The sequence below is a fragment of the Eumetopias jubatus genome, unplaced genomic scaffold, assembly GCF_037043125.1.
Source record: "Eumetopias jubatus isolate StellerSeaLion01/CBP00866 unplaced genomic scaffold, mEumJub1_p1.0 scaffold_7, whole genome shotgun sequence".
Lineage (NCBI taxonomy): Eukaryota > Metazoa > Chordata > Mammalia > Carnivora > Otariidae > Eumetopias > Eumetopias jubatus.
This window is the reverse complement of record NW_028274813.1, coordinates 11,548,522-11,673,180: the sequence shown is the minus strand read 5'-3', so window position 1 is coordinate 11,673,180 and position 124,659 is coordinate 11,548,522. Positions and strand designations below refer to the sequence as shown.

At 43.9% G+C, this 124,659-nt stretch overlaps 2 protein-coding genes and 1 long non-coding RNA gene across 6 annotated transcripts; 2 read left to right on the top strand and 1 right to left on the bottom strand.

The window, feature by feature from the left end:
* Nucleotides 1-1,457: 1,457 nt before the first annotated feature.
* On the bottom strand, nt 1,458-34,493 carry LGMN (legumain). Its single transcript, XM_028098665.2, has 14 exons — nt 34,403-34,493; nt 25,509-25,675; nt 15,968-16,065; nt 14,680-14,761; nt 13,098-13,183; nt 11,922-11,997; nt 11,114-11,176; nt 10,244-10,310; nt 9,281-9,399; nt 9,105-9,194; nt 7,178-7,378; nt 5,342-5,512; nt 3,769-3,836; nt 1,458-3,505 (listed from the first exon to the last, which is right to left on the bottom strand). Exons 2-14 carry the CDS (start codon nt 25,644-25,646, stop codon nt 3,463-3,465), a joined length of 1,302 nt encoding a protein of 433 aa, XP_027954466.1. The 5' UTR covers nt 25,647-25,675; nt 34,403-34,493; the 3' UTR covers nt 1,458-3,462.
* Nucleotides 34,494-66,642: 32,149 nt separating this feature from the next.
* GOLGA5 (golgin A5) lies at nt 66,643-107,750 on the top strand. 2 transcript variants are annotated; one of them, XM_028101265.2, is made up of 13 exons: nt 66,643-66,786; nt 68,660-69,233; nt 77,108-77,332; nt 78,699-78,918; nt 79,567-79,690; nt 83,002-83,205; nt 86,878-87,048; nt 89,504-89,632; nt 92,297-92,395; nt 94,134-94,359; nt 96,931-97,036; nt 105,927-105,990; nt 107,279-107,750. In XM_028101265.2, the coding sequence occupies exons 2-13, from the start codon at nt 68,690-68,692 to the stop codon at nt 107,357-107,359; spliced, it is 2,193 nt and encodes a 730-aa protein (XP_027957066.1). In that variant the 5' UTR covers nt 66,643-66,786; nt 68,660-68,689; the 3' UTR covers nt 107,360-107,750. The 2 variants fall into 2 exon arrangements, with proteins under 2 accessions (XP_027957066.1, XP_027957076.1); XM_028101275.2 differs by having other exon boundaries at nt 66,643-66,830.
* Nucleotides 107,751-109,703: 1,953 nt separating this feature from the next.
* Nucleotides 109,704-120,206, top strand: LOC114212485 (uncharacterized). 3 transcript variants are annotated; one of them, XR_015768470.1, is made up of 4 exons: nt 109,704-111,107; nt 111,900-113,100; nt 113,962-114,072; nt 117,956-120,206. It is a non-coding gene; the product is annotated as an uncharacterized LOC114212485 (long non-coding RNA). The 3 variants fall into 3 exon arrangements; XR_015768471.1 differs by having other exon boundaries at nt 109,704-113,100; nt 117,956-118,924; nt 119,938-120,206; XR_003610184.2 differs by having other exon boundaries at nt 109,704-113,100.
* The last annotated feature ends 4,453 nt before the right edge of the window (nt 120,207-124,659 follow it).

The window sequence follows — 124,659 nt, the reverse complement described above, 5'->3', positions numbered from 1 at the left end:
TTGTCACAGCTAATAAATGAGAACGACTAGAATTAGAATTTCACCAGTTTGCAGTCCCTCAAAGTCATTCCCGAGTGGCTGCACCAGCTTGCCTTCCCACCAACAGTGTAGGAGGGTTCCCCTTTCTCCGCAACCTCGCCAACACGTCGTTTCCTGTCTTGTTAATTTTAGCCATTCTGACTGGTGTGACCTGGTATCTCATTGTGGTTTTGATTTGTATTTCCCTGACGGCAAGTGATGTTGAGCATTTTCTCATGTGAAAGACATTACCGTTTTCGTTAAGTAGGCAAGAGCGAACCAGTGTCTGGGGATGCACATGTGATAAAGCCACAAAGAACACAGGGAGAGTGGGTGTGGTGACTGGGACAGAGCAGGAGGGTTTCTGGGTGGCTGGTGTGGTTAGTTTTAGGTGTCAAGGTGCAGTGAGCCATGGCGCCGATATCTGGTCGACTACTCTGGACGTTGTTGTGAAGGTGTTCTTTGGATGGGATTAACATGAAAACTGGTGGACTTTGAGTAAAGCAGGTCATCCTCCATAATGTGGGTGGGCCCCGTCCAATCAGCTGAAGGCCTGCGTAGAGCCAAGCCTGAGCTCCTCGGAACAAGAAGGAATTCTACCAGCAAACAGCTTCTGTACTTGAACTGTAATTCCCCCCAACCCAGGTCTCCAGTCTGCAGACTTCGGACTTAAAACTAAGCCTCCACAGTCATGTGAGTCAACTCTTTAAGATAAATCTCTCCAGGGTGCCTGGGTGGCTCAGTTGGTTCAGCGACTGCCTTCGGCTCAGGTCACGATCCCGGAGTCCCGGGATCGAGTCCCACATCGGGCTCCCTGCTCGGCAGGGAGGCTGCTTCTCCCTCTGACCCTCTTTCCTCTCGTGCTCTCTCTCTCTCATTCTCTCTCTCTCAAATAAATAAATAAAATCTTAAAAAAAAAAGATAAATCTCTCCAAATATATATACACACACGATATCGGTTCTGTTTCTGCGGAGAACCTTGACCTAATACCGCTGGTAAAGTTCTAGTTCTTGACTTTGGTGATAGTTACAAGGATGTTCACCTTATAATTCACTAAGCAACATGTATGTTTTGCATGGTTTTCTGTTTTTATAACGAAAAGGTAAAAAAGTAAAGTATCATTTGCATATAGGTATGTTAATATAGAAAAAGGGGGTTCTTGATGAACACCAGATTGGTATTCAGGATTTACGGGGAGAAGAGATGTGCACGTTTTGCTCTGAATATTTTTGTGTTGCGACTTTGTGCGTGAGCATGTCTGTACATTCTGGATAGAATTACAGAAAAAAAAGATGCTGGTCCTAGTTGTGACACACGTGGAAAGATCAACCTTGATTAGAAACTGAACAGAAGAGGACTTCATAGGGAGGGACAGAGAGCCCACTTCCACTGGGGGCCTGCTGGATCCACGGGAGAAGAAAAGCCAGGGCACTACAACTTAAGGAACTGTCATTTATTTGAGAAACAAAACACAGCTGCTCTTGACGTTTAGGACCATGAATATTCAAGCTTCTGTATTTATTAAACAGGTAAGTATACTTTCATTCTACAGAGAGGACCCAGAGAGGCAGGACCACGAGAGTCATCAACAATTGCTAAGAACACAGGCACAGAGCTTTTTGCCACCTGTATCTTGAGGCCTCCTAAGACTTCCTTTCAATTTTCTCCTTTTCAGTGTCTGCTTTTCTTTGATCATCAGCCAGCCCTCAGGTTTGCCCGTCACTGAACATTAGTGATAACACACAGTAGGCTTCTTGTACTTGGCCCCCAAAACCCTAGAGCTCCCCCAAGTCTCTTAGGACAGTAAGAGTTCTTTTCCCTGAAGTCACGCGATTAGCCAGCAGGCCCACCTCACTGAGAAAGGATAATCTGTGATGAAAAGTGGATCCATTAGAAACCAAAGTATCACCTGGAATTTGTCACAGACATAACCCTACTGGCCAGCGTCCCAACTTCTAGTCCTTAACGCCAAACTTCAAAGGCATCGATCGCTGCTAAAGAAGACCCGTTTCACGACGTAAAGACAGGCGGTCATCAGGGCGAGCGCTTAGGTGGTGTCCCCTGCTTTCTCTGTCACTATCTATCTAAACAGCATTGGGCCCTATGGCTTATTTTTTAAAAACAGCATCACTGAAACGAAAGGCGCAAACCACATAATTCCACTTAACGTGTACAATTCGGGGGCTTTTTGTGTACTCAAGAGTCGTGCAGCCATCACCACAATCCAGGTCAGAACACTTTCAATCACCGCAGAAGATCTGCATGCCCCTCAGCAATCACTACTTCCCCGTTTCCCGCTCTCCCCACTGCCTGGCACCCCTCAGCTACGCTCCGTCTCTATGGACTGGCTTATTCCAGACATCAGCTGTAAACAGGATCCTAGAATGCGTGGTCTTCGGTGACTGGTGACTTGGCTCAATGTCCTAACAGGCATCGGCACTTCGTTCCTTGTACTTCTCTAGGATATTCCACTGCGTGGATGTAGCTCGTGTTACTGACTCGTCTTTAGCCCCTCGTTGAGTCCGTCCCCGTGTGGGGCACCGGGCCGAGGGAAACAGTCAGCCAGGCAGCCTCTGCCCCCCAGGAGCTGAGACACCCAACCCCCCGACCCGGGAAAGGCAGACCCTGACACTAGCCACGACCGATGCAAAACAACGCAAGACAGACAGGGGAGAGGACTTTCCATGGGGCGTGGGGGGGGGGGGGGGGGCAGGAGGAAGGTGAAGAAGGTTCAAGGGCGAAGTGGCACTTCAGACACATCCTGAGAATCTATCCCATGAAGGGAAAGGCACTCTGGGGGCGAGGGGACCAGCAGGTGGCAAAGGCACAGGAGGGTGAAAAGTCCGGGAGCACAGAGGAGCAGGAAGCAGGGGTGGGGGGCAGGGGGACTGCTGTAGGCAGGAGCATCAGGTGCCAAGTCAGGGGCCTTGAAGTTAATGCTCAGGTTCAGTGATAAATCTTTTTTTTTTTTTTTTTTTTTTTAAGCCTTGCCCATTGTTGATAAGTAAGATACAAAAACAATAAAAAAATCATAGTATTTTCCATTTGGGGGTTCCATCCCTCCCTCTTCGATAAAGGTTCCAGCTTCCAATTCCTCAGAACCCTTCACTGTCTGTGGAAGCCCCTCGTCAACCTCCTGCTCCTGGAAAACAAATGAGTCCCAAAACCTCCTCAAAAAGCAAATATTACCTTTCTCAACACTGAGCTTTACCCAGGCCAATGTGTAGTTTTATTGGAGCGGCACACAGGACCTGGAGGAGGCTGGGGGAGGAGGGAAGGGCCCTGGAGGGTGGGTGGCCCGGGGGTGGCCCGACCGCATCCCCCGGCAGCGCCCGGAGCCCCTGGGGGCGGCCTCCTGCCGGCTCCCCATCTTGCAACTGGGATGAGCACACTTTGTGAGGGGCAGTGTTCACATGGGGCAAAGCATCAGGAAGGCAAGTGTTTCAGTAGTAATGAAGGCAAACCTTGTCCATGGCCAACTGTATTCTGTAAGAAGCAGGAACAAGAAGTTGGTGAACCACGTCCCATCTGAAGAAATGACCCCAAACCTAATCCAACCCAGAACAGGTGGTCGTTGAGGGCAGACCCGCCCGACGGGGATCATGGAGGCTGCGTCCAGTTTGAATTCCTCCACCGCAAGAGGGAGCCGCTGGTGCGAGGAATGCTGTCCAGGGGCAGAAAGGGCTAGAAATGCCGCTCCCGCCCACCTGCAAAAGGACACGGGGCCCGCATGCTGCGTGCGCATTTACCTGTCAATCGGATAAGGCTGCTCACAAAGGTTGACCAGCACGTACAAGTGTCTCAGAGCATGCTCGTACTAGGGGCGAACAAACCAAAAAGACAGAGACATCACCATCTCACCACACCGACCACTCTTGACTCGGGAATAGCCTACTTTCCTGGTTACGGGGGCAAAGCACCTTGACCTGTGGTTCTTGACCTTCTTTGGCTCAGGGACTCCCCCTCCCTACCTTTCAGTAACCTGGTGAGATTTATGGGCTTCCTCCCGTGAAAACGGCCGCCCCGCCTGGGGGCGGGCAAGCCTCCTAGAGCATGTGGCCACCAGCTCAGGCCTCCTGAGGGCCCACCGTGACCCTGCTCCCCTCTCTTACCTAGGACTCCCCCCCGCACCTTGCCCACCTGGCTTTGGGCTCTGGGAACCCCTATTCTGGGAGGGACGCAGGGAGGAGAGAGGATGGGAAGTGGATGCCAAGCCAGATGGCCCCAGGCAAAGACTGAGAGAACCCGGAATGTTTATCTTGCAAACCCTTCAGGGGCATGTGAGAACTCTCCGGGGCAAGAAGGAAGAGATCCGCTTTGTGTGATTCCAGAGGGCAAAACAGTTAACACCGGAAGACAAAGCACTGATTAAATAAGGGGGACATTTTTTATTTTCACGTAAGAAAAACATTTTCCTTACAAAGTTAAATAAAAGAAAAAATACAATGGAGAGCTTCCAAATATTGGAGAGCCACCTCCAAAGTGCCCGGTACCCCATCTTTGGAAGTATTCAAGCACGACCGGCGTGCACACCACGACCCGATAGAGCTTTCTACAGTGATGGAAATGGTCTATCGAATTCTCCAATTTGGTAGCCAGTGGCCACATGTGGCTACTGAACGTCTGAAATGTGAATTCAGGCAGCCTTTCGAGGCGAGTGACTACAGTAGGGAAGAACACAGCTCTAAAGCAGGAGCTGGCAAACTTCTTCTGAGAAGGGCCAGACAGGAAATATTTTTGGCTCTGCGGGCTGCGTGAACTACTCGATTCTGCTAGAGTGGGAAAGCAGCCATAGAAACTACGCCACAGTTAGAACATGGCTGGGTTCCGACGAAACTATTTCTAAAGACAGGCTATGGGCAGGATGGGGCCTGGGGGCTACTTTGCTGACCCCTTCCCTAGAAGGCTCCCGGCATCACATGGTGCTGACCACAGACACCGTCCAGCCTGACTTCTACTAGGGCCTGACTTCAACAATAAATCCTGGGGAGGGGTCAGAAGAGACCGGGGTGAGGGATGGGGTGTGGCAGGGAAGTTGAGTCATGACTGGTAAGCTCCTACCCACTGCACAACTGACTGTGTCTGGGGCCAGGATGCATGGTCCGTGAGTCTGGATGACCCTCCTCCTGTCCCCACCAAAGGCCTCTGAATGAGTGCACTGTTTTCGGAGCCTAATGGAACCTTCTACAAGGCCAGGCACCTTGTGCGATTTCCAGCGGCTGATATTAATTTAGCTTTGGGGGTTTAAGAACGCAGGGAAGGGCTCCGTGGGCCCAGGGAAGGCGGCGTGCGGAGGCCAGTGGCCCCGGGCCCCGGCCTTACCGTGGAGGAGTGCCAGTTGAAGCAGTGTGTGCGGAAGTGCGACACGGCTGCCTGGTAGCAGGCATGCGCCCCGAGCTCGGCTCTCCTGGACAGTAGCCTCTCCGCCTCAGCATCCGAGCTCGCGAGCAAGGAGACCATCTTCCGCACTGACTTCTGGATGACGTGCCTCGCCTGTGGAGACGCACAACTTCTCAAAATATACCTTATTTTAGGCAGTCTCTCTTGGAACCCTGGATTAGTTAGAAGCTCGTTCAAAGTGATCTCTTCATGGGCTTCTAAGCCGGTATGTTAAAAGAGATGCCAAAAGGGGCGCCTGGGTGGCTCAGTCGGTTAAGCGTCTGCCTTCGCTCAGGTCATGGTCCCAGGGTTCTGGGATCGAGTCCCACGTCGGGCTCCCTGCTCAGCAGGGAGTCTGCTTCTCCCTCTCCCCCTGCCCCTCCCCCTGCTCGCGCTCGCTTGCTTGTTCACTCTCTCAAATAAATAAAATCTTTAAAAATATAAAATAAAATAGATGCCAACAGAGGCATTCTGCAGGAGGCAAGAGAGGTGTGTGAGAGACTTCTCTAACAGCCAGAAACCTCTAGAAATAGCCTGCCTTTGTTCAGGGTCTTCTGACACGATGGAGACATTTAAATCTAACCACCTGAAGAGCAGCCCTGGCCCACTCTGAGGACAGGGGTGGGTGTAGAAATTGTGCCCCAAAGTAGATTGTTGTCCCCTGACTGGTGCTGTGTGTTCACGGGCACATCTGCCTATCTATTCCAGAAACCACCAGAAAGAGGGGCACAGATGGGGGCATCGCTTCCTTCCCAAACGATGAGTAAAAAAATACCCACTACAAAATGGGTTCATTATTGTTATTTCTAAATCAGTTAATATTTTTAAAATCTCACTGTCGTTTCTAATGCAGCACATATCACCATAACGCCACACAAACAAAAGTACTTCGGAATCAAAATTTTAGTAGGATTATAGAGGTCCCCGACTAACAGACTCACAAGTATGAGGACCTCTGTATTACACTAAGACCAGCAAAAAATATACCAGATGTGGGGCACCAACCGCCAGGATTATCAGAGACAGGAATTTAAACCAGATCACAGAGATGTGTTATCTTTCCTAGAAAACACAGCCTAATGCTCCCGAATGCCCGAGTGCTGTGCTGGTGAGGCTGACGAGTCACCACAGAGCGGGCTCCGCTGAAGGAGACCGCCTCCGCCCGGCAGCCCACCAACTGCTCGCTCTCTGGGTGCTTCTAGACGCACAGCAAGAACTGGAAACGCGAATCTGCCAGTTCCAAACAATTGGATGAGCTACTGAAAACAAACTCAGTAATTGTAAAAGATCACTCAAACATTTTAAGGAAGAATTTTAGGCTATGACGACGATTTCCTAAGGCCACAGAAACTTTGTGTGTTGCATTTTTTTTTTAACCATGATTAGCTAATAACTCACCAAGCGGCGATATTAAAATGTTTTCTAAGCAACCAGGCATAAAAGAGGGCAACGCCCACATGCCACAACTTGTTGGCAGGATACAGGAGAGACAGCCCCCAGTCCTCTGCTGCCTGCTACCAAAGAGGTCAAGGTCAGCTGACTAATGGAGAATGAAGAGAGCCACTGCTCTGCTCACTGCTTCTCTCTTACACAGAGCACAAAGGCTAGTCCCCTTTCCCACAGACTCCCACGTGGCAGGAAGAGGCGTGGCCCTGGAGTGCTGTCACCTACCTCTGAGCGGTGCTGAGTAACTGTCAGCAGGCAGAGACCAGGGCCATGCACGCGGCCCGGTAAGGCTGGGGGCAGTTGTGGGAAACGGTTCCTTCGAGGGCTACTTACATCCAGATGCCTGTGGATCTGCTCCACGAGATTCCTGGACTCCTGCAGATCATTGGTGCTCATCAGCTTCCTTTTCAAGATGGTGAGGGGCACCTCAGGGCTTGGGGTGAGGTCAAGGTGTTTGACCGGAGGCAGGGAGATAGGAGAGCTGGCTTTGTGTTTCATACCCTGAAACTGCATCACTTTCATGGTGGAGATGGACTGAGGAGAGAAGGAGAGAGCCAGACTGAGTGGCAGACGTGCCAAATGTCTCCTGGGTCCTGCCTCTTCGTGCGAGGCTCACAGTTCACAACACGTGGTTTCAGGACCACCGAAGGGCCATGGGTGCAGCCTGGAAACACGCACCTGGCCCTCAGTAGAGGGCAAGAAGACACATCCAAGCACCTGAAATCTACCAACGATGAACTTTGAAAATACCTGGCTTCCTTTGCAGGAGAACCACTAATTCTGTCACCTATGGAAGGCAATCACCGCTCCCCAGTGACGCAGAGCTTGGACCAGGGTCCTTCCAGCCAGGGGCGACCCTGGGTCATGCTGCCTTACCCATGCTCACCTGCCGGGCCCCAGCACCCGGGAGCAGGAAGGCGCAAAGCACAGGTTAGAGTTGCGGTCAGGGTCCACTGAGCGGGACAGAGCTAAAGCCACAGTGGGGCCGGCTGACGGTCAGGGCCAAACAGGCACGTCAGCCAGGCTCTGTCTGCCCGCACTGGTCACTCCAGACTGGACCCCAATCGGAGGGAAAAAAAATGCTACAAGCGATCCTGTTCTTAAACCACGCAACAGTTGGGGTGCCTGGGTGGCTCAGTCCGTTAAGTGTCTGCCTTCCGCTCAGGTCATGATTCCCCAAGTCCTGGCATCGAGCCCTGCATCGGACTCCCGGCTCGGCGGGGAGTCTGCTTCACCCTGGGACCCTCCCCAGCAATAATCTAAAAAGTTCTAAAACAAAAAATAAAATACACACAAATATAGAGCAACACGTAATGTTTGGAAACGATCCATCATAGCTCGTCAACCAAGACCAGGAACAGCCAGTGCAGAAGAAATCACAAGGCGCACAGGAAGCCCGGGGCAAAGAGCTGCGGCCAGGTACTCTCTCCCGCTTCAGTTCCACCCCCCCACCACCACCCCCACGCAGCCAGGGCCATGCCACCTCTGATCCTGCCTCCTCCGAGTCACCTTTCCCTCGCCTTCTCTCTGCTCCCTGCTCCCCCACCACCACTCAGAAGCCTGGCCAGGCCCGTGGCATCTTGAGGGCACGTCTTGTGGCCTGTGCCTGCCCTGCTGGCTCCCAGGATCCAGTCTACACTCTGCCCTTGAGGAGCTGGAGGGTTGACTGGCTCACAGGGATCTTCTAGAAGGACAATGCTTGCATCCAAGGAACAGATCTCAGCCACTGAGAGCTCAGATGGTGTCAGGCCGCCTGGGGAATGGCATTTGGTCACATGGACAGGTGCACAAACCACCTCCTCTGCACATCTCAAGGGTTAGCCCCTGCCCCCCGTGGTGACACATGAGGCCCAAGCCTTCAGCAGCCACCTGCTGTGACCTCTGTCCACATAGCCCTGATAAACTTACCCATTTAACCACCTAGGTCCCTTCTGAACAGAGTTGGGGGGTGGGGTGGAAGTCCCTAAATTCTAGCCCAAAGGTAAAGGTAACCCATGTGCCAGGCCTGCTCAGGGTTTCTGATGCACAACCTTCTTTAATTGCATGCTAAAGCTCTGACCAAGGAAGAAATGGAGATTTGGAGAAGCAGCTTGTCCCCAAATCTCACAACTTTGCGAGAGTGAAGCTGGCAGAGTCCAGGGCCCGGGCATGGTGCCCAAGATGCAGAGCCACCCTGCCTCTTTTCACCAAAAGACGCATGTTCCCGGGGAGTCGGCCCGAAGCTCCGCCATCAGCAGGAGCAGGGGGCTGCCCTCCTCACCTTGTTCCCGTACTGCATGACGTGGCTGGTGTTGGTGTGAGACTTCACCAGCTGGTACTGCTTGTGGAGGGTCTCTCTGGTCAAATCCTCCTGCAGAGAGGAAAACATGGAAGTCCTCTGACCATCAGAGCCAGCGGCTGGGCCTCAGCAGAGCAGCCGGACCCCTGAGGGCTCACCACGTCTGAGTCCTCCATCCAGTTGACGCTGTACCAGTCCCCCAGGTACGTGGATCTCTTCTCGTCATAGTAACAGGCGTAGGATGACTCTGTTGGGTTGGCAGCGGTGGTCGCATAAACTAGAAGGGATTCAAGACACCTTGCCATCACACTCTGTTCCCCACTGTGGGTGGGTCCCACCTGCAGTGTGAGCCTTTCCGTCTTCCCTAGTGAAATCAAAGCTACCAGCATGGGGAGGGTACGAGGGCACAACTGTACCCAGCCCTGTGAATTTGGTTACAGCAACTGTCTAAAATTAAACGTGGAAGAAAGAGAAGCTGGTTGATAGACACTTTCTGCAGTAATAAGCAAGCACACATGCTCAGTAGGATGCCAAGCTATTTTAGAATAACACTGAGAGATTTTAATAGCTCTGGAAACTCGAAGAACATGTACCTAATTTCATTTTCAGAGAAAGTTACTATCTACTGAACGAACACTTTGAACATACATAATAGCTACCTTTACTATCTAGCTACTATGGGCTCAGAATCGTGCTGAGCAAATGTTAGCACTTAAAATGCACCACTCCCCACAGACAGCCCCAGTATACAGATGGGGATAACTGAGGGTCCACGAGGGTACTGCCCACGATCAGACAGCCAGCAAGCAATGCATCGCAAAGGACCAAAGCCGGTCCAAAGACTACGTGACCTTGGACTTAAGTAGCTTCACCAAAACCTGGAAGAGGACTGTGAGGCTCCCATCAGATTCTTTATTCCCGGACCACTAATATTGAAGAGAAGTCCAGAGCTGCCCACAGATAAGCCCTCTCCCCCACTTTTGTGCACCAGGCTGCCCTAGACCCCTACTTATATAGACCACTTGGCTCTTCCCATTGGCAGAATCAGAGAATGACCAACTGCGCTGCCAAGCAACCTGCTCACCCAGCCTAGCTCAGAGGCCAGTGCTCCTACCACCTACCGTTGATGTCGGCGGGCAGGTGCCTCATCATGGACCCAGACTCACAGGCTTCAATGTAGAAGACCATCTGTGAGGCAAACAAGACAGGCGACCTCACACCCTGGCCAGGCACAGACTGTGCAGGGACGTCAGTCTGGCTCTGCCCACTCTCCTCACCCATTCTTAAGGATCCTTTACTCTTGCTTCCGGGAGATCTCTGCTGAGAAGGCTACAGAAGCTGCTGTCATACAAACCAGAAGGACTCCAATCTATTCATCGCTCACAGACTAAAATGATCCATCATTTGAAATGATGCAGGGCAATTGGTGCCACAGATAATGCTAAGGAGAACCGTTCTGCCATCCAACACAAGAGAGACAGTGCGGCAAGCCCATTTCCACATTTCTATCCCGGACGTGCTCAGGCCATTCAGTGTGTATAAAGGCTGCCAAGGCGGGGGGGTAGGGGGTCGGGTGGGGGGAGTAAGGGCCAAAGTGAAGTAAGATGGTGGTATCTTCCTCCCAGTGACTCCCAAACTGGAGTCAACGCTAAGAACAGCGGTCTTCAAAGTGTGGTCCCTAGATCATTAGCGTCGGTGTCAACTCAGAAAGGCAAATTCTCAAGCCTCTGTCCCCAGGCCTCTGAGTCAAACTCTGGAGGTGGGGTCCACACCCTGTTTTAATAAGAGCTCTAGTGATTCTGAGTTAACTAATAGCTAATGCCCTAGAATCACTAAAGGTGAATCCTGGAAAACCAGCGGTCAAGACTGATCAAAGGACACTCTCCAGAAACAGCAATTTGGAGTTGGGGGTGGTCATGGGGTGGTAGGCTCTGCGTCTCCTACCTTCCTCACACTCCTCCCTGCCAGGCCACCCCAAGTGCTGACGTTACCTTTTGGTACATCTTGTGTTCATACATGTAACGGATGGTCTCATTCAGGTCCTTCACGTGAAGCTGCAAGGGAAGAATATTGACATTTAGACCAACATATCAAGAGAAACCATTTGCTAGATAACACGCTACTAAAGCCCTAATGCTGCTTTGTAAATTCTTATTTATCAGCCCTTAGAAAGAATCACAGTGACCAGCAGCATTATCCCAAAGTGGCACCTCGCATGTTTTATTCAGATATTTCAAGGGGGGGAAGAGAATGAGCTTTCTCATTCATTACTTTGTCTGGAGTATTCAGAAGCTGTGTTCTATTACTGCATCTAATGCCACGTACCCGAGTCTGGAGACAGTTTACTGAGGCTGGGATATGAAGAGAAATGTAGGCAATACCTGAGATGCTTCTGGATAGGTTTCAAGCTGCTAAGCGTGGCCCCTATACTCGCCTGCCACACACAGAAACCAACCCTGGTAGAACATTAGAAATGCACATCACAGTCTGGATGTCAACACCAAGCTTTTGTTTGCCACTCTCCTACTTTGTCCTCACAATGTTAAGAAAAACTGGGGCACCTGGGTGGTTCCATCGGTTAAGTGTCTGCCTTTGGCTCGGGTCATGATCCCAGGGTCCTGGGATCGAGTCCCGCATCGGGCTCCCTGCAAGGGAGCTGAGAGCCTGCTTCTCCCTCTGCCTCTGCCTGCCACTCCCCCTGCTTGTGTTTGTGCTCTCTCTCTCTGTCAAATACATAAATAACGTTAAAAAAACAACAAAAAAAAAAAACCACAAAAAACAATGGGAAAGAAAACTCACATCGTCATTCGGAAACACCAGTATACCGGTGGCTCCGTGATCGGTGAAGTAAACGAACACGTGGTCCCGGGGGCCGCTGCCGAGAGAGGGTGACAGGCAAGGGGAGTCAAAGTTGACCAGTTCCTATTCCCATTTCTCCGAAAAGCCGCTGGAAGAAGAGGATCAAGTCTCCCAACCAGACACAAAGAGGAACACAGCACCTGCTGTCAGCCCTTGCCCTCCACTCCTGCTGAGGGTTACCCTGAGCCACAAGGCACACCAAAGAGCTTCAAAGCCATGAACTGTGGCCCGGGAGGAGGGGACATCTGCTGGGTAGTGGGTCATATGGACCAGGTGTGATGCAAATGGTGGGGACCTCTGGTAATCGGGCCTCACGCCGGCAGCCACACTTTCCAACCAGATCTCCCCCAAATGAGGAAGGAAGCCAGGACACACAGAGGAACACAGGCCTTCAGCTCAGACTTCTTCCCTTCTGGGCCCCTCAGCCTGCACACTGTTGGCCCACCTTCTGCCCTGCCCGCCCGCCCACACGCCTCCTCACACCTGCCCCTGTCCTCTAGCTGCAGAGGAACAGCACCATTTGCCAAGCATCTGAGATGGTCTGCAGGTATCGCTAACCCACATCGGTAACCCACAGCCAGCCGCAAGCAGTGAGCTGGTTTTCCCCGGTCCGAAGGTTAGCACTGTGCGTGTGAATGCGCTCCTCTCCCCACTGGGCTGACGTGGAACATGGCAACCTGACTGGCTCCAGCCTGACCGGCTCCAGCCTGACCGGCTCCAGCCTGACCGGCTCCAGCCTGACCGGCTCCAGCCTGACCGGCTCCAGCCTGACCGGCTCCAGCCTGACCGGCTGCGGGGCTCCGTGCCTGTCTCGGTGCATCCCGCCGGCAGTGGAACATACCAGCACGAGGATCCGTGGACAGCACAAAAGCAGTGGGTTTAAGTGACAGGGAACATTTCATTAACAATAATGAGGGACCCTGGCTCCTCGGGTGAGTTCGGGACAGAAACGGGCTCCCCAAAAGAGCCACCAGCTCTGCGCAGCCTGTCTGAAGTCAGGACAAAGTTCCCGGCTCTGTCACTTCTCAGCAGGAAACAGGCCAAGAGTAAAGAGCACCACCTGTTTCGGGTGTCAAGTCATTCAGGAAAGTGTGGGAGCCATAAAACTGCCATTACCTCTTCAAGACCTTTCCAGATCCTTTGCCCTTCACTGCTTCCTCATCGCCTCTCAACACGGCGAGGAAATTTTGTGGGGTGACATCCTACAAAGAATTGGAAGTCAAAATCAGATGCAGCTGTCATTCCAAATCCGAGCATTAGCGGAGTCCGTAGCAGACCTGGGCCAGCAGTCCACACGTCTTCAAGGCTCCAGGTTTAACAGCAAAGACTTTGGAACCAAGTAAGACCCAAAGCAAGGCCAGTGTTTCTGGGGCCTGTGCATGACCCCTTGTCAAATATTGTGTTGCCTTTGGCTGATGGCAACTCAGCAAGCCTGCCATTCCTTTCTGACCATTACAAAGTCCATGTGGGGAAACCCAAGGATGCTGGAAGGTAGGGACAAACAGCAGAGGAAAAGCGAAGTCCCACAGAGGCACGGCAGAGAGGGAGGAGAAGCATCAGCCCTGGGCCTCCCTTTGCGTTCAATATGCTGCCTACAAGGTCAAATCCCAAGGACACTTGATGTCCTTAAAGATTAAAGATAACATTGGGGGCGCCTGGGTGGCTCAGTCGATTAAGCATCTACCTTTGGCTCAGATCATGATCTCAGGGTCCTGGGATCAAGTCCCGCGTCAGGCTCCTCGCTCAGCGGGGAGCCTGCTTCTCCCTCTCCCTCTGCCACTCCCCCTGCTGATGCTGACTCTCCCTGTCAAATAAATAAAAATCTTAAAAAAAAAAGATAACACTACTGTCCGATCATTTAAAAAAAGCAAAATAGGAAAGTATAAAGGGGGGGGGGAATCACCAAAAATTCTACCACCTAAGATTCCAGACATTTCCTTGTCTCACTATATAAAAATAACTTCATAAAAATGGGATCATCGATATTACATGTATGATGTGTTCAATTGAAACGTACTTGAATTTACAAGAAACTGAAAGAATTGCTGAATTTCAGATAAGTGCTTCTTCATCACCAGAAATATTAGTTCCTACACGACCTCTCTGAAATCAGGAGAGAGACTATGGCAAACCACAAGGCAGCATCATTACGGGGTTTTTAAAAAATGTGTTAATTGATACAGCTTGAATCGACTGGGGGGGATACAATTTGGAAGTGATGAACAACAGTATCAATGAAAAATGATCTCAGCGAAATCCAGGGATGCTCTGCACCAGGGCCAGTGCTAAGAAAATTGAAATTGATAATTTTTTGATAATTGAAATTTCTGAATTGAAATAATTGATAATTGAAAATTTTCAGAAAAAAACACAGATCTATAATTGGATTAGCACCCAAGACCTCAAGAAAATCGGGTTTTACTGAAGGAAATCTATTATCAGGCTTAACGTATAAGAAGACTAGAAACTAAAAATCAGTAGACTACAACTTCTTTCTAACTTTTTTCCCCATTTTTTTCCCTCGGCTTCCTTACAAAACTCTCAGAAATTCCTCCTCAAGCACAAATCTTACTAGAAACATGAAGCAATGACCAGAGATCAGTCTAGTGAGGTTCTGACCTTGGAAATGCAAGAACGAGGGGAGAGCCATCTCTGGAATGGAAACAGACCATGCTGCCTCCAGCCCCGCACCCCTCACCTCGCCCGTGTAGTCCTTCGGGACCCCCGCGTACACGTCTGAGCCATTGGGTCTGTTGATCACAATTCCTGGTGTGGGGTTGCTGAAAACCAAAGGACACCTGTGAAGCATGCAGTGTGACGTGCCTCTGAAATCTCTCTTCAAAAACATGCCCCCATTACGTATACAAGTAGTAAGCGACTGTGTTTGCCAAAGACGTGTCTCATCTCCTGCACGGTCACCCGTGTGCCAGGGGCTCTAGGGCTGGGGGGTCTCAGGCAGCCCAGAGGCCCGAGTTCTCGGTGGGAGCGGTTGAGGGAGGTCCCGGAAACGGAGGACAGGTGTGCCTGGCCTCCTGTTGGGACCCACATAGCATCCTGGGGGCAAGATCTGAGCGAAAGACCTCCCAGAGCAAAACTACTTACAGAGAAAGCCAGGGCGAAGGACAAGACTTTAGTACAAGAGCTAGGCGTGAAAGCTCAGAATGGATTCTGAGGTGGTGATCATGGGACCAGCCCTCCTCGGCTCCAGCAGGGAAAACAAGGAGTGCAGAGACTCACACCAGTAAAGCGTGGCAGCCACAACCTGCTGCCCCCGATTTCCGTAAGAAATCAGAGAAGCAGGCGTGAGAGAACTGGTTGTAAAACTGAATTCAACAAATAATAAAAGCAAATAAGCACAGAAAGAAGGGTCATTGGATCTAAGCTACAAACAAGAGTCCCCTAGGCACGGGGCCGCAGAGGCAACCCCTCCCCCTCCCCCCGCCGGTTCAGAGGTCAGGAACAAGCACTGCAGAACTCAGTGGTGAGTTCTCCAAGCCCAGAAGGAACTTACACTTTAAACTCTTCCAGAGCGCCAGCCCCAAACACCCTTCAGCGCCCAACTCCTATGCCACTGCCACTGGCGAGGTGCCCCGAGCTATGTTCCAAGTTCTACATGAAGCAGCCCCGTGGGATTTCATCCGCGAGTCTTTTTACATTCTAATTCTAAGGTCTGCATTCTAACACGAATTCTAAAGATTCCTGTGAGTCTGTATGCATTTAAAAAAAATATATCCTTGGGCGCACCTGGGTGGCTCAGTCGGCTAAGCATCTGACTCTTGGTTTTGGCTCAAGTCATGCTCTCACAGGGTCCTGGGATCGAGCCCTGAGTCAGGCTCCATGCTCAGCGGGGAGTCTGCTTGAGATTCTCTCCCTCTGCCCCCCCCACTGCCCCCACTCATGTGTGCGCACTCTCTCTCTAAAAGAAATAATCTTTAAAAAAAATATATCCTGAATTCACCACCAAGTTCAAAATGCTGCCTACTTACTCTTCAGAGTTGGCTATGTCATCATACATCATCACAATGATCTGTTCATCAGGAATCCCGTTTCGGTGAACAATCTGGTAGGCGTGGCACGCATCCGCCTGGGAGAAATGATTTTGTCAAGTGTTAGATTTTGCCCAGAAGGGGCCAATTTTGGAGTTCTAAGGAGCAACATATTCTTTCTCATGGAAGACAAGCTTTGAATCATTCCCTATGGGTCAGGTATTTAAATTATTTTAAAACACATACATTAATATTTTTTCAACTCAAATTTTTTTAAAAATCCCCCACCTCGCCCATTACCTAAACTCTCAATTCACCCGGCAGTTGGTGTAGATGTAGACCACACACAGACATGCACGCACACACAGCACCACCACTTGGGTGACCAGAGCCTTAAAAGGTCCTGGATAATTTATTTCCCTTTTCCACACCCTATAAAAGTCTCCTGAAAGCACTGAGTTGGGTCCCAAGAACAGAATGATGAACTGCAGAGTCAAAGCTTACCTCTGTATCAAACAGGATTTTTCTGATTCTAGTAACTTCAGCTGCCAAAGCTGCTGTTGAGTGAAAACTTGGAAGTTCAGCTCAGGAATTGAAAGGAGGAATGTACTAATGTACTCTTTAGTTTAAAAAAAATAACAATCACCCCAAGGGTGACAATATTAGGGATGAAAGATAAGTTTTGTTAATGTAACTCCTTTTCCATAAAAGGGTGAAGACATTCTTCGCTTCCTTTTTCAGATGACACACGGTGTACTCCGGGACATGGGAATCATTTGGGGACAAAAGGAAAAATATCCCCCAACTTTCTGCTTCTGTTTAATGGTGTCTTTCAAGAACAAAGACAAAGGGGTGCCTGGGTGGCTCAGTTGGTTACGTGTCCAACTCTGGATTTTGGTTCAGGTCATGATCTCAGGGTCGTGAGATGGAACCAACATGCTGGGCTCCATGCTCAGCGCAGAGTCGGCTTGAGATTCTCTCTCCCTCTCCCTCTGCCTCTCCCTCTGCTTGTGTGCTCTCTCTCTAAAATAAATAAGTAAATCTTAAAAAAAAAAAAAAAAGAACAAAGACATAAACAAACATGAAGAGGATAATGAGCCCAGCTATCTATCTCTCTAAGGAAGAGAGCTTTAGGAACTGGACCTTCTACACCCATTACATTCTACACATCACCGAGCACGGCAGTAAAGCACATCAAGCATTAAAGCCAGGCAACACACATGGACTTCACAGCCATGAAGGGTGTTACTATGCAGTCACTGAATGTTGGGTGGGTGAATCCAGGGTCTGACACTCAGGAGCTGCTGGATGAGTGGATGACTAAATAAATAATAAAAACTAATACATGTGTCGACTTTCTAGTACTTGTCAGGCACTGGGCCAGGACTTTCTACACATTATCTCATCTGATTCTCACAGCAACCCTACATGGTCAAGGTAATGATCCCCACTTTATAGATAAGGAACCTGGAGCTTAGCGAGGTGAGGTGACCGGCCCGAATCACCCAGCTCAGAGTGACATATCTCCGGCACTCTGACTCCAGAACTTGACACAGCTTCACGCGGGGGCCACAGAGAAATCATGAAAGTCAGAGAAGCCTAGGGAGAGTGAGCAGCTGAAAATCTAAAGAAGTCATTTTAAAATAATTACTAAGTATTTCACATACACACAAATTGTTAGAAAGTTTAAATCTCCATTTCCACGGAATAATGAGAACCCTCAACACCAACTGTGGTAGGAAAGGAAACAGCCCCCAAAGATGTCCACATCGTAATCCCCAGAGCCTGTGACTAGGTTACGCCACGTGACAAAGGGGAATTAAGCCAGTGGATGGATTTAAGAAGGCTCATCGGCTGTCCCTAAAATAGGGAGGTTATCCTGGATTATTCTCCTGGATATTATCCTGGATTATGATGGATGGGCCCGACGTGATCACAGGGGTCCTTGCACGTGACAGAAGGAGGAGTTGGTATCACAGGGATTCGATATAAGAAAAGACTCAACCGTCTGCTGGCTTTGAACACAGAGGAAGGGGCCATGGGCCAAAGAATGAGGACAGCCTCTGAAAAGTCGGAAAAGGTAAGAACATGGCACCTCCTCCAGAGTCCCCAGAAAGAAACACAGCCTTTCTGACACCTGATTTAATATGTAAGACCCATTTCAGGTTTCTCACCTCCAGAGCTGTAACATAATAAACGTGTTAAGCCAAGAAGCTTGTGGTGATTTGTTACAGCAACAATAGGAAACTAACCCATTGATGGAAGTTTACTGGGATTGGCACTACACTAGGGAAAACACCTTCCCATTATCCAATCAAGTTGAAGCTCGTCCCCTCCAACCCAGTGATTCCTCTCCTAGTGAAACCCTAGAGAAACTCTACTCATGTGCAGTAGAGGATTACTCACAGCAAAAAGCAAAACAAAACAAACAAACAACAACAAGAAATAACCCAAAGGACCATCAATAGCTGGAAAATTAAACTCATGTGCTCATATAATGGGATACCATAAAGCTCACAGAAGTGGATGTCGAGGAATGAATGAAATACAATCCATGTTTCAAAACAGATGAATCTTAGGAACATAATGAGAAAAAGAGTAAGTCGCAGGAAAATACATTCAATATGATTACAGTTATATGAAGGCCAAAACAGGCTAAAAGTAAACATTATGTTGTTTACAGTTAAAGACTCATATGGTGAAACCATAAAGCAAAGCAAAGGAATGACTGACAGAAAATTCAGGCGCTTACCCTCTGGAGGGAAGGGAAGGGGACTAGATCAGATAGGGGATAAGGTCTTAGTCATGTTCTTTTTTTGTTTTTTTAGTCTGACACAGGTATTCATTTTATTATGAAATTGCACACACGTCATATACACAGTTCTTTGCTTTTTCATTAAAAAAAAAAAGAAACCAATATGTCAGACTTCACCTACCCTAATGACAAAAGGGGAAGTGAGCAGGCACACCCACCCACTCCCCAAGGTAACAAGTCATCCTATTACTGATTCAGCAGAAGCCAGGTTCATTTAAAAAAAATAAAAACACTTAGGAATATATCTAATAAAAGTGTAAGACTTGTACACTGAAAATTCGAGAACGTTGCAGAGGGAAATTAAAGAAGATTCAAATGAATGAGAGACACCTCATATTCGTGGATCAGAAAACTTAATACTATTAAAATTAAAAAAATATGTATCAGCAGGCTTTTTTGCAGAAGTGGACGAGATGATCCTAAAACGTATAGGAAATTGCAAAAATCCCAGAATAGCCAAAAGTAGTTTTGAAAAAGTTGAAGGACTTTCACTTCCTTTCGTATACTGAATGTATTATATACTGTATTCCTAAAATAAAGCTAAAGAAAACATTACTAAGAAAATTATAAGGAAAATATATTTACAGTATTGTACTGTATTTACTGAAAAAGATCTGCATATAAATGGACCTGCACAATTCAAACCCATGTTGTTCAAGGGTCACCTGTACATTGGGGAAAGGACAGTCTTTTCAACAAATGGTGCTGGGACCATTTGGAAATCCACATAAAAAGATGAACTTGGGTCTTCATTTCACACCATTTACAAAAATTAAACCAAAATACATCACAGACTTAAGTGTAAGGGCTAATACAATAAGACTTTGGAAGATAACTGAGAAAATCTTCAGGACCTTGAGTTATAACTGCCAAAGATGTTGAAGATACGACACTAAAAGCATGGTTTATAAAAGAAAAATATTAATACACTGGACATCAGCAAAATTAAAAACCTGAATGCTTCAAAAGACACCATTAAGAAAATGAAAAGACAAGTAACAGAGTAAGAGAAAACATTTGCAAAACACGTAATGAGAGAACTTGTATCTAGAATGTGCAGAGAATTAGAGTACTGCAATATGACAATCAACCCAATCCAAAATAGATTTTGAACAACATTTCACCTAAGGTACACAAATGGCTAAAAAGCACATACGATGCTCAATATCATTAGTTATTAGGGAACTGTCAGTTAAAACCATAAGACACCAATTCACAGCTAGACGGACAATAACAAGTGTTGGCGAGGACGTTGAGAATCAGGAACCTCCTCCATTCACTGCTTGTGGGAATGTAAAATGGTGCAGCCATTTTGGGAAGCAATTTTAACAGCTTCTTAAAAGGCTAAACATAAAGTTACCATAAGACCCAGCAATTCTATTCTTTCTGCCCAAGAGAAACAACATTTATCCGAAGATTTACAGAAAAATGTTCTTAGCAACATTATTCATAATAGGCAAAAAATGTAAACAACCCAAATGTCCATCAATTGGTAAATGGACAGATAAAATGTGGTCCATACATACTATTTAATATTCCTTGCCAATAAAAAGGAACAAAGTACTGACACACTACAACACAGATAAACTTCAAAAACATTACATTAACAGAAACAAAAGACTACACGCCAAATGGCTCCATTTATGTGAAATGTTCAGAAATGGCAAATTAGAGATGGAAGGCATATTTTTAGTGGTTGTCTGGCACTGGGGGTGGGGGCTGCAAAGGGGCTGGAAGGATCTAACTGGGTAGACGGATGTGTTCTAAAACCGATTTACGGCGCTGTTTGCCCAATTTGGTAAATTTACTAAGAAATCATTGAGTTGTATACTTGAAATGGGCGAATTACATAAGCCATGTAAAATATGCTTCAGTAAGGCTATATATTTTAGAAAAAGCAGGTTCAGCGTGTCCTGTGTTGGCGCTCTCCTCCACTATCTGGACTCCTCACCACCTTGACAGGCACATGCTTTTATCTCCATGTTGAAAATGGGGACAAACTCGGGAAGGGCTCAGAGAATCCAACACGGGTCTCCTGACCCCGACCATGCCTTGTGCCCTTTTTCCACAAGCAGCACTCTCAAAGTCAGGTCATGGTTCTCCCCTGGGTCCGTGGAGGTACTTGAGGTAGCCTCTAACTCTGTGACTTCAAAGGGGTTCTTTGTTAAGACTCAATTCTACTCACTGGCACTCAAAACAAGTAAGAGTAGGGTTAAACCAAGTCAAATACTTCAGAAACAGTGTTAAAGGCCACTTGAATTACTTCCCTGGAACATCTGGCCCATATGTATTTCCTCCTTAAAATGAGAAAAGCCTAGGAGGCAGCATGGGAAGGGGGTATTGAGCAAGACCACAAAGAAGGCAAAGCCCTCTGGACTACAGAACAGACAGGGCTGTGAGTCAGCTTGTTTCACAGCTGGCGCTAGGCGTTCGGACGGGCGTGCGGAAGCATCCCGTGATCCCGATGTCAGCCACTGTCCGACACTGTCTTCTCCTGCTGCCTTCACCTCAGGCCCACTGTCAGCTAAATGAGGACAACCACCTGGCACCCAAGCTTAAATTCAATCGCCACACTCCAGTCATGGTCACCGTAAGGGGGCCCACTTTCCAGCCAGGTAAGGATCTGAGAAGGGGGCCTCACGGTCTGCTCATGGATACACACATATTATCACTTCCTGGTGCATGCTGAGCACGGTGAGGTGAGGCAGGGGTTCTCTGTAGAGTTGCCTCACTGAGCCCACCACAATTCAAATGTTCCACAGGAGACTCAAAGGTTTAAAGTGAGATGGGGCGGGGGAGAGAGAGACAGAAAGCAGTGGTTGCGTGGGGCTGGGAGGGGAGCAGGCACTGACTGCAAATAGGCACTAGGGAACTTCCTAGAATGATGGAAGTATCCTAAAACTGGACTGTGGCAATGCTTGCAGAACAGCAAAAATTTGCTCAAACTCATAGAGTTTGATACAGTTACCACAGGTGAATTGTAGGACATGTGAATGGATGCCTCCATAAAGCTGTTTTTAAAAAGTGATGATTGCACACACTTTTTAAAAATCTATAAAATGAAAGGTGGTCTTTCTGAAATGTGATGGCTCTGCCACTTGGCTCCTCCATCACATCTCTTCCTCCCAATTCTAACAAGTGCGGGTTCTAGGCTTCTCCCTCTCCACCTCAACTGAAACCCGCTTATCTGCCTCTGGGCCCCCAGGACAATGTTCTTAAAGCTTCCAGAAGGAGGTGGCAGCCCCCTTTATCTCCAGACCGGGCCGGGGGGGGGGGGGCATCAGCACCCTGCAGCTCCCACCCCTGCCAACACACGGCAAACAACCTTCTCCTTGGGAACCCTACTGCTAGCCACTGCCTCAAACCCTCCCAACCCCCAGCCTCCCGGTGACCCCTGGCTCACATGTGCTGCTTCTCCCCATTCCTGTCATCCCCAAAGACCCCGTGTGACAGTGAACTTCACCAGCCATCTACTTCAGCAGCCGCCCCTGCTGCTCCACCTGAGCTCTTCCTCCACCACATGCTCAGACCTCTGTCCTGAAAGCAACCCTCTGGGACACCTGGGTGGCTCAGTCGTTAAGCGTCTGCCTTCCGCTCAGGTCCTGATCCCAGGGTCCTGGGATCGAGCCCTGCATCAGGCTCCCTGCTCCCCCAGCAGGAAGCCTGCTTCTCCCTCTCCCATCCCCTCTGCTTGGGTTCCCTCTCTCCTTGTCTCTGTCAAATAAATAAATAAAATCTTAAAAAAAAAAAAAAAGAATTCTGAAAGTAACCCTCCTCCAACCCCAGTTCCTCCTCTGGCAGCCTGGGGACAAGCCTGTCCCCAGATGCTGCTTGCACTTTGGGACCTCTCCCTCTCTCCTCTGCCCTGGCCACTGCAGAAAGCTGCCCTCCCAAGGCCTTGCCCCGCACCACCTCCCCCCCACCCCAGGACACTGGATGCAAAGCGTCCACCAGCCGCACCTCAGACCAACCCTCCTCGCGGTCATCCAGTAATCCCAGCCAAAGATGGAAAACAGAGAAACCCAATTTGATCAAGACAAAACATGATTTAAATAACCATCCTGGGGCTCCTGGGTGGCTCAGTAAATTAAGTGTCTGACTCCTGCTTTCCACTCAGGTCATGATCTCAGGGTCCTGGGATCAAGCCCCGTGGCAGGCTCCACGCTCAGCTGGGAGTCAGCTTCTCTCTCCTCACCCTCTGCCCCTCCCCCTACTCAGGCACGCGGGCAGGCACACGTGCACACTCGCTCTCTGTCTCAAATAAATCAATCTTAAAAATCAACAAATAAATAACCATCATCAAGCATAGAACAAAGTACTCAGCAGCGATTTAAATCGTGCCTGGTGGGGACACCTGGGTGGCTCAGTCGGTTAAACACCTGCCTTCAGCTCGGGCCGTGATCCCAGGGTCCTGGGATCGAGTCCCACATCAGGCTCCCTGCTCAGTGGGGAGCCTGCTTCTCCCTCTGCCTGCTGCTCCCCGTTTGTGCCCATCCATCTCCCTCTCACAAATAAATAGAATGTTAAAACAACAAACAACAAATTGAAAAGCCCAAACATTAAAAAAAAAATAATAAATTAAAATAAATTAATTGTGCCCAGTGTACCTGTCCTCCCTAAACAAAAGAAATTTGTGATAATGAGTGATGTTAATCCAAGGAAAAGGTAAACCTCCATAAAAATCTAAGTTTATAAGTCTGTATAGGTTCTACTAGGAAAATTCTTTCCGATGCTCTTTTAATGATTAGCCTCCAAAGTCAAGAAAGCAAAGGCTGGCAGCAGCTGAGAATGGAAGCAGTCAGCAGTGCCACGGGCTGAGGTCAGCAATGACTCAGCGCATGCAGTTCCTCCACACGGAGGCTGGGATGAGTATTTCACTCTTATTCCAGGATGGGTATTTCACTCTAGGGCCACTTCTTTTGCCTTGCTTCCCTTCAATCGATTTTGATATTATTTCACCCAGGGAAACTAGCAAAACTTCAAAAAAGAAAAAAAAAAGGTTTTCTGGGAGCAAAGGGTAACTGGAGTCCTATATTTAATAATGTTTAATCAATAAATAATATTCTTTTAAAGTCGGTTGTGTACAAACCAACACAGCTGCTGACTCAGCCTGTTCACTCTCGGTGACCTGTATTTAATGCCTTATCTTCTGAACTCGTGGTTAGAGAGGGAGGAGAAAATCGAGAGATGATCAGCTATATACTCAGGTTGCTCCTCTGTAAACGGGTCAGGTCTGTGGTTAAGTATTAAACAGTAAAGGGACCGTTTTGCCATGACAACAACTTTTCAATTAAGCCAAATTTCTTGTTCGGCTAACGTACAAGACCATTCATGAAATAGGTCATTCAACAATCATCACATTTTAGAGCTGGTAGCGAGTTCTTCTAAACCAACCCCCTACTTAAAACAGGTATGAAAACCACCAGCCAGGAGGGAAACACGCAAGGCAGCACTGTCACGCCTCCAGGCGCGCGGACTCCAGGCCTGCGCCGTACCATACAGCAGCCTCCGGCCACACGTGGCAACTGCACACTTCAAGTGTGGCCAGTCCAAACTGAATGCATCATGAATGCAAATGCATGCCCGATCTTGATTTTTTTTTTTTTAAGATTTTATTTATTTATTTGACAGAAAGAGAGCACAAGCAGGGGGAGTGGCAGGGAGAGGAAGAAGCAGACTCCCTGCTGAGCAAGGAACCCGATGCGGGACTCGATCCCAGGACCCTGGGAGGACCCCAGGATCGTGACCTGAGCCGAAGGCAGTCGCTTAACCAACTGAGCCACCCAGGCGACCCCGATCTTGATGATTCAGTGAAAACAAAGACATAAAGTATCTCATTATTAACTCTGTATTGATTACAGTGAAATGATGAGAGCTTGCCTATACTGGGATAAATAAGACACAGCAAAGTTAATTTCATCTGATACTTTTTACTTTAAAAAAAAAAAAATGTGGCTAGGGGGCGCCTGGGCAGCTCAGTCTGTTAAGGGTAAGACTCTTGATTTTGGCTCAGGTCATGATCTCAGAGTCGGGGGATTGAGCCCTGCACTGGGCTCAATACTTAGTAGGGAGTCTGCTTGGGATTCTCCCTCTCCTTTTCCCTCTGCCCCTCCCCACTGTGCGTGCTGTCTCTCTAAATAATAAATCCTTAAGAAACAGAAACAAAGATGCCTCATGTGATGCTTGTACCAGAGCCCTGGGCCTCAGGCCTGTCTGCACCGAGCTTGCTGTGTGGCCTGGGGCCAGTCTCCTCCTGTATTTACGGCTCAGTTTCCTTACCTGCAAAATGAAGGCGTTAGACCAGTAGGTCTCAACTGGGGACATCTGACAAAGGCTGGAGACATTTCTAGTTGTTACAGTGGACAGGTGATGCTCCAGGTATCTAGTACATGGAGGTCAGGGATGCTGCCAAACATCCTACTTCACACAGGGCAGCCCCATAACAAAGAATACCTGGCCCCAAATGTCAATAGCGCCAAGGGTGAGAAACCCTGTGTGAGACTGAGGTGACTCCACAGGGCCATTTTGAGGAACCGCCAAACTGTTTTTCAAAATGGCTGTACCATTTTATGATCCCCGCATTTCTCCACATCCCTGCCCGCACACATACTTTTGCCAGCCTTCAGGAGCGTGAATGGCTTTTTACAAAGTCTGTTCTACAGACAATGCCCTGGATTGTTTACAGAATACCAGGGTCACAAAGAAAACCATTAGCCACTGTCTTACCTGGTGCCTATAATTGTACCAGCCGTTTGAACCCGCGACAATCACCACCCAGTGCTTGCCCCCATCCTCGGGATCATCTACAGGAACAGCACCGATGCCCAGGACCACGCTGAGCAACACGGCTACTTCCCAAATCATTCTGTGCCTCCGAGTTCAGTGGCAGAAATCTGGGAAGAAAAAAGCAGAGTCAAGCAAAAAAGGAATGACAAAAACAGAAGAATACTGTAGGCCCCTAAGATTATATCACAGCCCATGGGTCAAAACGATAAGACCATTTAGTTATCAGATGGAACAGCCTAAGGATAAAAATGATGACAGAGCAGAATTTTACCTTTGGCTCTGCAGCCCCTTTCCCTAGGGGGAGAAGAATCGACCCAGCTCTCTCTCACTACAGGTTGAAGTTAAGGGTATAAACCAAAGAATAGTGGGAACACTCTTTGGGCAACCTTAAAAGGTTTTAACAAGTTTTGGTCACAACTTGGAATACAGCAGATAAAACTCACCAACAAAATTCACCGTATTGGAAAAATGTCTACCACATTGTATGAAATGTTTGCAAGAAAAGAACATACATGTAATGTGTGCGTACAAAATGTGGAAGGCAGACATAAAAATTTAACAGTAGTTACTGACTGGTGGTAGGTGGAATTCAGGATGATTTTCTTCCTATTTCTTTTTACTACCATTAACAGCTATTACTTATGCAATAAAGTGTATAAAAATTCAATGTGTGTCCAATATAAATACTGAGGGGCGATTCCTAAGTTGTAAGCGAGTTATCTGGATAAGCTATAGGCAAAGAGTGGCAGCCCAAGTTAATGTCTTTGTACATTTATAACCCATTTACACGTAGTTAATACAGCAGGCAGAGCACAAGTTTTAGTCCTTGTTTTACAGGAAGGGGAGGTTAAAGCAAGAGAAGCTAACTTGTCCAATACCCATGGTTAGCCAGCTCTGGCCAGAGACCAAAACCCATGTCTTCTCAGTTCCCGGCTCGGTCTTTCTGCTGCATGGTCCTACACTGAGACTTCATTCCTGATGAAGCACATGCCCAATTGTATACTCCACTGCCTAAACGTCCCAAGTTTTAAAGCACAAAGGCAGTACTCAGGCCCCGCCCTGGCCTCCTTGCATCGTTCACATCAGACCCTGCCCCGCAACCTGAATACGTTATTCTAAAAAAAACAGCCTTCTTGTGACAGACGCTAGGCCTGTCACATTAAGAGGAAAAACAGTCTCTGAGATGTAGGGACTCAGCAGAACAAAGTCCATGAGGCTGACCTCAGACTCTTCTGTCATTTGTCAAACAGTGCTCACTCACTCACTGGCTTATTCATTCACACAGCCAGCCAGAGGCTCCTGCCGGAAAACACACTGGATGCTCTGAACGCAGTAGGGACAGGACAAATCCTCTGTCCTCAGGGGGCACGCAGCCAGCTAAGGGATGAAACTCCTGTAAGCTTAAGAAACCATCCTTAGCATCCTGTGCCTAACACTGTGCTCAAACTCAAAATGGACTGAGCAGTGGGTTTCCCCCCAAAGGCGAGGGAACAGAAAGCCGTGAATCTGATAAAAGTTTAAAAACCTAAAAGCGCCTTAGGTTAGTGCTTCTCCAAACCGACTGTGACTTCCATCCTCTGGGGATGCAATTCTGATCCAGTAGGCCTGGGCTGGGCCTGAGACTCTGCATTTCCAACAGGCTACAGGCAATGCCCAGGACTCAACTTTGATGTAGCAGGGCTCTCCATTAACCTTGGTGGGCTCTTGTTCACCTCTGGTCTTAAGCCCCACGGGCCAACACTACTCCTTACCCACCACCTGCCTCCGATACCCCCTTTAGGAAATTTTTTTTTTTATTTTTATTTTAAGTAGGCTCCACGCCCAATGTGGGGCTTGAACTCATGACCCTGAGATCAAGAGTCACATGCTCCACTGACTGAGCCGGCCAGGTGCCCCATCCAGGAACTCAATTCTTACTGTATAATGTATATCCACATTTCTTTGGCGTCACTGCAAAACTGCCCATGGATGAACGGGTAACTACAATAAGGTACCCTAGGTTTATTCTTAAGCTTATTCTGAAATGGCCATGCTTTTTGTTTGTTGTGTTTTGTTTTTTAGTACAGTACAGGACGGATGAGGTCAGGGAACAGATGAAGGCAGTGGACTGCCCAGGCCACCCCGGTGCCAGAACCAGCTGGCCTTAACGTGTTAACATGCACCTGAGGACGCTCTCCCAAGTCCTCTTGACATGACCGGGGCTCACCGTAGGGCTGGGAGGTAACAGCAAGGGCGACAGTGACTACAGAGGGGACCCCCCCCCCCCCCCCCCACGCAGCAGCTCTTTGATTCTGAGCTCACCCGGCGGCCTCCTGACTGCACTTGAACCTCCCTGGGAAGCCTTCCCCTGGGGCAGCAGTTGGCACACTTCTTCTCTAAAGGGCTGGACAGTAAATAGTTTACCCTGCAGATCACACCACCTCCCTTATGACTGTTCGGCTCTGCCCCTGTACTGTGAAAGCAGCCAGAGACCATAAGTATACCAGTGGGTGGGGAGTTGTTCCAATAAAGTCAGGACAGGTGGGTCTCTTTGGCCCGCCCTAGGGCGTGAGACTACGCCCTCAGCCCACGTGACCAGTATACAGCCTGGCTGGCTCTTATCTTCCAGCAGCAATCATTATACGGGCTCCCTGGTTTACACACCAGTCTCTGAGTTTGGTTCATGTGACTGAATCATGAAGAGGCTCCTTCCTGGGGAGGCCCTGCCATGTGACTTTACCCCTTCCTACTTAGGGACAAAAAGAATACATAAAACACCAGAATCACAAAGCTGGCCTGACCGTGAACCACGGAAAGGACACCACCAGCCTAACTGCCTAAATTGGCAAACACCACAGCAGGTACTGAAAAAGCACCGCCAGGTTATTTTTACAAATTCAAATTCATCTGTCATTCTTCTACTAATATGCTAGCATGCTACCCCTCAGTGAGGAAATGTGCCTATTAAAACACAAATGATACTTTCACAGTTAACGTTTGGCAATGGTTCCTGTCTATCACCTTTTTTGTTTCTTATAAACACAGAGTACGGTTCCTTGAACAGAATGGCAAGCAAAAAGCCTCACAGTATGACACTGATTGGAAAATGTCACTTAAAAAACACGTATGTTAAGGGGTGCCTGGGGGGCTCAGTTAAGCATCCAACTCCTGATCTCAGTTCAGGTCTTGATCTCGTGAGTTCGAGCCCCGTGTTGGGCTCCACGCTGGGTGTGAAGCCCACTCAAAATAAATGAAATTTAAAAAACACATATGTTAATACCATTTGGGGAAACATAGTGGGGCTTGGGGTGAAGATGAGATGTGAAAGTAATACAATCTCTCCACTACCCTCAGCAAGAACATGTCTTAAAGCAAGCAGCCTCACCCAGCCATTTCCTGATCAGCAGTATTCTTGGCAAAGTCAAAGCCTCAAAACAAAATCACAATCTTGCAACATAACATACTATGATTCTTGTTCTATCAAAGAGAAAAGTTCAGGAAGACAAAGTAAGTGATTCCTGCTGAGCTAGCTCTTCAGGATGGCTGCTTCTGCAGTCTCCCCACCCATCCATCCAACATCCAACACACACAGCCTGAGCACCCACTAGGTGCTCCCAGGCACCGAACAGGGAACCAAATGACAGAACCCTTCACTGAGCTGACATTCCAGCAGGAAGAGACACACAATTTAAATCCACACATTGTCAGAGGGGATGAGTGTTAAGGAAAAATATAATGCAGGAGGAGTGGGAGGCATCATTTTTCAAAATGGAAAGACTTGAAGGAGGCAAGGAAGTCTACCCACTTCTAACAGCAAAATGCTGGAAGCAATATACATGGTCATCTGGACAGAGGGCTGTCTAGCTAAATCAGTCATGGTACACCCTTATGATGGGACCCTGTGGAGCCTTTAGGAAGAGCAAGGTGGATCTCGATGGGCCGAGAGTGGAAAGATCTCCAAGGGGGCTGTAAAGATTGTATGCAGAGTCTGCTAACCATTTGTGGGGAGAAAATGACAGACAGGTGTGACCCTAACCAGGGGAGAAAAGGTGTCCCCCACAACGACACGTGTTGATATGCTGCACGGGGCGGCAGAGTGGGCTTCTGCAATAAGCCATGCAATGTACGCTTCACACAATCCTCACAGAAGCCTGTAAGCCAGCCTCATCGCTCTGTTCACGGAGCTGAGAAAAAAGAGGCTGGGCAGAGAGAAACGTGCTGGTAACTGCTGGGGCTGACACACAGATCTGCTCCAGAGACTGCTTTTTCTACTACACCCCCTCGCTTGTCACAAAAAGAGTTGTTCATGTGAAGGTCTGCGAGACCAGGTAACCAAAAGTGGGCACACAACATGCCCCACTCAGGGCCCAAACCCTTCCTCCAGCAGGTCACCACCCACCCTCCAACCAGGCTCTTTGCCATCCTACTGTTTTAAGGCACTTGTGGGCAATCTGTATAAAGAGTTCTCCTCTTAGAAGAGCCCTTCAAAGGAAAACCTGAACCACACAAGCCAAGATCAACGGCCAACCCTTTACGAATGAATTTTGCCAGCCTCCAATGACAAGTCCTCCGCTGTTGCCATTGGTCCTGCATCCCTCTCAGGCTACAGGGCTACACAAGGTCAGTAATTCCATTAAAGGACTCCATTTGACTTAAAGAAGTATGCTAGCAAGTGAGGTTCAATTCATTTGAGAGGTTTGGGACAGAATGCCCATTCTAGATAAACTGTCACCAGCAATACAAGTAATGAGGCCCCAATCACAGGACTATCAAAGTCAAGTTCAAACCAAGGTCTGACACCAAAGCCTATATTTTAACTACCCTCAGGTGTGAACTCTCACTGCCAGTCCTGATTTGCTACTGGCTCTGGGTTGGAAACAGGGAATCATCAAAGCCGAGCAAAGCAGCTAACTAGACAATGACATCTGAAGACAGCCTTCCAAACCTGAAGGTCTTTGATCCTGCTCCTTACTCTCCAGGGGCTTACAATAAGATCAACGTGAGTGGACCCTGACTGACCACATGCAAGAGAGCCAAGGAGAGATGAGAAGGACCCCTCCTTGACCGAACTGAGTCAAGCTCCTCTGAGCCCCCATCTCAAGTAGGTCTTGGCCTGCTAAGTTCAGTTTACCAAGAATCCCACGAGAATAGCCCACCTTTGATACCTAATCAAGGTCCCTTGTAATTTTCCATCCACTGACCCTCTCAGCCTGCCCATAAATCCCAACTATCCTTGCTGTATTTGGAGTTGAACTCAGATCTACACTGAAGTATCTGTCCCTAATGTAATTGCTGGAATAAAACCTGTCTTGCTTGCTGTTTTTAACAAGTGTTTAGTGTTTAGTGCAATTTCTCTAACACAGGACACACAGCTACTAAGTCAGGGGAGACCCTTCCCTCTCTGGGCCTTAATTGTCTGTGCAATGAGATGGTAGAACTGAATTATTAAGGGCAGATTCAGTTCTCAAACCTTTTAACTTCCTGTTTTACAAGTGAGATTAACACAAAATCCAGGGGCACCTGGGTGGTTCAGTCAGTTAAGTGTTTGCCTTCGGCTCAGGTCATGATCCCAGGGTCCTGGGATGGAATCCCACGTCCAGGTCCCTGCTCAGTGGGGAGTCTGCTTCTCTCTCTACCCCCTGCCCATGCGCACTCTCTTTCTCACAAAAATAAATTTTAAAAATTAAAAAAAAAGGAAAAACAAAATAAATAAAACAAAATCCAACTAGCTCTTATCTCAAATGAAAACTACTTTATTAAGGTTAATCAATATTTTTCCTACAGGGAAAATTTCTGATTCAGGGGCAAACTGGATTCTAGATTAGAGCATGGCCTTTAAGGTTACCTAATTCTGACTCTATGCAATTTTTTTCTTTACATCTCTGTAAACTGGGTAACCGCAATGCAAACAATTCTTACCTAAAGACATACAAATGAATTCCATAAAGTGGAGGCTGGGTTGATTTCCGGTTGTAGAAAGACGCCAGTTTTGCCTGCCATTTGCCCATTCATTTCATTATTTCTGACCCTGGAGTCTCCTTTGATCTGGCTGCAACCATCACACTACATTTCCTCATTATAAGTTAAATGTAATCTTTAGTACTTGCTCACTTTTATACCTGTATCGAGTGATGACTTTACCTTTTTTAAAAATTATCTTTTGGGGTGCCTGGGTGGCTCAATTAAGCACTGACTCTTAGTTTCAACTCAAGTCATGATCTCATGGATCATGGGATTAAGCCCCCGGAGGGGGGGGGGTTGGGCTCCACACTCAGGGGGAGTCTGCTTGAAGAGTCTCTCCTCTGCCCCTCCCCCTCACTCTTTCTCAAATAAATAAATAAATCTTTTTACAATTGTTTTTTAACATTACAAAAAGCATAAGTAACTAAATCATATTTCCAAATAGACACAATCAATAAACACTTTTAAAATCTCCTAATGGTTAGAAGAATTTTGGAATCTAGCAAAGTAAAATTTGCCCAGTGGTAAACAGTTTTTCCACATTTTTATTTTCACAGTTATCTGACACTTGAATCCCTTTTACCACAATTACTATTTTTGAAATCTGGTTTCAATGTAGTTTGTAATATTTTCCCACAATGACTGAATGACTTTTCTAGCTAGATGTGAATTAAGCTAAATTTTGTTATAAGTTATAGTCAAGAAATTGAAAGGTAAACATTATAGAAATGTACTAAGTACAATGTAAAACACCTGTTACCTCTCATCAAGCCCATGAACTGTTAATATTTTGCAAATCTGAGAACTCTCTCCCCATAAAACAAATACAATATTAGAGGAAATTCCTTCCCATGCCCCATCCCATTCTCCCCACCACCAGAAGATAACCATGATCATAAGTTAACATTTCTTTTTCTTTCTTTCTTCTTTTTTTTGTGCAAAAAGGTGATTTTATTAAAGCATGGGGACAGGACCCATGGGCAGAAAGAGCTGCATAAGTTAGCATTTCTTTTCATTCACTTTATTATACTTTTAAAACATATATGTCCACTTTGTAAACATTCCCTTCTAAGGGACATTTAGGCGGTTTCAAAAATTTATCATTATAGGGCGCCTGGGTGGCTCAGATGGTAAAGCGTCTGCCTTCGGCTCAGGTCATGATCCCAGGGTCCTGGGATCGAGTCCCGCATCGGGCTCCCTGCTCCTTGGGAGCCTGCTTCTCCCTCTGCCTCTCTCTCTCTCTCTCATGAATAAATAAATAAAATCTTTAAAAAAAAATAAAAAAAAAATTTCTCATTATAAATAACGTTGCAGTAAACACCCTAATACTCCTCTCCTTGCAAACAAATGTCTCTGTTTCTCTAGGCTACTTTCTAGAAGTGGAACCACTTGATCTTAAGATATACACACTCATTGTTTTAAAAGATTTTATTTGACAGAGAGAGAGCTCAAGCAGGGGGAGCGGCAGGCAGAGGGAGAGGGAGAAGCAGGCTCCCCGCTGAGCAGGGAGCCTGATGTGGGGCTGGATCCCAGGACCCTGGGATCATGACCTGAGCCAAAGGCAGAAGCTTAATCGACTGAGCCACCCAGTTGCCCCCAATGGTACCCTTAATTTTTAAGGACATCAAGTGTCTTTGGGATTTGATCTTGTAGGCAGCATATTGAACGCAAAGGGAGGACAAAATCTAAATCTCTCACAGCAGCACAGAAGGCCCTGCAAGATGTACCACTCTATTCTTATGAAACAGAGCTCATGAAATTCACCACCCACATGAAATCCCTTGTTCCAACCAGGCTCCAAGACCGTGGTCCAAAATCGCGGCTCTTTCCATGCCTTCACCATGCTGTTTTCCAGGTGAAACATTCTTCCTTCATCACACTAGCTCCTCCGATCCCTCAAACTCCATTGAGGCGCTTCTCTGCAAAGTTCTACCTCTTCCCACAAATAAGGATTAGATGCTTCCAACAGGGTTAGATGCTGCCCCTGTGCAAACCTGTAACTGAAATGATTCTCTATTGACTGCCTCTCCCCTTTACAAAAAAAACCCAGCTCAATGAGTAAGGCTCAATGAACGTTTGCTAACGAATGGAACCCTACAGTAAAAAAGCTGAGCTCCTCCACTCTCTACCTACCACAGGGCAAATCTCAAACTCTGGGCATTTATTTTCATCTATAAAACGAAGCCCATGATAAAAAGTTCCTTCTTCCAGGCCCCAGATTCCACAATTCTTGGCATTCTACAATTCCCATGTACATATAACCTCCCCTCTAATAGTTTAGGGGCAGGGGACCTAATCAAATTTCACTTTCACGCTTGAAGTGAATCACCCTATGAGTCCCACCAGCTCAAGCCTCTGAGAACTAGAGCATCCCTAACTTCTCAGAAGGGATGTTTTTACACGTTTGGGTATTTCGGCTGTTGTAGTCACCTGCTTTTCCCCTTGGCTACGGAGAACTGGGTGGAAATGGGTGCAATCCTCCACGTTACAAGCACCTAGAGCCTAAACTGCTCCTAGGCTGTGAAGGTTGGAACCAAGCGCCGGACCCTGTCCCGCACGCCCCCGGCGGTGGGACCTTAGCCAATTCCCTCTCCCCGCCCCCGTTTCCCCCGGAGCTTGGAGGAAGCGCCTGGGCTTCCAGCCCGAGTTCGCGCCAATAGAAGAGAGCCGCCAGCAGCCCACGACCACCCCTCGGGAGGGCGGGCTGAGAGGTCGCAGCATTTCCCTTGGGATTCACCGTTTCCCGAAATGCTCTTCCGCAGGGTGAGAAGCGGATTACTCAGGGCCGCGGGAGCTGAAAATCCCGCCGGTGAGGCCCAGAGCCGCGGCGCACAGGCAGCCCTGGGCCGGGACGTGGGGCCTGGCCCGGATCCCCGGCTGGGGCTCGCGGTTACCTGTGGCAGAAGACCGCGGCGGTGGCGCGGGGCGGCAGGACCGTGGGAACTCCTCGCGACGCGCAGCCTCAGACGCGACACCTCGGGACGCCCGCCCTGCAGTGATTGCGGAGCCTCACCCCGCTCCGGGCTTTAATGGCCTAGGGCGCCGCGTTGATTGGTGGAACTTCGGGGCGGGCGTCTGCAGAAGCCAATGAGAGAAGGAGCGAGGCGGGGCCGGCGAGCCAGAGGTCCTACAAGTCCCAGCATGCAAGAGCCGCGGCTTCTGGGCCCACAGCCCGCGGGTCCTGGGAGAACCTTGAGCGGTGAAGGGGGCCGGGGCTACGTGGGGCTTGCCTGGAAACGCAGCAGTTCCAGAAGTGTCCACCGAAGGATCAAAACTAGCGCGCGGGGCACTTTAACCCACTGGGTTTCCGAACTTGTCGCACTTTGGGATCATCTAGGGAAACAAAAATCCTGATGCCCCAGTGTCGGCCCAGACGTCGGTTGAGTTCCTTGGTCTGCACGTGTTCTGGGTCTCGGAATCTTTAAGGGTCCCCCGGTGATCGAATGTGCAGGTCCATTTAATCCTCGAGACAACCTTATGAGAAATAGGCACTCTTATTGTGGTCCCTGCTTTACAGTTAGGACGACTGAGGGAGGGTCAGCCGTGGAAAGTAAATTAATCTTCTGAAGACCGCATTAGCTCTGAAGTGGCGGGGCCAGAACCCACACCCAGGCAGTCTGTCTAGCTCAGAATCTTGTCCTCTTCATCCCTAGGCAATGCTATTTTTCAAGTGTTTTTGGTATTATTATCTCACAGGGAAATGGGGAAACTTTATACGTACCTGTGCCGTGTGGTAGAGCACAGTAAATTGAACTGAGTGCCATTGATCGCAGTCCTACCCAAGCACATCAAGTGTAAGATGTAAGGGCTGCATTCACAGGTTGTCTCACTTGATCTTTTATAATCTTTTTTTTTTTTTTTTTTTACAGTAAGTCAAGCGAGAGCATACTGCCCAGAGCCTGCTCCCTATTTTTGTAAATAAAGTCTGTGGGAATGCAGCCATGCCCACGGGTTTTGGTATTATCTCTGGCTGTTTTTACCAACAAGGTAGAGTTGAGTACTTATACAAGAGACAAGATTTTGGCCCACAAAATCGAAAATATTCACTGTCTGACCATTTACAGAAAAAGGTTGCCAACCCTGAGTTAAGTTCTCCACACTCTTAGCTGGGAAGTGACCGTAGTCTTCTTCAGACCCGTGTCTGTCCAAGTCCAAGGCGAAGTCTCATGACCAGTACACTTTCACAGTCTTCCTCAGTGGGGAGTGGTAGGAGTTCATTCAACCATTTATTCAAGAACACATTTAGTGGATGTCCCTTATGTGCCAAGTGCAGCTTATTATTGAGAGAAATTGGATTCTTTTTTTTTTTTTTAAGAGAGAGAGAGAAGAGAGAGAGCATGGGGGGACAGTGTTGGAGGGGCAGAGGGAGAGAGAAAATCTCAAGCAGGCTCCACGCTCAGTGCAGAGCCCCAAATGGGGCTCAGTCTCACAACCCTGAGATCATGACCTGAGCTGAAATCAAGAGTCGGACACTTAACCGACAAAGCCACCCAGGTGCCCCGAGAGAAATGGGAGTCTGTTCTTTCCCCTTGGGAATTCACTGTCTAGTAAGAGAGGAACAGGGTGTCCTTAACCACTCCCTCAATTCACCCAGAATAAATGGTGGCCTTTGGTTAGGTTTTCACAGGTGAAATGGAACAGAAGTGGTGGCCTGATGCCAGGCATGTTTAGGCAAATGAGGTCCAGGGACAGCCCCCTCAGCCTCCCTCAGCAGCACCATGAGCTGAGAGCCGAGAGTATGGGACGAGAGAAGGGGGCTGAAAATTGAGGACCAGTGGGTGGCTGGGAGTTGGCAGGGAGTTCCCATGGTAATGGTCAGGAGAGCCTTAGAAGAGACTGCAAGGTGGCTAGCCTAGGCCAGCCACAAGGAGGAGGCTGAGATGAGAGGGGCCTGGAGGGAGAAGTGGGTGCACATGGTGGGTTCTGCCATCAGGCTACCTGGATTCCGATCCCAGCTCCAGCACATACAAGCTGTGGGACCTGAGCAAGTTACTTAATTTCTCAGTGCCTGGGTTTCCTCAACTATAAAATAGAACAGCACCTACTTCTCTCGGTAAATTGAAGGAAACACAGTGCTTAGCATCTAGTAAGTGCCGCATGAATAGCATCTACCTGCTGGGCTAAGAGCATGATGAGAAAAGGAAGATAGGAATCTCTGACCTTGGGCACTGCCTGTGCTCTGAGACTACACACGGAATGGGATTGGCGGCATGGTGTGGGAAGGGCAGCACCAGTGGGAGGGCCAGGAGCCAAGGCACCAGAAAAAACCCCAGGGTGGCAGGAGGGTGGCAGGTTCCCTGTAAACATACAGGCATGAGGACACCCCCCCCAAATGTCCCTAGTGACATTCTCACCAGGAAAGTCACAGTATGGGGCTCAGAGGTTAGTGAGGCTCAAGCCAGATAAAAATGTGTGATACCACAAGACTGTGGCAGATAACTCAGCCACCAGAGATAAGAGCACTGAGGAGCCATTTCAGATTCCGTCTTCGTCTATCTAATAGCGAGAGACTAAGTGAGAGGTTCAGATTATAAAGCAATAAGCGCTGGAGAGAGTAGGAAAAGAAATTGGTTAAGTTTAGAGCAGGTTTCTGCACCTCCAAGCAACACTTGGAGGCCGGGTAGTTCTTTGTTGCGTGAGGGAGGTTGGGGGGCTGTCCTGTACCTCGTAGGATGTCTAGCAGCATCAGCATCCCTGGGCAGCTACCCACCAGATGCCAGGAGCACCCTTCCCTCAAGTTCTGACAGCCAAAAATGTCCCCAGACATTGCCAAAAGCCTCCTGGGGGAAGGAGGGGCAAAATCTGCATGCACACCCCGCCCCTTCCACCATAGTGACAACCACTGGTTCTCAGGACTCAACATTCATTCAATCATTCATTCATTCTGTTTGATAATGATGGTCAAAGGCATGGACGCTCTCCAGACATCCTGGATTTCGACTCCATCTCTGACACTTCCTGGCTGTGGGGTCCTGGACAATCTCTTCACTTATCTGTGTTTCATAGGGTTGTTGTAAAGTTCAAACGAATTGATCCATAATGAACGAACTCAGAACAGATTCTCGTCAGGTGTCAGCTATTTCTTGAGTGCATGAGAAGTGCTAGGCACTAACTCGAGCCCTGAGGATCCCTACAGTCAACTGTCCCCACCACAGACTGACCTTTTGTATGAAAATATTTCAACTGAAGGGCACCTGGGTGGCTCAGCTGTTAAGCGTCTGCCTTCAGCTCAGGTCGTGATCCCAGGGTCCTGGGATCGAGCCCCACATCAGGCTCCCTGCTCGGCGGGAAGCCTGCTTCTCCCTCTCCCACTCCCCCTGCTTGTGTTCCTGCTCTTGCTCTCTCTCTCTCTGTGAAATAAATAAATAAAACTTAAAAAAAAAGAAAATATTTCAACTGAAATATGTAATATTGTTGATCTAAATAAAGGGGTAAACCGAGGCAAGCTCAAAAAGGAGGAGTTTATTTGGGAAGAGCAGAGGAATTGCAATTTGAGACAAGCGACTGTTGCAAGCTATAGGCGAGCGCATTGAAAGTTCGGGGTAGGTTGTATTTGTGGGCAGGGAATGTAAAGAGAGGAACGTTCAGCCAGAAGTCAGTCAGACTCAAACACACACGGAGACCAGCTTTGAAAATGAAAGGTGTCCAGGACAGGCCCCCAGATTGTGCCACTTAAACCACGTTTACACGTACAGTTTAGTAGCATTAATTATGTTCACATTATTGTGCAACGAATCTACTTCTAAAACTTTTCATCATCCTAAAAACCATTCCCTCCTTCCTTGAATAAAATCCTACCAGGCTAACATCCGCTGACTCCAGCTTATTCCCATGACCTCACTTCCTGTCACAAGACTCACTCCACTCCGGCCCTCGTGGCCTTCTCGTCTTGGCCCTATGCGAGTCCCTCTTCCTGGCACATCCTTCCTCTTCCAGTCACGCAGCTCCTGAGAGATGACATCCTGGCACGAGATGGCACGATAAAGATTGCTGTGGTCCTAAACTCAGGGGAGGGGGAGAGGAGGGGCACCATCTCTTCCTGGTTGTTTTTGAAGGATTTCCAAGCAACCACTAAGCATTTATTTATTAACAGGTAGGCAGTATTCTTAGAATGGCCCCCCAAGACCCCTCACGCATGTATAATCTCCTCCTGCAGGATGGGTGAAACCTGAATAGGATATATTAAAGTGGTACAGCAGGCCCCAAATAGAGTCACTTATGCTAAGCCCCACGTAGAAAACCAAGACTTCCTACGTAACCTGATTGCAGCTTCAGCCTCTCCCAGGAATAGAATTATAAACCAGTCTGGAATTTCCTGATTGACACTTAACAAGAAGGTAATCTGCATGATAGACCCCTGCGCTTCCTCCCACCCACACTCCAGCCCTCCAAGAAAAGTAATCTTGCCTGAAACAGCCCTTTCTTTTCTTTTGCTAATAACTTCCGTGTCCCACCCATCTCTGCCTGTAAGTCTTCCATTTTTTAAAAGATTTTATTTATTTATTTGAGAGAGAGAGAGAGAGAGCTCACGCCGTGCGTGTACAAGAGCAGGGGGAGGGGAAAGGAGCGGGGGAAGGGGAGGCAGAAGGCGGGGGCAGAAGGAGAGGGAGGGGCAGACTGCCTGCTGAGCAGGGAACCCCAGGTGGGGCTGGAGCCCAGGACCCTGAGATCATGACCTGAGCCGAGGGCAGATGCTTAACTGACTGAGCCACCCGGTCTTCCATTTTATACAGCTCTTCTGATCCCCTTTCTACTTGCTAGCAGGATGCTGCCTAATTCATGAATCATTGAATAAAGCCAATTCAATCTTTAAATTTACCCAGTTGAATTTTTGCTTTTTTAACAGATTACATATCACTCCTATGATTATGTTACCGATGAAGGATAGTTGGAAGAAAGGTGGGCAGGGACGAGGGCCCCGCCCTAAGAGGAAACCACCCTTAAAAGAATTTTACACCACCCTGAAAGGAGCCTTCCACCCTTTGCCAAGTGATAGATGACAAAAACCTGACTGGATGACAGGCATAGGGAGGGTTAATCAGATTAAAACAGCATTGCCAATGAGCCCATAAAAACCTCTAGACTTAGAAACTACGGGGGCAACCCCCCAGGCTGTCCTCCCTCTTTGGGAGCTTTGTACTATCACTTTACTATGGCTCAGGAAAATTTGCTGTCCACCACTCTTCATCTTGTCTACTTCTTCATTCTTCAAGTGGCATGACCAGGAACCCTGGGCACTGAAGAAGAAGGAAATCCTGTAACATTACAGGGCAAAAGAGAGATCATCTGGGCAGTTGAGCCTACTCTAATCATAGGAGCCCTTCAAAAGGAGTTTTCTCCGGCTGGTGGTTAAGATCCATTGCTGATGAAGATGAAGGTACATCATAGTAGCTGCTCAATAATTGTTCATTTTCATCTTTATTCATCCCCATTGCATTTCTAGTTTAGTCTTACAACCATCTTGCAACGTGTCCTCTACACAGCAGCCAGACCAATGACACTTTTAAATCTTAACACTTTTAGAGCCCCTTTCTATCCTAACCACACCTTACCATGGCCTATGAAGCCCTCCGTGACCTGGCTCCCCAGCTCCGTCTCTGACCTCATCTTCCACCACCTGCCCACTTGCTCACTCCTCGCCAGCCACATTGGCTTCCTGGTGACACCAAACATGGCAATCTCATCCCTACCACAAACTCTTCATTGGCTCTTCCCTCTGCCTGAAACACTCTTCCCACTGAATTCCCAAACTTATTTATTTTCTTATTTGTATTGTGAAATATAACAAGTGCACAGAAAAGTGCATAAAAGCATGTATGTATATGGGCGCCTGGGTGGCTCAGTCGTTAAGCGTCTGCCTTTGGTTCAGGTCATGATCCCGGGGTTCTGGGATCGAGCCCCACGTCGGGCTCCCTGCTCTTCAGGAAGCCTGCTTCTCCCTCTCTCACTGCCCCCTGCTTGTGTTCCTTCTCTTGCTGTCTCTCTCTCTGTCAAATAAAAAATTTAAATATTTAAAAAGCATGCAGTCTCTGCCCCCCCAGAGACTGACCCTGTCCTTATCACCACTATTCCTTTGCATTTCTTTGTGTGGTTGGCATCTAAGGCTGTATCTTTAAACAGTATAGTTTGATTTCACCTAGTTTGGAATTTACATGATTGGGATCATACTGTTCTTCTATGCCTTGCTTCTTTACTTAAAAATGTTTATTATTGAGGTACAGTTCAAATACAATGTTATATTAGCTTCAAGTATATAGCAAATTGATTCAACAATTCTGTGCATTACATAATGCTCTTTTTCATTGAAGTGTAATTAACATACAATTTTATGTTGTCTATTGATTCAGTAATTCTATGCATTACTCAGTGCTCACCACAATAAGCGTAGTCGCATTATTCCAAATTGTTATCTCTATTCCCCATGCTGTGCTTTTCATCTCTGTGACTTATTTATTTTATAACTAGAAGTCTGTACCTCTTAATCCCCTTCGTCTGTCTCGCCCTTCCCTCCACTCCCCTCCCCTCTGGGAGCCATCAGTTTGTTTGTTGTTGTTTTGTTTCTTTGTTCGTTTATTTTATTTTTTTAGATTCCACACATAAGTGAAATCATATGGTACTTGTCTTTCTTGTCTGACTTATTTCACTTATATGCCTTACGGCTTGTAGTAAACACTATGGCAATCCTCCATGTGGCTGCTAACAGAAGTAGTTCATTCATTTTCATTGCATCATTTATGCTGTATGGTATCATGACAATTCATCCTTCCTGTTTTTTGTGGGTTTTTTTAGATTTTATTTATTTATTTGAGAGAGAGAGAGCAGGAATGGTGGGGAGGGGCAGAGGGAGAAGCAGACTCCTCGCTGAGCAGGGAGCAGGATTCAGGACTCAGTCCCAGGACCCCGGGATCATGAGCTGAGCCGAAGGCAGACACTTAACCGACTGAGCCACCCAAGGCGCCCTCATCCTTCTACTGTTAATAGACGTTTGGGTTGTTTCCAGGTCTGGAGCAATGCTGATATGAATGTTATTACTCAGGTATCCTGGTGCACATATACATGAGTTTCTCTTAGGTAAATGCCTAGGAGTACACGGGGTAAGTGACATTTCAACTTTTCTTTACAAACCCAAACCAGCTTCTATCTTTTTTAAAGATTTTATTTATTTATTTGAGAAAGAGAGAGAGAGTGCACAAGCAGAGTGGCGGTCAGAGAGAGGGAGAATCAGACGTCCTGCAGATCAGGGAGCCCGATGCGGGGCTTGATCCCTGGACCTGGGGATCACGACCTGAGCCGAAGGCAGACGCTTAACCGACTGAGCCACCCAGGCGCCCCCCCAAACCAGTTTCTAAACAGGTTGTCCCACTTTACATTCCCACCAGTCAGGGATGCAAGTCTCATTTGCTCCACGACCCCACCAAGACTTACCGCTATCCAACTTTTTACCAATCTGATAGGTTTATAATGGCACTTCGTTTGGGGTCTTTAATCCACTTGAAACTGATTTTTGTGTATTGATTGAGGTATTTCCTCACTTAATTCAGTCTCTACTCAAATGTCATTCTCTCAGAAAGGCTTCCCTGAATATTAAATAGAGTAGACAGCCCTACCACCACCCCCGACTCTCCCTCCAGGGTTCCATCTATCACTCTCTGTCCTCTTACCTGGTTCTCTTTCTCTTGACATCCAGCACTGTATTCTATATTTATTTCTCTTGTGACATTGTACTTGATGTTTATTTAGTTGGGTGATTTTTATTTTCTTAGCAGATACCAGCTGTGGTCTAAGGGCTTTACACATATTCTTTTAATCCTTGTAATAACCCCAGGAGGAGTGGCCCTATATAGTGGATATTTTTATTAGCCCATTATATAGATGAAAAAACTGAGGCTAACTAACTAACTAACATGCTCAAGGTGACACAGCTGATAAGTGGCAGAGCCAGACAATAGTCTGGCTTAACTAACTAACATGCTCAAGGTGACACAGCTGATAAGTGGCAGAGCCAGACAATAGTGCAGGAGTGCACTGTTTATTTGTTATGTGGTTCTCGGGGGGCCCAGGTATCCCTGAGATGCTTCTAATTGACAACCTTAAGCTGTCTTCCTTTCCCTGCCCTTTACCATATAAGATCCCTCAGCACCATCCGGAAAGCAAATTGAAGAACACAGTATGGAAGGAAATAGAGGAACACAGTATTTCCTGCCCATCGGAGGATAACTGTGTGATTGTATAACCCTACTAAGAAAGAAAACAGAACGAGGTAAGGTTTGTATTCTAAGCTCTGTTCCAGAACACCCAGGCAGGCCTGCACAGTCTCGCCTTTGGGAGAGGGGAAGAAGGAGGTTGTGTTGCCAACATGCACTTTCACCCTAAAGCAGATCTAGCGAGAGGCACGTGAGCCTTCTCCAGAGGTCTGGTGAGGACTCAGTAAATGCCAGGCAATGATAGAGGAGGAAGAGGTTCTAAGGTAATCAGAAACAGGTTTAAAGTCAAGGACTAGGGTGCCTGGGTGGCTCAGTCGGTTAAGCGTCTGCCTTCACCTCGGGGTCATGACCCCAGAGTCCCAGCAGGGAGACTGCTTCTCCCTCTCCCTCTGCCCACCCCCCTTGTGCTCTCTCTCTCTCTCTCAAATAAATAAAATCTTTAAAAAATAATAAAGTCAAGGACCTCAGAAGCCCAATTTTTAAATGTCTTTTTCCCCTTTAGCATTAAAGCTTTTATGTTTTCTTAACCCTCACTCAAGACCTGTTAGCAGACTATTATTTTATCACTTAGTTCTCAATAAGGGATTAATTAATTAATAACGTCTATGCAATAGGACTATTACTATTCCCATTTTACAGATGAAAAGAAATGAAGGCTCAGAGAAATTAAATAGGCGGCCCAAAGTTTGGAAGGGAAGTAAGCCCAGAGAGCGGGGCTCAAGAATCAAGCTGAGCTGGGACTTTTTTCCCCCAAGTTTACTGTCACGGTTGTGTTTCATTACCTGGTGGGGTATGCTTTTCAGAAGGACCAAGGCAGAAATTCTGACTGGCCTTAATACAGTTGGTTCCTGGGCGCCTGGGTGGCTCAGTTGGTTAGGCGACTGCCTTCGGCTCAGGTCATGATCCCGGAGTTCCGGGATCGAGTCCCACATCGGGCTCCCTGCTCAGCGGTGAGTCTGCTTCTCCCTCTGACCCTCTTCCCTCTTGTGCTCTCTATCACTCTCTCTCTCTCAAATAAATAAATAAAATCTTTGAAAAAAAATACAGTTGGTTCCTAAGTAGAAGACACTGTGAATTGTATAAATGAGCAGGGGTGAGTGTGTGTGTGTGTGTGTGTGTGTAATTACAAGGCTTATGGCAAAATCTGTGGCCCACCCAAAGGAAACCCACACTTTTTCAGATTCATTTCTGGCCACATTGTATGTCACCACCACTGTTCTCTCTTCTTTTACTTTTAATTCTCCTCCACCCCTAAAGTTACTCTTTTAATGTAAAAATGTGTGCCTGGGAAGAAAAGACTTGATTTTGTAAAGTCAGTTTCCGGTGCAATGCTGTGTATCTCAGGCGCTTGCCTTGAATGCGGAAAAAATATGTAAAGTCCTCTTGTTTGTGGCAGGCAACACTGTGGACAATGTATTACATGACGCTTTTAAGATGACCTTCCAACAGAATATCCTAGGAAGACAGGGACGTTCCTAGGAATTGTCATAAATTAGTTTCCTAGAAGCAAAGCCTGAGAGACGATTCTTGTGCTAATAAGCTGTAGAGGGCACACTCTGGGGACAAACTTGGCGAGTGGAGGATGGGGACAGAGCAAAGGAAGAGGCTCTGCAAAGATGTGGGTTCAGGAAGAAGCGCACCTCAGCCTGAGCCCATCAAGAGCCCTGAATGAAGCACGACTCTACCATAAGAGGTTTTTCTACCCAGAGGCAAGAGGACTGAGCTGTTCATTCCCACATCAGCCAGTCATTGGCCATGAAGAGTGTGACTTCCCAGGCCGCTCCTGGCAGGGGACAGCTTCCCTCAGCCAATGGCAGAGTGGGAACGGAGCAGGGCGCCAAGAGTTACCCACTGCACTGGGACCATCACAACTTACATGTGATACTAAAGTCAGGTATATATAATAGTTTTCCGGTTGTACTGTTCTGTTTATTTTCCTTTAATAGACTTTATTTTTTTAGAGCGGTTTTAGGTTCACAGCAAAATTGAGCAGAAAGTACAGAGAGTCTCTATATATGTCCCCTATCCCCCATGTGCATACAGCCTCCCCGACTATCCACATTTTGGTCCGTTTATTACTATCAGTGACCCCACACTGATACATCATCATCACCCAAAGTGCACAGTCCACACTGGGCTTCACTTTTGGTGTTGGACCTTCTACGGATTTTGACAAATGTATAATGACATGTATCCACCATTTCAGTATCAAACAGACTAGTTTCACTGCCCTAAAAATCCTCTGTACTCTGCCTATTCATCCCTTCCCTCCTGTAACCCCTGGCAACCACTGATCTTTTTTACTGTCTCTATAATAGTTTTGCCTTTTCCAGAATGTCATGTAGTTGGGATCCTCTGGTATGTAGCCCTTTCACACTCCTGGCTGCTGCTTCTTTTTTTTTTTTTTTTAAGTAATCTCTACACCCAACGTGGGGCTTGAACTCACAACCCCCAGATCAAGAGTCACACACGCTCCACCAACTGAGCCAGCCAGACACCCCAGAATGGCTTCTTTCACTTAGTACTATGCATTTACGTTTCTTCCATGTGTTTTTTACAGTCTGATAGCTCATTTCTTTTTAGTGCTGAATACTATTTCCATGGCCTGGATGGACCACAGTTAGTTTATCCATTCATCTACTCAAGGACATCCTGGTTGTTTCCAGGTTTGGCAGTTATGAATAAAGTTGCTGTAAACATCCACATGCAGATTTCACGCAGCGGTAATACCAAGGAACGCGATTGCTGCGTCCTATGGCAGGAGTATGTTTAGTTTTGAAAGAAAGTGCTACAGTGTCTTCCAAAGTGGCTGTACCTGTTCCATCCTGCATCCTCTCCAGCAATGAACGAGCAGTCTCTCCTACCTCCTCACAAGTACATGGTGCCATCAGTGTTTGTGCTTTAGGCCGTTCCAACAGGCGTGTAGCAGTATCTCATTGTTTTAATTTACAATTCCCTAGTGACACATAATACTGAACATCTTTTTTATATGTTTATATACCATCCCTATATCTCCTTTAGTGAGGTGTCTGTCCAGGTCTTTTAACCATTTTTTTAAAGATTTTATTTTTAAGTAATCTCCACACCCAGTGTGGGGCTCGAACCCACAACCCCGAGATTAAGAGTCGTATGCCCCACCCACTGAGCCAGCCAGGTGGCCCTTGGCCATTCTTTTCTTTATTGTGCTGCTCATTTTCTCATTGCTGAGAAAACGATGTGAAGAGTTCTTTGTGTATTTTGGATAAGTCCTTTATCAAATATGTCTTTTGCACATATTTTCTCCCAGTCTATGGCTTGTCTTTTCACTCTCTTGATTTATTTATATTTTTTAAAAGTGTTTTACTCAAGACGGATGAACCTTGAAAACACTATAAGTGAAAAGAGCCAATTACAGAAGGCCATATTGCCTCATTCCATTTATAAGAAATGTCCACTAGGCAAATCCGTAGAGTCAGAAAATAGTGGTTGCCAGGGGCTGAGAGAAAATGGGGAGTGACAATTAACATGTAGTTTTCTTTTGGGAGATGGTTCTAAAATTAAGTATTGGTGATGAAGGCACAACTGTGAAATACTAAAAGCCAGTTTACACTTTAAAAGAGTGATTTTTGTGGTATATAAATTATAATAAAATTCTTACTTTTTAAAGTTTGTGCTATAGAGCTAAGAGGCGTACAAATTTTATTTTTTTTAAAGATTTTATTTATTTGAGAGAGCAAGAGAGAGCATGATCCAGGGTGGGGGAAGGGCAGAGGCAGAGGGAGGGGCAGACTCCCTGCCCCGAGCAAGGAGCCAGTCACAGGGCTTGATCCAGGGATCATGACCTGAGCCGAAGACAGAGGTTAACCAACTGAGCCACCCAGCCACCCTGGTATACACATTTTAGCTGAATATTTTCCATAGACATTTTTAATAAAAAATTGGGTTTCAGGTCAGAATAGGACTTCCATATTTACATAACTTCAGTATCACTCTCCATCTCATTAATGCTCCCTGTATTTTATGCATCCTTCAAAACTGCCTCCAGTCCTTTCAGGAGCAAGACTGGGTGTAAATAAAAAGATAAAGACAGAAATACCTGATTCATCTTTACATTCCCCAAGTGCCTTGACCCTTGGGAGTCCGGAGATTTTCATAGGTGCCTTTGCAGTATATTTTCAGAAGCAAGAGTGAAACTGAAAATGTCATGTTGGGGTCCATCCCCAGGGGTTACAAGTCACATGTCGCACTCTGCTGTGTGTCTTGGGGAAGTGCCCTTAGTTAACAGCACAAACAGTCAACATCTCCTTTGGGCCAGTAAGCACTTCTTAGTCATTTGGCAGATGCACTTCAGGACCTTTGACTGTCATGTGATGCTGTGGACTGGTCTGGGTCAGGTGACTTACTCAGATGAATCCACTCAGTGGAGTCAAGCATTTCCTTTAAACTGTGTCCTTGGCAAAGCCTCTCAACATGTTGACCTGCCCAGAATGTCATACCTTACTGTGTGCTGATGGGCAGATTGACAAAGAGTTCTTAGACTTCCAGAATCAAAAGGCACCTGGTGGGGGATGCAGTAAGAGTGGAAACAAACGAAGGACCCAGAAGCTGGCTGGGCAACCTTGCAGAGGGGGTTCCACCGCCACAGCCCTTCAATACTTTCTCATCTTGAAAATGAGAGAGTTGAATTCAATGATCCCTCAGACCTCTTCCTACTACTTTAACAGATCAGCTGGTCCAGGGCTTCCCAAACTCTTGGATTTCACAGATCAGAATGTTTTTACAAACATTCAAGAATTGACACAGGGTGTTAGGGGTGCCTGGGTGGTTCAGTGGGTTAAGCGGCAGACTCAATTTCCGCTCAGATCATGTGATCTCAGGGTCCTGGGATCAAGCCCTGTGTTGGGCTCCATGCTCAGCAGGGAGTCGGCTTGGGGCTTCTCTCTCTCTCCTGCTGCCCCTCCCCTTGCTCACGCACTTTCTCTCTCTAAAATAAATAAATCTTAAAAAAAAAAGAATTGACACAGGGTGTTTACTTTTTACTTTACAAGGAAGGGTAATGAAAAAACTTATTATTGCCATTTTCATCACATCATTTTTGGAAAGGAAAGATATATTAACTTAAAAAAGTAGGGGAAAAAATCATCTCAGGATGAAAGACAGTCCTCGTTAAGAAAAGAGACTTCAGCATAAGTACTGTGTACTGGTTCTATCTTCCTCATTAAAAAAAAAAAAACAGCTTTATTGAGATATAATCTGCATATCAAACCATTCATTTTTTTTTTTAAGTAGACTCCACGATGGGCGTGGAGCCCATCACCAGGCTTGAACTCAGAACCCTGAGATCAAGACCTGAACTGAGATCAAGAGTGAGGCACTTAACCAACTGAGCCACCCAGGCGCCCTTCAATTCATTCAAGAGCACAATTCCATAATTTATAGCAAATGTATAGAGTTGTGCAACCATCCCCACAATCTAATTTTAGAACATTTCCATCACCCCCAAAAGATCCCTTATGTTCATTTGTAGTCACTCCCCATTCCCACCCACACTCCCAGGTCTGGGTATGTCCTTATGTAGCAAGACACTTTGCAGGCATGATTAAGGATCTTAAAATGAGGAAATTATTTTGGATTATTAAAGTGGCCCCAATGTAATCACAGGGTCATTATAAAGGAAAAGGGGAGATAAAAGACAAAAGTGTCTCATGCAGCATGAGAAAGACTCGTCTGGCTACTGCTGGCTATTGAAGATGGGGGGAGGCCATGAGTCAGGGAGTGAAGGCAGCCTCTGGAAAAGGCAAGGAGTTGCCTCCTAGGGCCTCCAGAAGGAATGTAATCCTGCCAACACCTTGATTTTAAACCAGTGAGACCCATTTTGGACTCCTGACCTTCAGAACTATCAGAGAATAAGTTTTTGTTATTTTAAACGGTCACGTTAATGGTACAGCAGCCATAGGAAACCAGCACACTGGATCAGTAAGGTAATCCTAGCTTCACTTTTATGTTACAGACTCCTTTAGGGACACATTGGTGGATGGGCTTAAGAGCACAATTTGCCAGGTGTAATGGTTCAAATCCAGCTCTACTATTTATTGTATGCCATCCTGAGTAAGTTCTTCCAGGTTGTGCTTTCCTCAGCTGCCCCGTCTATAAAATCAAGTTAATAAAAATACCACCCTTGCATTCTGTTATGAGGATTAAATGAATTAGTTGAGTGGGACTTAGTATAACATCTGGCATATGGGAAGTACTACACAGAATAATTTACTCTTATCATTACTCATGTGGTCTTCCCCAAACCAAGGAATAATAATAACCTGTCCTAGAGGTGAAATGAAAAATCTACTTAAACCTTTCAAAAGATGTTTTCTTCCTTCCGGCAACCCAATTAAAATTTCTAAGTTCTTTTTTAAAAATTTTTTAAAAGATTTTATTTATTTGAGAGAGAGAGAGAGAAAGAGAGAGCACAAGCAGGGGGAGAGGCAGAGGAAGAAGCTGAGCAGGAAGCCTGACTTGGGGCTCGATCCCAGGACCCTGAGATCATGCCCTGAGCCAAAGGCAGAGCGACTGAGCCGCCAAAGCACCCTAAAATTTCCAAGTTCCTAAGACCAAGTTTCCCCTAGAGCTCAAGCTAAATAAAGGCTTCAAGAAAATCCCCTCCTTAGAGAATTATCTTTGAGAAGAATGCTTTGCCCAAGCTCTTAGCTGTGGAAGACGTTGGAGCTCCAAAAAGCTCTTGGCAGTTCTGGTCCCCTCCAGCACATCTGGCTCAGAAATCACTGCTTAATCCACGGACAGCAATGTGTTATGTGTTTTAATCCAGTCCCTCAAAACATTCTTTTTTTTTTTTTAAAGATTTTATTTATTTATTTGACAGAGAGACAGCGAGAGAGGGAACACAAGCAGGTAGAGTGGGAGAGGGAGAAGCAGGCTTCCCGCAGAGCAGGGAGCCCGATGCGGGACTCGATCCCAGTACCCTGGGATCATGACCTGAGCCAAAGGCAGACACTCAACGACTGAGCCACCCAGGCGCCCCGGCCCTCAAAACATTCTTAAGCACCTAGCAAATGTTGGCTGAATACCAAATAAATAAATGAATGGGAGCTGACCAGAAGAGACCTCTGGTTCAAACTTCTGGTGATCTTTCCAGAATTGATGAAGACCCTTTTATGAACTTGGGTATAAAGTTTTGGAACTGGAATAAATTTGGAGTTGATATGGTCCAGGACCCTGGTTTTGCAATTAAAGAAACTGAGATACTGAAGGAAACATGACACCTAAGAGTACGCGGCAAGTTGGCCACCAAGTAAGAACATGGCTCTTCTGTTTTTTCAGCCCAGATGCCTCTCTAGATGTTGCAACAGGTGAAAGAGTCTAAGACTTCGGACTAAATGGGCTGATCTCAGGTCATGCCCTCAAAATCACTTGCCGAATCAAGTTCCCAGTATCACCTTGTTTCATTTTCTTATACTTCCTCTCTCAACTAAAGCTTCTTTTTTAATTTTAGGGGTCATTAATCAAAGAAATGCTATCAGTATTATCTCTTTTTACATCGTCTATCTTCAGCCCCCAGTGAGCATGAAAAGACATTGGCAAAAGCCACTGTTATCTTTGGCAGGTATCCAAGAACCCATGACTTCCCCAAACCAGGGCTGAATTGCATAAATAGTAAGGCTGGCTTGTGATGTTCAGCAGAACACAGAGACAATAATTAACATGAATTCAAAAAATAAAACTAGTTAACAGGAGGCCGGAGTTCCTCTTTTTCCTTCTTTCTCTCCAGTAAAGCACTTGGTTAAATGAGAAACTGCTGACTGAGCAGCTAAAAAAATCAAAACAGGAAGCGGTAAATGGCTAACAAAGCACTGTATTTAAGAAGAAGACCCCAGACACCTTTATGTATTCATAGATGAGTGGACAGGCCCTGACTCAATGAAAACTTATGCAGAGTACACGAATACATTCAAAGCTCATTCTCTTAGGGAGACTTTATGTGAATAAACTCCTGGGGCCCCTTACTTTCCCTTATATTATTCAGGGAAGGAGTAACTTTATCACATGTATAGATTCATGTAACCACCACCAAAATCAAGATTTCAAGATACAGAACTATCTCACCAACACAAAAGAACTCTTGAAAACATAATCTTGGAGCGCCAAGGTGGCTCAGGCGGTTAAGCATCCGACTCTTATTTCGGCTCAGGTCATGATCTCAGGGCTGTGGAATCAAGCGCCACATTGGGCTCTGCACTGAGTGTGGAGCCTGCTTAAGGTTCTCGCTCTCATTTCCTCTCCTTTTGCCCCCTCCCCCACTCACACTTTCTTTCTTTCTCTCTTTCTAAAGAAAAAAAATAAAAGCAATCTTAGCACTATTATCACCCTAAATACATAATTCCTTAATATCACCCAAATCCAGCCATTGTTCAAATTTCCCATTATTTCTTTTTCTTTTTGTTTGTTTGAAACAATATCCAAGTTAAGATCCATACCTAGATACATATGAATCTATAGGTCTCTCTGTTTCTGTCTCTCCTTCTTGTTTTTGTCATAGTTTCTGATTTTTATTTTCAACTGTGTTTGTTGAGGAAAGCAATTTGTCCTATAGAGTCTCTCATTTTGGATTTTGCTGATTTTATCTCTATGGTGTTAACATGTTCCTCCCTGAAGGCTTAATAAGATTCAGATTCTAATTTTTGAGGAGAACGTTTCTTTAGGAAGCACCTCATGCCTGGTTACCTCTCTCTTTTTTAAGTAACACCTTTATTTTTTTTTAAAGATTGATTTTATTTATTTATTTATTTATTTATGAGAGAGAGCACAAGCAGGGAGAGTGGCAAGCAGAGGGAGAAACAGGCTCCCCACTCAGCAAGGAGCCTGATGCGGGACTCAATCCCAGGACCCTGGGGTCATGACCTGAGCCAAAGGTGAATGCTTAACCAACTGAGCCACCCAGACATCCCAAGTAACAGCTTTTTTTATTTTATTTTATTTTTTTTTTAAGATTTTTATGTATTTATTAGAGAGAGAGAATGAGAGATAGAGAGCACAAGAGGGAAGAGGGTCAGAGGGAGAAGCAGACTCCTCGCCAAGCAGGGAGCCCGATGTGGGACTCGATCCCGGGACTCCAGGATCATGACCTGAGCCGAAGGCAGTCGCTTAACCAACTGAGCCACCCAGGCGCCCCCAAGTAACAGCTTTATTGATATAAATTCATATACAATAAATTCACTCTTTGAAACATATGCAATTCTGTGGTTTTTACCATATTCACAAAGTTGTGCAACCAACACCCACTATTTAATTCCAGAATTAGATAGAATTCCATTACCCTAGAAAGAAATCGCATACCCATTGGCAGTCATTCCACAATCTCCTCCACCTCCACCCCCTGCAAACACTAATCTACTTCCTGTCATTATGTTTGCCTACTCTGTACATTTCACATACAGTTGACGCTTGAACAATGCAGGGGCTGGGGGGCTGACCCCCATGCTGTTGAAACTGTGTATAAGTTTTAACACCCCCAAAACTTAACTACCAATAGCCTTCTGTTGACTGGCAGCCTTACTGGTAACATAAAGAGTCGATTAAATATTTTGTATGTTATATGTATTATATTTTATATTCTTATAAAGTAAGCTAGAAAAAAGAAAATATTAAGAAAATCACAAAGGAGGGAAAATACATTTATAGTATTGTATTGTATTTATATAAAAAAAAATCTGTGTGTAAGTGGACCTGCACCATTCAAACCTGTGTTGATCAAGGGTCAGCTGTAAGGAATCATGCAGTATGTGTTCTTTTGTGTCTGGATTTTTTTTTATTTTATTTATTTATTAGAGAGAGAGAGAGAGACTAAGAGCAGGGGGAGCAGCAGAGAGAGAGGGCTGAGCATGGAGCCCAACTCGGCGCTTGATCCCACGACCCCAAGATCACAACCTGAGCTGAAATCAAGAGTTAGACACCAAACTGACTGAGCCATCCAGGTGCCCCTTGTGTCTGGATTTTTTTTTTTTAAGATTTTATTTATTTATTTGACAGAGAGAGAGCGCACACGCAGGGGGGAGCGGCAGGCAGAGGGAGAAGCAGGCTTCCCGCTGAGCAAGGAGCCTGATGTGGGACTCTATCCCAGGACCCTGGGATCATGACCCGAGCCAAAGGCAGGGATCATGACCCGAGCCAAAGGCAGACGCTTAACCGACAGAGCCACCCAGGTGCCCGGGAGTTCCAAATCTTATAAGGGAAAAATCTAGAATGAACCTGTGAGGTTGGATTGGCATTGGAGGTATTGCTGACCTCCTGTTCCTCAAAATAAAAGATAGCTATAGAATGAGACAGCAAGTAACAATGAACAAACCCAGCACTCAGATCTTGGTTTCTAAATGCCATTTTTTTTTTCTAGCCAAGTGAACAAGGGACCCTTGGAGAAGTTACTGATTCTAGGAGTGAGGCACGGGAAGTATACAATAAATCTGAAACATGCTGTGGTATCAGAAATCAAGGAAGTGTTCTCATGAGAGTGACATGCCAATGGGACAAAGAAGCCGGATACTAGGACAATTTGAACACCACCACAGTTAGTGGGAGTGACAGATGGTGCTCCATTGAATGACACAGGAATCCATGAGTCTATATTGATATCCACAAATGAACGGATGAGTGAGGAGAAAGAAAAGCACTTCCTGCAGCAGAATGTTACCTAATGAATGTGAGAGGAGTGATGGAATCATAAAATCATCATTTGACAGTCATTAATTCAGGCATGAAACATCGATGGATGCTAAATTCAGCAGGTGAACCTTGGATGAGAAACAGGGATGGCAGGCTTCTCACTGTGTTCCTACTTGGTGGGGAGGGGAGAGTTCTCTGGTATCTTCTCCTAACAGGGGACTAACCCTATTTAACAGGGCCCCACTCTCATGACTTCACTTAACAACCTTCCTATAGGCTCTATCTCCAAATTCGGTCACATTGGAGGTCAGGGTTTCAATATATGAACTCATGGGGGCACACGATTCAGTTCTGTTGGGGAGCAAGAATTCCTGTCTCCTACAGGGTCCTTCTAGCTAAGCTAAGAATCCACTTGACATGAGAAATGGACAGGAGAAAAATTTAATTTCATATGTATGGGGAATCCACACCGACATGGGAATTCCAGAGATGGTCAGGCAAAATGAGGTCTGTATGTCCATCCTGAAGGAAGAAGAAAAGGGCAGGGGTCTGGGGCTTCAAGGGAAGGAATGCGCCTCATAAGGCAGTAAAAAAAAAGCAGACATTAGGTAATTAGATGTTTGCCCTGCCATACACATAGGTCACTCCAATAACATTTATCTCTGGTAATAACCTTTATTCTTGGAAAGGCCTTTAATTTAGATTCTTCTATTTCACTGAGGGAGGGAGAAAGTTTCACCTGAGTCCACCGAATCCCAGCATCTCAGAGCTGGAAGGGACTGAGGGCAAACACATTTAACTCCTTTGGGATTCCTCTGAACTATCTCTTGATGGGGTGTGGGGAATGATTGGGTGGGGCTCTGCTTACCCTCTTCCCCACGCCTACGCTATTCATCCACAATCCTCAATCAGGACTGCTCCACTGTGACACATTTTATATATGGGGCATAGACATAAGATTTCCTTTAAAGAAAGAATTCTCTGCATAATGATCACTCACATAATGTTAAAAACCACTAATGACCCATTTTATAGATGAAGAAATTGAGGAGGCCCTGAGAGATCAAGGGAGCTGTCCATGACGCCAAAGCAAGGCACAAAATGCTATTTGTCGATGCCCAGGCATGGGCTGTTTCCAGGACACATAGCCTCTTTTCTACCCAGCCTCACTGCCAATACGGGGTCATATGGGGGCTAGGGACCTCTCAGCAAGGACAAAGATGGGCTAAGGAGTGGCATGGATGGGGGCCTAGGAGGTTTCATCAGGGGCTCGGAGCAGCATAGCATTCTAGATGACATGGAAAACACAGAATTGGTCTGCCCCATCCAGAGGAACTTCCAAACTAGTATGGGAGTATGAAGTTCCTGTGCATCATTCAGGGTCAGTTCATGGAAAGATTGCATGCTGTAATCCATAAACAAAAGGATACAGCAACACCCCTTTGGCCTGTCGATCCAGATAGAATATACATACGTACAAACATACATATGTATATTATAAGTAGTCAGTGCCTCCTACTGCTGGAAGATAAAAAATGCACAAATTTCATTCTTCAGATCTGTTCAACCAGGAAGTATAACCACAGAACCCAAGAGCTGAAGGAACGTGGAATCTTCAAATGAGGGTCACATAATTCCTAAGGGATGCCTACACCAGCTGGGCAGGTGATGGAAATGAGGAATATAATTTGATTCCAAGAGGCAGGACCACAAGGACATGGGGAATACATTTAGCCTCCTAGGGTATTCAATGTTTAAGAAAATTAATGTTATTTATTTTCAAAAAATAATAGATTCTCATGGTACAGAGTGCAAAGGGTACATACAGAAAAGGGTTCATTGAAGAATCAACCCCCCTCTCAGCCCTGATACCCAATCAAGTTTCCTCCCAGGAGGCTAAGAAAACGCCCCTCAAGAGATAGACTCTACCCATAAATGATATTTTACACAAATGATAGCATATATGAACACCATTTTTTTCCCTTTTTTTTTTTTTAGCTTAACATCGACTGTTCAGATGTCGGAGCTCATTTCCTATCTCTACATAAGAGCTTCTGTGGTTTTTTTAAACAGCTGCATAACATTCCATTGGTTGAATGTACCAAGATGCTTAAATCAAGGAACATTTAACTCATTTCCAGTATTTGCTATTATATAAGCAACCCTGTAGTTAATAACTTTGTATATGTCATTTTCCCTATGTGTAAGCTTAGCTTTAGTATAATTTCCTAAAAGTGGAATTGCCTTCTTAAAGAGAGTGTGTATTTTTTAATTGTTTTAATTAAGATATAACATAGATGTAAAAAAAATTAACAAATGTTAAGTATATACTTAATGCAATTTTACATATGTAGCCACACCTCCTATCAACACCAAACTCAAGATGGAGAACATTATGAGCACCCTAGAAGCCTCCACTGTGACCACTTCTAGTCAATATCTGCCCCCCTCCTCCAAGGTAACTACAATTATTTAACTTCTATAATCATAGTTTAGCTCTATGTGTCCTTCACCTTCATGTAAATGGAATTGTAAATATGTAGTCTTTTGAACTGGCTTCTTTTAACTCAACACTATGGCTTTAACTCAGTCTGATCCATCCATGTTGCATGTAGTTACAGTCTCTTGGTTTTTATTGTACTGGCTTTTTGCCCGGTTATAGACCAGACCTGTAACTGGACCAACGTGAGTTCTTTCTTTGGTGAGTCCCAGATACACCAGGTGGAGTGGTCACACAAAGTAAACTTCACTTGCAGCAAATAAGGACATCACAGGGAATAGCTTCCAAAGCCGTGACTCCCCGAGAGAAGGTGAATGGGTACCTCTTGTTTAGGATTAGGATGAACATTTGGCTCAGTTGGTTAAGCGACTGCCTTCGGCTCAGGTCATGATCCTGGAGTCCCACGATCGAGTCCCGCATCGGGCTCCCTGCTCGGTGGGGAGTCTGCTTCTCCCTATGACCCTCTTCCCTCTCGTGCTATCTCTCATTCTCTCTCTCTCAAATAAATAAATAAAATCTTAAAAAAAAAGGATGAACATTTAGATAGGAAATCCTTGTCATCGTATGTAGAGACGAGCATAAGGTCGTGCATGCGCCTTAAGAAAACACACCTATATACACATTGTATGTTATGTAAATGGGTCTGAGGCTCCTCCTTGGGTGGAGATTTTAGTATTATAAATAGGAAGTAAAGGTAATTGTAGGTCATTCCAGGGGTCACTCGATGGTCCACCTGCATAGGTGTGAGTGAGTCAGTCAGTGGTTTAGCTCAAAAGCTCTGGGTGGTCTGGGCCAGCCGGAGGTCTTGTCAAATAGTCACTATCACCTGAGGGGTGTTTCAGGTTTCACTGCCTGAGTTTAGAGGTAAGCTGGAAAGAAGAGCTTAAGGAAAAATATAAGACAAAGGGAAGTGAATACAAGCAGGTGGGCATTAAGGTCAGGTCTTGGGGGCTAGCTGGTGACAGGCCTATATTTAGTTTTAATAGATCCCGATTTTCCAGAGTGGTTCTACCACTTACACTCTTGTCAGAAATGCCTGTGAATTTCAGCAGCTCCAAGAATTCATCAGTACTTGGTATTTTCTTTTTTATTTTTTTAAAAAGATTTTATTTATTTATTTGAGGCAGAGTGAGAGGGAGTGAGCACGAGCTGGGGGGGGCAGAGGTGGAGAGAGAAGCAGACTCCCCGCTGAGCAGAGACATCCCCCCCAATGTGGAGGATGTGGGGCTCGATCCCAGGACCCTGGGATCATGACCTGAGCCTAGGGCAGATATTCAACCTACTGAGCCATCCAGGCGCCCCAGTACTTGGTATTTACCATCCTTTTACACTTTAACCATTCTGGCGGATGTATAAAGGTATTTCATTGTGATTTTAATTTGCATTTCTCTGATGACTAATAGCTTTCTCATGTGCTTTTGGCCAATTATTTTTTCCCTTGTGAAGTGCTTATTCATCAGTCCATTTTTGTTAGGTTGATTGCCCTTCTTTATTGATTTGTAAAAGAGCTTTACCTACTATGGATACAAATCCTTTTCAAATATATGTATTGTAACTATCTTCTCACAATCTTTGGCTAACTTTTCACTCAATTTTTTTTTCCTTTATGGAAAGCAATCCTTAATTTTAACAAATCCCAAATTATCAATCTTTTCTTTCATCGTTAATATTTTGTGTGTGTCTTGTAAAAGGTTTTTTTGTCTACTTCAAGGTCATAGAGATGTTCTCCTGTTTTCCTGTAGAAGCTTTATTATTTTCCATTTCACACTTTGATCTGTAATCCTTTTGGAACTGATTTTATGTACGGTGTAAGTAGGAGCGTCTTAGTCCATTTGGGCTGATAGAACAAAAATACCAAAGATTGGATGGTTTATAAATAACAGAAATTGGGGCGCCTGGGTGGCTCAGTCAGTTAAGCATCTGCCTTCGGTTCAGGTCATGATCTCAGGGTCCTGGGATCGAGCCCAGCATCAGAGCTCCCTGCTCAGTGGGGAGTCTGCTTCTCCCTGGCGCCCGTCCCCCACTTGCTCTGTCTCTCTCTCAAATAAATAAATAAAATCTTTAAAAATAAATAAATAAGTAAATAACAGAAATTTATTACCGATGGTACTGAAGCCTGGAAAGTCTAAGATCAAAGCACTAGCAGATTCAGTGTCTGGTGAGAACCTGCTGCTAGTTCATAGACAGCTGTCTTCTCACTATAACCTTAATGGTGGAAGGGGCAGGGGATCTCTCTGGGGACTGTTTTATAAGGTCAATAGTCCCATTTATGAGGGCTTTCTCTCGAGGCCATAATCACCTCTTAAAGGCCCCAACCCGAAATACCATCACATTAGGGATTAGAATTTCAATAAATGAATTTTGGGGGTACCCAAACATTCAGTCTACAGCAAGGGGGTAAGATTCGTTTTTTTCCCATGTGGATATCAAACTTAGCAAGGGGCTTGTACATTTTAAATTTCTATATACTTTCTACATTGCCCCCCATAGAGGTTGTATCAATTTACATTTCTACTAATAATACATAAGAATGTCTATTTCTCCACACTTTTTTTTTAAGATTTTGTTTATTTATTTGAGATAGAGAGAATGAGAGAGAGAGCGAGCACAAGAAGGGGGGAGGGTCAGAGGGAGAAGCAGACTCCCCACTAAGCAGGGAGCCTGATGCAGGACTCCATCCTGGGACTCGATCCTGGGATTACGGGATCATGACCTGAGCCGAAGGCAGACACTTAACCAACTGAGCCACCCAAGTGCCCCTATTTCTCCACAGTCTTGCCAACACAATATGAGTGTATGTTTGTGGGTTTTTAAAATTAAACATTTGGCTGTGGCCAAAACAAAGCAAATAAAACAGAAGTAATTAATTGAGATTGCAAATTTATGACCACTAATCCCGGTTCAACTATTCATTTCATAAATGAGGCCTAGGAAGTGGGGCGGTTTGCCCATGTTCACACAGCTAGGAACTAGACCTATGATCAGAACCAAGGTTTTCTTACTTTCAGCCTAAATATATTCTAGTTCATTATATTCTTTTTTTTTCTGATAAAATTGAGGGTCAGAGAGGGCACCTGGGTGGCTCAGATGGTTAAGCGTCTGCCTTCGGCTCAGGCCATGATCCCAGAGTCCTGGGATCGAGTCCTGGAATCGAGGGCCGCATCAGGCTCCCTGCCCTTTGGGAGCCTGCTTCTCCCTCTGCCTCTCTCTCTCTCTCTGTCTCTCTCTGTCTCTCATGAATAAATAAATAAAATCTTTTAAAAAAAATTGAGGGTCAGAGAGATTAAGGCACTTGAAACTAATTGACAGCCAAATAAGAATCCAGATCATCCAATTTCTGCGTTTTTACCATGCTGTCTCAATTCATTGTACATTATCATTCATTCATTACTCAATATGTCAGAGCATCTGCCCATGCCTTGTACTTTCCTAAGCTCTGCTAATAGAGCCACAGACAAGAAAGAGAGTCCCTGCCTTCCTTCATGTAATCACACTTGTGTAAATGCTATGAAGGAGCAGCATAGGGTGGAAGAAAGAATATAGCAGCTGTGGGATGCCAGTCAAGTGGGAGACACAGAAGGGGAGTCACCCCCCACGTGGATCTTACATTTTTACTGCTGGGGGAGGCAAACACTCTGATATGTTAGTGTAACCAGTTTATTAGGAAGTCCCAACTCACTGGGGGCACCAACAGGAAATAATTCCCTTCCTTCCATTAATTCTCTTCAACTCTACTTTTGATTTGTAGGAGATCCCATTTTTTTCCTTTGAATGATAGTTTCCTTGAGATGATCTGTCTGATTCTATAACTTTCAGCCACTTTCAGTTATTAGAACAGACTTGTCCTGGTATTTAACATTCAGCTCTGTTCAATTCTTCACTTAGATTCGTGTTACCATCTGGTATCATTCCCTGCGGGTTGCAGGATTTCCTTTAACATTTATTATATACTATATGTATTATTATATATTATTTATTTCTCGTAAGGCAGATCTACTAACCACACATTCTCTCAGTGTTTGTTTCTCTGGGAATGTCTTTATCTTGATTTCATTTCTGAGGGATCATTCTATTAGAGAATTCTTGTTTGACAGCTTTTCTCTCCCTCAGCACTTACAATATGTCATTCCACTGCCTTCTCTCTTCCACTGCCATCTCCATTATTCCTGACGTGACATCAGCTTTTATTCTTGTGTCCTGTGCGTGATGAGTCGTTCAGAAGTCAAGCAGTTTACAAGACTGCCCTTTTATTCTACTGGGTTTTCTAGTGTCTCCTCTGTATCTGTGTAAGGCTTCATGTTGAGACAGGGTGAGTAGATGACTAGGGCACTCTCAAGAGTCTCCTGAGCTTACACAGCCTGGCACACAACCTCCCAGACCACCAAAGTATGTGGGAGCTTATCAAAGTCCATTATAACTGTCTCATTGAGCAGGGATCTCCCTGCTAAATTTCTAGGAAGCCTTCTCATCGGTTGTTGGCCCAACCAATATGGCAACCTCGGGCAGCTGCAATGTTGGCATTCCAAACAGAGGCTTCCCCTCGGTCATGAAGATTTTCTGGCTCCGCTCCAAATCAAGTCGCCTTCTCAGGCAGCAAAGCTGCTCGTTTCCCAGCTTTCCCAGCCCTGGTAGGACAATCTCCATGAAACTGGAGGGGGAGATTGGGAATTGCTCTGGGCTAAAATGTCATATACTCTCACTCTTCTTACCCAAAGCTTAGTAGCTTTTCTTGAATAAATGCTTCTCTTTTGGGGGGAGGAGGGTTTCCTTTTTTTATTTAAATTCAATTAATTAACATTTAGTGTATTATTAGTTTCAGAGGTAGAGTTCAGTGATTCATCAGTTGCATAGAACACCGAGTGCTCATTACATCACATGCCCTCCTTAATGCCCGTCACCCAGTTACCCCATTCCCCCATCCCCCTCCCCTCCAGCAACCATCAGTTTGTTTCCTATGCTTAAGAGTCTCTTATGGTTTGCCTCCCTCTCTGATTTCATCTTGTTTTATTTTTCCCGGGTTTGTTTCTTTTACTAACCAGAATCATGCTGTATGATTGTTCCTTTTTTTTAAAATTGTGTTTTGAAGATTTTACTTATTTATTTGAGAGAGAGGGAAAGAGAGCACAAGCAGAGGGAAGAGGCAGAGGGAGAAGCAGACCTCCTGCTGAGCAGGGGGCCCAACAAGACGTGGGGCTCGATCCCAGGACCCTGAGATCCTGACCTGAGCTGAAGGCAGACACTTAATGACTGAGCCACCCAGGCGCCCTGTATGATTGTTCTTTGATGTTGGCCTTTTGGAGATGTTCTCAGCCTAGCACACTCCTTTTATCCATTATATATTCCGTATAAACAGTGTCATTGTTTGGGTTGCTTCATTCTGCTGTTATAATTATGCCCACTTTTGCGCACAAACTTGAACACAGGGGCTGGAATTTGAGGGGAAGAGTGCCAGTTTGAGTCCCTGGCAATCAGGTGAAGGCGTGTTGACTTGACATTGAGCAGGTGGCAGGCCGTGCATGCTGACTTGGGCAGGAGGGTGGCTGGACTGTGAATTTGGGACCCACAGGCCGATGGCATGTGACAGGGATGCGGCTGGTTTTGCTTTTAACTTTTGTTTTTCTGGGAAACTCTATCTCTCCTTCTACTCTAAATGAAAAGCTTGCTGGATAAAGTATTCTTGGCTGTAAATCTTTTTCCTTTTAGCAGTTGGAATTGATCATGCTGCTTTCTTCTGGCCTGCAGAGTTTCTGCTGAAAAACCCACTGATAGTTGTATGGGGCTTCTTTTGTATGTCACTGCTTCCCTTTCTCTTGCTGCTTTTAAAATTCTCTCTTTATCACTACTTTTGGCCATCTTATTTACTTTGTGTCTTAGTGCAGACCTCTTTGGGTTGGTTGTGTTGGGGGTTCTCTGTCCCTCCTGGATCTGGATTTCTCTCTCCTTCCCCAAATTCAGGAAATTTTCAGTTATTATTTCTTCAAATAAATCTTCTGCCCCCTTTTCTCACTCTTCTCCTTCTGGGATCCCTGTCATGCTACTGTTAATGCTTGACAGTGTCACTGAGTTCCCTGGGTCTATTCTCATTTTGCTTATTTTCCCCCTCTCATTTGCTCAGCTTGATTACTTTCCATTACTCTGTCCTCCAGGTGGCTGATTTGTTCTTCTGCTTCCTCTTGTTTGCTATTCATTCCAGGCGGTCTATTTTTATTTCCATCTAGTGAGTCCAATAGCTCTAGTTGGTTCTTTTTTACATCTCCTATCTCTTGGTGGAGGGTCTCAAAGAGGTCCTGCACTCTTCTCAATTCTAGCAAGTATCTTTATGAGCATTACTCTAAATTCTCTATCAGACATATTAATTATCTCCATTTTGTTTAGGTCTCTTGATTTTGTTCCGTGCTTTCATTTGGGACATATTCCTCTGTCTCCTCATTTTGTCTATTTTTGTGTCTGTTTCTATGTGTTAGGAAAGTCAGCTATGTCTCCTGCACTTGAAAGTAGTGGCTTTATGAAGAAGAGGTCCTGCAGTGCAATGTCTCCTTTTCACCAGAAAATGGTGCTTCAGGGGTGTCTCCTATGTGTGTTGCTATAGGGGTGTCCTACCGTTGTGGCTAGGATGTGTTTGCCTTCAGTCCTGTTGTCTGCGATGGCTCTCTGCCTGTTGTGGGCAGAGTCTGGTGCCTGTGGTGTTAGTGGACCAGTCTGGGGCTGCCTTGGACTTGTGTTGAGTCAGACCAAGTGTTTGCCAGAGATGAAGTAGCACCAAACTGCAGGCACTTTCCCTGTGTTGTCCCCTGAGAAGCTTTTGTTGGTGGGTGGGGCCTGTAGTCAGACCAGCTGCCTGCCTCCAGCCCACTGCTGGGGTCATAGTCAGACTGGTGTGTGGTTATCTTCCCTCTCCCTGGAGCAGGACTCACTTTGGAGTGATGCTGACCCTCGTCTGGGCTGTGCACACACTGCCAGGCTTGTGGCACTGCTTTGATGGGATCTTGCCAAGAGTGATTGGAGGGGGTGGATCTCCTTCGCTGTGGCCTCTTGTCTACTTTGGGCTGTGGAGTCTGTTCTGCCAGTTTTTGGGTTGCTTTCTGGGTTATTTATGCGGATGTGGGTGTTCTCTAGGTAGCCACGAGGCAAGAGGTGAGCCCATGGTCCTCCTACTCTGCCATCTTCCCAGCAGCCTCTGCTTGAATAAATGCTTCTTTTTTTTATTTTTAAAAAGATTTTATTTATTTATTTAACAGAGAGAGACACAGCGAGAGAGAGAACACAAGCAGGGGGAGTGGGAGAGAGAAGCAGGCCTCCCGCTGAGCAGGGAGCCCAATATGGGGCTTGATCCCAGGACCCCAGGATCATGACCTGAGCCGAAGACAGACACTTAATGACTGAGCCACCCAGGCACCCCGAATAAATGCTTCTTAATTGGTGTTATGCCTGGGATCGATTTCCAGGGAGTCGAAATGTTGTTGTTGTTGTTTTTTAAAGATTTTATTTATTTATTTGATAGAGAGAGATAGTGAGAGAGGGAACACAAGCAGGGGGAGTGGGAGAGGGAGAAGCAGGCCTCCCGCGGAGCAGGGAGCCCGATGTGGGGCTCCATCCCAGGACCCTGGGACCATGACCTGAGCCGAAGGCAGACGCTCAACAACTGAGCCACCCAGGCGCCTGAAATGTTTTTTTTTTTTTTATCACAATTTTGTCCAGTCTCATTGTTGCTATTTGGGGAGAGGATTTGCTGAGTTCCTCACGCTCCCATTCCAAAAGTCATAATACAGCCCAGTTTGTTTAAAATTGTATTTTTTTTAAGATTTTATTATTTGTCAGATTGAGAGAGAAAGAGAGAGAGACAGCACAAGCAGCGGGAGCGGCAGGCAGAGGGAAGAAGCAGGCTCCCCACTGAGCAGGGAGCTTGATGTGGGACTTGATCCCAGGACCCTGGGTTCATGACCTGACCCAGAAGCAGATGCTTAACCGACTGAGCCACCCAGGCATCCCTAAAATTTTATTTTTAAGCTCTATTCAAAGTTCTCCTCCCTGGCCCCTGGAGCAGACTAACTTGGTTGCACTAGAGACAGAGTGGAGGCTGGGGTCTCCATCTGGTCCTCACATGCCTTCTCTCCTCTCTTTTTCAAGGAGTTAATTCCTCTGGTGGCATGAGCACAGGGAGGAAGGGAAAAGAAAAAAGCAAATTTTCTTACCTACTGGACAAGGTTGTAACCTCTCTCTCTTGGCTCTGCTGTTTCTCTGGCTAATCCAGCCTGGCCCCAATGACTTCAGGGTGGCAGATCTCTATATGCTGACTCTGTTAGGGAGTATATGTGAAAATTCTGGAAACATTCTTTTGGGGGCCTGCCCACTGCTAATATATTTGACATGGAGCTTTGGCTCTGCTTCAACTTCTTTCATCCTCGCCCCTTCAATGGTTAAGAGCATTGTCTCTGTAGCCACACTAACCTGGTTTGAATCCCAGATGTACTACTAACACACTGCATGCCCATGCAGCTGCACCCTAGCTGACTCTAAGCTAAGGTGGGTGATGGTCTGGTGAGGTCAAAGAAAAAACCCAGAGACAGTGATTGAGACGTTGGTTTACTGGGATAACTTATGTAAGGGGAGTCCAGGAGCAGCTGACCAGATAAAGCATCCACTGCTGGGATCTACATGCAGCAAGTTTTATATAATAGCAACTTAACTTAGCAATTATCAGTGGCCCTTCCCCTCTTTGCACAACCAGCGTTACTGAGGAGATTGAGGCCTGCCACCTGGACACTCTTCATTACAAGGGAGACACTCTGGGTTGGCTGCCCCCAGGTCCTGACCTTGAACACTGAACAACACATTCTGCTGCACATTCTGCTTGATAGGAATGTAGTCAGAGGACAAGATCTCTACATTTTCAAGATAGTGATAAACATGGGCATTCAGGGTATGCTTGCACAAACTAGCTATCCAGTGTGTACTGTACAGTGACCATGGGAAAGTAACTAAACCTCTCTGAATCTCAGTGTCTTCACCTGTAAAATGGGGGGGGGGGTATGTATTAATCATATTTCATTAGGTAAGGCTGTGTAAGATACAGTCCCAAATCTCAGTGGTATCTAAAAGCAAAGGTTCATTTTTCACTCCTGTGACCTGCTAGATGTGGGCTGCTTTGCATTTCTTTTTCCTTCCAGGACTAAGGGGGTAGGAGCAGCCCTATCTGGACTAGCCATTCTCATGAGAGAGGAAGAAGATCAAGAAAGTGATGGAAATACAGAATGGCTCTTAACACTTTTGCTCAGATGTGGTGGAAGGTCTTCTGTTCCCATTCCACGGGCCAGAGCAAGTCACATGGTCAAGCTTGACATCAGTGAGGCTGGAAAGGACACTCCTATAGGAGGCATTGCAATCGCCTGGCAACAGGTAGTGATGTATAATCCTTAACAGGAAGAGCTACTTAATGGTTGGGAACAAGACCACCTATCACAGGATAATAACAGCACCTTCCTTACAGTTGTTGTGAAGAATGGAATGAGGTGAAGCACGCCCAATGTGTGACAGTTGTCTGCACTTAATAAGGGCTCAAGAACTGTTAGATAGTATTATTATTACTTCCTGCTGCTGCTGAAAGTTCTCCCATTCACTAAACTGGGCTAAAACCCGACTTGAGAAGAGACAAAGGAGTTCTAATCACTCCCAATATTCAATTGGAGAAAATAAAACACTGAGTCTAAGGGCACAGGCTTTGGAGTAATGCGGACTCCTCATGAAGACAGATAATCTTAGACAAGTTACTTAACCTCCCTGAGCATTAGTTTCATCAACCTGAAAATGGGGATCCCTGGGACTATGTTGTAGGCTTGCCATTAGAGCCAAATCAGCCTGATCCTGTGCACCATAGTAGGAGCTGAGTATTTAATTACTGATGTGGATTTTAGATTAATTTCAAATATTCAACGAACTGTATGCATAACATAACTACAGTACTGCTGGATAGAAAGACTCTTTACAAGTCTTTTCCATCTTTTGGGTCTCAGCTCAAGTGTCACCTCCTCAGAGAGACCTTCCCTGATCACACCATTTTTTTTTTTTAATATTTTATTATTTATTTGACATAGAGAGAGAGAGAGACAGAGTGAGCACAAGCAGGGGGAGTGGCAGGCAGAGGCAGAGGGAGAAGCAGGCTCCCCACAGAGAAGGGGGAGCCCGATGCGGGACTCGATCCCGGGACTCCAGGATCATGACCTGAGCCGAAGGCAGTGGCTTAACCAACTGAGCCACCCAGGCGCCCATGATCACACCATTTTTAAAGTGCTTCCCCCACCTCTTAAAACTGTCTCCATCACTGGTTTATTTAATATGTCTCTGCTACTAGAAAGGAGGCTCCGTGAAATCAGGGATCTTGTTTTCTGTATTCCCATCTCCTTGGGTCCTCAGCATTCTCATCCGTAAAACTGGCAGGCGAAGGAGGAAGAAGGAAAGGTGAAGGCTGTCGGGTCCACTTGGGTCTCACTCCCAGCCCAACTCTGACCTACAATTCCTTGGGGGCGGGGCACCGCCTGTCACCCTCGCGTGCGGCAGCGGGGTCCCGCCCCTTGGTGGGCGTGGCCTACAGTGTTCTGCCTTGCGCGAGCCGGCCGCCTCCACGGGAAAAGAGCTACGTCACACGCACCAGGCGGAAGAAGGGCGTGGCCAGGAGCGAGGCCCCCGCAGCCGCCGGCGCCACCGCCTGAGTCGCTTCCAGGTGGCTGCTGTTGGTCCGGGCCGCTCAGGCAACTCGAAAGCCACTCTGTTTTGGGGTCCTCGCCACCCTTCCACGTCTCCCGGAAGAGTAGTGGGGCCGCGGCGGGGCCGGGACCAGGTTTACTCAGCCGGGCCCTCTCGGCTGCTGAGGTGGGGGGCGGCCCAGGAGGGCGACAAGACAGCGGTGCACCCGCTCTAGAGTCCTCAGGTGAGGCGGCAGCGTGAGTCCTGTAGGCCGGACGGGTCCGCCTGGTGCGTTAACGGCCTTAGGCGAGGGGCTGGCCTCCCCTCCGCGGAGACTGGTTTCTCAGCTTTGGCGGGGGGGGCTTAGAGAGGGAGCAGGTGAGCTCCGCAGGTGTTGTTTAGTGCCTTCCGCTCTCCTCCCTTCTCCCGCCCCAGCCTGGTTTGGACGCTCCTCCCGCTCCAGAGGCTCTGCGAGGGGGGTAGGGAGCGAAGTGGGGGTCTGTAACTCGGCTACCTGGGATCCACCGGCTGACCCCAGCCTCTCTTCCTCTGTGTTGACACTTGGCCTTCGAAGCGGGTCCTGCCACTGCTGTCTGCGGACCCCTCCCCATGCCACGCACTGTCACCCTCTCTTCACCGCCGTGTGGGTCATTTCCTGGGGGCAGTGCTTGAGAAATTACTTGAGGGCACTGTACCTCTGAAGTCCGCTGGAGTTTGTCACTGGAGCAAGTGCCAAGGATCCATGTTTGTATTTAAATTGGGTAATCAGTATTAAGGCACGAAGTTTTGTTTTAAAGCCCTATTAACTTTAAAATGGGAGGCGAGATATAGGTGATTAATAAGAGTGTTGCCGCCCAATCACCACCAATGTCTATTTGAGAATAATACTTTACATCTGTAGGGAGTTTTATATGTTACAGAGCATTGCACCTCCATTTTCATTCGATGACACATAAACTGTGAAATACGCAGGCATGTAATAGTCCCATTTTGTAAGGAGCAGGTTTAGAGAGTGAATTTCTTCATGAGGTTATTCAGATCCTGAGAGGCTAGATGGGAAAGGCAGGGGTTAAAAAAAAGTGGGTTTGGCTGACTTAGATTTGAGTTGCTCAGCTGCCATCTAAACTTGGGGATCTTTCTAAATCTTTTCCCCATTTGTGGAAAAAAGATAATTACTACTAACCACATAATGTGGTTGTGAAAATTATGTGTGATAAAGGTAATGAGACAGAAGAAAACCATATAAAACATGAAGGGTTGTGAGGGGAAAGCATAGCATATGAACCCAGAATGATACAACCCAATCTAGATGGAAAGAAAGAGCTGTGTTTTGGAGCCGATGACATTCAAGTGGAGACTAGAACAAGAAAGAGTTAACAGTGAAAGAGCATTCCAGGCAAAAGGAACAATGTGCACATTCAGGAAATGGTTGTTGACTTTTTTATATAGTACACTTCTATATCTATAAGGACTAATTACTTCATCATTCTGATTCATTCTGGCACACCAAAAGTACTCACAGGTCTATTTGTCAGATGAATGGCTATGCAGTCATTTTTTTAAAAAATTCTGAACTTAGCCAATGTGCACATAGTGGGTACTCAGTATTTAAATTATTGTAGGTGTACTTTACACAGATTATGTGCACACCTAAATTATCCATAATTGTGCTGCATTTTAACATGAAGATGGATTTAGTATCAGAAGTTTCAAGTTTTAGCACCTTGAAGCAAACTCCAGGGAATTGTTTTTATTTGGCTGTACTGCAGTTTTGCCATATTGATGATTTGCTATTTGAATGTTTTTGCTAAACAGTAGTGATAGGTGTAATTATTATGCTAATAGCAACTACTAAAATGAGTGCTGTGTGTCAGGCATTTTGCAAAGAGTTTTTTATATATATTATTTCATCTTTAAACTGTCCTATAATGTAAATACATTTATTTTTCTCATTTTCTAGATAAAGCTTCTCACTTTCAGTGAGGTAGTTTGCTCAAGGTTACATAGTAAGAGGCAGAGTTAGGCTTTCAGTCCAGGACCATGTGACTCAAGAGCCTGGTCTTAACTGCTATGCTCTGCTGTCCTGCCATACTGATCCCTTTATGTCCTTTTTACAGGTTCACCAATAGGATTATTCTGCTACCATCATGTCTTGGTTTGCTGATCTTGCTGGAAAGGCAGAAGATCTTTTAAATCGAGTTGATCAAGGGGCTGCAACAGCTCTCAGTAGAAAAGAGAACAGCAGCAACATCACATATAACAAAAATGCTGACTATCCTGAACTTCAGCAAAATACGGACTTGACTTACCAGACTGGATCCAAAGCTACATATATTTCCTCAGCAGCTGATAACATAGGAAATCAGAAAGCCACTATCTTAGCTGGCACTGCAAATGTAAAAGGAGGATCTAGGACATCAGCGGAGGCTTTCCATCCTGTTGAAAACGCATCTGTTCCTAGGCCTTCATCCCAGTTTGTTCGAAGAAAAAAGTCAGAACCTGATGATGAGCTGCTGTTTGACTTTCTTAACAGTTCACAGAAGGAACCCACTGGGAGGGTGGAAATCAAAAAAGAAAGGAGCAAAACACCTGTCCTTCAGAGTTCTCGGACAGCAGGTGTCAGTTCTGTGAACACCAGCATAACCGCCATCAAAACCATTGAGGAAAATCCTTCTGGGAGCCAAAGCGATGGTAGTTAATCAGCCCTCTGTTTCTTTTAGAGTTAAGCAAATTGGATGTGTTATCCTAGTCTAAACGTTTTGGTAGTGTTTCCCATCCTCTGTTTTGTTACCTTTCCCCACTGGTGTAAAGGCAGTCTCTGAAACGTGTGGTATAAACGAGGGAGACGACGTGGCATGCTATTAGTCAGTATACAGTTACAATAGGGACCTTTAAATGCTGTCTGTTGGGTAACTTTACCCAGCCTAACATGTAAGAAGTTCTTTTTTTTTTTTTTTAAAGATTTTATTTATTTATTCATGAGAGACAGAGGGAGAGAGAGATAGAGAGAAGCAGAGGGAGAAGCAGGCTCCCAAGGAGCAGGGAGCCCGATGCGGGACTCGATCCCAGGATCCCAGGATCATTACCTGAGCCGAAGGCAGATGCTTAACCATCTGAGCCACCCAGGCGCCCCATCTAAGAAGTTCTGTCCAGAATGGTTTTTTGAGATATTTTAAAACAAAAAAGGACAGTTTTGAAATCTGAAAGAAAACAGTTTAGTTTGGGATTTGGGACGATCTCATTTCATTTCTTTCTGGGATTATAAAATAGGAGGCTGTACTTCACATATATTATGGATTGTGAGGATTTTTTTGTGTGTTTTTCTTTCCCCCTTGCATCCCTCAGAAGTAAAGCTGAGAGACCGAACCTCAATCCAAGTTAAAGGGTTGAAGGCATTGACCTGGTGGTGAAGTAACAGTTTAGAATTCTGGTGTTCAGTTGTTTAATTTGCCATGAAATTACCTCTACGTGTATATCTTCTCACCCGCAAAAATGAGGTTAACATGGTAATGTGGCTAATTCAAGTACCTACTAACCATTTTAAAGCTTTTATTTATTTATCAGAGAGAGAGAGAGAGAGAGAGAGAGCATGAACAGGGGGGAACAGCAGGCAGATGCTAGATGCTCCCTGCTGAGCAAGGAGCCCGACGCAGGACTCGATCCCAGGACCCTAGGATCATGACCTGGGCTGAAGGCAGATGCTTAACCAACTGAGCCACCCAGGCATCCCCTTACTAACTATTTTAAAGTAGCAATATACATGATAGGTTCTTGCAGAGATTCTTTATAAAGTTGATGATTAATGGAAGCTTGTTATTTTCTTAAATGTTACAGCTTCTCCCACAGTCTTGGCTGTTGGTGAATAAAAATATGTCTTGTATCTTCGAGATAAAGTGGTAAAGAGACAAGTGTTTGGGGTATTCAAGACCAGATCATGCAGTAGCTGTTCATACTCCTCAGTTTCTCTCAACAGGGTCTGGTGGGTGAGACAGACACGTAAACAGATAATTTACATATAGTATATTAGTATATAGTTTAGTAAGTATAACGATTGAGATATGGTTAGAGTATTGTGGAGGCACGAAGGAGAAAGTAACTAATTGTCTAAGGTATTCAGGTAAGGATTCATAGGGGGTCTGTAATTTGAGCTGGGTCTTAAAGAAAGAGTAGAAGTTTTCCAGGTGAAAAAGAAGGGTTGGAGACAGCATTCAATGCAGAGATTCTTTAAAAGTTTGGTAGAGTGTCCTGGGAACAGTGCATATGAGATGGACAGCAGTGAAGAAAATGAAACTAGCAAAGAAAGTTGGGAGCTGCCTTTGCCTCTGTTTACATATTTAAACCTATTATTTGTGAACATTCTTTCTTAAAGAGTGGTCCCTGAACAACCTGCATTGAAAGTACTTGTGTGATTAATAAAAAATGAATCATTGAGTGCCTCCCCAGACTTCTTGAATAAGGTTTTTCTGGGGAAGGAGCCATGGCATGTTATTTTTTGTTGTTCTCCAAGTGATTGCTAGGCCTATGTAAGTGACCCAGTAATGTGATGCTAATAGAGGTCTTTCAAAGAAAGTTGACAGTATTTTCTACTTTTAGGGAAAACCACTTAGATTTAATTGTAAAGGTTGGATCAAAGGAAACCTGGTTGACAGGGAAATGAGTTAGAACCAGTTAATACATGGGACTTAGAGTGATTAAGTTTTGTTTCTCTAGGGCAAGGTCTCTCAATCTTGGGACTATTGACATTTTGGGTGGAATAAATCTTTGTTGTGGGAGGCTGTTCTGTCCTTTGTAGGATGTTCAGCAGCATCCCTGGCCTCTTAACCGTTTGGATGCCAATGACATCCCCAATTGTGACAACTAAAAATGTTTTTCTTTATTGCCAAATGTCCCTTGGGGAGCAAAATCACCCTAGGTTGAGAACCAGTGCCCTAGGATGCCTAGAAATGTCTTTAAATGGAATTGCTGAGTTGTAGGGTGTGACAGTGTTCAAGTACACTAGTTTTCTGAAGAGGTTGTACCAATTTATACTTGACCAACTGTGGTTAATATTCCTTTTGCTCTGCATTCTCACCAAGGTTGGATATTTTCAAAAACTTTTTTATGTTTTGTTAATCGGGTGTGGAAAAGTTTGTTATATTTTACTTTTCTCATTACTAATGAGGTTGAGCATCTTTTCAAATATTTTAACTATTCAGGCTTCATCTTCTGGGAAGTGCCTGTTCAGTCTTTTGATTAATTTTTTCCAATGGATCATTTTTTATATTATTGATTTATAGATATTCTTTATGTATTCCAGATGGTAACTCTTTCTACACCTCTTCCAGTTTTACCTTGGTTTTTTCCCCCCCACCTCCCTCTACGGTGTCTCAATAGAGTTCTTAATGTAGATGCATTTATCAATCTTTTCTTGATAGTATGTTTTCTTGTGTCTTGGAAAAATTTTCCCTATCCTAAGATCATTAGGATATTTTCCTATATTATCTTCTAAGGGTTTTATAGTTTTACCTTTCATATCTATATGGTTATTTAAAATTTTGATTTTTTTTAATGAATGGTGTGAGGTAGGCATCTAGTTCCATTTTTTCCCATACGGGAAAGTCTTTCCTCCCCATTTCCCCAACTACCACGGTTCTGATTTTTTTTCACCTAGTTTTTGTCCTAAAACTTCATTTAAATGGAATTATGTAGTATGTATACTCTCTTATCTTCAGGTAAGGATTCACAGAGGGTCTGTAATTTGAGCTGGGTCTTAAAGAATGAGTAGAAGTTTTCCAGGTGAAAAAGAAGAGGGGTTGGAAATCTGTTATCTCAGCATCTAGCATCATTCATTGAAAATATTTCCTTTTCTGGGCACCTGGGTGGCTTAGTAGTTAAGCATCTGCCTTCGGCTCAGGTCATGATCCCCGAGCCCCGCTTTGGGCTCCCTGCTAGACGGAAAGCCTGCTTCTCCCTCTTTTGCTCCCCTTGCTTGTGTTCCTTCTCTCGCTGTGTCTCTCTCTGTCACATAAATAAATAAAATCTTTACAAAAAGAAGAAAAAGAAAATATTTCCTTTTCCCTATCAATCTGCAATATCACCCCTGGCATATTATCAAGCATCCATCTATAAATCATTCTGTTTCTGGGCACTTAATTCTGTTTCATTGGGTGGTTTTTGTGCCAGTGCCACACTACCTATGTAGTTTTATAGTGTTTCGATATCTCCTAGAGCAATCTCTCCTACCTGATCCTTCAAGAATGTTTTGGCTATTCTTGGATTTTTTTTTTTTTTGTACATCCATATTCATTTTAGAATTTGCCACGTTTCACAAAAATTCTGTTGGTCTTTTTATTGGGAGTCCATTGCTTCTGTATGGACAGTTGAGTGAGAATCAGCGTTTTTTCAATACTGAGGTTTTTCACCTATTCTAACATGGTATAATCTCAATTCAATTTTTAAATGTCTTTCATTAAGATTTTATTATTTTCTCCATGAAGGTCTTGCATACTTTTTGTCAGATTATATTTTTTTGAAACTTATAGATGGTATCTTTTTAAAATTTTTGCTTTCTTTTTTTTTTAAGATATTTTTTATTTATTTATTTGACAGAGAGAGAGAGAGCACAAGTAGGCAGAGCAGCAGGCAGAGGGAAAGGGAGAAGCAGGCTCTCTGCTGAGCAGGGAGCCCGATGCGGGGCTCGATCTCAGGACCCTGGGATCATGACCTGAGCCAAAGGCAGCCGCTTAACCAACTGAGCCACCCAGGCGCCCCATAAATTTTTGCTTTCTTTTGACACACAGCAACCTACATAGCTCTTAATCTTCATATTTTTCTGTACATTCATTTAGATTTTCAACAATACAGTATCTGTGGATAATGACAATTTGTTTTCTTAACTCTTTTATCTTTTTAAAAACTTTTCTTTGCCTCACTGCATTGGCTTGGACAGAAAACCAATTTTGTATCGATGTCTTAAATAGAAGGCTTTGACTGTTTCACCAAATACAGTGTTTGTGTTAGGTTTTTCATAGGTACTTTTTATCAGGTGAAGAATGTTTATATATCTAGTTTGAGTTTTTCTGTTGAATTTTAGCAGCTTTTTTTCCTGTTAGTATGAGATATCGTATGTTTTTTGTATATGATTTTTGTTCTTTAGTATTAATATGGTATACAAATCGATTGACTTTTTATAACCTAAAACCAAACTTAACTTTCAGTTTGCTGATATTCTGGTTAGGATTTTTGCATTTATTTCATAAGCAAGATTGATCTGTAATATTGTTAGGTTTCGGTATTACAGTTATGTTAGCCTTATAAAACGATTTACAAAATGCTCCCTCCTTTTCTGTTGTCTTAATTATTTGATGTGAGATTATTTATTCCCTGATTGTTTGCTGGAACTCGCTGGTAAAACCATCAGGGTCTGGGTTATTATTATTATTATTATTTTAAGATTTTATTTATTTGAGAGAGCACGAGTGAGAGAGAGCACAAGCTGGCGGGGAGAGGCAGAGGGAGAAGGACAAGCAGAGTCCCCGCTGAGAGGGAGCTCAACATGGGGCTAGATTCCGGGACCCGGGGATCATGACCCGAACTGAAGGCAGACAGCCACCCCGGGCCCTTTGGGTATTCTTAATGGAAGATTTTAACTATTGATTTCATTGGCTTTCCATTTCCTCTGTTTTTGGTGAGTTACATTTTTTCCTAAGAAAAGAATTTGTCTATGCTATGTACACTTTGGGGGATTATATTTATTTTACTTCATTTCAGGAAGTAATGAAAGTGTCACAGCTGAAACAAGTCGAATTGGACCCTAATCATTCATATTAACCCTGCAGAAACCAAAGCTTGATCACAGATACTACCAGGAAAATATCAATATCTGGCACTGTGCTAAATGCCTTTTTTTCAAATAGTGTTAATGAAGTATAACTGACATAATAAATTATACATAAGTATACAATTTGGTAGGTTTCAACGTAGTATACATTTAAAAATTTATTTTTTTTTTTTAAAGATTTTATTTATTTATTTGACAGAGAGAGACACAGTGAGAGAGGGAACACAAGCAGGGGGAGTGGGAGAGGGAGAAGCAGGCTTCCCGCCGAGGAGGGAGCCAGATGTGGGGCTCGATCCCAGGACTCTGGGCTCATGACCTGAGCCAAAGGCAGATGCTTAACGACTGAGCCACCCAGGTGCCCCCATCTAAAAATTTATTGGCATAATGTTGATGATATGTCCCTCTGAATACCACTTTAATTCTCTCTAGCAAGTTTCTTTTCTATTTTGTTAATTTCTGGTGTTTATTGTTAATTTCCGCTTTGGGGTTTATTCTGCTGTTTTTATAACCTTTCAGGTAGATAGAAAACTCTAATTTTCTTCCTTTCATTTTTAATGTAAATATTAAAGACTATAAATGTCCTTCTAAATACTACTTTATTGGATATATACTTTATTTCTTTTGAAAAATTTTTGTTTTGGAAATTTCAAACATATCAAAGTAGATTTTGATGACTCCCTCCAATATTACCTATTGTCTGGCTATATTAATCAACACGGCCATTCTTGTTTTATTTATACCTCCCATTTTCCATCCCTCTACCTCTACCCTCCACAGAATTATTTTGCAGCAAATCACAGATCTCATATCATTTCTTCTAGAAATATTTCATTTTATTATCCTAAAAAAATGCAAGCTTTATTTTTTTTTTAAAGATTTTATTTATTTGAGAGAGACACGGAGAGTACAAGCAGGGGGAGGGGCAGAGGGAGAGGGACTGGCAGACTCCCCGCTAAGCAGAGAGCCCAAGCTTGATCCCAGGACCCTGAGATCATGATCTGAGCCAAAGTCAGATGCTTAACCACCTGAGCCACCCAGGTGCCCCAAAATGCAAGCTTTAGAAACATTCATACCATCATCACCCTAAAAATGCAATAATTCCTTAGTATCATTTAGTGCCTAGTCATTATTCAAATTTCCATTTCTCATAATTTTTTCTGTATGTTCAAATGCACAAATCTTAGCTATACAGATAAATGGCTATACCTGTGTAACCCACACTTTTATGATAACACTTCTTTCCCTCATGTCCCTCTCCAGTTAATCTTTGCATCCCATTTCCCCGCTTAACCACTGCTCTGATTTTTTTTACCTTAGTTTTTGTCCTAAAGTTTCATATAAATGGAATCATGTAGTATGTACACTCTCTTACCTGACTTCTTTTACTCACCTTGTTAGTGAGATTCATCCATGTTATTGGGTATATCAATAGTTCTTTTTTATTTTGTAGTATTCTCCTGGAGATACACCACAATTGATCCATTCTCTTTTATGGACAGTGGATTGTTTCCAGTTCTGGGTTATTGTAAATAAAGCTGCTGTGAACATTTTTGTACTTGTCTATTTGTGGGGAAATGTTTTCATTTCTCTTGGAAATGAAAACCTGGGAGGGGAATCACTGGGCAAAATGGTAGGTACATACTTAATTTCATAAAAGACTGTGAAACCTTTTCCCACAGTGGTTATACCATTTTGTACTCCCACCAGTAATCTGTGAGAGTTCTGGCTGCTCCACGTCTTTGTCTGCATTTGGTGTTGTCCTTTTAATTTTAGCCATTGTAGCAGGTGTGTATTAGTTCTCATTGTGGTTTTAATTTGCATTTCCTGGATTACTTAAGGTGTTGAGAACCTTTTCATAAGATTATTGATCATTTGTTTATCTTCCTTTGTGAAGTGTCAATTTTTTTGCCCATACAGTTACTTAGTGCATTTTATCATTTAGATACACTTCACTTCTTAGCACATACCTTATTTTTTTTAGAGTAAGTAAAAAATGCATTTGGGCGGACACCTGGATGGCTCAGTTGGTGAAGCGTCTGCCTTCGGCTCAGGTCATGATCCTGGGATTGAGCCCCACGTTGGGCTCTCTGCTCAGCGGAGCCTGCTTCTTCCTTTCCCTCTGCCTGCCGCTCCACCCTGCTTGTGCTCTCTCTCTCTGTCTCTCTCTCTGCCAAATAAATAAATAAAATCTTCTAAAAACTGCATTTGGATCACATTTAGTCCAAAAACAAGATGAATCTGAATTTACGAGTCTCTATCTCTTTGTGTAAGGCATTTTAGATTCCAGTTTGGTATGTAACAAATGGCTCTGACCTATTATTACTTTTTTTGCCTTGAAACCCACAGCTGTTCTTTTGTGCCTTTCTAGTATTTTCACTTTTGAGACTTTCATCTTTTTTTAAGAAAATGCTTTGGAGACAAAGGGGGACTGAAACCCTTTTTACCTAATTCGAACTGCTTAGATTATCTCTTGTTTTTCTTCTTTCCAGAACTGTATTCTTGTGTCTGTTCTTTATCACCATCCATTCAGTGTATCCAAATTTTGAGATCCTTAGAGATCTATGGCCTCCATGTAGGAAAATGAAATTTCATCAGAAGGAAATCTCTTGAGAATTTAAGTTTACTTTTTTATGATATTTTAGCTATAGCAGTCAACTTGAGCCAAAAGGCATTCTACCAAAGTAAGCAACTAATGTGTATGTAGTGAGTGTTCCAGTGTAACAAAAATGTTTTCCTTTTTTTACAGTAACGTCTAATAATTCAGATTCTGGCCATGAAGTTCCAGAGGATTCTTCAAAGGAAAAGGTATCAAGTGCTGCCTGCACTGACCACAACCCAACACCTACCCACGATGGCAAATCACATGAACTGTCTAATCTTCGATTGGAGAATCAACTGTTGAGAAATGAAGTTCAGTCTTTAAATCAAGAAATGGCCTCATTACTCCAAAGATCCAAGGAAACTCAAGAAGGTAGAGTCTTACTTAAGTTGTGGAGGATTAAGAATTTAACATTTCAAAAATAAACTGAAAACTTGAGTACATCGGAACTTAACAAAACACGAGACTTACAAAATCGTGTTTTCATAGAAATATAGGGCCCAGATTTAGAAATAGAACCAGTCATCCTCCTACCAGTCTGAAACAGAACATTGCCTTTGTTTGGTCATTCCTTAGGAGTCATGAAATTTAATACTTAGAACATTAGTAATCATCTGGTTCATTTGCTCTCTCCTGAACCTTCACGGGGAACTGTTCATGAACCAAAGGTGGGATTAAACAAAGGAGCGGGTACCAGTAGACAAGGTCACAGTATTGTACTGCTCCAGGAGATGTAAAGTGACCACGGAATTCAGTTTGAATAATACACTCTTGAAATATGCAGTGAAGTGGCCCTAGAGTAGAAAACTCTTGGATTCCTCAGAAATGGGTAATTTAAAAGTAAATAATCTCATGAATGAGGTGATGGAGGATTATGTTAGTCTTAATGTAAGTGTGGCTGAGGGAAAACAAAAGGGAGAAGAAGTCTCTGCCTTGGGTCCTGGCAGTGACTAGAAAGGAGGGCGGGGACAGTGGGACAAGTTTTGCCAAGACATGGATGGAGGCCCAGAAGAGTGAAAGAGGAAGAAAGTTTAGGGCTTGTTGGACTGATTTCAGAAAAAGCTTTGCTTTACCAGACTAATAAAGACCTAGAAATAGAGCTTTTTCTGAGACCCTGTAGAGTTTGCTTCAATATTAAAAAAAAAAATTATTTTTTTTGCCTGTAAGTTGCTGTTATAGATACATGAGGGTGTGGAAATCTGCACCGCATTGCTCTTTCTGCACCAGTGTTCTAGGTTTAAAAAATAAAATCTTTCTGCTACAGTAATCAAGAGAAACAGATTCTTTCCTGTGTTTATCTATGGATTTTGATTTTGTTTGTTTTGGTCTTATACCAGGGTGTATACCATCTACCCTTGATTTGTATTTGCATTCTTCCTGTCTCTAGCAGAGCCCAACAAATCCACTGACTTCTCTAGTGTTCTGAACTCTGCTGTATACTGGGGTGGGCTCCCAAATACTTTATGATAGGTCTCAAAATTTTTTTTTGTAGAGAGCAGCTAGCATCGTGCCCTTTCCAACCTATTAACCATGATGTAGATGTGAATGTTGGCCTTGAGAAGTGGGTATCCCATTTGAAGCAAATGATTTGAAGCTATTTGTAAACTCCTAATTTTGGCAGAAAGTACTACAGGGATACAGAGGAGAGTCTCTGTGTGCTCTCAGAAAAGTGTGTCTGCTTGAAGAGAAGAAATCTCTCTCTCTCTCTCTCTCCCTCTCTTTTTTTTTTTTTTTTAAGAATTAACCAAAGCAAGAGCAAGAGTTGAAAAGTGGAATGTTGACCATTCAAAGAGTGATCGAATAACCCGAGAGCTGCGAGCCCAAGTAGATGACCTGACTGCAGCGGTGGCTGCCAAGGACTCGCAGTTGGCTGTGCTGAAAGTGAGGCTGCAGGAAGCCGACCAGCTCCTGACCACACGCACTGAAGCCCTGGAAGCCTTGCAGACTGAGAAATCACGGTAGCTCATCCTAGTGATCATGAGAAAGGGAACTAGAAAGATTCTTCCCCATGCAAGTAATGATAAACACTGTGGTAGTGTATACTACCTTATGAAAACTTAGCTTTTGAAATTTAGAGAGGGAAAATTTATCTTTCGGTACTGTTGTAAATGCGTGCGATTAAAAGTTGATTTATTATTTGAACCTTGAGGTGCATTGTTAGCAAATTCTGAATTTAAAAATATTTGAAGAATATAGTGTCCTTAATTTTTTGACATATAATGATATGTGGTGTGTGCTTATATTTGGATGCCTGAAAATACAGGTTACATTCCATTAAAAGGCAAAAATATTTCTTTAAGGATATTTTAGTCAAACCGTCTTTTTTTTTTTTTTTTAATTTTAGAGAGGGGTGGGGGAAGGGGCAGAGGGAGAGAGAGAATCTCAGGCAGACTCTGTGCTGAACGTGGAGCCTAACACGGGGCTCGATATTAGGACCCCGAGATCACGACCTGAGCCAAAACCAGGAGTCAGACGCCTAACTGACCGCACCACCTAGGCACCCCAGTCAAATCATCTGTTTTGTGCTGTCAAGCCAATGCTTTAAAAATTATTCCACCTTGTACACTGTGGAAATAAGTCCTTTCAAGTGATGTCTTTTCTTTTAGAATAATGCAGGATCACAGCGAAGGTAGCAGCCTGCAGAACCAAGCTCTGCAAACTCTTCAGGAGAGACTGCATGAGGCGGACGCCGCCCGGAAGAGAGAGCAGGAGAGCTGTAAACAAATGCAGGTTAGAAAGGAGGAATGCGTTTATGCTGTTTTATAACACATTTGCTCTTTAAGAAAATTCTGCAGTGTATTTCAGAAAAATCTGTTTCTGTGACAGAAACCAAGTATTTGAAAATTTAGCTTAATTTTTGCTAAATTTACTTAATCTTATGTATTAGGATACAATTAAAATAAACGTCAACATTCTCTATGATCAACAAGGCATTGGCCGGAAATGTGGGGGCTTTTCTTCTGAGATGGTATTTGAAGGGGCGATGCACAGGTTGGACAATGGTCCTAGAGAGGAGGGATGTTATACTCATAAAAGGGGAGCAGCCCCTCAGCACCCCTTAAAAAAAGGAATACGATTAAAATAGAATATTCAGTAGAGATAGATATTTCTTTATTTAATTTTGTTGTGCAACCAGCATTACCATTATTTGATGAAAAACTGATTTGGGGCCTCTTTCTTAAAACTAAATGGTGCTGAGAAACTTTCGAATAAAACACTCTGCCAAATGAGGGAAAAAACTGATGTGGGGCATCTTGTTTATTTTTTTATTTAAGCTTTTTCTGATTCTAGTTCAATCTGATTCATTTATTTCCAGAGGAAATTGTACGTAAAATGTAGAGTTTTACTCTTAAATGAATTTTTTTGCATCTAGTTCAGTGATTCTTAGCCCTGTCTATACATTAGAATCACTTGTGTAGCTTTTAATATTTTCTGATGCCAGGTCTCTACTTCCAGGGAGTCCGATCCCATGGTGTGAGGTAGGGCATAAGCAGTGGTGTTTGAGTTTTATACGATTTACATGTATCTATTAGCCAGTGAGGTTGAGAACCACTGGTTCAGACTATCTTTTCAACAGGTGAAAATAGTTCAGCCCTGAAAGTAACTATCAGCTAGTGTGGACTTTTTGAAAATCTTATGAATGTATTTTATTTAACACAGTATATCCAAAGTACTGTCATTTTGGGGCACCTGAGTGGCTCAGTCAGTTAAGCATCTGACTCGATCTCAGCTTAGCTCTTGATCTTAGGGTTATGAGTTCAAGCCCCGCATTGGGCTCCTAAAAACAAAAACAAAATCAAAGTACTATCATTTCAACATGTAGTTAATAATAAAAACCATTAATGAGATATTTTACATTCTTTTTTGCAAACTGATACTTTAAAATATATTTTATACTTAATTCAGTCATAAATTTGCTTATGTAATACTTGACCTATATTTAGATTTCTTAAAATTTAGAGGTGAAAAAATAATTCACATGCCCAGTTGTTCTAAACATACTCAGAAGTTTTCTACTAACAGTTCCTCAAAAAGTGAGGTGTAGAGTTAGCATATGGCCTAGCAGCTGTGTCCTAGGTGTATACCCAAGAGAATTGAAAATATTTGTCCACACAGAAAATTGTACACAAATGTTCATAGCAGCATTATTCACACTAGCCTCAAACTGGAACTAATACAAATATCCATCAGTTGCTGAATGGATAAACAGAGTGTGGTATATGCCTACAAGGTGATATCATTCAGCCGTAAAAAGGAATGAAGTACTGATTCATGCTACAATATGGATGAACCTGTAAGACATTATGCTAAGTGAAAGAAGGCAGACACCGAAGGCCACATATTGTATGATTTCACTTACATGAAATGTCCAGAATAGTTAGATCTATAGAGAAAGTAGATTAATCATTGCCAGGGGCTAGGAGGAAGGCAGAAGTGGGTAGAGGATCTCCCTTTGGGGTGAAAATGTACTTGATATTAGGTAGTGGTAATGGTTGTACAACTAACTCTGTGAATACACTGAAAACCACTGAATTATACACTGTAAAAGGGTGAATTCTATAGTATGTGAATTATATCCCAATGAATCTATTAATTGAATTAAGTGGGGTTTTTTTGAAAGATTTTATTTATTTATCTGACAGAGAGAGACACAGCAAGAGAGGGAACACAGCAGGGGGAGTGGGGGAGGGAGAAGCAGGCTTCCCACCGAGCAGGGAGCCCGATGCGGGGCTCGATCCCAGGACCCCGAGACCATGACCTGAGCCGAAGGCAGACGCTTAATGACTGAGCCTCCCAGGTGCCCCTGAATTAAGTATTTTTATGTTTAATTAAAGTTAACAGAAAAATTAACTAAAGTTAATAAACAGAAAAATTCAATTCTAGTTGCATTAGGCACATTTCACATGCTTAGTAGACATTAGCATAGTCCTCTTGCTCTTTTTATTCAAAACAGGAGCTAATATTGGGTCGAAGGTTTGTGGCTTTCATTATTGGTGTGTGAACTATAAATGCTTTCGGACTTCTGCCTCACCTTCTGAGTGTTCTGGTGATGGGAACTTTTGAGAATAAAGGCAAAATATAAATAATTCTCAGAGTAAGATAGGCTAGTAAGTGATAGGCATGTGTTTTTCTAGAGTGTGCTTTGGACGTTTCTTAAGCTAAAAAATTATATTGAATAGTTCATTTAGAAAATTTGAAATAAAGGGAAAACATTAGTCATGCTATTAAGAAAGATGTAGCTGTTTACTTATCTCTTTGGTTTGCGTTTTTTTTTTAAGATTTATTTTATTTATTTGAGAGAGACTTAAGCAGACTCCGTGCTGAGCACAGAGCCTGACATGGGGCTTCAGCTCCTGACCCTGAGATTGTGACCTGAGCTGAAACCGAGAGTCAGACGCTTAATCGACTGAGCCACCGAGGTGCCCTTTTATTTGCTTACTGATAGACTTTCTATTTTATTCATTTATCAGCTAGTATCAGGCTGACCAGATTCACCTTGGAAATTTCTTCAACAGATTTCCATTTCCAAGCATAGTCTTGGAAATTCCAATTCAGTAAGCCTGGGGACAGCTTTGGGTGGCTGTATTTGTTTAAAACTCCATAATTGGGGCACCTGGGTGCCTCAAGTCGGTTAAGCGTCTGCCTTTGGCTCAGGACATGATCTCAGCGTCCTGGGACTGAGCCCCGCATCAGGCTTTCTGCTCAGCAAGGAGTCTGCTGCTCCCTCTCATTCTCCCTCTGTGCTCTCTTTCTCTCAAAATAAATAAAATCCTTAAAAAAATAAAAATAAAAAATAAACTCCTTAATTGATTCTGATGCATTGCCATATTTGGGAGCCAACAACCTTAGATTCCCTATTCTTCAGTTCCTAACAAATGAAGTGTTTGGTTTGTTTTCGTTTTTAACCTCCCTGTTATGTTGTTGGGCTGAGCTAAAAAAAAAAAAAACAACAACAACAATCCCATAAGACATCTGATTGGATGGTTGTAAAATATATTTCAGAGGAAATGATGTAAAGATGATATAAAAATTTGTCACAGAGTGAGTTTGCTGCACACCTTAATAAAATGGAAGAGGAACGTCAGAATTTGGCAGAAGCAGTCACTCTGGCGGAAAGAAAATATGCGGAGGAGAAGAAGAGAGTTGATGAGCTACAGCAGCAAGTCAAAGTGTACAAGTCCAACTTGGAGTCCTCTAAGCAGGAATTAATTGACTACAAGCAAAAAGCTACTAGAATACTCCAAGTAAGCATGAAATGTCTTTTGGATGTTAAGATTTGCCAGGTGGGAGACACTTTTCGACTCCATATAGATCTGGGAGAGGATTTGTTCGTGTTTGGCTGGGTTGGCTCGCTACAGGTGCCTTTCTCCACTTAGAGATATTACAAAAGTTCGAAATGTCCCTTGTTCCTGCCGCTTTTCTTTCTTTTTATTTAAAATTCATTCTGCCACAGGCTAGCTGAGATCTTCACTCGTCACCTTAAGCACAGCACTGTCGACGTTTGTTGTTAAGCAGCCACTTTATTCTTCCCGGCTGGTCCCCTGTTGAGTTTTTCAGAGCAGCTGGTCTCGGCCTCAGCCAGCTTCCCCCGTGTCATCTCATGTAGTCTTGGGCTTCTCTGTCCTTTGCCTCCTGAGGGAACGGTATCCTTTCATCTTTCCCTAGGAGGGTTCCTCTTTGCCATATGTAAGCTCTTCCTCCTGAGTCTGAGTCTGTCCTCTCTGTTTCTTCCACTCTGCCACCTTTTTCTGGCTCAGCTTGCTCAAGAGCATATGGTTGCTGGGTGGAAGATCAAAAACTAGATCTTGGAACTCCTGCTTAGGGAAAAAACAATCCTTTGTCTTTTTTGACCACTTGGATCCATTTCCCTGTTCTTTCTTTCGATATCAGACTTAATAGAATTATTGTAAATATGCCGTCTTTATTTTAGAGCTGTTAACTCTTAACTCCTTCGTATCATTTCTGTCCCTGATACATTTCTGAAGTTGTCTTCCCAGACATCTTTAATGACCTGAATATGTATTTTCTTCCTTTTCTTAATTTCCATCCACTTTGATGTGGGTAGAGCATCGGACACCGTTAGCCCTTCTACCTTCTTAAACTCCTGCCTCTGGTGCTACTCGAGCTGCCCTCTCGCTCCGTCTTCTTTCACTGATCCAGAGTCTCCAGAGACGAAGAGTTCTCTCAAATTCAGTCCCAAGACCTCTCTCACTCCTTACCTGGTGTTATCCTATACTCACTCTGCTTCTGTCTGTCACCTCAATGTGACTTCAGCGTGTCTCCCAGCCTAATTTCCTGACCCCGGTTTTTTTTTTTTTTTTTTTTAAGATTTTATTTATTTATTCATGAGAGAGAGAGAGAGAGAGAAGCAGAGGGAGAAGCAGGCTCCCAAGGAGCAGGGAGCCCGATGCGGGACTCGATCCCAGGACCCTGGGATCATGACCTGAGCCGAAGGCAGACGCTTAACCATCTGAACCACCCAGGCGCCCCTGACCCCGGTTTCTGAGTGCCTGCCAGGCTTCTCTATGTGGGATTCCCCATTGCTCACACCAGCTTCTCCTTCGTTCTCCAATTTTGGTAAATATTATACCACCACGATGACGTTTTGACTCCACCTTTTTCCTTTATCTCCTGCCTCCTATTGGGTGTGAGCACTGTTTTGATTCTACTTTCATGAGACAGCATACCCATCTCCTCCAAACTGTTCTTTCTGATTACTTTTGCTGTGTCACTCTAATTTATTATTGAGCACCTAACTATTCATGAGGCATTATGGTAGATGCTGGGGGTGTGTTTTCTTTCTGAAAAGAGCGTTCAGTTAGCAGAAGGACACTGAGGTAATCGATGTGATGAAGTTATTGATGCAGTAAGCCCTTAAAATCTGCCAGGGATGACTGGAGATGCTGTATAAAGAGGAACTTGAAGGATGAGTAAGAAGGCTTGTGGTAGGGAAGAGATTTCAGATAGAATAGCTGTGCCAGAGCAAAGGGGGTCTGAGGGAGCACAGCATCTTTAGTGGATGGCAGCTGGTTCCCTGCCGCTGGAGCATGAAGGGTTAGGGACTAAGATGGGGGAAGAGAAAACTCAGACCATGGAGGGCCTCGCATCCTGTGTAGAGGAGTTTTGATTTTTATCTCCTAGGTGGTGGTAGGGGTGAGAGGTGAGAGACTGAGCAGCGTGAAGAGTCGTGGTGCAGAGGAGGTGAGGGGAGAGTTGGCATCGGGCCAGGCCCTTAGGAGGTGCTCAGTAAATTGCTGCAGACGTTGATGGGTGAGGATAGGATGGTGAGAGGGTAAAGAGGAGAGTATCGGAATTAACGGTGTGAAGTAATGAGGACCTGGTCTGATTTGTGGCAGGGAGGGTGGCAGATGGGACAGCAAAGAGACATGTGGGAGGTGGGATGTGTGACACTTAGGGATTCAACTGGAGGAAGGGGAACTGCAGGCAGACCTTAGGAGGACTCTGGTTTTCTGGGTTCAGGTGTGAGCAGTACGCCCCGTGTAGTGCAGCAGAGACACAGGAAGGACAACCGGCTAGCACTGATGGACTCTGGAACAAGTGACAGTGAGTTTGCAGAACTGACTGCACTGAGTGACACCAAGGTGAAAGTTTCAGGAAGGCAATCAGAAGTAGAGGCCTGAAGCACAGCCCACAGGTCTGGGCATTAGCCATGTGGGAGCAGAGAGAGAGAGAGAATTATGTGTGTTACAGAAAATATGAAACATACAGAGAAGTTTGACGAAGTCACCTGTAATTCTACCACATGAGAAGAAAAACTATTTTTGATGGAGGAGAGTGCCTCTCAGATACTCATATTGAAGGTGAAAGAGCTGATAGTCCTTACTTCTGGCCTAGAATTATAATTATAGCACTTCTTAAACTGGTCTTCCCACATCAAATCTCTTCTTCCAACTCATCCTTTCCATCAGGGGTCGCAAACTTATTCTGTAAAGGGCCAAATAGTACATATTGTAGGCTTTGCAGGTTCTGTGTGGTCTCCATTGCATACTCTTTGTCTTTATTTTTTTTATCATCCTCTAAACATGTAAAAATCATGCTTAGCTTGTGGGGCTATACACAAATAGGCCACAGGCCAGATCTGGCCCATCAGCCATAGTTGGTGAACACCTACTTTATAACCACTGCCAGATTAACCTTCCTAAAATGCATCCGTGGTCATATCACTTCCCTGTCTACTTTTTAGTTGTTTTCGCCCACCAGATAGAATTCAAACATTTTAGCCTGGCATCTGAAGCCCCCTCCCCAGATTGGTCCTAACATACTGTCCGAGCGCATCTCAACAATACTTTCTTATACGCCCTAATGCTTTTGCATTTTTACGCTTTGTCCTGTTTTCTCCACACCTGTTAAAATCCTAGCCATTTTTCAGGATCAGCATAACTGCTGCTTTCAAGTAAAGCCTTCTCTTCCCCAGTAAGTGGCTTCTCTTTGGAACTCTGCAAGTAATCTTTGCAGATGCCTCTCTCAGCTTGTTTATTGCCTTCTACTGGGTACTTGTAACTTCCCTCTAGCTTGTAAGGCGGAGGGTACTATCTCAAAGGAGAGACCTCTTCATTGCATGGGACTCTGAGCATAATGCCAAACCCATTGTAGGTGCTCTGTAGATGTTTGCTGAGTAGCATATGATGGAGATAAAAAGCATAAGAAAGGATGAGAAGAAAATACGAGGGAAATCTTGTTAATAACAAGTTTTCAACAGTAACATAGTCCTGGATACTAAAATCCAAGGCTGGTGTACAGGAAGGCCCTGCTGCGTTCTTATCCCAACGTGGACTTTCTTTGATGGAGAACGTAATTGGACTATTTCCATAGTGGCTTAGTTGGTGTAAGATTGATGTTATTCAGTATACAAGCTAATCTCTGTTTTGCTTAAAATATTTCTTTTTTTATAATAGTCTAAAGAAAAATTGATTAACAGCTTAAAGGAAGGATCTGGTTTTGAAGGCCTCGATAGCAGTACTGCTAACAGCATGGAGCTGGAAGAACTTCGGCACGAAAAGGAGATGCAAAAGGAGGAAATACAGAAGCTCATGGGCCAGATACACCAGCTGAGATCCGAATTGCAGGTAAGATTCGGTACAGCTGCGCTGCACAGCCAGCCACTGACCCCGGCAATTGGCAGGTGAGCGGCGGTAGAGTCTGTATTTTGGGGGAAGGGTGTTAGTGAGACGGCGTGTGGAACTGGTGTTAGTGGTCACCGTGTAGCAGTGCATTTAAGGCGATCAGTTTCCTGTCTGTCGATGGACTGTGAAGTCCTGGGAATAACAAACATATGTAGCTAACTAGATGCAATTGTTAAACAGATTCTTACCCTGTGCCTCCCATGTGCCAGGCATCGTGTAGGCTTGGAATTACAGCAAGGAGCCAGACAGAATCTTCATATTTGTGGATCTTATAACAATCCAGTGGTTAAAACACAAATGAGATTTGGGCTTGTCTATAAAACTGGGATGTTTTCTGATGCTGGAACGGACACAGGGACAGTCCCTTAATTATAGTTTCACGAATAATCTTATGATTTATAGTTTATGTGTAATTGCAGTTTTTAATCCAAAAGTAAGTTGGACCTTTTGTTTAGATTAAACATGGAGTCTTTGACTTAAATATCATAGGAGGAGTCTCTGAGAACGAGAGAAGGTAAAATGCAGGCTGACAAGCCTTCTTTAAAAGAAAAAAAAAAACGTGTTAACTCAGCAAATTGTTGGTTCGTAAGACGTGCGTGACCTACAAAGGAAAATGTGGAAGTTGTAAGGTAGGGTTTCTTATCTGGAGTATGGGCTTGAATATCAGATATGGAGAGAAGTCCCGTCTTTGGCACTTAGTAGATGTGTTACCTGCACGAGACACTTCATCTCACTGAGCCTTAGTTTTCTCATCTGTAAAGTGGAGATAAACACAGGTTTTCTTGAGGATAAGGGATATGCATCGAAGGGCCAAGCATTGTTCCTAACATGCGTTAGGCCCTCAACAAATAGTAGCTAATGTTACTTCTGGATTTCTTTCTTACTGGTAAAGTAGAAGAGCTGGTCCTCAAGGCTGTCATCCTTATAGTCTGTATGGTTGGATTTTTTTTTTCCCTAATAATTAATTTTGAATTCCAAAGAATTCAGTCCTGTGAACTTAGAAACTGAGTAGATGCTAATCCTGTTCATACCTTGTCTTATTCATCCATGTATTTGGGGTGAGATTATAGAAAATATGACTTGTTTTATTTAATATCCTTACCCCAGCATCATTGATAACATTGACCATTTCTCAAGAAGCTTATAAAATCTGCAGTAAGGATTATAGTATGTCTAGCAAAATGGGAGAATTGTTAATGACTGTAATAGCTAAGCACTTAACTTGCCAGGCATTGCACTAACCTCTCAGCATACAGCCTTCCATTTATTCCCTACTGTAATCCTCTAAGGGAGATGGTATATTCTCATTTTACAGTTTGAAGAAATTCAGTCACAGAGAAGGAAAATAGTTTCCTATAACTATAGTGAAGTAGCAGTCAGGATTAGAACCTTAGTCTGTCTGATTTCCAGAACGTGTGTTTTGTTTTTGTTTGTTTTTTTTACAGAACATGTGTTCTTAACCACTGCTCATACTGTCTGCCTCTCAAGAATTCGTCTGATTAAGTCAAAATGATGACAGAGATTAGTTTACCTACTGCTAACCCCAAAAACTCAAGGATAGGGGAAAACCATTCTACTTATTGCTGCTTTCCTCTGAATCCACTAAGTTGTGACTATAGAGTATCACACTGGTATTATTATATGGGAGTATCATTAATCTGTTGGTTCTTTCAAACTGTATGTGAAATGCCAGAGTTTGCGTAGATGAATAAAAAACAGTGTACCAAAAGATAAAAAGCAAATTAAGATGCTGTTTTAATCTCTTGTAGTACTGTATGGATGGACACATGGTTAACCCATACAGGGGGTAAATATAGAAATCTAGAGTCATGTTCTTTGCCACTAGTAGATTCCACAGGAAATCTGGAAGGTGGTTTTTGACTTTGAAGAAGTGAGAGTAATGACACTAAGTGAAGCAGTAAGAAATAAAGATATAAAAACAGGTAATGGTAATAAAGCTTTAAAAGTGAAGTAATAGGCTAACCTCAGGTGATATGAGAGAGAAGTTATATTCCTACTTGACACACACACACAAAAACTAACTATAACCTGCAATTCCAGGGGCCATCTTTTTGATGTTATATTTCTGTTCCTTTGGAAATTGTTAGCTTTTGGATAGAGCTATAATTTCCCAATGAGCCACTGTTGACCCATACTCCTTCAACCACATGGTTCATGCGCCGTGGCGGCTACGGTGTCCTGTCCGTTTCTCTCACCATTTGCCATATCATACAGTGAAGCATCTGTTTATGTGCTCCTTTGAGGCTGAGACCATGTCTCACTCGTCTTTTTCCCTCTAGTGCCTCCTGAGCCCAGTTCATGGCGCATAGTGATTACTTGGTAAATGCTGAAATGAACAGTTAATGACTGCTCTCACATATAAGGCTCATCGTTTTAGGATATGGAGGCACAGCAGGTTAGTGAAGCAGAATCAGCAAGAGAACAGTTACAAGATCTGCAAGACCAAATAGCTGGGCAGAAAGCATCTAAACAGGAACTGGAGGCAGAATTGGAGCGACAGAAGCAGGTAAAGATTTTATTTATCTATTTATTTTTAAATATTTTATTTACTTGAGAGAGAGCGAGCATGCACGCGAGTGGGAGAGCATGAACAGGGAGAGGGGCAGAGGGTCAGAGGGAGAGGGAGAAGCAGACTCCCCACTGAGCAGGGAGCCCGACGTGGGGCTCAATCTCAGGACTCTGGGACCACAACCAGACGCTTAACCAACAGAGCCACCCAGGCGCCCCGCGGGTAAAAATTTTAGTTGGATGATTACCAAGGAAGATGCTTTGCTGACTGTCCTATGAGGAGACTCTCCAGTGAAGCAACTTACTGAAATTCTTACAGAATGGGTGTGGAGTGGTGATGGTAAATGGGACCTTCTAGTTCCCTCCTGTCTTGTTACTACCTACCCCCCTCACTGTTTATTTCACAGGTTAAAAATAGAGCCACAGAATGGCTATGAGACTTGCCTAACCTCACACAGTTAACTAGAGAATAGAATAGAACCCGGGATGCCTGTCCCAGAGTTCTTTCTATGATCTTGTCTGTGTTTTATTATATCTCTTTGTCACAGTGTGTATGTATGGATAACTTAACATCCGTTGATTTTCACATTTTATTATATTTGTACTTTCTAGGGACAACAGTAATATTTTTTAATAGAAATATAAATACAACATTAGTGTTGTAATTAGACTGCTCTTTCTGTTTGAGGAGAAATATTTATAGACTGTTCTTACAAATCATGTTTAAAATTACATTTCTTTGTTCAGTTAGCAGTTGTCTGCTCCCCAAACCAAATTATTTTACCTTAGTATATTTACATAATAGTTTTCTTATTAAAACAGTTAACCATGCTTACATCCACATTCTCAGAACAAGATGCTATATCTTATGTTAATAACATCTGTAACTTACTGAATAATGACACTGTTATAGGCACTTAGTATACATGATCTTTTTTATCCTCACAATAAAATCTTATTCTCTTCATTTTGCAGAAAACTGTTCTTATAATGATCAGTGCATCAGTTATGACATTTTTAGCTTTGTGTATTTATATTCTCAAGATCTTTTTTATTAGGATTTATCATTTCTGAAACTGGTCTATTATCAGAAATGTTTGTTTTTATTACGAAGGTACGACTTATATCTGTTTCCTGAGTGGTAGGAAAAACGATTGAGTAGCCACCTGCAGAATACATCATAAGCTGTCTTAGATAATTTAGTTATAAAAGTGGCTGTCCTTCCAGAAATTGCATTTTAATTTATTCCAGGAGCTATTATATATTGAAAGGCAAAAATTTGATGTTCTTGATAGTTAGTGAGATAATTTTCATTTTATCATGGCAGATAGTCTTCCCGCATCTGCTGCCAGTGCCCGTTTTTAAAATGAGTCCAGTAGAGGCGAGTACAGCTGAATGTAGCTCTAGGCCATTTATTTAGTCATCAGATGTTCTAGGTGCAAGTGCTTAATCTTGGGATTAAATAGTCCTGTGGTGCTCTTTATTAATTTTAATTAATTTCAACCTTAAATTTTGTGCTAGCCTAGAGCTTTAAAAGAAATCATGCAGACCTTTTTGTAAATTGCGGTTCTCCTACCCTAATTACTGCCTCATTTTCTCTGTTCTCACTTATCTCAGTTTTTTTCATCTGTGAAGTGAGCAGGTTGAACTAAATGTTCTAAAGTAGTCTAGCAGTTTGATCCTGTCTCCTGTTTACTCCTTCATACAGCTCCCTTTACTTACTTTATCTGCACAGTTAAGCATAATGCTTTTTTTTTTTTAAGATTTTATTTATTTATTTGACAGAGAGAGACACAGCGAGAGAGGGAACACAAGCAGGGGGAATGGGAGAGGGAGAAGCAGGCTTCCTGCCGAGCAGGGAGCCGACGCGGGGCTCGATCCTAGGACCCTGGGATCATGACCTGAGCCAAAGGCAGACACTTAACCGACTGAGCCACCCAGGCGCCCCAAGCATAATGCTTTTGAAGATTCTTAGTTAACTAATTATTCTTTCTTCCTTGGCATGTACTTTGCTCTTAAATTCCAGCTGACACCGACTCATCATATCCATTGTACAAACCAGCAGCATGTTTGTATAGTTGTTAGTGAACCCGGAGGTATTTCTTTTTTCCTCTTTTATCTATGACAGAACAAAACAGATTCACGATACTGCCTGATAGAAATAAGTACATGAAGAGCTGCTCAGCACCATTAATTGTTAGAAAAATGCAAATTGAAACCACAGTGAGATATCAGGACATCCCCATGGAATAGCTACACTTAATTGAGACTGATGATACCAAATGTTGGGAAGGATGTGGAAGAACCGGACCTTTCTCATATTGCTGTGGGAATGCAAAATGGTGCAGGGATTTGAAACCAGTTCAGAAAACAATTTGGCAAGTTTTTCCCTTTAAGTTAGACATAACACTTATGTGATCCAGCAGTTCTATCCCTACATATCTACCCAAGAAAAATGAAGACCTCTGACCACGGAAAGACTTGATACATCATGCTAGAGTACTGTTCATCAGACCCTTCCAAGTCTGTTCATTTGTTCATTCAGTATAGATGCAGCACATGTTGGCTGAGTGCCTCCTGTGTGTCAGGAACTGTTGTAGGTACTGGGGATGAAATAGGGAACACTGATTTAGCTTCTGTTTATTCATGTCTCACTTTGTAGGAATTCCACTACATAGAAGAAGATCTATATCGAACAAAGAACACGTTGCAAAGCAGGATTAAAGATCGAGAAGAAGAAATTCAAAAACTTAGGAATCAGGTGTGAATGAGTGTTCACAACTTGGGGAAAGATACCATTGCAAAGCTAATTTTTTTTAAAGGATATAGAAAGACCTTCTTTTCCCATATTTTCAACGGAGTTCTGCTGTTACAACAGTGAGATGTTACTTTCAATCTGATACAGAATTTTCATCTAATGCCATTTTAGTCTGTGTTTGCTGTATTCTATGGCTTCTTCATCTAGAAGTGTCTTCTAGCCAGAGCCATCCGAGGACACATGACTTCCCCAAAATTTCATACCTTTAACTTCAGTGGTGGTTGTGCTGATTGCCAGTTTCATAATTATCGTTTCTCTTTCCTAAGAAAAACCCAATGATAAATCTTCCTATTGACAATTGATAGGTCTTCCATAAAGGCTCCAAGACTTCTTTTTAACTCTGAAAATGTAAAACATAGGACATAACATGTGCCCACCACCCAGATTTACCAATGCTTATCATTAATTGTGACAAAATCATGCATCACTTATCCTGTAACTCTAGCTTGTCCTTTTCTCCCTTATGTTCACATTGTCCTTTATCCCTTATATTTATTGACTTACTAAATAATGAGCTCATTGGTCATTTAAATAATTTACATAAAGATTGATTCTTCATTTTTTAGTTAGCTGATGACTTAGTTTGAACATAAAAAGTCAAATAATTTTAGTTTTTAAGTTGTCAAACTTCATAGTAGTCCATAATTTAAAATATTTTAAAATATTTTAATTTTTGTAGGAGTTGGGAACATCTGATTTCAGTGTTCCATTCTTCCCTCACCTACCTTTGTGAAGTGCTTATAAGTGGTAACATGACTTGTTAGCAGAAAGTCAAAAGAAAGGACCATAAACCACCAATTGGTTTAATCCTTAAACATTCCTTATTTATTAAATGTTTTCTGAGTGCCTACTAAGCATAAGATATTGTGCTATTTTTGTTAATTAAGAATTAATCTTAGAGGGATATCTCTTAAAGATTTTTTTATCTAAGTAGAATAGAGGAAAACCTTTGTCTCTTAGAAGGAAGTTGATTTATACAATTTTAAAAAGAGATCAGCATCTTCATACATTGCCAAAAATAACAATGACCCATAAATGAGTGGCCAAATACGAATGTAATAAGTTGGTGCTCAAAATCATCAGTCATCAGGGGAAGCAAATTAAAACCTCAGTGGGATATACTACTATACTGATACTCACTAGAGTGGAATAGTATCCCTGAACATCACGTACAGAGAGGTGTAGCAATTTGTCCAATGTCAGATAGCTAGAAAACTGCCGAGCAGAGGTGAAAACCTCGGTTTGTGGCCTTTGCACTGCACCGCAGCTGCTGAGTTATGGAGGGTTTTGAATCCCGGTCCAGAAGTTCACACTGTCCTGTGTATTGATGCTTTCAAATATCTTTGACCATGATTCCACAGTAAGAAGTAAAGTATACCTTGTGTCTCGATACTCACATGTACTTAGAAATACAACACTAAACAGAAGTTTCACAGAACAGTACTCTTAAATACTGTGTGCTGTGTACTCTCTGTCCCATTCTGTTCTATCAGTATTTTAAAATGTGGATCGTGACCCACCAAATTGATTTTGTGGCCTGTTAATACAGTTTGAAAATCTCTTCTGTAGACAGTAAGTTTTGAGAAATTGAATAATGCTACACTTTACATGTGGGGATGTAGATTCTATGTTGTATGACTTTTACTTTATGTAATAATTTTATGAACACTTTGCCTTTCAGCTTACTAACAAAACTTTAAGCAACAGTAGTCAGTCCGAGTTAGAAAACCGACTCCATCAGCTAACGGAGACTCTCATCCAGAAGCAGACCATGCTGGAGAGTCTCAGCACAGAGAAGAACTCTCTGGTCTTCCAGCTAGAGCGCCTTGAGCAGCAGGTGAACTCTGCCAGTGGAAGTAGCAACAATGGGTCTTCCATTAATATGTCTGGAGTTGACAATGGCGAAGGTAACAAAAAAAGGAATTTGAAAAGAACATTGCATTGCCTTAATTTCCAACCTTGCTAATTCAGGCATGACTTTGAAAAGTTACAGAAAGACCATTTTTATTTGAAAAGAAGCTCCATCCAGCAAAGCACTGCTTTTCTCCGATGTGAGGCCTGAGCCATGCACTGTTTGACATGATCTTTAGCAAATGGGACAGTGGACTCCAAGTATGGGACTTGGAGAAGGGAGACCTGAGGAACAATGATCATAATGAAATATGTAGGACATTGACCAAGATATTGATGACAAGGCAGATAATTTGGCAGAAAGGGGCTTTGGGGGAAACTTAAAGGAAGATTTGTTTTAAAAATCTTCTGGTTCGTAATTATGAATATTATAGTTAATAGTCATATAAGTATATCCATGCTCTGTAATGTCAATAGAGAAATCTGTAGATTCCCAAAATACATAATCAAGAACAATGTTAAAGATTTCCGTATAAGTTTCAGCAGAACAGGTATTTAATCTTAGAGCTTCATAAAGTCTACAAAGTAGTCATTCAGCAAATCTCTCAGTTCTTTGGCTTTAAATTAAAAGTTTTTTTAAGGGGTGCCTAGGTGGCTCAGTCAGCTAAGCATCTGCCTTTAGCTCAGGTCATGATCTCAGTCCTGGGATCGAGCCCCTCATTGGGCTCCCTGCTCAGTGGGGAGCCTGCTTCTCCCTCTCCTTCTGCCACTCCCCCTACTTGGCTCTCTCTCTCTGTCAAATAAATAAAATCTTTAAAAAAAAATAAATAGAAGTTTTTTTAAATTTTTAAAAAACAACTTGTTATTTTATCTATTTTTTTTGATAACATGGTTGCTGTCAAAAGAAATCTCAAAAAGATACTAAAATCATCCAAATAATCTGTTCCCCTGTCAGATAACATTTTGGAATATCTCCTTTCAGGCTTTTTTCCTATATATGTTTATATGTTTTATTGGTTTTTAACTTTTTCATATAAATCAGTTTTCTTTTTTTTTTTAAAGATTTATTTATTTATTAGAGGGGAAGAGAGAGAGAGGGAGGGAGGGAAAGAAAGAGAAAGAATCTCCAGCAGACTCCCCACTGAGCCTGGAGCCCGATGCAGGGCTTAATCTAACAACCATGAGATCATGACCTGAGCTGAAATCAAGAGTCGGACACTTAACTGACTAAACCACCCAGGCACCTCTAGAGCTTACTTTAAAAAACAAAAACAAAAAAATTTTAGTCTGTGACAAAATAGCCCAGAAAAAGATCCTAATTAATATATAAGAATTAAACATATAATAATGTCAGAAATCAGGGAATCATTGTGGTGCTAGACTAGCTGGTGAGCTGGGGGGAATTGGTTTAAAGTTAAACCTTCATTTCACTTGCACACAAAATGAATCCTTGTCAAATTGAAGAATTAAATATTAAAACATGGAAAAACTAGAAGAAAATTATGGTATTTCTGATTAGAAAAATGTTCAGTCTCACTAGTAATCACACACACCAAAGAAGACAAAATAAAGCACTTTATTAAAGTCCCAAAGGGGGTAAGGTGATGGTAAACTAGAAGGAGGTCTGCAGGAAGAGTTTCCAGGCAAAGAGAAGAGCAGGTGCAAAGGCCCAGAGGTAGGAGCAGTGTTGGCATGTTGCAGGAACAGCAGGGAGGCCAGTGCAGCTGGAGAAGACTGAGTGAGGGGGGAGAGTAGTCAAAGGGAAATTCAGAGAACTTGGAAGAGACTGTTTTGGCCTGTGTACGGACTTTTACTCTGAATGAAGTAGGAAGCCATTGAAGGATCTGGAGAGGGGTGACTGCATTTTAGCAAGATGCCTCTGGCTGTCCAGAATAGACTGCAGAGAGCTGAGTGGAGGCAGGGGACCAGAGAGGAGCCATCATATTAATGTGTGTGAGGGATGGTGGCAGCTAAAACCAGATTGGGGTTTGCAGGGGTTCATCTTAAAGGAGAGTGGGTAGATTGGATGTGCAGTTTGAGAGAAAGAAAGGAGTCAAGGGTTTTGGCCTGAGCTGATGGAACAATGTTGTCATGTACTGAGATGGGGAAAATGACAGGGTGAGTAGGCTGGCAGGGAGGGCAGGAAGTCAGAATTATGGTTTTGGGCACCTGAGCTTGAGATGATTTTAGACATCCAGATGGAAACAAAACAGACAATTAGATGAGTCTGGAGTTGGTGGTCGGGGCTGGAGATACAAATCTGGGAGTCATCAGCATTGTAGAAAGGGTGTCTCGCCTCACTCTTGCTAGCACAGGAAGAAAGTGCTCATTAATATTGACTCTTGGCGGGACTTGGTATTTGTAAACTTCAATTTTTGCTAACTTCATGGGGAAATGATTTTTTTAGTTTTTTAATTTTTATTTTTGTGGATATGGAAGTTTAAATATTTTATATAATCACATTTATCTGTCTTTTCTTTATGGCTGCACCTTCTTTGTGTAATGCTTAGAAAGTTGGCCTTGAGAATTTCTTCCATTTGTAATACAATAATATATTCAACTATAATTTTGTTAGGACATTGCTTTTGGTGTTTGTACATTAATTCATTATTTTCTTGTTTAAACAGGCACACGGCTCCGAAATGTTCCTGTTCTTTTTAATGATACAGAAACAAATCTGGCAGGAATGTATGGAAAAGTCCGAAAAGCTGCTAGTTCAATTGACCAGTTTAGGTAAGCAAGGGCAGTAACGATGAGTGAGGGATTGTCAGCTCTTTTTGTACCATTTTCTGGTGGCTTCAGTCACAGTGAGTCTCATCAGGCATAGCTGATATTTAGAGTGATATTTCCCTACTTCCTCTCACGATATTTCAGTCTCATGAGATTGCTCTATGTGGTCAGCCACTGCTTGTGTCTCACTGAAGATGATTAACCCTGATCATTTCTCTTCTTTCTTTTTCTTAATTTTTTAATTGTTATGTTAATCATCATGCATTACATCATTAGTTTTTAATGTAGTGTTCCATGATTCATTGTTTGTGCATAACACCCACTGCTCCATGCAGAACGTGCCCTCTTTAATACCCATCATCAGGCTAACCCATCCTCCCACCCCCCTCCCCTCTAGAACCCTCAATTTGTTTTTCAGAGTCCATCATCTCTCATGGTTCGTCTCCCCCTCTGATTTCCCCCCCTTCATTCTTCCCCTCCTGCTATCTTTTTTTTTTCTTAACATATATTGCATTATTTGTTTCAGAGGTACAGATCTGTGATTCAACAGTCTTGCACAATTCACAGCCCTCACCATAGCACATACCCTCCCCAATGCCTATCACCCAGCCACCCCATCCCTCCCACCTGCCCCAGTCCAGCAACCCTCAGTTTGTTTCCTGAGATTAAGAATTCCTCATATCAGTGAGGTCATACGATACATGTCTTTCTCTGATTGACTTATTTCGCTCAGCATAACACCCTCCAGTTCCATCCACGTCGTTGCAAATGGCAAGATCTCATTCCTTTTTTGTTTTAATAATTTTTTTTTTTAAAGATTTTATTTATTTATTCATGAGAGAGAGAGAGAGAGAGAAGCAGAGGGAGAAGCAGGCTCCCAGGGAGCAGGGAGCCCGATGCGGGACTCGATCCCAGGACCCTGGGATCATGACCTGAGCCGAAGGCAGACGCTTAACCATCTGAGCCACCCAGGTGCCCAAGATCTCATTCCTTTTGATGGCTGCATAATATTCCAGTGTGTGTGTGTGTGTGTGCGTGCGTGTGTGTGTGTGTGTGTGTGTGTGTGTGTGTACACCACATATTCTTTATCCATTCATCTGTTGATGGACATCTTGGCTCTTTCCACAGTTTGGCTATTGTAGACATTGCTGCTATAAACATCGGGGTGCACGTACCCCTTCAGATCCCTACATTTGTATCTTTGAGGTAAATACCCAGTAGTGCAATTGCTGGATCATATGGTGGCTCTATTTTCAACTTTTTAAGGAACCTCCATACTGTTTTCCAGAGTGGTTGCACCAGCTTGCATTCCCACCAACAGTGTAGGAGGGTTCCCCTTTCACCGCATCCCCGCCAACATCTGTCGTTTCCTGACTTGTTAATTTTAGCCATTCTGACTGGTGTGAGGTGGTATCTCATTGAGCTTTTGATTTGGATTTCCCTGATGCCAAGTGATGAGCACTTTTTCATGTATCTGTTGGCCATTTGGATGTCTTCTTTGGAAAAATGTTCATGTCTTCTGCCCATTTCTTGATTGGATTATTTGTTCTTTGGGTGTTGAGTTTGATAAGTTCTTTATAGATTTTGGATACTAGCCCTTTATCTGATATGTCATTTGCAAATACCTTCTCCCATTCTGTCGGTTGTCTTTTGGTTTTGTGGACTGTTTCTTTTGCTGTGCAAAAGCTTTTTATCTTGATGAAGTCCCAATAGTTCATTTTTGCCCTTGCTTCCCTTGCCTTTGGCGATGTTTCTAGGAAGAAGTTGCTGCGGCTGAGGTCGAAGAGGTTGCTGCCTGTGTTCTCCTTTAGGATGTTGATGGACTCCTGTCTCACATTTAGGTCTTTCAACCATTTTGAGTCTATTTTTGTGTGTGGTGTAAGGAAATGGTCCAGTTTCATTCTTCTGCATGTGGCTGTCCAATTTTCCCAACACCATTTGTTGAAGAGACTGTCTTTTTTCCATTGGACATTCTTTCCTGCTTTGTCAAAGGTTAGTTGACCATAGAGTTGAGGGTCCATTTCTGGGCTCTCTATTCTATTCCATTGATCTACGTGTCTGTTTTTGTGCCAGTACCATACTGTTTTGATGATTACAGCTTTGTAATAGAGTTTGAAGTCCGGAATTGTGATGCCACCAGCTTTGCTTTTCTTTTTCAACATTCCTCTGGCTATTCGGGGTCTTTTCTGGTTCCATACAAATTTTAGGATTATTTGTTCCATTTCTTTGAAAAAAGTGGATGGTATTTTGATGGGGATTGCATTGAATGTGTAGGTGGCTCTAGGTAGCATTGACATCTTCACAATGTTTGTTCTTCCAGTCCGTGAGCATGGAACGTTTTTCTATTTCTTTGTGTCTTCCTCAATTTCTTTCATGAGTATATTATAGTTTTCTGAGTACAGATCCTTTGCCTCTTTGGTTAGATTTATTCCTAGGTATCTTACGGTTTTGGGTGCTATTGTAAATGGGATCGACTCCTTAATTTCTCTTTCTTCTGTTTTGTTGTTGGTGTATAGGAATGCCACAGATTTCTGTGCATTGATTTTATATCCTGCCACTTTATTGAATTCCTGTATGAGTTGTAGCAGTTTTGGTGTGCAGTCTTTTGGGTTTTCCACATATAGTATCATATCATCTGCAAACAGTGAGAGTTTGACTCTTCTTTGCCGATTTGGAGGCCTTTTATTTCTTTTTGTTGTCTGATTGCTGTGACTAGGATTTCTAGTACTATGTTGAATAGCAGTGGTGATAGTGGACATCCCTGTCGCGTTCCTGACTTTAGGGGGAAAGCTCTCAGTTTTTCCCCATTGAGAATGATATTCGCTGTAGGTTTTCCATAGATGGCTTTTATGATATTGAGGTAGGTACCCTCTATCCCTATACTCTGAAGAGTTTTGATCAAGAAAGGATGTTGTACTTTGTCAAATGCTTTTTCTGCATCTATTGAGAGGATCATATGATTCTTGTCCTTTCTTTTGTTAATGTATTGTATCACATTGATTTGCGGATGTTGAACCAACCTTGCAGCCCAGGGATAAATCCCACTTGGTCGTGGTGAATAATCCTTTTAATGTACTGTTGGATCCTATTGGCTAGTATTTTGGTGAGAATTTTTACATCCATGTTCATCAGGGATATTGGTCTGTAATTCTCCTTTTTGATGGGGTCTTTGGTTTTGGGATCAAGGTAATGGTGGCCTCATAAAATGAGTTTGGAAGTTTTCCTTCCATTTCTGTTTTTTGGAACAGTTTCAGAAGAATAGGTATTAATTCTTCTTTAAATGTTTGGTAGAATTCCCCTGGGAAGCCATCTGGCCCTGAGCTCTTGTTGGGAGATTTTTGATGACTGCTTCAATTTCCTTAGTGGTTATAGGTCTGTTCAGGTTTTCTATTTCTTCCTGGTTCAGTTTTGGTAGTTGATACATCCTAGGAATGCATCCATTTCTTCCAGGTTATCTAATTTGCTGGCATAGAGTTGCTCATAATATGTTCTTATAATTGTTTGTGTTTCTTTGGTGTTGGTTGCGAGCTCTCCTCTTTCATTCATGATTTTATTGATTTGGGTCATTTTTCTTTTTGATAAGTCTGGCCAGGGGTTTATCAATCTTGTTAATTCTTTCGAAGAACCAGCTCCTAGTTTCGTTGATCTGTTCTACTGTTCTTTTGGTTTCTAGTTCATTGATTTCTGCTCTGATCTTTATTATTAATTTCTCTTTTCCTGCTGGGTTTAGGCTTTATTTGCTGTTTTTTCTCTAGCTCCTTTAGGTGTAGGGTTAGGTTGGGTATTTGAGACCTTTCTTGTTTCTTGAGAAAGGCTTGTATTGCTATATACTTACCTCTTAGGACTGCCTTTGCGGCATCCCAGAGATTTTGAACAGTTGTGTTTTCATTTTCATTGTTTTCCTTGAATTTTTTTAATTCTTCTTTAATTTCCTGGTTGACCCATTCATTCTTCAGTAGGATGCTCTTTAGCCTCCATGTATTTGAGTTCTTTCTGACTTTCCTCTTGTGATTGAATTCTAGTTTCAAAGCATTGTGGTCTGAAAATATGCAGGGAATAATCCCAATCTTTTGGTACTGGTTGAGACCGGATTTGTGACTTTTTTTTTTTTTTTTTTTACAGAGTACAACAAATTTAGTTACTTTTATTTAAAAGAAACATTACAAATAAGTGGAAAATTAAATTTCATGATTAAATACACACAAAAGTAACATGCATACTTTACCCTGAAATCCACAAACGAAGTTAGTTGATTACATGACAGTGAGAGAGAACTGGCAGAACCGGGAGCTGCCGCCGCAGACTTTCAATGTTTACAACCTGAAATCAAAACCATACAATTAGGCTTCTGTAAAGGGAATTTAAGAAAACTGAATACGTACCTCTGGAAGTACTAACAACATAGAGCCCATAACCTGTTTTAGTCTTTGGTTTAAAACCTAATTTGTCTGATATAAGGATTGCCACCCCAGCTTTCTTTTTGTGTCCATTAGCATGGTAAATGGTTTTCCACCCCCTCACTTTCAATCTGGGGGTGTCTTTGGGTCTAAAATGAGTCTCTTGCAGACAGCATATTGATGGGTCCTGTTTTTTAATCCAATCTGATGGCCTGTGTCTTTTGATTGGGGCATTTAGCCCATTTACATTCAGAGTAACTATCGAAAGATACGAATTTAGTGCCATTGTATTGCCTGTAAGGTGACTGTTACTGTATATTGTCTGTGTTCCTTTCTGGTCTATGTTGCTTTTAGGCTCTCTCTTTGCTTAGAGGACCCCTTTCAAGATTTCTTGGAGGGCTGGTTTCGTGTTTGCAAATTCCTTTCGTTTTTGTTTGTCCTGGAAGCTTTTTATCTCTCCTTCTCTTTTCAGTGACAGCCTAGCTGGATATAGTATTCTTGGCTGCATATTTTTCTCGTTTAGTGCTCTGAAAATATCATGCCAGTCCTTTCTGGCCTGCCAGGTCTCTGTGGATAGGTCTGTTGCCAGTCTAATGTTTCTACCATTGTAGGTTACATATCTCTTCTCCCTAGCTGCTTTCAGGATTTTCTCTTTGTCTCTGAGACTTGTAAGTTTTACTATTAGATGTCTGGGTGTTGACCTATTTTTATTGATTTTGAGAGGGGTTCTCTGTGCCTCCTGGATTTTGATGCCTGTTTCCTTTCCCAAATTAGGGACGTTCTCTGCTGTAATTTGCTCTAATATACCTTCTGCCCCTCTCTCTCTTTCTTCTTCTTCTGGGATCCCAATTATTTTAATGTTGTTTCATCTGTGGTATCGCTTATGCCTCGAATTCTGCCCTCATGATCCAGCAGTTGTTTATCTCTCTTTTTCTCAGCTTTATTTTCCATCATTTGGTCTTCTATATCACTGAATCTCTCTTCTGCCTCATTTATCCTAGCAGTTAGCGCCCCCGTTTTTTATTGCACCTCATTAATAGCCTTTTTGATTTCGACTTGGTTAGATTTTAGTTCTTTTATTTCTCCAGACAGGATTTCTCTAATAACTTCCATGCTTTTTTCAAGCCCAGCTAGTATCTTTAAAATCATGATTCTGAACTCTAGGTCTGACATGGTACTAATGACTGTATTGAGTAGGTCCCTGGCAGTCTGTACTACCTCTTGTTCTTTTTGTTGAGGTGATTTTTTCCATCTTGTCATTTTGTCCAGAGGAGAATAGATGAATGAGAGAACAAAATGCTAACAGGGTAACAACGTCCCCAGAAATTATATTCTAAACAAATCAGACAAGACCTGAAACCGGGGAAAAAGAAAGGAAAGAAAGAAAAGAAAAAGATAAAGATAAAAACAAACAAAAACAGGAAAAAATTAAAAAAAGAGAATATGATCAAATATGATCAGGCTGGTGCATAGATCAGTGCCACACACTAGATTTTGGGTGTATTTTGCTCTGTTAGAAGAAGGTGCCTCCCAAAATTTTAAACGAAGAAAAACTTATATATGTACAAAAATAAGGGTTGATACGATGAAGGGATGGAATATGACTGTAAAGATGAAAATTATAAAAAATTTTATAAAGGATTGATAAGTTGTTTGAAAAAAGAAAGAAGAGGATTTAAATAAAAAAAGAAAAAAAGGGAGAGAATGTGATCAGGCAGGAGACTAGAACAAAGCCATACACTAGAGATTTAGGGTATATTTTGATCTGTTAGAAGAAAGTGTATCTCAAAATTTTAAAGAGAGAACAACTTATATATATATGTGTGTGTGTGTGTATATATATATATAATATATGTGTGTGTGTATATATATATGTATATATATATATATATATATATACATATGCCAAAAATAAGGGTAACTACTATGAAGGGATAGAATATGACTCTAACAATGAAAAATAAAAATGTTTTTTTAAAAAAAGGGATTGATAGGGGGCGCCTGCGTGGCTCAGTTGGTTAAGCAACTGCCTTTGGCTCAGGTCATGATCCTGGAGTCCTGGGATCGAGTCCCGCATCGGGCTCCCTGCTCGGCGGGGAGTCTGCTTCTCTCTCTCACCCTATCCCCTCTTCTGCTCTCTCTGTCTCTTTCTCAAATAAATAAAATAAAATCTTTTAAAAAAAGGGGATTGATAAGATGTCGGTTGAAAAAGGGAAAAAGAAAAATTCAAAAAAAAAAAAGTTAAAAAAAAATTAACTTTGAAAGACTAAAGAATCATGGTAAAAAAGCCATGGATTCTATGTGCAGTATTCCCCTAGCTCTGGAGTTCTGCTGTTCTCATTGATTGGTGAACTTGGTCTTAGCTGGCTGGCTGTTCTTGCTGATCTTCTGGGGGAGGGGCCTGTTGCCGTGGTTCCCAAACGTCTTTGCCGGAGGCGGAATTGCCCCGCCCTTGCCCGGTCTGGGCTAAGTAATCTGCTCCGGTTTGCTCTCGGGAGCTTTTGTTCCATGCAAGCTTTCCGTACAGCTTTGGAGGATGAGAGTGAAAATGGTGGCCTCCCAATCTCCGCCCAGGAGGAGCCGATAACTCGGGACCCGTTCCTCAGTGAGCCCCCAGAGAAAAGCAGTTAATCTCTCCCGTCTCCCCGGTCTCTGGCTGCACTCCGTGCTCACCCGGCCTGTGACCCAGCGTTTCTATCTCTGGCACCCGACTTGGTGTGGAGTCTCCAAACCCAGCAGATCCCTGCGATGCGCTTCTGCACCGCTCCCCCCGGGGGAGGAAGGGGAGTCTCCCCAGATCTGCCGCTTGTTGGGTCCCTGCTGGAGGAGCAGTGGCCCGACTGTGCGGCGGATCACGTTTATGGCCACCCCGAGCTGAGAACCCGCTCCTCAGCTCCGTTTCTGCAGCCAGCTTCCCCTCTCTGATACCTGGGAGCTCTGCCACACTCGGGCACCCCCGGTCTTTCTGTGACCCCGAGGGTCCTGAGAACACACTGTCCCACGAGGTTTCCACCCCCGCGTAGCCACTGGAGCGACGTCCCTCAGCAGAACCGACTTCTAAAAGTTCCGATTTTGTGCTCCTCGGCTCTATCACTTGCCAGAAGCGGGCCCCCGCTGTCTATCTTCCTGAATATCGCCTCGGATTCACTTCTCCGCACATCCTACCTTCCAGAAGGCGGTCGCTTTTCTGTTCAGAGAGTTGTTGCTATTCTTTTCTTCAATCTCCTGTTGAGTGCGTATGTGTTCAGAATGGTTTGATCCCTATCCAGCTGAATTCCTGAGACCAGACGAAATCCAGGTCTCCTACTCCTCCGCCATCTTGCTCCCTAACCACATTTCTCTTCTTTCTATAGTAAACTCTTAATAAATTTCAGTGAGAAAACCTCTATCTCATGTAAATGCATCCTTGGAATATTTTCTTTCATTACTTTATCATGTGATGAGAATAAAAGATGCCAGTATGTACAAGTGAACAGTATTCATTTTAATATATACTTTATATGTACTATATAGGTAATGTATAATTTGTATACATGTTGTATATTTATAACTTCTTTATACTAGCAGACATGCACCTTATGAAGAAAATGTTTTAACAGTGTATGTTTGCCTTGATAAACTTCATGTTTAAATAATCCACTAAACTCTTTTGCTTCTTAGTGTTTATAATTAAACACAGTTGTAATGAATTGTTGCAAAATAGAGCCATCTTTTCTTTTTGTATCAGAATAGAGTTGTGGTGTTAAAAATCAAGAGGATGATTTGCTTAGGTTTTTGAGGCCATGGACCAAAGATGCCATAGTCGTTGTGTCCAGATTATTAAGCACATTTATTTCAACTATTCATTTATTCAACCTATATTATAATTTTTAGAGAAACTAGATACAAGGCATTATTCTGATGATGGTGAAAGAAGCAGAAAGGCCTAGAAGAAAGGTGTATTTTGCCTGTATGTGTATCTATCTTGACCGGGAAAAAATGTTGCAAAGAGGCATGAGTAGTCAGGTCTGGACTTCATGTTCTTCCACATTTACTTTAGTTAAGTGTTTACTTGAGTTTCTATAGTTCTGAGTCTTTTAGAAGCATGTGTCCGTGCACCAGCTTCCAGATTAGCTATTGCAAGTGTTAACCAAACAGACTCTTTTTCCCATTCATGTGTTGACGCTTGCCTTATCTCTTTCTTCTAACTTCTTTGGTTTCTAAAAGAAAAATTATTTAGAGAGCTTGCCTCCTATAGTTGTAGCTGAAGAATTAAGGGAAATAGATTATTTAACAGTCAAGCCACAAACAGTAGAGAAAGTATTTACCATGATGTTTCCATATGGTTATTTCAAGTAATTTAACAATCTAGTGTAAAATGATCTTTACAGTAGTGGCCACAGAAATAGTTTAAATGAGAGAAATGCTAAAAAGCATCATTAGCTCTGACCACAGGAAGATGTGCTTTGAGTGTAACTGTTTTCTCTCCCCTCCCCCCGCAACCTCCATTTGCGCAGCATCCGCCTGGGAATTTTTCTTCGAAGATACCCCATAGCACGAGTTTTTGTAATTATATATATGGTAAGTAAATTTATTTGAAAAAATAATGCTACACTTGATTTTTAACAAGTTTTTTTCAGCTACTGATCATTTTGACTAAAAGTCCAGTAATTATTTTTGAAAGAAAATAGAACTCATTTCTGGTCATTAAAACTTTTTTTCCCTCAAGGATGCAAGTAGAGTTATAGTTATTACATCTAAAATATAAATTGCTCAAAGGCTTGTCCTACAATGAATTTACCTGTAATGCAGTTTAATAGTTCCCTCCACTTCTGAGGCCCTCTAATGACAAAAATGTGGTGCAAAACAATTGATTTCATTTTTATGTTGATGTAAAGTTTCTTTGATTATTTTTTTATTATTTTCGTGTGTTTTGCTTTATATTCTGAAAGGATCTCAAGGCTGATTTTCATTTTTTCCAATTTCTTAGCTCTAATACAATGGTCACCATGGACTGGGATACTGTTTCATGTGTCCTTTGACCGTAAAAAGTCTTCTAACTGTTCTGAGGACGTCTAGTTGAGTTCAGTTAAGACAAGCAGTCTTCCTGAAAAAGAAAAAAGCTTAGAAAGAAATTTCTCTGTGATCCACTAGAGGGAAGAGTTACTCCTTTGAATAAAAAGTTTTTTTAAGAAGTGAGGGATGGAGAGAGGAAAAGAAACAAATTGAACAGCATCAAGAATTTAGAATAGGCGCCACACAGGTGGATTCCCGGTTTTGGAGATGATAAAGAACACCTGCGCCATGTGTCATAGCGCTGCCGTGAGGGAGCTAGGGCACGTTCCTCACTGTAGGTCCTGTGCTAGACCCTAAATCAGCCTTTGAAGCCTGACATATTATTCCTGTCAGGAATGTCTTCCCATCATGGGAAGATGGGAAATCATGGCTAAACCCTTTTGCAAAAACACCCACCATGACTCTGTTCTAAAAAGCCTTTGCAACCAACCTTATGTATATCTAGCAATTTTAATCCTGGCATCTACTCTGCATTATAATCACCTGATCGGTGATTTATGTGTACCCATGCATGTTATGAATGTGCTAACGACTTTGATAATTCTCAACTGAGAATCGTATAGGTATCCAAACCGTTAGCCTCCATTGCACTTAGCTCGTTTGTTTGCATGTTTGTTTCTTCATTATTTATCCAGTGAACAGGTACTGGGCCCTTGCAAGGTTGCAGAGACCCAGTGCTAACCACAGGACTGCAAAGACAAGACACGATTCCCGCCCTCAGGGTACGACACAGCGGGCCTTTGGTGAAGATTGATTTATTGGCTAATCTGTAAATTGTTTTTTCTTTCTTTAGGCTTTGCTTCACCTATGGGTCATGATTGTTCTATTGACTTATACACCAGAAATGCACCATGACCAACCACATGGCAAATGAACTGAACCCAGTTACTTCAGTGATTGGTTGTCTTTTTTCACACTTGGGATCTGCAAAAGGACCTGTTGCCTGAAATTGCTGAGAATGGTGCACAAGGTTATTTCATCACTACAAGCTTTTAACTCGTTAAGTTATTATACAAGTACTCTGCTACCTAAATCTTCCTCTCATTTCCTTCAAATGGTAAGAATTTCTAAAACAGACAATAATTTAATAAGCTCAGCTCTGCTTTTTCTGAAGTCAGAGGTTCAGTGTATATTTGTGTACACATAGACCTGGGTTTGTTCACCTCTGTACAGACCATCCTATTTTAGGTGACACGCATTATGGGTTATAATCAGGGAAACTAATTGTATTTAGTGATACAAATAAAATGTTTTCTTTTTGATAATTCAGTCTGCTTTTATATTTATATTAGCTTTGCAAATATGGATTTACTTCTTACACGTTAAAGACTTGATTGGTATAAGTTTTCGTATAAACACATAAATAAAATTTACTGTGCCTTTTTCTTTTTTAAAGTAATAGTTTCTCATCCCCATTAAATAGGACCTTTCCAAACAAACTGTAGTGAGTAGAGCAGAAATCAGCAGTGGCGTCACGTGTAAGTGCTTCCTGGCACTTTGCCCCTGCTGCGTTGTGTGCACGTCTTCCACTGTACCACCTTCCTCTGCTTCCTACGCACCCATTCACTGTCCTCTTTCCTTTTCTCTAGCCTGTACCTGGGGTTAGCTCAAGACAACCCTGCCTGTAGCATCTAGGAATGAAATCTGTTTTGTCAACCTTTGCGCTTCTAAGACACTCCAGTGCAAAGACATTGCAGAGTTATTCTCTGAAAAGAGACGTTTTCTTTGCTTTAAGTTCAGTATAATGTCTCTTTTGGCTTTCCTTTTCCTCCACATGTCTGAATTCTTATTTTGTACTCTGATTACTGGTGGTCTTTCTTCACGTGTGATTTTAATACATGTAGATCTTGGGCAGGGGTGTAGTTCTTCCTTTGAGGAATGTTGTTGAAGACGTCTGCTGGTGCCCAACTGAAAACCTGACCAGAGTTTCTGTTCTTAATGACATCTGTACTATGACTTTAATTGACCTATACATTCTTTAAAAGTTTTGATACCCTAGGAAATGTATGTGTTTCTTATTTTTCATCAGAAAATGAAGTTTTGAAGGTCATCTGATGTAGGCTTGAGCTTTTTCTCAACTTAGCGTGAATGAAAAAGGCAGAAATGCCACATCAGCTAAAAGTAGAGATGAGAGATTAGGGGTAGAGACGCATTATTCAGTCTGCGAGTTTATGTCACTGTTCTTACTCGGGTGTGATGGCCTATCAGAGTGGAGCTGTGAGGCCAGGGTTGATCTCAAACAGGATAAAGTAAGAGTTTAGTCTTACTGATATCTTTTTGAGGTGATTTTTCCTCTCTTCTAATTTGGAAAAATTTCTGGAAAATGATTAAAACCAGGTTACGTAACTTAAAATGGAAAACAGCACATGCTTCATCATCGTGTCCTGCCCGACCTCCCATCTCTGCGTGTCCTGGCTTTTGTAGGGTGCCTTTAAATCTTTTTTCAGTCTTTGCACTCTCTTGGCTTTGGAAATAGTTTGACAAAGTGTTTCCAAGATTATTTTTCTACAGTTACTTTTTAACCGAGTTTCAGTTTCAGTATTCTTAGCCACTAACAACTGGGGAATTTTAAAAAGTGTTCCCTTTCATTTATCCTCAGATAGCACGAAACCTTAACCTAATTAAAACGATTGCATGAGAGCCAATCGTTTTCCTTTTCTCTCCAGTGTATTCATTTAAAGACATTATATATATATACACACATATATATATAATACATAGAGTGTATAATATACATACATTATATATATGTGTGTTAACATATATTATCAGAACTCTTATACTGCTTTGTATTCATACCTATCAATTAGAAAATAAGATTGTTTTATTATTATAAGAATATTTCTCTTTCTCTAAACTTTGTGCTTACCAAAAGCTACCATTTTGGTTGCTACAAAACAAAACCATCAAAGGAAAAGCATGGGTTTTGTAAACACATGTTAAACGGCCTGTTTGGTGGAGGAGGGGATATAGGCTGTCTGCGGCTGGGCAGTCCAGCCTCAGCTTAAGAAGCCTTAAGAATCCAACTCACCCTGTGGAGGCAAAAACCCAAACTACTCGAATATGCCTCACGGGGTGCTAGCTGTCTGTGGCAAGAGGCCGACTGTATTGGAAAAGGCCCGTATGGGCACCTTGGTAGGATGGAAGTAGAAGGAAAGAACTGTTAAAGCCAAAGGGCATAGTCAGGGACTGACGGCCTAAGGCAGGCTCTTTAGGCTGTGATTGGTCAGAGGAAAGAAATGATTGAGGAAAAATGTCCTAGTGGTTATGCTGAACATGTTTAACTAGTATTCCTATTAACTCTTTCCTGAGTGAGAAGAACACAGAATAAATGAACTTCACACTTCTAAGACTGAAACACACAAACACCTCAAAATAAGTAAGTTGTTTTTTTTCTTATAAGAACATGTCAGCGTCGAGTGTGTTACCTTCAGAAGCCTTATTCATAGAAGATGTCTCAAAGAAAAAAGTGAGTGGTCAAGTTTTAAGCTATAATCAGGCTACAGAGTAATTCAAATTATGAGTGCCTTGTGTGCTGGTCCCTTCTAGGAACTGGGAGTAGCAGGGAACAAGTCTCTGCCCTGGTGGGGCTTACCTTTAAGTGGGAAGGCAGACCAAACATATGCGTAACATGACGCTTGATAATAAATGCTGGGAAGAACAATGTGAAGGTAGAGAGGTAGGGGAAGGGACCGGGGAGTCCTCTGCGGAAGTGACCCTGGCACAGGGCCTGAGTGCAGGGGTGGGCCGTGCACAACCCATTGGGCTTCCTGGACATAGCTTACGTAAGGGCAAAGCGTCTGGAATGGAAGCAGGCTTGGTGAGGCCAAGGAGGCCAACGTGGCTGGAGCAGAAGGAGGGGAGAGAGCAGTGTGGCCAGTGTGGTAGCGACCTGTAGCCCGAGGTAAGGACTTGGAATGTGAAATCCTTTTGTTTCTCCTTAGTAACCGCCTCTGACCTTGAACCACCAATTCCTTTAAATTTCTTTTCTAAATGTTAAAACTTCAAAAAATCTGTATTTTAGAAATCCACAGGCTACAGTTGCTCCACATGCAAATGATGAATAGTATAGATTTCATTTTGTTGCGGTGAAGACAGGCTGAACCTGAGGCGGGTGACTACATTTTCTATGTAGTTACAAAGAATACCAGATCAGTGAATTTGTGCATTCCCCCATAACTTCTCGGTCTCCACATTCACTGTTAACTCTTCATGTTTGTTCAAGTCAAGAACAAACAAAAATGAAATGAAATCCAAGAGTACAGCTGAAGACAAACGTTCCCCAGTTTGACTGACCAAGCGCAGGATGACTCACTTCCTGGCACCACCGCTGTCGCACGGTCAGACCTCAGAAACCCCAATGTCTTTGGACATCTCTGATCCCCAGAGGGCGAGGACTGCCCATTTTTATCTGCTGTTGTATCCTCGGTGCCTAGACCAATTCCTGGCCCATCACTGGCCTTGAGTTGATGTTCACTGAACTTCACTGGCTACATCAGGCAGAGCACCAAGCTCCTGCACGTTTCCTCTAGTGCTCCAAGACCTTCGCTCAGCATCTGTCCCGTTCATGCAGTGCGTCTGGTTCCTAAAACCAGACCAAAGAAGAGCAACTAACTAGCTGGGTACGTTGACAGTGCTGAGGGCTCAGACTGGGCAGATTGCCAGGGCTTCCCCAAAAGGAGAAAGTCCATAAGTATTTAAAATACAAAACCAAAAGGTGACCCGGGGATACTGCTGGTCCTAGCTGCGCATAGTAAAGAGCTTTAATCATCAGGGAAATTTCAGTCATGCTTAATGGACCTTCCCAAAAGACAGTGGAGAAGACTTCTGAAAGCAGAAAGATACTCAGGTTCAATTTTTGGAAGCTCACCAAGGGGGGTGAAAATCGGTTCTTAGGAGGGCAAAAATACTGTTTGCATATGTAAAGCCCAGGTGTGCATGCCGTGCATACCAGGCAACCTGGCACTGAGATTTCATGGAGGGGAGTGACGAGGACAGAAAAGGCTGGGAGACACGGGGCTGGACCATAAGGCAGAGACCCAGCTCCCGCCCTTGTGGAGCCTGCACCCCAACAAGGGAAACTGATGCACATCGGAGCCATGCATGGTCTGGTCCTCACCACCTCTGAGCTTCAAGCCCCATCACACATCTTATTCTGCCCTCCGGTCTCTTGGGACCGTTTCAGTTCAATCCTCCCCAATTATTCACAGTCCCTTCCCTTGAGAGGATTTTACTTCCTGTCCCACCGATGTCAGTCCTGGCCTTATAAACTGACTTCTTTGGCTGGTGAAATGTGAGTGGAGGGGATATGTGTCATCCCAAAGCAGGAGCTTTGAGCATCATCATGTGGTTTTGCCCCTCCTTGTTCCTCTGCCGTGAGCCCAGCATGTCCCCGATAGGCGCTGCTCTTTCAGCCTAGGTCCTAGAATGATGACATGGAGCACAGTCAGACATGGAGTGTGTCCACGGGGGACATGTAGCTTAAATGAGCAGTAAGTCTTCGCTTCTGTGGGACCCTGAGACTTGGGAGGTTGGTTGTTGGGGAACATAACCTAGTGATTGCTGACATGTACCCACCAATGCACCATGCCTCCTCTCCATCTCCAGACCTCCCCTGTGCTTACGACACTTGCCTTCCTACTCCCTGTCCCTCCTGCCATCAGCTTAAATGCCACTTTCTCTACGAAGTCTAAACACCTCCCTCCCTCTCCCTTCCAAAAAAGAAAAGAGATGGAGGTTGGTTGCCTATAGTGGGCAGGATAATGGCCCCCCAAAGATGCCCATGTCCTAATCCCTGAAACCTGTGAATACGTTATGGCAAAGGGGACATTGCAGACTCAAGTAAGTTAAGGATCATGACACGGGGGGATTATCTTAAATTACGCAGCAATCCTACATCGGGCCTTAGAAGATGGAAAGAGAAGGCAGAAGAGTCGGACGGAGATGTGGTGGCAGAAGCAGGAGTCAGAGGAGTTTAGTTGCTGGCTTTGCAGATAGGGAAAGAGCCATGAGCCGAGGAACGCAAGCGACCTCTCCAAGCCGGAGAAGCAAGGAAACGGAGTCTCCCCTCGAGACTGCACAGAGCAATGCAGCTCTGCCAAGGCCTTGATATTAGCCCAGTGAGACCCCTTTCAGACTTCTGACCTCCGGAACTGTAAAAAGTCATTTGTATGTTTTAAGTCACTACATTTGTGGTCATTTGTTACAGTGGCAGCAGACATCCATGGTCCCCCCCCACCACCACCCGCGACGGTTACGAGCTCCCGTAGCACACTGCAGTTCCTACTCATCACACTGGTGCGGAACGGAGCTGCCTCTTCACTTTCCATCACTCTAGCTGAACTCCACGCTTGGTACACCTGTCTTGTGTCAGTGGTGTCTTCAGAGCCTTGGAGGGTGCGTGGCCGATTTCCAGAACGGGTGCAATTTCAGAAACTAGGACAAAGGAGGAACAGTGATGTATGACAACGAAGAAATACAAAGCTAAGAATTGGATGCTGTTACTTTCCGGCTTGCTTACCTGGCTGTGGCCAAGCCACTAAACATCTCTGACTTCAGTTCCCACATCTTTAAGAATGGAGACACGGGAAAGAATCATACAGAATTTCCCCATAGGTAAAAAGAGCATTTCCTAAGTTGAAGATGTATTCAAATGTTAGTTTTTTTGGTTGGGCGGTGTGTTTGTTTTAAAGTTGGGATGGACTGAGAAAGTGGGAAACAACCCTGCCGACAACCAGTTGACCATGTTTCCTAGAGCAAGATGGTGACAAGGCCACTCTTGGGAGCACAAAAATGACTAAACCTCCCCTCTTCAGACAAGCACTGTTCCTCTCTGAGCCATTGCTTCTGTATCACATACTAACTCAAACCCCATTTTAACTCCCCTTCTAGACAATCACTGAGCTACTCAGTCACCAAATCACCCCTGCTTCTTGAGACCATCCAAACCCAGAACTGCTCTGATTCTTTCATGCCCTCACCATCATCCAACACAAGCCCAAGCCCTTGAGAAGCCCCTCTCATCTCCCCTATGGATGGGCTCCTGAGCCATATTCTCCCTTGTTGCAGCAAACTTAGCCCCAACTTTGGGTGTTTGTGTTTTATTGGTTTTGACCACAGGGGTGGTCTGGTCAGTTGGCTCTGATAGAAGGTCCTCCATATTCAATTCTCTCATTCTACCTTCAAGCAAATGAGTTCGGAGACCTGTCAAAAGGTCCTCCAAGTAGTTACAAACATAAGATCAAATAGAATCTTTTGCTTGTTTGTTTTCATACAGCCATGGGGTTAAACTCTTTGGTCACTGAACATGTCCCCTTACCAAATCTGTCTGGTACCGAGTCTTCCATTTCCCATCTTGGCTAGAACCTTCCAAGAGCTTTTAGTTGCTAGAGAAAATCTGCCATATTTTTTCAAATAACACTTAGTCCTGGGGCAAAGCCAGATATGTTCTGATGAGAGTTAATTGTTCTTTATCAGTGTGAGAGGAAGCAGGTGTGTGTTCCCTGCTGCCATCTGATTTATTTCTCCGAGCTCCAGGAGCAGACACTCCATCAGCCACCTAAGCAGGAAATTGCCTTTCAGCAAAAGGTAAACAAAGAGGGTTTGCATTATTTTTAACTGTAAAATTGGATCTAAAAACCATTCAAATCACTTGGGCTTTTCCCCCTGATCATTAGAATAATATTCCTTTAATAGTGAGAAACAGAAAACTATAAAGAAGAAAACATCATTCACCCATAGGCCCACCACTCTAAACTAATAAGTCTTCACAGTTTGGCCTGTTTCCTTCCAGTCTTTCCCCCCACCCCTTGTGTATATGCAGAAAGATCCAGAAGTGGAGAAAGAGTGCGTATAGTTGAAATCATTGTTTTCAATGAATCCGTGCTCATTGCAAAAACCCCAAGCACCAATGTATACAGAACATTCTGGTGTCCTTTCAGCACCTCCCCATCCAGCCCCTTTCCAGTGACAACCACTGTGAAATTTGGAAGAAATGGGTTAATACACATGATGCTTTAGTGCTCTTAAATAGTAAATAACTGTTTAATGGTATGTGGCACTTGTTAAGTGGATTCTCCTCACCCCCTTTGTGGCAGACTCTAAGCTGATCTCCAGTGATTTCTCACCTCCTGCTGCCTATGGTTTTGGGTAATCCCTTCCTCACAAGTGCAGGTGGGACTCATGACTTGCTTCTAACCAATAGAATATGGCAAAGGTGATGGGTTGTCACCCTCTTGATTTGGTTACATTACATGGCAAAAGTGATAGGATGTCAGCCTTGTGATTACATTACATTATATAAGAGTCTGTTTTAGCAGGCTGGATTCTCCTTCTTGGTGATGAAATGAGTGGCTGTGCCTGTTGGGAAGCCCACAAGTGACTGTGGGCAATGTCCAGCCAACAGCCAGCAAAAACCCGGGTCCCCCAGTGGTACAACCTCAAGGAAATGAATTCTGACAGCAAGCTGAAGGAGATTGGAAGTACATTCTTCCCCCAGGCAAGTCTCCAGATGAGACCATAACCCTGGCCAACATCTCAACTGTAGCTTTGTAAGACCCAGAACAGAGCACCCCACTAAACTGTGCCCAGACTCCTAACCCACAGAAATTGTGAGACAATGAGCGTGTGTTGTTTTAAGCCACTAGACTTGTGGTAATTGGTTATATTGGGATAGAAAGCTAGTACACTTTTCTATGCATTTCCATACTGTAGTGGTCGGGACTCCTTGGGTGCAAGCAACAGACACCAGCTCAAACTGGTATAAGCAACAAGGAAATCAACAGGTTTGCCTAACTTCAGGCACATTTAAATCCAGGTACTCAGACACTGTAAACTGGTATCTTTTTAGTTCTTCTTTAGTGTCAGCTTGATTCACAGGAAGCTACTCCCCATACAAAGATCACAACACATCCCATCAGCTGGACAACCTCTATGAAAAAGAGTACTCCTTTTACCATATAGGTCCAGCAAAAGCCCTGGGGTTGATGTCCATTGGCTCTGGTTGGACTAACTGAAGACGTGTGCCCACCGATCCCCAGGGATAGATGGCTGTGGTTTATAGGCCCACATCCAAACCTCATGAACCAAGAGAGGGAGGGGTGAGCTCCAAAAGTAAATAAGGGTGCTGCTAGTTGAAGCAGGTGGAATGGAAGCTGAATGATAAAAGTAACGACCGTTCACCGTGGGTACCTGCATATTTGTATATGTACATGTCTATGCAACTTTATATAATACTTTGATGTCCCAACAGTATCTAACAATATTGTCATAAATACCTGCCGTGCAATTTTTGCCAATGTTGCTAAAAATCAGCACAGAACATGTTAAACTCACAGGTAAGTTGAAGAAGTAACACAATGAATATCCACATGCCCTTCACCAAGATCCCCTCACTGTTAACACTTTGTCCCACCTGTTACCTGTTTTTGTTCTGAACGACAAAGTAAATTGCAGACCTCACGACACTTCATCCCGGGGTATCTCAGCTGGGATCCAGGAAGAAAGTGTCCTATTTAACAATACCATTAACACATCCAAGAAACTTAACATTGTGCAAAGATATTCCCTAATATCCAGTTCCTGTTCACATTTTTCTGAGTCCAGAAAATGTTCTTTGTAAGCTGTTTTGTAAGTTTTTTTCTGATCCAGGATCCAATCCAAGATTGCACCAGATTAACCTATCTCTTCAATCCCTTTAATCTAAAACAGCTCTCCCCTCCCCTTCATTTGTCCTTTGTGCACTGATTACATATATGTATATATATATATATTTTGTTTTTGGTGCACTGATATTTTGAAGAGTATGGGCCAGTTACCTTTAGTATGGATTTGTCTGTTTCCTCATGATTGGATTCAGGTTTAATATTTTGCGGAAGAATACTATATCGGTGGTGTTATGTCATTGAGGAGGCACGCAATGTTGGTGATGCTATATTTGATCACTTGGTTAAAATGGTTCCTCTCCATCATAAAGACATATTTCCCCCCTTTTTTGGTAATAACTGTTTTGTGAGGTGGTACCTTGAGACCATGGAAATGTCCTATCCCCCAACAGTGGTTTTTAATTAAACGTACTGACAATCCTTGTCTGAATTTTTATATTGGTAATTGCAGAATGGTGATTTTTCTCAATCTCTCATCCTTTTTCTGCCATTGTTAGCTGGCCATTTTATTTCCCTCCACTTCTCTTTTTTAATCTGATCACTATGTACTTATGGATTCTTTTTGTTTTTCATTCAGTGTGATAAAATCCACTCTCATCACTCTACCTGTTGGTATTTAGATTGCCCCAGACTTGGCTGGCGGGAGCCCCTCTCAGCCAGCTCCCATGTCCTGTCCACCTGCCCTCGTTCATTTTGGAGCACTTCTTTGCTTTGTGGCACACCAAGATATGCCAGTCTAACCTGGGACTTTCCCTGCCCTGGATCTGTAACCAGCCATTTCTGCAAAAATCCCCTTGGTTCTTTTCAATGGATAGGATTTAGAAGCAACAATCTCAACATAAGGATCTTCCATAACAATTTTTTAAATTGCTAACCACCATTTTAAATTGCTTCATTAGCTTTCCACTGGGTGGTTGGACTACAACTTAACCGTTCTGTTCATTCTGGGTGTTTTGGAGAGAAAGAATCCTTTCACCACTCAAAATAACATAGTGATGGAAAGCTCTGTGTGTGTATATATATTTGAGTTGAGAATGAGTGGCTGAGAATATATCCTAGAGTGGAATTACTAGGTAAAAGGGTAGAGACACTTTTCAGACTCTCTCTGCAAGTTGGCTGATTGCCCACCAGAGAGTGTCAGCTTACCCACCCACCAGATGTGAATCCAATTCCTGGTGCACTCTCACCAGCAATGTTAGAATAAAAAAGACAGATGGGGCGCCTGGGTGGCTCAGTCGGTTAAGCGTCTGCCTTTGGCTCAGGTCATGATCCCGGGGTCCTGGGATCAAACCCCGCGTCAGGCTCTACACACAGTGCTGAGTCTGCTTGTCCCTCTCCCTCTGCTCTTCCTCTCTCTCTCTCACTATTTCAAATAAAAACAAATCTTTAAAAAAAAAAAAAGAGAGAGAACAGTTCTAGAAGTCCAACAGAGAGCACGGTATCTCATTGGTTGAGCATTTGTTTCTTTGATTATTGGTCAGGTTGAGTATAGTCAGAAAGAACATTTTTCATATTTATTATTTGAATGTGTTTTATAAAATCAGGTCATGTTAGCAGGAAGACTCAGGAAAAGAGCAACCAAGTGAATGCTGTTGATGTTCTTGTCACGTTGCAAAAGGCAGGGCAGGGAATCATGAATCACTGGGCCCAGTTTTTACAATCGAAGTGGCTTTGAAGGAAAAACGACAAGCTAGTGAGGTGTGACTCTAAAGGAAGAAGGCTGAGGACACAGTGACAGCCCCCAGGCGCCACGCCCCGTACTAAGGGGTAGATGTGAATATCATTTAGTCCTTATAATCTCCCAACAGGTAGGCACCATTGGTGGAGAGGACAAGTATCCTGACCAAGGTCGCATCACCGCTAGTAATGGAGCCGGGACGGGAACCAGGCAGTCGGGGCGCAGGGCCACCCTGTTACCCACCATTCCATTGCCTTCCCGCCATGACACTGGGAGCATGAGGCCTGGGTATGTGGCTGGTGTGCGTCACACTCTCTGTAGGTCTCAGCTACTTTAGCTTTTTGTTTTATTTATTTTTTTAAAAGATTTTGTTTATTTGAGAGAGAGAGCATGTGAGAGAGAGAGAGGGAGAACACATGAACAGAGGGAGGGGAAGAAGGAGAGGGAGAAGCAGACTCCCCGATGAGCAGGGACCCCGATGCCGGGCTCCATCCCAGGACCCTGGGATCACGACCTGAGCCGAAGGCAGATGCTTCACTGACTGAGCCACCCAGGCGCCCCAACTTTTTGTTTTCTTAACAAACGAACGTGGGACCAAGATGAAACAATGCTTGGGATTTCTTTGGAGAGAGAAAAAACACGACACAAGTTCAAGGTTAGAATAAAATATATGATGACGACCATTCCTCCAACCATTCCTCCAGTGAGTCGTGGAAATGTTTGAGCTTGCAACTCAGACCTGGCTCTGCCAATTGCCGGGCAAGTGATCGGGACTCTCCGAGCCTCTGTCTCCTCATCCATCAAGTGCAGCCCCAGCTTCCACAGTGACTGCGGGGATTAGATGAGTGTGCAATGGCGTCTGGTTCTGCCTGGCATACAGCCAGCACTGGACAAATGCAAGCTCCCTTCCTCAGTATCTCTGCCTGTTCCCTGGGAAAATCCCGGAGGTCTGGAAGGAAGAATTGGAGCAGCTTTGCCAGACCACCTGATGGGAAGAGGGCATTGCTGCAAGCTCTCTTTCCCCGCTCATCCTATGTGGATTGCTCTTTCCTGCCAAGGCTTAATTAAATCCTGGAGCAGCAAGCACAGATAATTAACGGTGAGGCTCGTTAGGCGTGACTTTGGTTAACGTCTATGACTGTGGAAGATTCTGGTCACAGGCAATTAGTATTAACGTGTAATTAGGATGCTCAGTTGGCAGGAAGTGGGGGAGCAGCTTGCCTGTTCGGGCAGCAGATGGAGGGCTGGGGCTTGCCCAGGCATAGTGGGCCGGATGTAGGCCAGACGGGGACAGGAGTCCTGCAAGGGACTGTGGCCCAGCCACCCTGGGCACGTGGAGGTCACACGGCAGCTCGAGCCCTGAGTGGCTCTGCCTTTAGATGGCAACTTTCAGCTCAGGGAGTCAACATCAGAAGCCTGGATGGGGCATATTTCAACTCTGAATTACAATAAAATGGAAAAGCAGATTATTAAAATTGTTACACTGTATTTATTTAAGTTCTAAATAGGTAATATATTCACGTGGTTCTACCATCAAAACACATGAAAAGACAAACTGAAGTTTTCCTCTCCCCCACCCCCTGACTCCCATCTGCTGAGTCCCCCACCTGTCCCCACGCAAGGGTAGACAAGGAACTGCTGTCACCAGGTTCTGTGGGGCCTTTCCAGAAGCTGTGTTCTGCACATGCAAGCAAATCCAAATATGTACTCTGTCTCCCACTTCAAAAAAAACCACAGATGTTAGCATATACATGTTGACCTTTAAACAACATGGGTTTGAAATGTGCGCGTCTGCTTATACATGGATTTTTTTCGATAAATACAGTACTACAAATGTGTTTATTATTTTCTTAATAACATCTAGGTTACTTTATTATAAGAATACAGTATATAATACATGTAACATCCAAAGTATGCGTTAATTGACTGTTCATTATCAGCAAGGCTTCTGGTCAACAGTAGGCTATTAGTAGTTAGGTTTTTGAGGAGTCAAAAGTTATACATGCATTCTTGACCACATGGGGGCGGGGTCAGCTTCCCTAATCCCCGTGTTTTTCAAGGGTCAAGTGCACTGTTTTAATTCTTGCCTTTCTTTCCCCCCAAATAATAAAGCATTTCTTTAAGGCACTGAAACTCTTCTGGATCATACTATCATGGTGGATGCATGTCATTTTACATTTGTCCAAACCACAGAGTGGACACCACCAAGAGTGAATCCTAATGTGAACGCTGGGCTTCGGCGACGACCTGCCAATGTAGGTTCATCAACTGTAATCAGCGTACCACTCTGCGGAGGTGTTGATAGTGGGGGTGGCTGTGCATGTGGGGGGAGGGCATCTGTGGGAAATCTCTGTATCTTTGGCTCAATTTTGCTATGAACCTAAAATGGCTCTAAAAAATAAAATCTAAAAAATAATAAAAATAAAAAATAAGTCTAGGTCGCCTGGGTGGCTCAGTCAGTTAAGCGTCTGCCTTCAGCTCAGGTCATGATCCCAGGGTCCTGGGATAAAGCCCCGCTTCGGGCTCCCTGCTCAGCAGGGAGCCTGCTTCTCCCTCTGCCGGCGGCTCCCCCTGCTTGTGCTCTGTCCCTCTCTCTCGCAGATACATAAATAAAATCTTAAGAAAAAAAAAAAGGAAGTCATGACCTTTGGGAGCCACTGACCAGATGACCCCTTTGGGGCTCTTAAAAGAAATTTAAAACAAAAACAGAAAAGAGCAAGTGTTGACAAGGATGTGGAGAAATCAGAAGGATTAACACAGTTGCTGGGAATGTAACCGGTGTAACCACTATGGCAAACAGGATGGAGGTTCCTCCAGAAATTAAAAATCTGATCTAGCAGTCCCACTTCTGGGCATACACGCGAAAGAATTAAAAGCAGGGACTCAAGCAGATATTGTCCATATGTTCATTGCTATTTATTCATAGCAGCATTATTCACAATAGCTAAGAGGTAAGGGTCCACCCAAATGTTCACCGTCAAATGAATGGATAAGCAAAATGCCCTGTATCCATATACAAGAGAATATTATCCAGCCTTAAAAAGGAACAACATGAATGAATCTTGAGGATGTGACGCTAAGTGAAATAAGCCAGTCACAAAATCAAATACTGTGTGATTCCACTTCTATGTGGTGTCTAAGGTAATCAAACTCATAGAGACAGAGAGTAGATTGGTAGTTTCCAGGGGCTAGGGAGCAGGAGGAATGGGGAGCTGTTGTTCAGTGGGTGGAGTTTTAGATCTGCAGGATGAAAAGGTTCTGGAGATTTTCTCACAACAATGAACATATACTTAACACTATCGAACTGTACACTTAAAAATTAAGATGGTAACTTTTATGTTTTTTTAAGACTTTATCTTTAAGTAATCTCTACACCCAACATGGGGCTCAAAGTTACAACTCCAATTTCAAGAGTCCCAAGCTCCACCGACAGAGCCAGCCAGGTGCCCCAAATGTTATGGGTTTTTTAATCACAATTAAAAATGCACTAAAAAAAAAAAAAAGAAGAAGAAGGAAACCTCTGGGATATCTTAAAGATGCTCAAACTCTCTGACTTAGCAACTCCACTTCTTAGCAAGTGGGGGCTAAACCTACACAATTATTTAAGCACCAACAGCTCAAGATAGACTTACTAACATCAGCACAAAATTGAAAACCATAACAAGTTGAGACACAGAGGCATGATTAGGAAATTGTGACACCCCCAGTCAAGGGGAAATACTGCAGACTCTTCGAACAATGCACAAGAAAAGATGCTTGTAGACCACTTGCAACGTGAAGAGAGCTAATTTATAATTAATGGGGGAAAAGAGGAATAAAAATGTTATGCACCATGCTATGTCAAACCTAAAAAGACGTCTGTACACACACACACACACGCAGCACACGCACACACACACGCACACACACACACACACACAGTGGAATGCTAACAGAGTGGTTTCCAGGCATAGGATGACATGGGGATTGTTTTTCTCCCTTCTCTCTTGGTTTTTCGCCATTTCCGAAAGTCAGCATACAATTTTTTTTTATCACGAAAAATTCATTTGGGGATAAACAAACGGGGGTGCATCCAGACAGCAGAATAGTATCCGGGGCTAAAAGGAAATGAGCTCTCGTGCCACCAGGACCCTTAAATGCGTGTGTTGAGTTGCAGAAGCCACTCTGAAAAAGTTACACACTGTACAATTGCAATTATATGCCTTTCTGGAAAAGGCAAAATCCCAGGGATGGTGAAAAGTTTCATGGTTGCCAGGGGATAGGCAAGATGAGGGGAATGACTAGGTGGGGCCCAGGCAAGGTGTAGGGCAGCGAAACTAGTCTTTGTGATGTGTCACGAGGGCTACAGGTCCTTCCATGTTTGTCCAAACACACGGGTTGTGTGAACCCCAGGAGTGATTCACCAGCAGACGCGAACCTTATGCGGGGCCGGAGGCGGGGAGGGCCAGCCACTGTTTTGTGGGCGCAGAGTTTCGATTTGGGAGTTAGACGGTAGTGATGGTGGCCCAGCAGTGTGAAAAGTCCTTGGTGCCTCTTCGCTGCACACTTAAAAATGGTTAAAATGGTAAATTCTGTGTGATGTGTGTTTTACCACAATGACAAGAAAAGAAACTGTAAACAGTGGGCTTCGGGTACAAATGAGGTCACAACAGTGGCTCATGGATCATCCCAAATGGACCCCAGTGACGTGAAGTGTTACTGGGGGAGACTCTGGGAGACGGTGGAGGCCGGAGCTCTGTGGGAGCCCCTGTACTCTCTGCTCAGTTCTCTGCAAATTAAAATTGCTCTAAAGAATGAAGTTTTAATTTTTTAAAAGGCCTCACTTTGCTTTTCATGAAAAACAAAGCCTGGGATTTGTCAACAACCACCTTGCAAGCAGCAAAAACCACAGGCTGTGTGTCTTCCCAACAGATCTGGGCAGGCCCTTGTGCTGGGGAGAGGTCAGCTTGGACTCATCCCTTGGTTCAGAGAGGTGACAAGTCTCTGCCAATTTAGAGCAGATGTTTATCATTCTGTGGGGACAGTCCGCTCTTCTAGGGACGCTCACCGGACAGGGAGCACTTACAAGTCTTGCTTTCTCCTAGGGCAGGTCCATTAGGCAGGGTGAGAACAAGGCTCAGGAGGGTTCCTGGCTATCAGGCATGGGGGTGTAGGCATTGATGCAATGAAAGCCAGGTTCCCCTGGGCCTCAGATTCCAGCCTCAGGATCTCAGACTCCTCATCTTCCAGGGGACAATAATCTTCATCTGCTCCCCACCCCTGCCAAAGCTCCCTGGGTCCATAGCATGCTTGAAGGGGCGCTGAAGGCATAGCTCTGTGCTAGACACCACACACACCCTCACCCTCCCCACAGGGGAGAAACCAGGGGCCACCGAGAGGTCCAATGACTTGCCTCAAATTGCAGCCCCTCCCACCTCCTTGCCACTGGGATTTGGGAATACTGATACACTGTGAAGTTTGGTTGGAGTAATTTCCATAACCTTGACCCTTTTCCCAGAGAGATCCTGTATCCAAGGGCCCTGAGATGAAAGCAACTTTTTTCCAGTTTGTATTTACTGTTTTATTTATTTATTTTTAAGATTAAAAAAAAAGATTTTATTTACTTAGGAGAGAGAACGTGCACGCACGAGCAGGGGGGAGGGGCAGAGGGAGAGGGAGTAGCCGACTCCCGACTGAGCAGGGAGCCCAATGCGGAACTCGATCCCAGGACCCGGAGATCATGACCTGAGCTGAAGGCAGGCACTTAACTGACAGAGCCACCCAGGCGCCCTGTATTTACTGTTTTAAATAATTGTATTTATTGTTCGGAATAATTCACAATTGTTTTTAAATAATTACATGTATTGTTTTAAATAATTTACGGAAAACTGATCGATGTTCAATGTAGAACATTTAGACTGTACAGACAGATAGAAGAAAATGAAGGTCACCTATATTCCCCCCACCTAGAAATACCGTTATGGACATTTTGAAGTACATCTTCTGGCCCCTTTTACTACAGCTATTAATTCATTCACTAAACTCTGACTACTGCTTACCGGGTGTTGGGCATTGTCCCAGGCACAGGGAATACAATAATAAATACGACTTGATTCCTGACCTCAAGGAGCTTTACATGGAGACACACACCCATAGGCTCACACACTCACACTGACACACACACACTCGGGGTTTGGTTTGGTTTTGACTGTTACCCAACATAATGATTGCACTAAACATAATATCTTGGAACCTTTTTTTCCCACTTAACGTGTTGCGAACACCTCTCCTCGTGATTACATAGTGTTTCACAGGATCATCTAAGTGACTACAAAGCTTTCCATTCTGTGAATGTACATCGTTTGGTTCACCAGTTGTTGAACACTTAAGGCTTCAGTAAAAATCTTTGTACTTTGATCTTCATACACACCTATGCTTATGTTTTGGGGCTTACTGCCTGGAAGCAGAAGGTCTGGGTCAAAAGTTGTGCTCTTTCTCGCTTAATCCTCCAGATTACACATGCTGGTTTGCTCTCCCTAGGGCAGGACAAGAGTTTCCATGTCCCCGCTCCCTGCAGCACTGAGCATTGTAAGCTTTTTTTTTTTTCCACTTAAAAAAAAAAACAACAACTTTTTGATATACAGGCTTTCCCCCACGCTATCTGAAAGTGGGGCGTGGCTATGCAACCTTCCGTAAGTTGAAATGGCGTAAAGCAGAGAAACAAAAATTTGTTTACCAAAAAATTGTTTGAGGCTCTGCGACCAGCATGGAGTCTGCTTGGAATTCTCTCTCTCTCTCCCTCTGCCCTTCCCGCTCGTTTTCGCTCTCTCTCTCTAAAATAAATAAGTAAATCTT

Coding starts and splice junctions, on each gene's coding strand:
- GOLGA5 (XM_028101265.2), top strand. CDS start 68,690: ATGTCTTGGTTTGCTGATCTTGCTGGAAAGGCAGAAGATCTTTTAAAT. Junction 77,333..78,698: donor ATCCAAGGAAACTCAAGAAG/GTAGAGTCTTAC, acceptor TTTTTTTTTAAG/AATTAACCAAAGCAAGAGCA. Junction 89,633..92,296: donor AATTGGAGCGACAGAAGCAG/GTAAAGATTTTA, acceptor CTCACTTTGTAG/GAATTCCACTACATAGAAGA.
- LGMN (XM_028098665.2), bottom strand. CDS start 25,646: ATGATTTGGGAAGTAGCCGTGTTGCTCAGCGTGGTCCTGGGCATCGGT. Junction 5,513..7,177: donor AGATCCACAGGCATCTGGAT/GTAAGTAGCCCT, acceptor GCGTCTCCACAG/GCGAGGCACGTCATCCAGAA. Junction 3,506..3,768: donor CAGCCTTATCCGATTGACAG/GTAAATGCGCAC, acceptor TGCTTCTTACAG/AATACAGTTGGCCATGGACA.